This window comes from Alternaria viburni (genome assembly GCF_023758015.1).
Source record: "Alternaria viburni strain BMP 2772 chromosome Unknown scaffold_10, whole genome shotgun sequence".
In the NCBI taxonomy this organism is placed as follows: domain Eukaryota; kingdom Fungi; phylum Ascomycota; class Dothideomycetes; order Pleosporales; family Pleosporaceae; genus Alternaria; species Alternaria viburni.
In genome coordinates this window covers 236,994-355,945 of record NW_026055779.1, presented here as the reverse complement: position 1 = coordinate 355,945, position 118,952 = coordinate 236,994, and the positions used below count along the sequence as shown (strand labels likewise).

General features: G+C 53.7%; 35 protein-coding genes across 35 annotated transcripts; 13 read left to right on the top strand and 22 right to left on the bottom strand.

Annotated features, from left to right (window-relative positions):
• Positions 1 to 2,033: 2,033 nt before the first annotated feature.
• J4E79_005381 (uncharacterized protein) lies at positions 2,034 to 2,849 on the bottom strand (the record flags this gene model as incomplete). Its single annotated transcript, XM_049354259.1, has 4 exons — positions 2,034 to 2,091; positions 2,491 to 2,668; positions 2,727 to 2,759; positions 2,804 to 2,849. The coding sequence occupies 4 exons, from the start codon at positions 2,847 to 2,849 to the stop codon at positions 2,034 to 2,036; spliced, it is 315 nt and encodes a 104-aa protein (XP_049211124.1).
• A 9,627-nt stretch (positions 2,850 to 12,476) lies between these two features.
• J4E79_005380 (uncharacterized protein) lies at positions 12,477 to 17,614 on the bottom strand (the record flags this gene model as incomplete). Its single annotated transcript, XM_049354258.1, has 6 exons — positions 12,477 to 14,591; positions 14,639 to 14,692; positions 14,742 to 15,189; positions 15,266 to 16,846; positions 16,892 to 17,045; positions 17,092 to 17,614. 6 exons carry the CDS (start codon positions 17,612 to 17,614, stop codon positions 12,477 to 12,479), a joined length of 4,875 nt encoding a protein of 1,624 aa, XP_049211123.1.
• A 1,365-nt stretch (positions 17,615 to 18,979) lies between these two features.
• Positions 18,980 to 19,518, top strand: J4E79_005379 (uncharacterized protein; the record flags this gene model as incomplete). Its single annotated transcript, XM_049354257.1, has 2 exons — positions 18,980 to 19,205; positions 19,256 to 19,518. The coding sequence occupies 2 exons, from the start codon at positions 18,980 to 18,982 to the stop codon at positions 19,516 to 19,518; spliced, it is 489 nt and encodes a 162-aa protein (XP_049211122.1).
• A 1,396-nt stretch (positions 19,519 to 20,914) lies between these two features.
• On the top strand, positions 20,915 to 22,302 carry J4E79_005378 (uncharacterized protein; the record flags this gene model as incomplete). Its single annotated transcript, XM_049354256.1, has 2 exons — positions 20,915 to 21,991; positions 22,051 to 22,302. 2 exons carry the CDS (start codon positions 20,915 to 20,917, stop codon positions 22,300 to 22,302), a joined length of 1,329 nt encoding a protein of 442 aa, XP_049211121.1.
• A 1,883-nt stretch (positions 22,303 to 24,185) lies between these two features.
• MIC33 (putative mitochondrial 2-oxoglutarate/malate carrier protein) lies at positions 24,186 to 25,289 on the top strand (the record flags this gene model as incomplete). The annotated part of the gene is made up of 2 exons (XM_049354255.1): positions 24,186 to 25,186; positions 25,241 to 25,289. The coding sequence occupies 2 exons, from the start codon at positions 24,186 to 24,188 to the stop codon at positions 25,287 to 25,289; spliced, it is 1,050 nt and encodes a 349-aa protein (XP_049211120.1).
• Positions 25,290 to 26,407: 1,118 nt separating this feature from the next.
• J4E79_005376 (uncharacterized protein) lies at positions 26,408 to 27,588 on the bottom strand (the record flags this gene model as incomplete). Its single annotated transcript, XM_049354254.1, has 6 exons — positions 26,408 to 26,733; positions 26,789 to 26,923; positions 26,985 to 27,025; positions 27,065 to 27,318; positions 27,377 to 27,414; positions 27,474 to 27,588. The coding sequence occupies 6 exons, from the start codon at positions 27,586 to 27,588 to the stop codon at positions 26,408 to 26,410; spliced, it is 909 nt and encodes a 302-aa protein (XP_049211119.1).
• Positions 27,589 to 30,114: 2,526 nt separating this feature from the next.
• On the top strand, positions 30,115 to 30,855 carry J4E79_005375 (uncharacterized protein; the record flags this gene model as incomplete). The annotated part of the gene is made up of 2 exons (XM_049354253.1): positions 30,115 to 30,182; positions 30,237 to 30,855. 2 exons carry the CDS (start codon positions 30,115 to 30,117, stop codon positions 30,853 to 30,855), a joined length of 687 nt encoding a protein of 228 aa, XP_049211118.1.
• Positions 30,856 to 31,770: 915 nt separating this feature from the next.
• J4E79_005374 (uncharacterized protein) lies at positions 31,771 to 32,765 on the bottom strand (the record flags this gene model as incomplete). The annotated part of the gene is made up of 3 exons (XM_049354252.1): positions 31,771 to 32,257; positions 32,377 to 32,651; positions 32,712 to 32,765. The coding sequence occupies 3 exons, from the start codon at positions 32,763 to 32,765 to the stop codon at positions 31,771 to 31,773; spliced, it is 816 nt and encodes a 271-aa protein (XP_049211117.1).
• A 357-nt stretch (positions 32,766 to 33,122) lies between these two features.
• J4E79_005373 (uncharacterized protein) lies at positions 33,123 to 35,040 on the bottom strand (the record flags this gene model as incomplete). Its single annotated transcript, XM_049354251.1, has 2 exons — positions 33,123 to 33,908; positions 33,958 to 35,040. The coding sequence occupies 2 exons, from the start codon at positions 35,038 to 35,040 to the stop codon at positions 33,123 to 33,125; spliced, it is 1,869 nt and encodes a 622-aa protein (XP_049211116.1).
• Positions 35,041 to 35,423: 383 nt separating this feature from the next.
• Positions 35,424 to 36,182, bottom strand: J4E79_005372 (uncharacterized protein; the record flags this gene model as incomplete). The annotated part of the gene is made up of 1 exon (XM_049354250.1): positions 35,424 to 36,182. One exon carries the CDS (start codon positions 36,180 to 36,182, stop codon positions 35,424 to 35,426), a length of 759 nt encoding a protein of 252 aa, XP_049211115.1.
• Positions 36,183 to 37,538: 1,356 nt separating this feature from the next.
• On the top strand, positions 37,539 to 39,269 carry J4E79_005371 (uncharacterized protein; the record flags this gene model as incomplete). Its single annotated transcript, XM_049354249.1, has 5 exons — positions 37,539 to 37,544; positions 37,953 to 38,018; positions 38,065 to 38,153; positions 38,202 to 39,169; positions 39,217 to 39,269. 5 exons carry the CDS (start codon positions 37,539 to 37,541, stop codon positions 39,267 to 39,269), a joined length of 1,182 nt encoding a protein of 393 aa, XP_049211114.1.
• A 9,659-nt stretch (positions 39,270 to 48,928) lies between these two features.
• On the bottom strand, positions 48,929 to 49,936 carry J4E79_005370 (uncharacterized protein; the record flags this gene model as incomplete). Its single annotated transcript, XM_049354248.1, has 1 exon — positions 48,929 to 49,936. The coding sequence occupies one exon, from the start codon at positions 49,934 to 49,936 to the stop codon at positions 48,929 to 48,931; it is 1,008 nt and encodes a 335-aa protein (XP_049211113.1).
• Positions 49,937 to 50,357: 421 nt separating this feature from the next.
• Positions 50,358 to 51,284, bottom strand: J4E79_005369 (uncharacterized protein; the record flags this gene model as incomplete). Its single annotated transcript, XM_049354247.1, has 1 exon — positions 50,358 to 51,284. One exon carries the CDS (start codon positions 51,282 to 51,284, stop codon positions 50,358 to 50,360), a length of 927 nt encoding a protein of 308 aa, XP_049211112.1.
• Positions 51,285 to 51,531: 247 nt separating this feature from the next.
• MAK5 (ATP-dependent RNA helicase) lies at positions 51,532 to 54,018 on the bottom strand (the record flags this gene model as incomplete). Its single annotated transcript, XM_049354246.1, has 1 exon — positions 51,532 to 54,018. One exon carries the CDS (start codon positions 54,016 to 54,018, stop codon positions 51,532 to 51,534), a length of 2,487 nt encoding a protein of 828 aa, XP_049211111.1.
• Positions 54,019 to 54,401: 383 nt separating this feature from the next.
• On the top strand, positions 54,402 to 55,622 carry J4E79_005367 (uncharacterized protein; the record flags this gene model as incomplete). The annotated part of the gene is made up of 1 exon (XM_049354245.1): positions 54,402 to 55,622. The coding sequence occupies one exon, from the start codon at positions 54,402 to 54,404 to the stop codon at positions 55,620 to 55,622; it is 1,221 nt and encodes a 406-aa protein (XP_049211110.1).
• A 316-nt stretch (positions 55,623 to 55,938) lies between these two features.
• J4E79_005366 (uncharacterized protein) lies at positions 55,939 to 59,893 on the bottom strand (the record flags this gene model as incomplete). Its single annotated transcript, XM_049354244.1, has 3 exons — positions 55,939 to 56,137; positions 56,192 to 59,259; positions 59,306 to 59,893. The coding sequence occupies 3 exons, from the start codon at positions 59,891 to 59,893 to the stop codon at positions 55,939 to 55,941; spliced, it is 3,855 nt and encodes a 1,284-aa protein (XP_049211109.1).
• A 1,008-nt stretch (positions 59,894 to 60,901) lies between these two features.
• J4E79_005365 (uncharacterized protein) lies at positions 60,902 to 61,453 on the bottom strand (the record flags this gene model as incomplete). The annotated part of the gene is given in 2 exon segments (XM_049354243.1): positions 60,902 to 60,932; positions 60,951 to 61,453. 2 exon segments carry the CDS (start codon positions 61,451 to 61,453, stop codon positions 60,902 to 60,904), a joined length of 534 nt encoding a protein of 177 aa, XP_049211108.1.
• A 797-nt stretch (positions 61,454 to 62,250) lies between these two features.
• On the bottom strand, positions 62,251 to 64,310 carry HSE1 (ESCRT-0 subunit protein hse1; the record flags this gene model as incomplete). The annotated part of the gene is made up of 4 exons (XM_049354242.1): positions 62,251 to 63,053; positions 63,100 to 63,720; positions 63,769 to 64,099; positions 64,221 to 64,310. 4 exons carry the CDS (start codon positions 64,308 to 64,310, stop codon positions 62,251 to 62,253), a joined length of 1,845 nt encoding a protein of 614 aa, XP_049211107.1.
• Positions 64,311 to 65,277: 967 nt separating this feature from the next.
• On the bottom strand, positions 65,278 to 67,996 carry J4E79_005363 (uncharacterized protein; the record flags this gene model as incomplete). The annotated part of the gene is made up of 6 exons (XM_049354241.1): positions 65,278 to 65,382; positions 65,432 to 65,766; positions 65,819 to 65,918; positions 65,963 to 67,252; positions 67,297 to 67,823; positions 67,879 to 67,996. 6 exons carry the CDS (start codon positions 67,994 to 67,996, stop codon positions 65,278 to 65,280), a joined length of 2,475 nt encoding a protein of 824 aa, XP_049211106.1.
• Positions 67,997 to 69,949: 1,953 nt separating this feature from the next.
• J4E79_005362 (uncharacterized protein) lies at positions 69,950 to 70,517 on the bottom strand (the record flags this gene model as incomplete). Its single annotated transcript, XM_049354240.1, has 2 exons — positions 69,950 to 70,132; positions 70,188 to 70,517. The coding sequence occupies 2 exons, from the start codon at positions 70,515 to 70,517 to the stop codon at positions 69,950 to 69,952; spliced, it is 513 nt and encodes a 170-aa protein (XP_049211105.1).
• A 1,978-nt stretch (positions 70,518 to 72,495) lies between these two features.
• Positions 72,496 to 77,087, bottom strand: J4E79_005361 (uncharacterized protein; the record flags this gene model as incomplete). The annotated part of the gene is made up of 2 exons (XM_049354239.1): positions 72,496 to 73,020; positions 73,071 to 77,087. The coding sequence occupies 2 exons, from the start codon at positions 77,085 to 77,087 to the stop codon at positions 72,496 to 72,498; spliced, it is 4,542 nt and encodes a 1,513-aa protein (XP_049211104.1).
• A 1,417-nt stretch (positions 77,088 to 78,504) lies between these two features.
• J4E79_005360 (uncharacterized protein) lies at positions 78,505 to 80,250 on the top strand (the record flags this gene model as incomplete). Its single annotated transcript, XM_049354238.1, has 1 exon — positions 78,505 to 80,250. One exon carries the CDS (start codon positions 78,505 to 78,507, stop codon positions 80,248 to 80,250), a length of 1,746 nt encoding a protein of 581 aa, XP_049211103.1.
• Positions 80,251 to 80,836: 586 nt separating this feature from the next.
• Positions 80,837 to 81,630, top strand: J4E79_005359 (uncharacterized protein; the record flags this gene model as incomplete). The annotated part of the gene is made up of 3 exons (XM_049354237.1): positions 80,837 to 80,955; positions 81,094 to 81,220; positions 81,472 to 81,630. 3 exons carry the CDS (start codon positions 80,837 to 80,839, stop codon positions 81,628 to 81,630), a joined length of 405 nt encoding a protein of 134 aa, XP_049211102.1.
• Positions 81,631 to 82,185: 555 nt separating this feature from the next.
• On the bottom strand, positions 82,186 to 84,409 carry J4E79_005358 (uncharacterized protein; the record flags this gene model as incomplete). Its single annotated transcript, XM_049354236.1, has 2 exons — positions 82,186 to 84,072; positions 84,122 to 84,409. 2 exons carry the CDS (start codon positions 84,407 to 84,409, stop codon positions 82,186 to 82,188), a joined length of 2,175 nt encoding a protein of 724 aa, XP_049211101.1.
• Positions 84,410 to 84,951: 542 nt separating this feature from the next.
• On the top strand, positions 84,952 to 90,031 carry J4E79_005357 (uncharacterized protein; the record flags this gene model as incomplete). The annotated part of the gene is made up of 3 exons (XM_049354235.1): positions 84,952 to 84,993; positions 85,041 to 85,287; positions 85,335 to 90,031. 3 exons carry the CDS (start codon positions 84,952 to 84,954, stop codon positions 90,029 to 90,031), a joined length of 4,986 nt encoding a protein of 1,661 aa, XP_049211100.1.
• Positions 90,032 to 90,285: 254 nt separating this feature from the next.
• Positions 90,286 to 90,933, bottom strand: J4E79_005356 (uncharacterized protein; the record flags this gene model as incomplete). The annotated part of the gene is made up of 3 exons (XM_049354234.1): positions 90,286 to 90,440; positions 90,558 to 90,678; positions 90,823 to 90,933. The coding sequence occupies 3 exons, from the start codon at positions 90,931 to 90,933 to the stop codon at positions 90,286 to 90,288; spliced, it is 387 nt and encodes a 128-aa protein (XP_049211099.1).
• Positions 90,934 to 91,501: 568 nt separating this feature from the next.
• Positions 91,502 to 94,490, bottom strand: J4E79_005355 (uncharacterized protein; the record flags this gene model as incomplete). The annotated part of the gene is made up of 3 exons (XM_049354233.1): positions 91,502 to 94,242; positions 94,293 to 94,429; positions 94,477 to 94,490. 3 exons carry the CDS (start codon positions 94,488 to 94,490, stop codon positions 91,502 to 91,504), a joined length of 2,892 nt encoding a protein of 963 aa, XP_049211098.1.
• Positions 94,491 to 94,691: 201 nt separating this feature from the next.
• J4E79_005354 (uncharacterized protein) lies at positions 94,692 to 98,441 on the top strand (the record flags this gene model as incomplete). Its single annotated transcript, XM_049354232.1, has 1 exon — positions 94,692 to 98,441. The coding sequence occupies one exon, from the start codon at positions 94,692 to 94,694 to the stop codon at positions 98,439 to 98,441; it is 3,750 nt and encodes a 1,249-aa protein (XP_049211097.1).
• Positions 98,442 to 99,682: 1,241 nt separating this feature from the next.
• On the bottom strand, positions 99,683 to 101,038 carry J4E79_005353 (uncharacterized protein; the record flags this gene model as incomplete). The annotated part of the gene is made up of 1 exon (XM_049354231.1): positions 99,683 to 101,038. The coding sequence occupies one exon, from the start codon at positions 101,036 to 101,038 to the stop codon at positions 99,683 to 99,685; it is 1,356 nt and encodes a 451-aa protein (XP_049211096.1).
• Positions 101,039 to 101,309: 271 nt separating this feature from the next.
• J4E79_005352 (uncharacterized protein) lies at positions 101,310 to 102,815 on the top strand (the record flags this gene model as incomplete). The annotated part of the gene is made up of 1 exon (XM_049354230.1): positions 101,310 to 102,815. The coding sequence occupies one exon, from the start codon at positions 101,310 to 101,312 to the stop codon at positions 102,813 to 102,815; it is 1,506 nt and encodes a 501-aa protein (XP_049211095.1).
• Positions 102,816 to 105,408: 2,593 nt separating this feature from the next.
• Positions 105,409 to 106,431, bottom strand: J4E79_005351 (uncharacterized protein; the record flags this gene model as incomplete). The annotated part of the gene is made up of 1 exon (XM_049354229.1): positions 105,409 to 106,431. One exon carries the CDS (start codon positions 106,429 to 106,431, stop codon positions 105,409 to 105,411), a length of 1,023 nt encoding a protein of 340 aa, XP_049211094.1.
• Positions 106,432 to 107,221: 790 nt separating this feature from the next.
• J4E79_005350 (uncharacterized protein) lies at positions 107,222 to 111,131 on the top strand (the record flags this gene model as incomplete). The annotated part of the gene is made up of 3 exons (XM_049354228.1): positions 107,222 to 107,378; positions 107,629 to 110,177; positions 110,226 to 111,131. 3 exons carry the CDS (start codon positions 107,222 to 107,224, stop codon positions 111,129 to 111,131), a joined length of 3,612 nt encoding a protein of 1,203 aa, XP_049211093.1.
• Positions 111,132 to 111,778: 647 nt separating this feature from the next.
• Positions 111,779 to 112,982, bottom strand: GPI8 (glycosylphosphatidylinositol anchor biosynthesis; the record flags this gene model as incomplete). The annotated part of the gene is made up of 2 exons (XM_049354227.1): positions 111,779 to 112,382; positions 112,465 to 112,982. The coding sequence occupies 2 exons, from the start codon at positions 112,980 to 112,982 to the stop codon at positions 111,779 to 111,781; spliced, it is 1,122 nt and encodes a 373-aa protein (XP_049211092.1).
• Positions 112,983 to 113,344: 362 nt separating this feature from the next.
• Positions 113,345 to 115,617, top strand: J4E79_005348 (uncharacterized protein; the record flags this gene model as incomplete). Its single annotated transcript, XM_049354226.1, has 2 exons — positions 113,345 to 115,373; positions 115,430 to 115,617. The coding sequence occupies 2 exons, from the start codon at positions 113,345 to 113,347 to the stop codon at positions 115,615 to 115,617; spliced, it is 2,217 nt and encodes a 738-aa protein (XP_049211091.1).
• Positions 115,618 to 115,968: 351 nt separating this feature from the next.
• J4E79_005347 (uncharacterized protein) lies at positions 115,969 to 118,644 on the bottom strand (the record flags this gene model as incomplete). Its single annotated transcript, XM_049354225.1, has 2 exons — positions 115,969 to 118,323; positions 118,528 to 118,644. 2 exons carry the CDS (start codon positions 118,642 to 118,644, stop codon positions 115,969 to 115,971), a joined length of 2,472 nt encoding a protein of 823 aa, XP_049211090.1.
• Between the last annotated feature and the right edge of the window lie 308 nt (positions 118,645 to 118,952).

Genomic DNA, 118,952 nt, shown 5'->3' with positions numbered 1-118,952 from the left:
TTGGGAGGAGGATCTGGGGCGCTGGGCATCTTGACTGCCGACGCTACGTCGTTGTTCTCGGAGGTGGATGGCGCATCGCCCCCGAACAGAGATGCAGATGTTCCGGACATCGTGAGGCAAGGTATCTCAAGGTATGGCTGCCACGCTTCGCGACGGTGACACTGACCCTGGGCAGAACGTACTGCTCTTCGACTCCTCGCGATTCTGGATTCTGATTCGGGAGATGGGATGTCTCGATGGTGCGTAGGAGGTAGAAGCGGACTTGCTGCATTAGACCTCTCCTCGCCGTGATCACCGAATACTCCTGGGCCGTCCGAAGACGGGCGTCAACCCCACGGTGGGGAAGACGACTTACCATGAACGCCAACCCCCATCGCAGGAGAAGGCGGATTACCATGGGCACCGACCCATCACTAGGGAAGGCGACTTGTCGCTGTCGAATCCTCCTCCTCGAAGCCGGCCTGAGGGCCAGCATCGTCCTCCTCAAAGTCCTCTCCTTGAACGTACTCATGTACCATGGTGATGACCTTCTGGAACACATCCGTCAACAACGATGAGAACAACGCTGCCCTCACTATGGATCGTTTCTTGGTTCATATCGGTCATGTAAGGAGGCGATGTGTGAGCGTAGTATATGCATGGAGGAGCCAAGGAGGTAAGGAGGTTGAAGCGAAACCAAGGCGTGGACGCGACGTCAGGAACGCCCTTCTGCGGGACCTCGAAGGTGATGGACGGCTCGAGCAGCGCAGTAGAGGCAGTAGTGATGGAGCAACCGGAAGAAGCAGAGCTTGAGGTTGACTCAAGCGTGACGGTCATGAAGATTGTCTCAGTCAAGATGATGACTGGTCGGCGAACTCATGCACCTTGGAGCCAGTCTCGAGATCCAAGAAGGAGAAGAGAGAAGAAAGATCAGCTTGTTGGGTCTCGACGAGCTCTCAAATCTGCTCCTCCTCGATGTATGTGGGGATGTTGACGATGCTCAGCTTGTTTGGGCTGTCCCTGACAAAACAGGTCATGCCAACAAGCGATGTAAGGGTGCGCTTGTTGACGAGTAGCAGAAAAGCTTGTGTCCCAAGACCCAACAAGCTCTCGAATCTGCTCCTCCTCGATGTATGTGGGGATGTTGACGATGCTCAGCTTGTTTGGGCTGTCCTTGACAACGGACGAAACCTCATCGCCAGGCGGGTATGCGTTCTCATCGGCGGTGGGAGTGATGTAGTCTTTGAGTCGGCGGATGGACCGACCCGATCCCACAGCACACAGGTCATGCCAACAAGCGACGTGAGGATGCGCTTGTTGACGAGTAGCAGAAAAGCTTGCGTCTACATGTGTTGGGCCTTTCCGAGCCGACAGGTTGTAGATGGAGCAGATGTTATCGAGACCACCACAAGCGACGTCCGAAAACACTTCCTGTGGACGAGTTAGTATGGGTTTGAAGTAGGATGCAAGAAGCTACTCACCGGTCTTGTACTTCACTTGCCAATGGGTCGCTGCTTGTACCGGCGAGTATGTCCTGGCAGAAGCGAAAGGCGTGAACTTCGTGTACTTTCCATCTTCCAATGAAGAACGCTGCAACGCTTGCAAAAGTGGGAAAGATAGCGACGTCGCATTGCAATTGCAAATGACCTTCGGAGTTTGATAAGGCTGGCATTTGAGACAGTCTTTCAGCGGGCGTCGATTTCGCTCGCTCGAGGCGGTGGTATCAGGGCGACACCAGCAAGTGGTGATGAGGTCTTGCTGGCGACTGGAGCTCACTTGGCTACCCTCTCGTCGTGGGAGAGGACATTGCCCGGGAGGCGGGTGCGACGCGGCGCGGACCCGGAGTCAGATTTTGCCTCCCATGCCCTGGGTGGATGGCAGGGCTTGTCGGGGTGCTGGTATCTGGCAAGTGTTAGTAAATGAAGGGGAATGGATCGAAGAGGAAAGATGATGCTCACTTCGTCTGGCGCCAGCTCGCCTCTTCATTGTAGCTTGTTTTTGCTCAGTGTCCCAGTGACACATCTTGCTTGCTTCCAGTTCTACTGCTTGAACTTTCAGGGGCGGAAGGCGTTCTCGGCGAGGAATTGGCTTGACCACTCGCGGCGCGGTCGCCTAAACAAACGAAGACACCAGCAGGCAATGACCTTTCCTGCTGGGACTGCCCTGTTCAGCCATCTCCCTCAGACTAGGTGAGATGTTTCCAGGAAGCGCGGCGGGGACGCACAGAGACAGATTCACTTCCCACACTGAGACACGTTAGCAACAACCAAAGGGGGGAGAGGTACTTACATCACTTCGAGAACTGAGACACGTTAGCAAAAGGCAAAGGTTGAGGACGACGTACATGCGACAGGCTGTGGAAGCCTTGAGGTCGAATGCGACTGCTGCCCGCGATGGGCGTATGGATCGTCTGTCTCGACCACATGGCATCTCGAGACGCTGGCGTGAATGTGAGAGACAGCCTAAATACATGTCAGTAAGTGCATGTCGCCGGTAAGGGTAGGTAGATACTTAGCGTCGGATAGACGCTGATGAAAGGTATACTGCTCGCCGATGTGCTGGCCAGCGCGTAAGTCGGCATGGATGGCGAGCTCGGGGGAGGGGAGGATGGAAAGAATGGAGAATGTGGCAAGGATGCTTAGGAAAGCGAAACGATTGGAAGAAGGTTCAATGCGGTCAAGCACGAGTACTGGAGCTCAGTTAGCCGCCCTTCTCCGAAGAGAAGGGCGTTACCAGGAGGCGGCGACGGGGAGCCAGAGTCAGATTTTTGCCATCCCACCCTGGAACACTAGTTAGTCAACGACGGGGGAGGGGGAATACGTACGTGTAGAGGGTGCCTTGTCATGTTGTGCAGCGCTGACATCCGACATGGTACTTCTTCTCTTAGGCGGAGGCGAGAGAAGCGGAGGAGGGAAGTATCGGAAAGACAACAGAAGTCCATGAGGCCTTGCGTGCGCAAGCCTCGTCGAGCTTCTTGGAAAGCTGCAAGCAGGTTGTGGAAGGCGTCTCGATTCGGGGTCTTGAGCTCGACGAAAGGCGACGGCAATAGCCTGGGTATGGTCAGCCAGAGTGATCACCTCGATTGGGTATACGGGGTACTTGGTAGGGGTATGAGTAAGGTTTGGGGCGCCATATACTGGCATCGTTAGTCAATGAGCTCGATGAGGGAAGGGAATGAACTTAGAAGTGGACCAAGAGTTGTCGCAGTGGTCATGATGGGTCCGCATGTATGAGATCGACAACCAGCGCGTTGCTACTGCAACACGGAATGCGGCAAGCCGGGGAGTTGATCGTGTATTCGTAATTGGCCGCCATTGTCTGGGGTAGGGTCAGTAAAGAGGGGGATGACAAACCTGGATGAAGGAGGGTGGAGGAGATAAGGAAATGGATGGGGAAGGGCAAGCACCACTAGGCAAAGGTCAGTCATGGGATAAATGACATAAGGAAGAAGAGGTAACATACCAAGGAGTGGACATAGTCATTTTGTCGGTAAACATTGCGGGGTAATGAAGCTGGGTGGTTTGATGAAGACACTGCTGGCGACGACAGCAAGTGCCGTAATCGATCTGCTGCGACTACCAGTTGAAGATTAGCAGTACGAGCGACGCCGCGTTAATGGCGACGTCGTAATGTTAGAGGAGGAGAAGAGATACCTGAAGATGTGGTCAGAGCTGGCGACGGCAAGATGTGCCATGAAGTGACCCAGCGACTACAAGTTGCGAATTAGCGTGACAAGGACGACGCCGTATCAATGACGGTGTCGCAATGTTAGAGAAGGGGAGGGGATACTTGTAGAGGTGGTTGAAGCTGGCTCTTGGAGCGGGGTACTAGACCAGACGCGCGACAGCAGCGCCGGCGAGGTCGTCGTCAGCAAAGTTCAAGGCAAAGGGGAGAAGATACTGATGGAAGGGTTATACTCATCCCCATGCAAGGCATGGACGACCGACTCCAGGCGAGGCAAGAGGTGGCGGGGAGAGTCAAAGTCAGCGCTACTGCTATCAAAATCAGCGGGCTGTCAAAGGAGCAGTGGGGGGATACCTTAAGGCAATTGCCAAGTAGAGTAGAGGTGCTGGAAGAGGAAAGGAAGCTTCGAGGAGCAGAAAAAGGGCGATTGCGAGGCAATTTTGGGTGGTGGTTGTGGGAGTAGGAGAGAGGGAGGGAGTGGGACAAAAAGCTTTGATTTATGTAAAGGCAGCTAGCTGTGAGAGCGGCGGTGACGGCGAGTTGTTCAATAGTATCAATATCACCGCGAGCAATGAGACAGGGGTGAGCAGACGGCGGCAGCTTGATGCATCTGCCACTGAGATACTGCAACACCAAGAGAAGAGCTGGGAGGACGACGATGATGATTTTAGATAGCTATATGGTATTGCATCCTCCTCGCAAGGCCTTGAAGTCCTATCCTACTGTGTTGTGTTGGTGATCCTGACCTTGCTTTGCCTTTGACGCTAGTGATAATCTCCGCGGGCCCCTTCAGCACCATCACCACTGCCAAGCCTGCACCGACTCGAGATGGCCCAGAGACTTACAGATACTTGAACACAAGCTGCTCAAAGGCGGACGAAGCCCCTGAAGCAGCTGCATGCATCGGCAAGAGGCTCAGCAACTCTGCCAGAACAGGGGCGGCGTCGAGGCAGCGATGAGCTCAGGGATCGCAGTCGGCGGCGACGACCTTACCTCAGTCGAGGACGACGAGCATGCGAAGAGACCTCCGTTGAGGGGAGGAGCAGCCTAGTCTCTGTTTACTTGTGAGTATATGAACAAGTGTTGTGACTTACATCGCTCAGGGCGGGCACCAAAACACGTCTTCCGATATGCACCATCGCGGAGACATCCACCAGCACCACGACTCAACCAGCCCGATGAGCTCGACGAAAGACTCCCCTCGACCACTGCCTTCCTGGCATCGAAGCGGCGGCAAGAACGGCGACGGCGACGGCGGAGATATTGAAGGGCGTACGAACATGTCGGGTCGAATACAACCCAAGGGCAGCACAAGGGCGCGTAGGTACTGCATGGGATGGAGTCTCCAGTTGGCACAGATTTGCCTCTGGAATACGAAGGGCTTGACCTCTCCTCGCGTTTCGATCCCGCAAGACTTCTTCGACGGCGGCACGATCATGTCCGACGACCCTCTGCACATCGGAGCTAGACGAGCTACACGACGACCATCACCTCTTCGAGCATCAGCGCGCCAACATGAACGGCCTCTCCTCTCTCCGCATCGAACAGCGCGACTCATGGGCGAAGGCACAACAGGGGCTCTACTGGCGACGAGCATACAGCTCGACGAAGGGCGGGAAGGGCGCCGGAAGAACAACCCCAACCAACAACGGCGTCTCAGGGTTCCAGCTTACTGAGCGCCCGGGGGACCCATGGGGAGAGACCGATACTTCCAAGATCTGCATGACGCCGATGGACGTGATAGAAGTCTTCGGCGACCTACCTCTCGCAGCGCGACTCCACCGAACCTGCGCCATCACCCTGAGCATACCCCGCAGACCTTTCCCACATCGAACCTCCACAGCTCTCCCGCGATGGCAGACGCCTCCTTCACAGCACGCACCGGTGCCGAAGCCTCGACGACATCGCGGCAATACTTGAGGCGAGCGACGAAGACCAGTACACCAGAGGCGCAGCCAGAGTACGAAGGCGACACGGCCATGCGAAGGATTCATCCCATGCACACAAAGGTAAGCAAGCCCCAGAGGGAACTCCTTGGCTAGGCGAGGCATCGACCGACCGAGCTACGGTCCGATCATGCATGCGGAGGCGTCGCTCTTCCCGTGACGAACCTTCCGAGCATCACCAGCCGGATGGTCGGCACGCCCAAGACTGACATGGACTTAGGCTAATATCCTGATCATAGTGCCCAGAGCTGCAGTACAGCTTTGTCCGCCGGTACCAAGCCTTCCTACATCCGCCCACCTTCCGCACCTGCGCGCCAAGAACTCCGCGAAGGAATATAAAGGACACGCAGGAGGTTGAGCGATACAAGGAGCGGTGCAAAACACCGGGCTCATGAGGACCGCCGACGCTGGATGCTGGAGTACATGGCCATACCGGCGGGAACTCTCACAAGTCAAATTGCTTCCGCGACAGCAATTCCGCCGGCTTTTTTGCCAGCTGCATGGTCTAGGCGAAGCAGCGACAATTTGCACCTCCGCGTCCCCAGCCTCAGTCGCCTTCTTCTACCGCGGACCGCGTCGTCACAGAACGTCTGCTCACGGCCACATGTATCGGATTGAGCGATTCGCCACAAGCAGCATCAACGTGGAACATGGCTGAAAGATCTTCTTACAACAAAGAGTACGCGAGAGCCATTGCCTCAGGGCGAAGGCGAGACGCAGCATCAAGCATTCAGCATGCCTCCTGAACGGTATGGACATGATGTGACAGCTGGTGGTCATGCCCAGCCTCTTCTTGAACTCGCTCAAGTTCGGTCCGCACAAATAACAAGATGTAGGTGACAAGGACCAACCACAGTGGAGAACCATGGGTTGCAGGAAACGCAGAGAGCCGGCGAAGACATGGTAAGAGTTTACTGTAGCATGATGACAAGGACTGACTACGAAGCAGTAAAATTCCAGTATTCAACGGCTGCGGTAGAGCAACACGGCAGCCGCGGTACGCCCTCCGCCAGACCACACCGTCGAACGATCCCTCCTCTTCCCAACGCACGAACATCTCGCCGGACACAGCCGGCGCCTGCGGCATGACAATACGAAAAGGACGGACAACCTCGTAGGAAGAAGATTGGGAAAGGAAATAAACGTCGCGAGGAAAGGCAGAGAGACAACGAGACGATGTTGAACATACCTTCGTCATACGAAAGCCGGGGCGTCGAACCGCATGCCGCGATGCATAGCTGCCGGAGGCGCGGCGCATCGTACGGCATTAGCATATCAGGAGCAAAGGTCTCTAACATCGGTGCCGGCCAAACGACGAGATGTCAAGCGATTCCCCGGCTCTCGACATGGCTGGCATTGATGCTGGCGGCGGGCGTGATGCAGGATGGGAGAAGTTTGATGAGGCGAGGTGTGCTTCTGGCAAACTTCGGCTAAACCATGTTCGTCTAAGGCCCCGCTCAGTCCATCCCGATCGTCGACGCGTCGACGCGCTCCCATACTTTCCTCACGACGTTTGGACATCAACCATTTGTGCTATCTGCAATGACGCGCACAACGACAATAGAAATTCGGCGGACGAGATGGCCCGATGATGCAGCTTGCGATGCCATCTAGCTGCAGCTGAAAGGATCGCCGAGCGGAGAAGACATGGACGCGCATCGGCAACGCCAATTCTTTCTCTACACGCGTGGAAGATAGCCACGTCTGAGGACCGCCACCGAAAAGCCAGCAGGACCTTCTGTGCCCCTAGCAACTACTTTGTCAGCGACAGCCAATCATCGGATGCTCAAGACGAAGTGGATATATGTTGCTCAGGTTTAGAGATGTCTTCAGGAGTCGGGACAAGAAAATCTAATCATAGCAAAGAGTGCAGAGGGGTCATGCTCACCGTCGTTCAGTCCGCGCTGCTTCTCGGACCTCGCACGAGACTGCCCGCTCTTCAGTCATACATTCCCGGCGATGCATGCCAAAGCGACTACGACGATGTCGATACCTAGTATGCTGCGCAAGCCCAACCGCACCGCTCGATCTGGCCTCATGCCTTGTTAGCGAATTTCGACAAAGAAGAGGCTTCAACATTCGGAGATAGCATCGCGTGTTCAGCAAAGGCGGGTACTCAAAACCGAAATGTACAGAAGGGGGCACAAGACATCGCTGCTGGTAAAGGCAGTGCAGTCGATAATCGAGGTACACTGGCTCATCGCACCCGTGTTCATGCCCTCGTAAGGTCATGCCCTCATGAGAGTAAGGGTTAAAGTATATCGGGAAACAGGTTCATCATAACACAATAGGAAGAGGAGGAGATGGCAGTACATACCTTTGACTGGAACTCGCGCCAAACCGGACCTTGGAGCGTGTGAAGATGCTCCACGACTGCAGACGTCGACTTTTCGAAACGGCGCTTACCTGGACGCCACACCATGGGGCCGATGTCCTGCTCTCGTACCTCGTTAGCCAAGCTCGATCCTCCAAACAAAAGCGATGAGAGTGAGGTTCAAATGCTCAGATCCGTTTTTGACATGTCAACTACCTAGATGCATCTGCCACGGGGGCCATGCACCTGGTTGTCGACGTTGCCACTCAAGCCGTCATTTACAGTAAGTGTTAAATGGGGGTATTCGGCAGAGTAAATCATCATTGCAACAACAAAATGCGAGAGAAAGAGAAGGACTTACTTCGGGAACGTGCGAGTCAGCGGATACACGTTCGCGATCCTGAATTACTGCTGGCGGCGGCAATTTCTGCTTTTGGTCGTCATCATGTCGATGTGCTGCCTCCATACGGAGACGAGTGGAGTGCAGTACATTGGTCGATGTTTCGCATCGCGGCCAAGACCGAGCCAGCCTCCTGCATTGTCAGTCACAGCCAAGACATGTACGACAGGTAGCAAACAGAAGAATGGGAAGCCTCAGAGTATGATACATGATAATGACCTCATGGGTTGTCGGAAGAGATGCTTAGTCGGTTGCTCATCATTGGCCAAGTCTTGGATGAAATGTCGCACGCTTACCTCGGAGAAGACGGCCCTTGCAGTGGAGGCGTGTGGGTAGGAAGGCCTTGGACAAACTTACTAGCATTGTCGCCAATAGCCTTGCCATCAAGGCCGGTGCTTCAGGAGCCTGTTGCTTGTCAGTACAGAAGCAATATCAGAGTCTCAAAGATCATGGAAAGAGAAGGAAAGATCAGAACTTTCGTTGTTCTCATGGACATTCGAAACGAGCGAGACGTGTTTAGAAAGTATCATCACGAAGATGAACAAAGTGGGAAGAGGTAGAAAGACTTACTCAACTATCACGGAATTGGGTCGCGAATGTGTCGACCATCCAGTCATGCCAACTTCTGCATGCGTGGTCAGCGGAGTCTACCAACACAGTACGAGTTGCAGAGTGGAAGTGTGATCTTCAGAACAGTTGAATGTCGCCATCGGAACTGACGAACGTGCGTCGTCCGGTCTGAACCTTACTCTTTGATCATCATGAGGGGGGAGGTGGGCAAGTAACATGAACGACTGCGCACTTACCTTTGTTGGCGATGTTCTTGACTAGGGTACCATGTTAAAGTTCATGGAGTTGTACACCTGGCGACCTGGGTGACCTGGATGACCTGAATGACCTGGGTGGAATGGCATCCGTGGTGGTTGTGCGAGAGTGGAGGAAGCGTACAAATTCATGCTATTTGGGTACGATGGCAGAGCTGCCTGCGCCTCAATGTCAGCAAAACGAAGGTCAAACCTCGGTCAAGAAAAGCCAATGAGAACCCTCCGCGATAGGTTTCGACAGCGAAAGTTCGGTGATTGGAATGAGTGTTGATGTATCATCATCAGGTACTTGGTATATGCGCAAGAGTTGGAATGGTCGAAGGATGCGTACCGAGGATGACATGACGATGCGACCTACCGCCCTACTGCAAGGTCGGCAACTCCGACAAGTCGTTATCGTCCGCGGACTCGTCGGGAAAACCTACTAAAGTGTTAACGGACATGCTCATCAAAGTTCTTGAAGAGGCTGTCATCGCCTGAAAAGATGTATGAGAGCGACAAACCACACGCGGCACTCGCGGGGAGGAGCTAGCTCGCCATGGACCAGTCACGCATCGACCTGCAGATTTTGAAGATACTGCTCCTTCCTTGCCCAAGAGCAAATCGACCGAGTCGACTGGTAGTTGTAGTTTAAGAACAGATATTTGCCGAGAGCTTGTGCAGGTCTTTTGTTGATCTCGGCGCCTGGGTGTACGAGTAAGGATATGGAAGATCGATCCTCCTACACCCTGCGCCTGCAAGGGGATATGAAGAGATGAGAGAGAAGAAGATGGTATGGCGGACTTACCCAAGTCTGAAGAAGCCATGATGGCTGCGGCTGGTGCGCTCCAGGAACCCTACGATTGAGTCAGCCAACGACCTCGCTCGTACTCAAATTGGAGACAGGTTGTCGGAATGTACGAGCATGACAACCTATAGGCACATTTGCCGACGAGGGCAGCGCGAATGGAACAGTCATGCGTCGCTACACAATGCTTGAACGGGTAGCTTCTCTTTGGTTGTGGGTGTGTACTCCCTCGCCAGGGTACTGATTCGTCATGCTTAATCTTCGTATCAAAGGTTTTTCCCACGTTCAAGACTGACGTGTGCGAACTTGCTCTCGGCGCGCTGGATCTCCGAATCACCGGAGGGTCATGCGAGAGAAGGGTATGGAAGACCCCTCCTCACACACCCGGCGCCTGGGTCTGATATGGAATCGGGGAGTAGGAGAGGAGTCGAACGTTACCTGATGGAGCTAAGCTGAGAAGTTTGGTGGTCTCGTGGTGACGTCAAAGGAGTAAGACGGGTTGCGAAGGTCGATGCCGATGCCGAATCTAGAAAAGGTGTCAGCTTACTCAAGGTCGGTAGCCTTTCGACAGCAGGACAACGACAACAGTGCGAAAGCGACGAAATGTACGAGCTTGACAACCATCCAGGCCGTACCGGTAGATGGCTACCACGGCGAGGGGAACAGTCAAGGGTCGACGCGGTCATTTGCCCCCCTCCGCGATCATGGATCGCTACGACTTCCCTGCCATCAGAGATTGGCGACGGTATCTGATCGTCATTCCACTTTGTCTCTGGGCTCGAGACGCGCTGCTCCAGCAGCGCCCAACAAGGACCAACAAACTCTCTCACCGCGTCATGGCTTCAATATAGGCCCCGGGAAGAAGGATACAGTATGAAGAACCACAACCCAGGATGCGGGGCCAGATGCTCACCCAACGTGTCGGTCGGTATGGTCTGAGGAGGAAGGAAGACAGACTTACCTAGGGCTGTGACATGTTCTTACTGTCCGGGTGGGCGGCGTGTCAATGTATGATAGGCGATTCGGTTGTGGATGACCATCGAACGGCCCGGCCAGGGAGCGCAGACTCGGAGGGTAGAAGGTACCTGCGAGCACATCCGTCAGTTGATGTACTTGAGTTGTTGGAAGAGAAAGAGAAGGACCCAGTACAAGAGTAAAGACTTGGCAAAGACTTGCCTGGGGGCTCAAGTCACATGAGTCTCGTGCGCATGAGGTGGGAAAGGGGAGTTGCGACTCGGTGACAGCCGAATCGCTCAGCGTCGATGAGGTGGACGTTGCTCACGCCGCTCTGACTGGAGCATACCTGAGGGGAGACCGACTAGATCATCATGGACTCGCTTGATGCGGCCGTCATGGCGGAGGTCGCGCATGTCCGAGCAAGACCTGCCAGCATCGCCGGTGAGGTTGGCGGCATCATCGCTGCGAAGGCTTGTCAGTCTCGGTGCGCGCATCGTGGAGGCCATGGTAGTCAACAAGGTGATGCCAGAGTGTGTCATCGGGGGACATGCCCGCCGCCGCTGTCGCCGCGGAGGCAAGCAGCGGAGGTCAACAGCCAGGAGCTGAGCAGCGACATCTCACCTGGCTCTTTTGCCGCCGTGTACTGGGGATGGGAAGGGAGTTCACTTACTGGTCAAGGTCTTGTCGCCTTCTGGTGAGACTGTTGTGGCTGCCGCCGCCTGAGGCGGGGTAGAGTTTGCCGGCTACAAGGTCAACAACAGGGCGTCGATCTCGACAGCACCACTTCGTACGGTGGTATAGTAAGCTGGAGCTGGCTCTTTGTACCTTTGGCCAGCTTCTCGCCAACTCTGGTGGTGTTCGAGAGCGGCGTGGTTGTAGGCAAGACCTGGAGCGATTTGGGACTCCCGCATCGCCGCCATCGTCAAGGCGCCGCAAAGGCTCAAGGCGGGTATGGAACGAGAGAGAAAGTATGGGCAAGGTGCAAAGAGACCTTTGAGATGCGCACCAGCCTTGCAGAAGAAGGTTGTGGGTGGCCGTGATTTGGTGGTGTGGGTGGCAAAGGGGAGCTTGAAAAGGCCTGACAACATAACAAACCTTAGCGCCAAAAGTCTCCAGCAGCAGCACCGACCACCCTCCATCACTTGGTGAAGCACGTTCCAGGCGTTAATGGCTCCCCAGAGAGCGGCTGCACTTGTGCGAGCAGGCCAAGCTTGACATGATACAGGCTATATTGTACTCGTATTAGGTCTGCTACTTAGATCTACAGAATTCTCGCCATGTTGGACTTTACTCCTTGTCCCTCGTTTCCTTTATAAAGACTACTCGCGAAAAGATCCTCCGCACGACGCTGTCTCCCCTCCGCGTACCTCGAAACACACAACACATACACGAACGACTCGAGCGGGATTCGATGTCGAGGACCGCAACGATCTTCGAGAGTACACGATCTCCTCACCCAAGCGCTTCGTCCACAAACCCTACTGCGCTTCGTCTCGACAATGCAGCTAGTCTAGCTCCTGGCGGAAGCGATCGTTATAGCCATCGCCGAATGCGGTGCCGTTCCTGCCTACACCACCGCGTTAGCTCAGTTCGATACAAGTTCATAGCGAGCGTCCTTACTCTGGCTCCTAGTAAGACGGGTCGAGGATCGACGGGTCGGACCACCAATGGATATCTGCGATGAAGGCTGGCCACGCGGGGAGTACGCACCACTAGACGACGGAGCCTGGCGGGTAACACGACCACGCACACGGGACGAAGCGACAGGAGTCTTTGATCGTGACGAAGTTGAAGCACTCGCCTGCCCATACAACAGAGTCTTTTGTGCCTTCGGGCGCGAAGTCGAGGCAGACTTCCCAGAAGCATACGGAGATTTTCCAGGGAGATCAGTAGAGGAGTTCAATGGGCGCGACTGAGATCTGGTTCGCTGCTTCTTTGAAGCCGATTCCTTCTCCGCCAAGTCACTGCTACTCTTACGCTTCTCGGTGTAACCCTGGTTCGTGGGATGCGTCACGCCGTGCTGCGATCCGGGTTGGGCAGAGCGTCGAGGGTCATACTGGTTGTTGGTCTGCTGTGACGAAGGTCTGGTCTGATCTCTAGGATCTGAGGCATGTGTGCTGCTACCGCCGAGCATCTCCAAAGGTTTTCCGTACGTAGTATGTCGGCTGGAGCCTCCACGCTCTTCCGTATGGATACCAGTACCAGACTGCGAGTATCTGAAGCCATTACCAGGAGGTGGCATCATCCGCGACGCTGTGTTGGCTTGCGATCGTGGTCGTCCGGATGATCGAGATGAGTGAGAGCCAGCCACAGATATGTTGTCGACTGCCGGCGTTGCTTTTGCATTTGCCTGGGCTGAAGCATGATTGGAAGAATCACGAACGTAACCACGAAGCATAGCACCTGACGCAGGTTGGGTCTCATCCAGCGCTGCTAAATCGTCGAGGGATATGCTACTCAAATTCAACGAGCTTGAGACTTGGCGATTGGTATCCTGCTGTGACGGTCGGAACATGTTGAATATATCCTGCGAGATAGATGCACTTCCAAGATCCTGAGTTTCTGTAGCCGTCCCAGGTTCGTGATCAATGCTGTCTGCATTATTGGGGGCTTCATGAGTGTGATGTTGTGTTGCAAACAAGTCGTCGTCGTCAAGCTGAGTCTGTGAGAACTCGGCGTCCAAGGCCCATGATGGCTTCTCAAAGTGAGGACTCTGACCATGAAGACCATCGAGCACCGAGTGGTTTTGTCGTTGAACTTTCTTCCGGGGCTTCGCCGCCTGTACAGCATCGCGTGGATCCTGTAAGACACTCTTGCCACCCTGTACTTGGGAGCCGTCTTGTTGATTGCGGCGAACCTTTTCGCGTTCAGCCTTGATCACATCCTGATATTGTCGTTCGAGTTTCTGCATATTCGACTCAGCCTTTTCGCGATCAGCTGCTAGCTTGGCTTTGAACTGGTCTGCCGCGAGCCGTAAATCCGCTTCTGCCTTTTCCAATGCAGCGTCTTTCTCGGTCAGACGACGGTTCCAGTCATCAATCACGGTGCGATGTTCCTCATTCAGCTTCTCGCGCTCTTGGTCGGCATCTTTTTGGCATCGAGATTCGTCTGCTTCCTTTGCAGCGCGTAGTTCGGCTATGTCTTGTCGCAGTTTGCCCTCATTGGTCCGGGCTTGCTGAACTTTGGACGACACATCCTTCTTTTCCTCTTGAAGTTTAGAAATCTGATTGTGTAAAAGTTGGAGCGTGTTGCTTGCATCTTGTTGTGCTTTGCCAAGTGTAGTATCGGCCTCTTCGCGCATAGTTTGCATCGTCGTACGTTGTTCGACTGCTTGGGCTTGTGATTTATCGAGCAGACCTTGCAGCTCAGAGATCTTCTCGACGTTCTCCTCGCAACGGCGGCTCAACTCAGTATGGCCTCTACTCTTGGTGTGAAGCTCTTCGGTCGTCTGTCTTAGTTGCTCTTGGATGTTTGTCGTTTCCAACGCCTTCGATTCAAGTGTGCGGATCTTGTCCTCCAGCTCATCGATCTGGGTATACGCGGCGTCCAAATTGGTGCCCACTTCTTGATGTGCGTTTTCTTTCTCGTCGCGCTCAGTCGTGAGTCGATCAATTTCGCTCTTCAAGCTGCGTTCTTTCTCGATGAATCTACTCTCGCAGTCTTTGAAGATCTCCTCTCGCACTGCGACCTTGTCTTCAACCTATTAACAGAATTAGTGAGGCCATGAGACGAGATGGTGCTTCCTACCCTATGCTCCTGCTGCAGTTCCAGTAGCTGCGTCTTGACATCCTCGGATTTGCTCTGTCATTCGTCAAAAAACCGCAGTAGACATGAGATTGACGCCGCTCACCTTATAGGTATCTCTTTCCTGCTCAATCGTCTCGACCTTGTTATTGGCAGCTTTCAGGTCACCCTCGACCTTCTTCAACTGTTGGCGAAGGTCAACAGCTTCTCGCTCGAGCTTCTCCGTGTCGACGTGTGGGACGGGGGGAGAAACTCTCAGTTCATTCAGATCCCGTTCCAGCTGATCGGATTGGGCCCGAAGATTGGCCTCGGACTGTTGGAGCTCCTTGATTTGCTCGTTGAGTTGACGGGAATGTTGCTGCTGCTCCTCGAGCCTCACCTTAAGAGAAACGTTTAGCTCCTGCGTTTTGCGGTTCTCCGTAGTAGCCTTATCGTATCTCAGCATCGCTTCCTGAAGGCTGTTCAGTCGCTCTCCGATAAAAGTCCGGAGTTCCGTGTCAGGGGTTGGTTCACTCCTTATGGTTTCGGAAAGGGTATCAAGACCTGAGTCCAAACTGTGCAACTAGTCAGCACATCGAAGATGCACAATAAGAAAGGATCATGACTTGCCGTTCGTGCACAAGACGCAACGTGCTTTCCATCTTCTCGATGTCCTTAGCTGTCAAGGCTGGCGACATCTGCAGGGTTCGCAAAGCGTCCAGACATTCTTCGATCGGGTCATCTCGATTGTCATGGGCAGGCGCCTGCTCAATCGAAGTCTGGAGTGATTCCAACTTCTTGGCCAGAGTATCAGAAGCATCGACAATCTTACCGGGAATACTCTGAACGATTGACAGGAGCTGCTTTTCCATGTCGTCGCGTTTTCTCCGCTCATCTCCGATTTCGGCGTCCCGCTTGCCCAGATTTTCGATAAGATCTCTCCTCTTTGACTCTGATATGATGAACCGCCCGTAGATATCGTCGAGCGTGGACTTCATCTTCTGTTGAGTTGCAGTAAGCTTGTCAACTGCAGTCTCGCATTCGCGGTACAACGTCTTCTTTTCATCTTCAAGTTCGGTGATCTTCTCTGTCAGTGTCATCTGGCTCTGCTTTTGGAAGCTCGTAGCGGACTTCTGCAGCTTCTCGTAGTCCTGCTGAAGGCCATGCACAAACTTCTGGTTGGTCTTGGCCTTGTCGGTGAGTTGACTGAAAGCTTCTTTCAAGCTTCGAATGCTCTCATCACGCTCTGCAATAGTCTGGACATGGTCGTTGATCGTGCCCTGAAGCCCGGCAATTTCTACCTCGCGCTGCTTCGCGATAATCATGCTTTCATGCTTGGCTCGGAATTTGTCAGCCAGCATCGCCACTCTCACGCTCTCAATTGCTTGGTCAAGACTGGAAGAGATGGCCTGCTCCTGAGGGTTGTTCGAGACTGGTCCACTGGCCCGTAGCTTTCGTCGTGGTTTAGCCACACGGTGAGATGCGTCTTGGTGGGAGATGCGATGTAGAATAGCTTCAGAATCCTTCGGCAGTGGGGCAGACTGTTGACTGCTTGCAGATACTTCGGGCAGCTGGGGTTGATTGGACTGGGTGGCTATAGCAACCGACTCGTGATTTTCTGGGATATGACGACCAGAGTCCTGAGCCGGCAGTGGAGTACGTTCTTCGGCGGATGCCAGCCCGCGATCCTGATAGTGAACATCTGCGAGCGGCTGTTGCTCGCGCTTCGTATCGTCCACTTTCGGAGGCAAAGTCGAAGTCACAAACATAGAGGACGTGGGGAACTCGCGCTGAGCGGAAGACTCTGGAAATTCTTGGAAAGTTGTGTCCGGAATGGTCTGAGTGGTGTTGCAGGACTCCTCAACGTGGGCGACACACTCATGCTCTTTCACCAGCGGAGACTCCTCAACGTATGCATGCCCATTGAGGTCATTGATAGGGGCAGGTGCTTGCACTGCATGAAATTGCGATGTATGGACTGTTATGTCGTCGGTAGCAAGGGGGTTGTTGGATGTCTCGGCGACTCGTTTGCCCGTCGTCATGGCCTGTTGAGCGTGTCGTGCCAGAACGTTTGATCGAGGAGGTCGTTGGCCTTCACGCTGCTGAGAGAGCTGTCCTTTTCTCCCTTTCTTGCTCTTCTTGACAACACGGGCCTTACTAGCTCCAGGAGCCGGCCTTGCGTCGAGCTGTGCGGAAGGAGGCATTTTAGACGGCGTGTCCGGTTGGGTAGGTCTACGTAAGTCAGTGGAGTTCTGGGCGCTTGCTATGAGCTCTTACAAAGGATATGCAGACTCGTTCTGTGACTCTTTGGCGGCCGGCTGTTGGAAGAGAGGTACTTCCTGATCGGTAGCAGGATTCGTCTTGTGGCGATCGTCGTTGCCCGGGAAGATTGATGGCGAGACGTACGCAGGCTCTGTTGCTACACTGGCATCTACTCGCATATTAGTCGGATCGGTTGAAATGGCGTGATTGCTTACCCTGAGATGCATGCACAACCTGCTTTTGAACACCAGATATTGTCGACTCAGGTTTAGGAACAGACCTGGCGGTAAAGGCCTTGTCCTTGGGGGATGCCTTCTTGGGGACTTGGCTCGGTTGCGAACGTGTGAAAGCGAACGTGGGTACATCTGCTGGTCCAGAGTTATTGTTCAATCCGGGTGTTTCTTTGGTGCGAGTGCTGAGAGCAAATGGAACCCAGGTTGATGTATGAATGTCCGCCTTTTTCGTTACCGCAGTGCGCTGCAACAATTCTGCAGTACCGGGACTAGTAGGCAGGTCGCTGAGGTCCGGCTCACGCTCGGGAGTGAAGTCATTACGAACGTAGTATCCGTCCTGATTCGGCTGAGTCTCAGGAACAATTGCGTCGCTGTCAGGTTCTTGGGGGACAGGCTTCTTGCGATCTCGCTCGTCATCGGTTGACTCGGGGCGTACTTCATGTCTGAGTCGTGAAGGCTTCTGCCGCTTCGGCACCTGCTTGCCTTGTCGAGGCAACTCGGCCATGGTGAGTGACAGCACTGCCAGGCGCGTTCGAACGCAAGGAAACCGTAGTAGGAACAACGCAGGCAGAAGATGAGAAGCGACGTGCTAGACGACTGCACCAGTAGACGAAGACGAAGTGTTATAGGACAGAGTGAGGGGCGACGAGGTTTGCAGCGGCGTCCTGCCTTCGTTCTTTCCTTCATCGGCGCGAGGGAGTCACGGCTCAACAGAATGACGCCACACGTTCGGTCATGACAAGTGAGAAAGACATCGTGGAAGGCGCAATGGAAAGAAGAAGAACACCCACATCGCATACCTACATAGAACCGGTGAAGCACCTCATCAAGACGGACATATTTCACACTGCAGTATGCTGTCCGGACGCATCTTCCAGATCATGCGTCGGATACATGTCTGCATGCAGTTGACTGAGCTTGCTATGAAGCTCTGCAGCTGCCATTACCACCATCCGGCATGTTCCTGCTCTGTACCCCGCGCGGCCACAGGCACGTGACGGTAGACAAAGAACAGTCCAAGGTTGGAAGGCAAACCTTTGAGGGGTAATTACTTACTCCAAAGTCGCCTCATGCAGCGCACCATACTGATCATCGCGGTGCACCCCTCCGATAGCGCGCATTCAGCAGAATACCCAGGTAACATCGTACGATAATCGTCCCTAGATTAGAGAAGGTCATGTCGCCTGCCATGTGATTACTTTTTTTACGTCGTCTGGTCCACTTTGCGCCGAAACGTAGGTGGCTAACGTAGACTGCACCGGAGATGAGGAGCCAGAAATACTTTCATACCACGGGCTCACCGACTACAATAAGCGGCAGCTGCTACATGTACGCCGTGAGGTGGACGATGGGAGTCGTCGCCTTGCATGCTCCCCTGAAACGAAAGTGTGCGGCGACATAGCTAGCCGGGCGCTTCAGACCGGGGTGCGTCCAATCACATTTTACCCCTTGCTAGCTCGGCTGCACGGTGATCTTCGTCTACACAGCTACGCGCCCACTACCCAGTACGCCCTACCAATCCTTTCGGCTTATCCTTCCAAGCCGACAAAGCTCGACGCCAATGCCGCTATATTAAGAGAATGGCCTGATGTACTCTCCGGCAGCCAACCTGGTATGCCGTCCAAGCGCACGATGCTAACCGCCGAGAAGCCCTGAGACTGGCGGGGTATTGGACGAGTGATGGCGAAGGTATTGGCTTGGATAAAAGATGTTCGCAGGTGGCCACGCAAATATAGAGACATGCCCTCCGTTCTGGTAGCGAGTTGTTGGTATTCCTCCAGTTGATCGAACATCCTTCACGCCAGCCTCGTGTCACCTCATATCCGATCCATCCTCCCGTCCACGCCGCATTCCACGGCACATCGACATCATGAGCAGGCCTCTCCTCCTCTCGTTCCTCCTCCCTCTGCTCGCCCTTGCTCAGGACTCCTCCTCGGGTAGCGAGCTTCCTCCTCCCGGCTACAACGGCGGTAGCGACAACCCGCAAGATCCCAGCGATGCTGGCGCGGCGGGAACACAGAAGGGTGCTTTCTCGCTCTCGGGAGGTGCTATCGCAGCGATCATTGTGGTCGCCGTCCTAGTCGTGCTCGGATCCAGTACGTTCTGCACATCACGTCCCAGCATACTCGAGCTAACATCAACACAGTCGCATCGGGTGTACTCTGGTGGCTCGCGAAGAAGCGCCAGTGGGACGTCCGCGCATCCATTCGCCGTGCGTCTCGTCGCTTTACCGGCCGCGCGAACAACGACGCTGGCAAGCAGAACCGCGAAAACCGAAGGACAGGCATCAGACTCAACTCGCCGCCCCCGGGCAAGAACGCCAACAAAATGCGCGATATCGAGAAAGGCCTTCCTCTGTCCAACAAGGCACCACAAACTACAACTACCATCACGAGCGTGATGAGGTGAAGCTCCGAAGGCATAGCATAGACTATCTGGAAGCAACCAGGGCCGCCACGCGGGTCGAGGCACCCGTCGACGCGAAAGACGACGCGGAGTTTGGAACAGGACGCCTCGCAACTCTTGTCCGTCGGAACGTGCGCATACCGCATCCTTCATGCGGCTTATCATAGCACGCAGGGCATGCATCTTCGGGGCGTACATGAATATCACGGTAACGATAGCACTTGGGAAGCGGTTGATGGCTGCTTAGGACTCCGGAGTCTTTGCACTTTGGGTGTCAATATTTTCTTGTCAACATATTATGATACCACGCTTTTTCGGACGTATGGATAATGGACGCATCGGTCAGCGTCGATGGGGTCAAGATGTAGACCGTAGATTTCGATAGTACCCAAACATAACTATAACCACAATTCCAAAGACCTCAATATATCTCTCTATCTTTCTACATATTCAAGGTATGGGCTTCGAGCCCGGGAATACTGAGATGAGAGCCTCGAACCCGGCAATACCAAGGCCTATTATGAGACCACACGCCAAGTCAGCGACCGCCCATCTGACCACAGGCGCTTGGCCAAACGTCCAGGAATAGCCCGCTACTTGGCCGTTGCTTGGGAGTTTCTTGGGGAAAGCTTGGGAAAATGCCCAGGAATAGCTTGGAGAAAGCTTGGGAAAGGCTTGGGAAAGGCACGGTATATGCAGAGATGATCTGACCCTGATCCTACTATCCCGGTGCTGTGGTGTGCTCCCGGTTGGGCACCCAGTTTTATTTGCCGGCTTTGCATGACTGCCGTATGTAGGTCTGACCCAGGATTAGAATGACGGTAATGGTGCAGGGTATGTGACGAGATCGCTTCGTGCAGTTAATTTCCGAGAATAGTTCGCTGTGCCGCAGAGCTACATCGCGGAAGCACCTCATACAAGGGAGGAACTAAACGGGTGTAGAGCGGAAGCACCTGATACAAGGAAACAACTAAGAAGGTGTAGAGCTTACATTGACGTTAGGTCACCTGCTTTGCATGTTTTCATCTTGATGTAGGCTCCATGGTGTTCGGATGTTTCCTTGAATAAGGTGGAAGGAAGACCGGGAGGCAGATCATGACTTGGAAATCGTGACTTTGAATTCTTTCCCGTGTTCGACACCCGGTATTTGAGAGCTGTAGACTATTAATGACTTGATTTTCATGAGATTGACACCCCGATTTGTGACCTTACGACAAGAAGGCGGTGGTACCTGCGGCCACTTCAGTTGCAGCACGTGACCTGGCGAGTACACTAGTCCTAAAGTAATTATCCCGACGCGTTCCCCGCATCATCGTGTCTGGCGCCATTTCTGCCCAACGCGACACCTGGGCAGCACCACATCGCATTCACATAGCAAAATCGCACTGAACAGAACAACATGGCCTCTCGACACCGAACTACGAGGCCATCTGCTAGTCGCCCGTCTGGAGTTTCCACTCCAGCGCGGACTGCCGGTAGCAACCGCAGCGCAGACGTCCTTCCACCGTACAAGAAGCCATCGCATCCCCTCGATACCGAAGCGACCCGAGCCCTGAGGGAACTACAAGGTCGCAATATTAATGACATCAAGAGGCACAATAAGCAGGCTACCGAGCATGTCACCAGTACAGCGGCAAACATTAACGACATGCTGCGCGACCATGCTGGGTATATCGAGCGACGGCAGAAGAAGTGGGACGTGGGCAAGAGTTTGGACGACAAAGACGAAGAAGAAACTATCATGGCAGAGCTCCAGACCAATGTGGATGGGGCTACCACTAAGCTGGAAGAAAGCATGCGCGCTGTCATCGACTCGGGTGTCGCCGCGCAGCGCATCGAGGAAGCGCTGGAGTGGTTAAGGAACACTGCGCCCGGGCGGTCGGCAGACGAATATCGGACGCAGATGACACAGCGGGAGACACAAAGGCAAACCCAGACTCAGGCAGCAAGCCAGCGGGCACAAAACGAGGGTGACGACGAGGATATGGACGACAGACCTACGCCCGGTCCTACACCCCTCGATGGCTCTCGCGTAGCTCTCACAGGCGCAAGTGAGCTGTTTGCGGATCGTATGCAGCGCGACAAGGATGCCTACACGTCACTCTCCTACACAGCGCGCTATGCACGCAACAACGATTACCGCGAGTTCAAGCGTACGGTACACGATGCCAAATATGGCGACGAGGGTCCCACACTTGGTCATGAAGACACCTGGTTCAATGAGTCCGGGTCGCCAGCGCCTGGCATTACAGACACACGGCGAGGCGACCTCGACGACGACGATGACATCGTAGTAGACAAAGCGACCATCAGCACGAGGTGCCCCATCACATACCAGCAGTTCAAGGACCCATACACAAGTACAAAGTGTCCCCATACCTTTGAGAAGAATGCCGTTCTCGATATGATCCGATCGGGCGGTCACAGGGTGGACGGTCAGAGAGCCATTGAATGCCCAGTCAATGGTTGCTCACAGGTAAGTCTATCCCCCGCATTTCAATATTTTCAGAGACCTATACTGACACTGCTTCTTAGTTACTGACCAAAGACGACGTGCGCAAGGACACTATTATTGCTCGCAGGATCAAGCGCATGCTAGCAGCTGAACTTGAAGGTGACGACTCCGACGAAGAGGTGCAAGCCCCTCGTGAGGCTCAACAAGTCGATGGGAGCGACTATCTATCTGGATCGGCTTCGAGACTGCAGGTTCCGGGGACTCAACAGCCGCCAGAGTCAAGCATTATCGAGGACCTCGGATCTCCGAGTGATAGCGAGATGTCGGTTTAGCCTATGCACGATGGGAATGGCGTTTCGGTTTCGGACGGGCTCAATGATACCCAATGGTGTAAAGACATAGTTGAATCCAGCGGAATATGTTGAGACAACAGAGAGGCCGCGCAATCTATGCGCAGTAGTACTTGCCCCGTAGTCAGGCATCAATCCTCTCAACAGCACCTGCGCAACTCTTTCGTTTCTTCTGCAAGCGTTCAGACCGGCCGGGCGCCTCCACATTCCCGACCCTGTGCCGAAAACTAGCTGACCTACCATTCACCCACGGACATGGTGTCGGCCTAGATCTGGTGCCCTGCATGACATTTCGCTACAATATTCTTCCGCTCACAAAGTAGTTCACAGCCTGTCGTCACTCAGAATGTCTTCGGCCGCGGATACCTTCGGGTCACTGGTGGTTGCAACTTCAACCGCGCACCTGGGCGAAAGGCCTCAGCACCGCCCCGTCCAGCACTGAGGACCCTGGATCTCGCCCAAAAGAAAGCGATCTCGCCAGTTCATTCCGATCTGCGACACGGTGGTTTATCAATACCCAACGAATGAAAAGCAATGCGCTCACACGCACGACGGGTTGGAACGACGCACGGATGCACGTTGTGCGCGCGGAAACCGCAGTCTCATCCGGAAAAGCACAGTGAGGTCACTGCACCTAGTAACAGGGTACCGCAACCACAACGTGGTGTACTGCAGCACAGGTCCGCTCACAGTATTGTTCATGACATGTGACAGGATGCGCTGCGTTGAAGCTGCGATCGTTCGATTGGCCGAAGGCTGCCGTTACAACAAACGTCATCGCTCACATGCAAGCGGTTCCGCATGTGGCGCACTGGAAACGGGATACTCTGTGCCTGAAGATCGTGTATTACTCGAGCAAGACATTGCGCAATGATATGAGAGCCTCGACGGTGCAAGGAAGACCGGATGGCATGGACACGCGACATCAATGCGCCCAGCTCGTCCCGCTCCGCCGTGCACGTTAAACTTCAACATGGGAGCCTGTGAAGTAAGAATGGCATCAGAGTTCCAGAAATCAACGTAACCCGATTGGCCCAACAGCAATTGGCATCAGGTAGGACGAGCAGCAGTTCATATCAGTGGCTCGCTGGGGCAGCTCTGCGATGCGGGGAAACGCAGCCCACCCCTCAGTTCATGGCACCGGTCGACTGGCTGGGCCTGTTGACAACTAAGAACAACAGATCATCGTGCTGCTTTTGTCCTCCGAGCCTCTTCACTCACAGCCTCGTCCATAAATCTATCTCCTCTGCTGCTTTAATCCAAGTTGCATCGTCGCATACTCGTTTGATGCTAGAAAGCGGGTAGTAGAGCGCATACCACCCTACCCACTAAACCCGCGACCCACACCCCACTTCTCCGACGCGGACTGGATCCTCCGCACAGACGTCAGCGCACGAGGTACGCACCCAACGTCCCATCTTCCTCTTCACCGTCTTTGAGCATCCACAATGCGATCGCCGCGGGTGCAATCGGAAAGAGAAGGGTTATCGCACGTGCGCGCGCCTTCGGAAATGCACACATGTCCGATGACATTCTTTCCTGTGCGCCGAGCGAAGCTGTACATCTAGATCGTAGCCGGCTAGCTTGCGACGTCCACGGCCGCGGTGTAAGGCGCATGGGAACTGCGTCTCAGGCTGAGGCTCTGCCAACACCTCACGGACGCACGTCGTAGTGCCATGCTGCTGGGATATAGACCCGGCCATGGAGTCGCTTTTGTGGGCTTTCTTACCTTCTTAGTTACAGTCTTTCTTCACATTTGGTCTATTTCCAGTACAGCATAGCGACAGCGATATACCCCACAGATCTTCCTTTCCTGCATTATCTATTCACATATCAAGACTGCGCAAGCTGTCACTGACAACGCAATGTCGACAACAGCAGCCGCCACTTCGCAAACCCTTAAGATGCCCGCCGCACGCGCTCTCGAGAACGCAAAGCAATCTTCAGAAGCTGTTCTAAGCGACGCATCCTCCGCCATGTCCAAAGCCGCCGAGAACCCCAAGAAGGCCACCGCCGACTTCCTACACACACCCTTCATGCGCGCGGCACTGCCCTTCGTAAACGGCGGCATCGCAGGCATGACAGCAACAACTGTAATCCAACCCGTGGACATGGTAAAAGTGCGCCTACAACTCGCCGGAGAAGGAGTAAAGACCGGCCCTAAGCCAACCCCCGTCACAGTCTTCCGCGACATCATCGCCCAAGGCAAAGTGCTAGACCTCTACACCGGCCTCAGCGCGGGAATCCTGCGCCAAGCCGTCTACACAACCGCGCGCCTAGGCTTTTTCGACACATTCATGAAGAAACTAAGCGCGCGCGCCAAGGAAAACGGCACAGCCATCGGCTTCAAAGAGCGCGCAGGCGCGGGTCTAGCTGCAGGAGGTCTCGCCGCCATCGTGGGCAACCCGGCCGACCTCGCCCTCATCCGCATGCAATCCGACGGCCTGAAACCCGTCGCCCAACGCGCAAACTACACCTCCGTCATCGACGCCCTCGTCCGCATCAGCAAGCAAGAAGGCGTCACACGGTTATGGGCCGGCAGCTACCCGACCGTCGTCCGCGCCATGGCCCTCAACTTTGGCCAATTAGCCTTCTTCTCTGAAGCCAAACAGCAGCTCAAGAACACGTCTTTGTCGTCGCGCACACAGACTCTTACTGCGTCGGCGGTTGCGGGCTTCTTTGCGTCGTTCCTGTCGCTGCCGTTTGACTTTATGAAGACGAGGCTGCAGAAGCAGACGAAGGGGCCGGATGGCACCATGCCTTATAAGGGTATGTTCGATTGCTTCAGGAAGGTTGCGAAGGAGGAGGGGCTTTTGAGGTTTTACCGTGGCTTTGGGACGTACTATGTCCGTATTGCGCCGCATGCGTAAGTTTTTGTCCCTTGGCTTGATGTGAGAATGTGTGCTAACGAGAGTGATAGGATGGTGACGCTTATTGTTGCTGATTACTTGGGCTTCATCACGAAATGAGAGTGACAAGATGAAGTCTTGCTTTTGATGGGGTTGAGGCGTTGGGAGTGAGGGTTTCATGGCGTTTACACGTGGCTGCTATCGCCATTGATGTTGTTTCGGCATTGCCTTCTTTCATTTAGGTCCAGAGCGCTGTACGCGCTGTTCCCTCTGGTTCCCAATCGCCAGTGTGGGCAGCAAATAATGTCATGACGTTTCGCGGTGCTCGTGCACATGCAGATACTACAAGTCTAGATATGCTACCACTTACCCATTTATTGAATGTGACAGTGCTACGTCTTGCGCATTCACCACCCAGAGGCCTCATGTTCGGCAATCACAACGCGTGTGTCTTCACTACAGACCTTGTTCCACTGCATGTAGTTAGCCGCAGGCTGTGAATTTTATCGCGTCTTGGAATTCTCGTGCAGAAGCGTGAAGGCTGCAAAAAGGGATGGATACTGCATCTTTTGCATCGCATCTGCGTGCAACGCAGCAGTGATTGCACAATGAGTATGTATCGTGGGAACAGGTAATGGGGACGACCTCTGGGCTTTTGACTAAACAAAGGATCCTATATGGCTACCTGGGCTCGATGGCCGAGTTTACAAAGCCTCTTGCAGTGATTCTGTTTAAGCTATTCAGTAACAACATAGCCAGTCGCTGGCCCACTGTCCACGCTAGACCCTCAGCGTGTCTGAGCCGCGCTGAGATCTGCAGCAACGCAAGCTCTGTCGCAATAGCGATGTGAAATAGTGTATACAAGGCTCGGGTGAAACAGGGTCCAGGCGCCTGCGCTCAAGAGGTTAGCGCAGGTATGTGGTACCTCGGCCTACGCAGATTGGTCGCATGAAAATGTGGGGCTCAAGCCTCTATCGCCGAGCTCCCGACCTCAGACTTCATCTCTAATGTTCTTCCAGGACGTGTTCCCAACTCAGCAGCGCCCTTGGAAATGCAGATACAAACAATGACATCACGTGGCATCAAGGCAGTAGGATGGTAGCGACAGCATGTATGTTTGTACGCACACGACGTATGTAAGTTCCAATGTGGCCCACCGACCAACCAAAAGAAATCCTAGCAGCAATCCGAGTGGAAAGCCTTCAATCTTCCTGTCCCCATTGTGTGAGGCCGAAGCCTTAGACTCCCCACTTCTCAATCTTCTTGTAAGACTTGTGCAAAACCGTCGCGGCCCGCCTTGCAACGCTGGTGCGCTTCACCACACTGACGGCGTCCTCGTCAACATCAACGCAGCCCGAGCTACCGACGGTCTCGGGTGAACAAAGCGGAGTAAGAGTCTTTGTGCTCATGTCGCAGAACTGATGGTCGGATCCAATGAAGTCGGGGCCCCAGGATGTGGCAGAGTTGCAGAGGTCCGCGGCAGTTTGGCTGGTCCAGTTGGAGACGATGAGGTACTCGTGCATCCATGTAGGGCGTTCAGGGATGCTTCGTTTGGCGGGTTGCGCTGCAGGAGAGGGTTAGTTTGATCGTCTTGTATATACGGGCATGGACACACATACCTGCAATTGGTCCACTGTCTCCTCCATAGATGGTCGAATCGCATGTTTTCTCCTCGTCAGCGACCTCCTGGACACTGCTAGCATACGCATTGGTAGTGAACTTGAGTGCTGCGTTCACGATATCGTTTGTTTCGTCTGCAGAGGTAGACGTCCGAAGTCAGTATATGTCTCACATGCCTCCGTAGTCAGAACTCACCTTTGTCGAGCCAAGTACACGCGGGGACGTATGGCTTTGAGCTGTCTTTGAGATTGCCTGCAGACTACCTGCTGTTGTACCACCTCCCGCCACAGTGGCGGCCAATGTCGCCAGTCCAAGCCCCTCCATCCGTATCGTCAGCTTGGTTGACGCTGATCCAGGCGATGCAAGTGGCATCATCGTTGTTGGACACGCCAATGTACTCCGCTCGCCGACCCGAGCCTTGGTCTACGGTCACATCGCAGAAGCTGCCAGGATCAATCCCACAACCGCCTGCCTGCCCGCTGAAGCGATTGCCTTCGCCCCACGCGTACACTGCGGCGATCGAGCCACCCTAGAGTCTTCTTAGTCTTCACCAGTCTTTTGGAGAGACTGTTGTGGGCGCAACTTACCAGACTTTCAGACTCTTCGCCCACTCCGTGAAGGCCGGCTAGAAAGTATACCCGGTTAGCGGTGGAGTCTTCGATACTACTTTAAACTGTATCCTACCTTTAATCCTGATGCTTGGACCCTGGGGCTTATTGTCGGGTAGTTGGGATTCGGTAAAGGATACGATTGTCAAAGCACCGCTGACAAGGCCAATTGCGTTGAAGAAGCCAGACATCTTGAGCTTGATGATGTTTTGCGCGTGTGAATATGATATTGATGAGTAGTGAATGAGACTTGCAAGCAGTGATGGGGTCGGAGGCATATCAATATATAGGATTGTTTCCAGAAGCGAGCAGTATCTGACGGCGGATTTTGTCGACAACCCACGTGTGTCCGCATGCTGCCATGATGGTATCATGGTGCACGTAATCGCACGCAGCCAAGCGTATATCTGTAAGCATATTGATTGAAGTGGTACGAGGTTGACTGTGCCTCCGGCGAGCTCGGTGTATAATCACACATGGATTGGGCAATTACCTAGGTAACTGTTGAGTGAAATGTATTCCTGGCGCCTAAGTGCATAACAGAACTCCACGTGCTCGCTTCCAGCGGATGAATAGCTCGGTTACAGCTCAACAAAAACGTATCTCAATGAATCCAAGACCTTGGAAGTATTGGTTGTGGCGGGGTCAAGTCATGGGACGCGTGCTATTGTGGTGCACACGAAGGTGTATAAGGATATCGTCTTCGAAGCGGCTGGTGCAGAGCATCAATTCCGCAACATCTCAATCAATTCCAGAAGTCAATTCCACAGCCTTCACTTTCGATCAACATGAAACTTTCTATTAGCCTGGTTGGCATCTTCCTCACAAGTGCTTTCGCACTTTCGGTCAAACGACAGAACGGAGTTCCCGACTGCATCGACGGCGATAGATCCGGAGTGGGCGATTCATTTGGATCCAGTGAGTTCAAGCAGCCTGGCGTGGATCTTTACTATTCAGTGATATGATCTGACATGTACGCATAGAGCCTGACTGCGAGGACGAGTGTTTCATGCCTGAGCAGTCTGGGGATGGGGTGGAGCAGATCTGCCGAGGCTATTGCACCACGTTCCCAGTAGCCACTGGGCCACTGGTGTGGAACTGCATGGGCTCACAGTGAGGCTATTTGGATGAGTGTTCGAGCTTGGAGAAGCGTACGTAGTAGCAGATCAGTTTCGACGTGATTGCGTCTATGAAGAATTACCTTGAATCGACCCACTATCTTGACTCCGCTTTCATAACTCGTATGTGATACTCTTACGGTACCTTGTACCCGCTCATACAGTACTTCGGGCTAGCAGATATCTCGGCATCTGCTTCCAAAGTATCCATCTGGACACACTACCAAGCCAAGAAGCATCACCGGCATGCCATGCAGCATCTCCGATGCAGTGTAGTCAAGGATGTACAGCGATCCTTACTTGGTGTGTTGATAAAGTCACAAGATATCGTCATATTGCCGATGGGTCTGTCACCAAGAAACATTGTGTCACCAAGATCATCTTCCGCCAAGATCGTCCTCCGCCAGGTGTCATCTTCTCGAGCTAGAATAGATGCGATAACTTCTTCATATCATGCATGAGAAGCTTAATGCATGCAATGCGGCTACAGCTCGGGTAGTTTGACTAGAGTCGGCAGCGTTGCATATGCCACGAACGGACACAAAGTTGTCACTGGAGTACGAAGTAAGCCAAGATGGAAAGAGCGGCGTGATTCATAGTTGAAGATCCTGCCCTCATATTAACAAGGGCATCATCCTTCCCATGGCCCACAGCCGAAATAGTAGTTACACAGAGCCACTCCACAGTGAAAGGAATATGTTGAGTGCCGAGGTGTCTATCACCACTCAACTTCTATTGCATACCCAGGCAGGTACGCCTTCGCCGGGGCACTCTACAGCACGAGTACCTACCTAGGTAGGTACGTATCCGGTTGGGTACCAATTCGAAGAGTCCGCAGTCAAGAGACAGATACTTAGATACCCTTCGTGATGAACGTTACAAGATGACGTCGGCCTTCGGCTTCAGCCGAAGGCCGTACATACGATCCGAGCCAACGGCAACGCTCGTGGGCGTGCCGGCCCGGTTATGCAGCGCGCGATATCAGTGGCTATCACACCCATTGGCACTTTCTCTTGGGCTCATCTTGGCCCTTTACCAAGATGGATAAGTCGGCAGGTGCCTTCAGTTTTATGCAGTTGGGGATAGAGCCGTCGGGCGTGATTAATTGGAAGGTGTGATTGGAGCTGCCAAGCCTCGTGACACAGCGCCTAGCGAACTGTGCCACATAAGCATCTTGGCCCGCGGGGCGAGCGGGAGCTTGGCGACCTCGGGATGCATCCCGTAGCTTGGCACCACGCCACATCATAGTGGACGGCAGTAGAGCATTGCTGAAACGGGCATTCCAACTTAACCGGGCGCCGTCCTACGGATATCGGCTCATGCATGATGCCCAGGTGTGGTTGCAATCTAATGAGCGGAGTATCCGGTGGATGAGGACGATTTTACCCGTGGACGCAGTCGACTTGGCAGACTGCAACCCTATTATGCTAGGCCTCCCCAAAGAAATATGGCATCTGGATGAGGGCTTCGGAGCTTCTCTACTCTCTGTTGCACAAACGTTCAGCTTGTTTGCAGGCTATCGTTTACTGATAACAACGCCCCGAAATCATCACGCGCACAAGACTACCTGGACATACATCGCCTGGGCATCCCTTCGCGATGCAGTTCCTAAATACCTGTAGACTGGCATCAGTCGCTCTACTGTTGTATCCTTTCAAAGTACAAAGGTACGTGTCACCTACCGTCCGCATCTATTGAACTCGTCGACTTATTCTCCGCAGTGCCGCCAATTTGACCTTGCGCTTCTTCACGGAGAGCCAAGATGACACCTGCTCTTTCCGCAACAGCAGTGAAGCCCTGACGTTTACCTCATCGAGCATTCCCACCATGGATCATTGCTTCAACCTAGAAGATATCTTCGGCGGAAACACCACCCAAGGTTTCGTCAACCAAAGCGCCTACCCACCCTTCTCAGCCACGGCAGGCATCAACTGGTCCGTAGAGAACGCCGCATTATACAACCCCCAAGCGAACTACACCAATGTTCTCTACCACCTACACGTGCCAGGAGCCGAAGCAGCCGAGCAGTACGCAGATCGCCGCGTGAACATTTACCCTGCTAAAGACTGTTACAACGCGGACCCGAACAGCGACGCCACCATGCCACCACTACTTCCCTGGTATGGCTACGACTGCGTCAGTGACAGAGATGGAAACTGCGGCACGATCGAGTATGATGTCCGCAGCTTCTACCTCCTACCAGGCACAAGGGAAAGGGATCAGTCAGGCCGATGTTTATTGTCTGCGAAATGGGGTGCTGCCTCGAGTATTTACTCGTCTTCTCGTATCATTTTAGGCGCCGCTTTGAGCGCGTCTCTGGCCATCTGGTATGCCTGGTAGTCATGATAGTCCTGTGTTAGTTTTGTACTTGACAAGCAGTCGCCTACATGAACGCCTTTCGTTGAACTGTAGATCGTATCCAAAACTATTTATACCTGTACATGGACTATGGAATGTGTTCCAAACTATATCACATGTTCGCCGACGCTACCGTCACTAGCCACCTCGTTAACAATACCACTTTTGAGTGTATCATCCTACCTTCTTCTTTCTCATCCTCTCCTTCCTCATGTATTGCCACACCCAACGACACGCAGTGTAAAACCCACACCTAGACCATCATGATAGGACCCCAAGATCTCATGAAATGCAGCGCCCCCGTACTCCGCAAGCACTGCATCAGCCAGCGAGCGACACCGCAGAGCCACATAGGCAGACAAGGGAGCACAGAACAGGACAAGCAAAGCAAACAGCACGGAGAAGATCGAACTGTGCGCAACTCCCGCAACTTCAACGCTCTCGTGAGACAAAGTGATGCTTAAAAGACAAACGAATAGTGACAATAGAGGAAGCGGGACCATGACTGACACCATCTGAATGGACGGCCCAACAAGGTGCGCTCCACACTGTGACTACCCGACGTAACTGGAAAGTCACTATCGCCTCATGTGTACTGAAGATGGTGGGGCCCGCCCTTCCACGACCTCAGTGCAGAAGCGGCATGCCTTCAGCATGACAATATGATGTGGTCGGCGAAGCTGGTCTCGCCGCCCACATATACCAGAAACGTTCCAAGACACCATGTCTTACCTAGCAAGCACGCGAGCGAGGTTATCGGAGTGAGCAGCCACAAATATCATACCAAGTGCTACAGCCATCACATTCAGCGATCCCTCAATACACCAAGCTACACCCCCACACATCTCATCCACTAACCCCCTCCATCTCCAAATCTCACCGGGAGGCAACATGCCCTCACCTCCTCCCACCACCAATATCCTGGCCCAACCTATACCCACTAATCTTCTCCCACTCAATCTTCTGCCTCGTAATCGGCAACTGCCTCCTCAGCGCCTTGAACGCACCCTCACTCAGACTACCAAACGCCCTGTTAAGATCCTCCTGATACTTCTTCTCCTCGGCCGCAATCTTCCTCACAACCTCGCTTCCGTTCGCACTGGCCCCCGCACTGAGACTCACCTCCTTGGTCGTAAGCAGACGCACGTTGCCGTCTTCGTAGTAGTGCACGTCGACTTTTATGCTGCCGGTGATGGAGCCGGAGGACGTGTCGTAGATGTAGGAGCTGCGCCAGCGGCCGTTCCAGTAGTTTGTGGGTGAGTACTTGTTTGCGACCGTGATGATGGCGAGGGAGGAAGGGGAGGAGGGCACGGGGTATACGCCGTGAGAAGACTTGGGGTAGTGTTCTGAGGCGTGGGTGCTGAGGGACTTGTTCAGGCTCTTGCTGTTGGGGTGAGGTTAGGTTAAGCTTTTATGCGGCATGGGTGTGTTGGTAGCCAATGGGTGTGCACGAGGGATGCGCGCGGGATTGGCTTGGCGAGGGAGGGGCGGGGCGGAACGTACAGGAGCTCTTCTTGTGCGCTTTCTACGACGTAACTCTGCACAGCGCTGGCTTTGCCTGTGGCATGGTCGAAGTCGAAGGAGCTTTGTGTGTCGATGTCGTAGTAGCGGCCGTCGCCTAATGAGTTGTACTGGCTGACGAGGACCTCGGTGCTGCCGCCGGGGAGCTTCGTTGTGGTGAATTGCTCCTCGTTATACTTTTGGAAGGCGGGCGAGAGCTCGTTTTGGACGGCGTCGTCGCCGAGGATTGACTTGATTGCCTTGGTGACATCGGCGAGCTGTGGTGCTGTTAGCAGGTGTACTGGTGGGAGGGAGCTCTGTTTTGGCGGGGGAAGTACCTCGCCAGGCGGCGCGCTGTCGATGAAGGAGGAGAGAGCTGCTGTGCGTGACATAGCTGCGATTTGGCTATGTAGTAGAGGGCGGTTATGCTTCTGTGGTTGTCTCAATTGTTTGGCGCGTCGTGGAGTTGCGGGCGGACGTCGAGGCGCGCAGCCGCTTAGTGGGGCAAGGGCCAGCAGGGCGAGCAGGGGTCAAACATCCATGTGCCCATAGTCGATTGCGGAGGAAGCTACGTCAACATCGCAGTGCACGCGGACGTTATTCGCAGTTCTTGATTCATATTGAATTTGGAAATCGACAATGGGTATCTATATATATCGAGCAACCATCGTTGGCCTCATTAACCCTGGAACGCCGCGCTAAGCCTTGATCAATGCTAACAATATCCTACAAGATGTCATGTATGTCCATCACTCGATGCTCATCTTCATCAACCCGTCATTGGTATCTGTCATGCCCTGCAGACCTATCCGCTTTGGGCCCAGTGTCGGTGTCATGCTCATGCTGCCCCCACTGTTTGAACGCTCACCGTGTGACTGACCGCTGATCGATGTCTCCCGACTGGCTTTGGTATTTGTGCCCCAAAGACTGCTGTCCCTCTGTGCGGGCGACTGCGAGATGACCGGGCTGTTATGGACACTGAGGCCTGGTGAGACTGCACGCCGTTTGATTGAGGCTTCGTCAAAGTCGTCGTCTCGTCGGCGTTTGTTCGACTTCTTCAACGCCTCAGCCGCTGTGGGAGGCTGCATTGGACCTGGTGTAGATGCTCGTGATGCTCCACCATTCATAGAGGGCGAGTCCATGTTCATGTCCTCGCTCATTGCGGATGACTCTGCACGAGGGAAGGATGGCGGTGGAGTATGTGCGGCGCGTTGGTTCCAGAATCCGTTGCTTATCGAGTTGCGACCACTGTGAAGACTACCAAATGCACCGAAAAGTCCCTTAGACGTTGATCCGTCCAGACTCATGTTGCTCTCGCTGCCCTCTTCCGGCACACCCTCGAGCGGACCGTCCAGCCCGGGTACTGTGGGTAGTAGATTTGGCGATGATTGCGCTGTATTAGAAGGCCGCTCCAGATCCGTGTCACTCTCTCTCACTTGTCGTATGATCTCGGCTTCGCGGCGGAACTCGCTATCAACAGGTGCGGCTTCTTCGAATAGCTCCGCTCGGATGCGACCGAATTGCCTCGATTTGGGCTAGTAAAGTTAGCATCTGATGTCTGCGTGACAATGGAAGAGTACATACCAGTAGATTGCCTCTCCGTGTGACAACCCGCCTCACCACACCTGGAGTCTGGGGCAGATTACCGCCCTCATCTCCACTGTCATTGCCAGACGAGATGTGAAGGTCGTTGGCAAAGAGTGACAGGCTCTCTCGTCGCGATCCCGCTTTCCGCATAGCCGCTTCCCGCGCAAAGTAACCCGTGTCTTTGCCGTTTGGCGGCGATGCTGGCCCAGGGCTTGCCATGGAGCTGTGTCCGCTGGCCGAGCTGGAGCTCTTCCGGCTTCGACCCTTACGCAACCTTGCCCTGTGCATGCTCGCAAAGTTGGGCTGTCCACCGGGCGAAAACAAGTTCGACCAAGCGTTACCGGTATTGAGTCCTGGGAAGAGAGTGTTGGTCTTCGCCTGCGGGGTCATGATCATGGGGTCGTCGTTGTCCTCAGGGTCCAGTGGATCCACCTCGTCCGAAGAGCTGCTAGAATCCTCCGAGCCCATCATGTTGATGCTGCCGACTGAACTGGACGGGGCGGTTCTATCGCCATGGCTCCAGCCCCCTTGCATGCTCACATTGGGCGAGTCGAGCAGCATCGAGTTGGAGCGAGGCTTCCGCGGCGGTATCTTGATGCCCTTCTGCGTGATGGTCGGCGAGGAATCCGGCGAGGATTGGTCGGGGAGGGTCGAGTGGTGGAGGTTGGTGCAGGCTCTCGAGAACTCGGCACCGCGCGACCGTCGGGGCAGCACAGAGGCAGGCGACGCGTACGTGTTGCGCGAATCTAGCTGGGGCGAGAGGGGCACACGGGCAGCGAAGTGGGCGGGACTGGGCATGGGCGACTCTCGCGCAGGCATTTGCAGCGACAGGCCTCGCGAGAGGAAGTCGGGTCGACGCGGTGTGCTGGGGCTGGCGACGATGGTCTGATCATCTTTGGACATGCGAGCGGGTTCGCGGAATTTCGGAGAGGGCTCAAGACGGGGCGTGCTGTCCGAGAGCGACCGTGCTTTGGGCGAATTCGTCTTTGACGGCGTTGTCGCCAGTTGAGGTTGCGACTCCATCATGCCTCCCTCGCCCTGTTCGGCGGTACTGCGCTCGCTACCGATGTCTGGCGTCATCGTCAACATTGAGGTGGAAGGTTGATATGACAGGAAGCGACCTGAAACGCATTCTCTCAGCAACGCGCTGTGATCAGAGTCAATTTGTCGGGACTGGTGAATGGCCCGTCCGTTGAACGTCAATGTCACGAAGCGGGGCCTCTCGTCACGTGCAAGCCACCGTCAAGGGTGAACCATGCTGTGAGGCTTTACCTACAACCACGCCCTCTAAACATCTCTAAAGTTGAAACTTTTGTAGCAAAGGCTGTTTGCATCAACTGTAGTACTATACGAAACATATTAACAACTTCCATACGCCTTCGGTATGATGTTGATCATGACGCGTAGGCCACCCATAGATCACCCGTGCCTTCGTACCCCTGAACACTCTTCTCATGCTATTGCTAAGAGTCCACAATTCCTTGCACCCACTCGATGTCCTCCCAAGTTGCTTCCCAGATGTTGAGGATTGTCATTGTCCATTCCTTATCCTCGCGCTTCATGGTGCCAATGCAGCGGCAGATCCGCCCTTGCTGTAACAGTCTTCTGCTGTCGTACTCGAAGAGCTGCACCGACTTCCAGATAGCAGCATTATACACTGCCTTGATGTAAGGTGGCTTGGCGTGGAAGAGGTCGCAGAAGGTGAACTGCTGCTCCGTACTAGTCCGCTCAGAAGCAAGCACTCTGGCATACATCTCAATCATGATGTGCTTCCCTGATTTGGATGCCTGACAGCTTTGGTTAATCACTTCACCGATGCGGAAACATGTCCTGAGCAGTAGGTTTGACGAAAGACCGATGATGGGTGAGCGATCACGGACAGCCTCTGGAAATGGTGGCCTGACAAATGGTTTGCGTATCTTCGATGAACCTAGATCGCCAGTTGCGGCTTGCAGGCGCGTCGTGAGAGTGACCGGGGAAGTGAACTGCTTTGACACGGGCTGATAGGTCTTCTTGTTAGGACTTCTTTCATCAAGTATGATAGGGGCATCCGCAGAGGTGCCGGGAGGGTGATGCAGTCTGTCATCGCCCTTGTCCCTGGGCTGCACAGAGCGGTTCAAAGCAGGATTTGCAAGGTCAGGACATGCGTCGTCAATTTCGGATGTCAATGTGAGCAGGTCGTCATCGTTGATGTCAAAGTCGAAGTCGTCTTGCGTAAGCATCGAGTTCTCAATCTGATGTGGTACCAGGGACGCATCAACTTGTTCAGGTTCACTGGTATCAAAGTCGTTATCGTCGAAATCAAATTCGCAGAGTGAGGTCGGATGCTGCACAGGCAATGTAGCTACTGTATCCTGGCTAACATTTCGTATGGTTTCAGGACTCGCGAAACCATGATCTGTCACATTGCAGGCTTGACTGATACTGTCCTGGTGTGAAACCGCCGTTCCGTTGCCGGTTGTTGTCGATCGTTGGGTTTGCGCATCGTCAACAAATATGGACTGCGTTCTCGTCGACAGCCGAGCCTTAGATCTAGAGGTCGCGGAATTGCGTGTAGATTTTGTTACCCGAAAGCTCTCCGATACTCGATGTTGTTCTGGGAGCCCGTTTCCTTCCAGATTCACGCGTCTGCCATCTGGTTTGTTCCCTTGAGCGGCCAACCGAGGTCGCTTGCGTCGAGGTTTCGGAGGCGGGCTACTCGGTACTGCCGGCGAAGGAGCACGTATTTCGAGATGCGTTGGCTCGTCCGCGCCACCAAGACCAAGATAGCGCGCAACAGTAGAATTGTGTCGCCGTCGCTCGTGCACGGCGGCTCTCCGGCGCGCCTGGTTCTGCTGCACGGGTGCCGCGGTTGACGAGGGAGGCGTCGAAAACTGCGTCGAGGGCTGATTGATGGCCGTGAAACTAGAAGTTGACGAGCGAATGTGAGTGCATCTGCATACTTCAGGTTAGTTCAAGCGATATGAGATAAAAGCAACGTGTGGTGAGAGAGGGTGAGTGAGCGCGCGTCGGGTCTCTCACGCGTCATCACCAGTTCGTTCTCTCGTTGTCCCCGTGTCCCCATCGTGATGCAGCGCGTTCGATGCATCCATGCTGACTCTATGCGTGAAGCGACACGATATGGAAGCGGAGTGAGAGATGAGGTGAAGAGGGTTGGTGTGGTGGGTCGCGACTTCCATGGTCCCTTACTCAGCCCAAAGCCACCCCACTGCGGGGGGCTTGCGCCCGACCAAGCAACCATAGCTTCATCTTATCGCGTGCGCATAGGCAACCATTACTACTTAGACTTCCGCTACGAAGCTCTGCCACCAGCTCTGACTTCCTGCAAACCTTGCACCTCTCGTCAACACATGTTCCGTTGAACCCCGAGTGTTCTATTCTTATCTGTAACACTGGCTCTCTCCTTCCAGACCGACCCTCCGACCTTTCTCAGACCGTGGTGCAAACACCAGACCCTGATTCTGTCCAGATTCGTTCTGACAGCCAAGCAAACATCCTGTTCGGGGTGCTTTGTTTTTCTCGCCTCCCAAATATAGCAGGTCTTACCCTGAAGGGTCAAACGAAGCGACAAACGTACGATGCCTGTAAGTTCTTCTTCAGACTCGTTTCTCCTTAAGAGCGTTCAAATACCATGTTCTCTTCCGCAGCAGCCCCGTTTCATTCATCCTTCAAATCACCATTCCTACCGTAGTCATGATTTCCCACGCTTCTTGGTACGACGGACAACCGCTTCTCTACGGAGAGACGCTTCGTAGAACTTCTTCTTCGTATAGCAGTGCATCTTCTGAACTGCAAGCACTTCCTTTGTACCGCAAAAGTCTGTCATTGTCAAGCGAGTCGTCAGTCGAGGCTTCAATCGAACCCCCTCGCAAAACACTTCATCACCACAAGGACCCCAAAGCATACGCGGACCTTCCGATATTCGAGAACCCCTGCCCGCTATGCTTCTTTGAACACTGTCACACGGTACTAAGAACATGGATCAAACGTAGAAGCACGCTTTCTCGGCTGTCACGGTCCAGATCGATCGATTGACGAGCGAGCAATACGAGGAGAATGTAAGTTGTCCTGTTAAGATTGCATGTCTCTTGCTAATTAGTACAGGATGTCGGTGGTGTCGTTGATCTCATCGAGGTCATCCGCATCCAGGCATCTGGTCCTACGGAAGCAGCACGAGCTCTGCGAAAGAAGCTGTAAGCCAGATTCTCGCACATCCACAACATGAACTAATAAGTCCGCAGCAAGTATGGAAATGTACATCGCCAGATCCGCGCCCTTGTCATAATGGACGCTCTGATTCAGAATGCTGGAACTAGATTCCAGAAAGCGTTCGCGGATGAGCCACTTCTTGAGCGACTCCGCATCCTGGCTAGGGACGACACAGTCGATGCTGAAGTTCGGCAGAAGGCCAACGTTCTGTTCCGAAGTTGGGCTGTCGCATACAAGGGAACGCCTGGCCTTGAGCGGATAGCTGCACTACACAAAGAACTTCCTCGTACCAAGCGTCCCCAGCCACAACAATCTCGGATTGTGCGACAGCAAGATGCCGAAGCTGCGCGCGAGCGTGAGGAGCATTCGCAGTCTCCTCCTAGAAGCAGGCGGCCGGAGCCACCCCATACGTCATCTTCACGGACGACCACACCTGTTGTACTCGGTGCTGGTACCCCTCTTCCAACCACTTCGCTATTCAAGAGGGATAAGAAAGACAAGAAGAAGACCAAGGGGCAGCCGTTCAACCTGGAAAAGGAGAAGGGTCAGATGCTTGAGACGATGGCATCGGCAAACGTCGCCAGTACGAATCTGCTGAACGGCCTACAACTCATCAACCGAGAGCAACAGCGTGTCAGCGAGAACGCGGAAGTCATGCGACGTTTTGAGACGTGCAAGCAACTGCGTCGCCAGATCTTGCGATACATCCACTTGGTCGAGTCCGAGCAGTACATTGGCGGTCTTCTCAACGCCAACGACGAGCTAGTCAAGGGCCTCATGGCCTTCGAGCTTATGGACAAGAGCATCGACGACGACAGCGATAGTGATAACGAAGAGGGTAACGTGTCTGCTGCTGAAGCTGCGATGGGTAGTATGGGTCTGAATGAGTCTGCCCCTCCGAAGCCGCCTAGGCCCACGAGCATCCCCATGCCTCCGCAGCGCGTCGAACCAGACAGTGAGCCAGAGGAGGATGAGGATGACCCCTTCGGAGACAGTAATGGTAAGACTACTGAAAACACTCTCTTTGGCCTAGCTAACATGCCACAGCCGTCAAAACACCATTCACAGAGAAGGGCCAACCGACCTGGAGGGACGTCTAATCCACACAAGGCGCTATGCGAACAAGACCTGCATGTTCACGGCGAGACACGGTGTTGGGCTTTCCTCATCTCATGTTTAGCAATACCCTTTCCTACAATTTCGCCATCTGGATAGATCTCAATACAACATTTCCACACCATCTGCCATGCATTTCCATCTTCTGCATGCCCCGCGCGCGCCTCTGACCGAACGCGCGGCATTAGCCACGTTCACTGCCACGCGGGCGACGTCATGCAGCCCCTAGCGTCGGCCTGTCATTGGCCTAGCGCCACGCGCAGCATTGAAGCAGGGCTGGATGCCCTCTGCGACCGTATTAATCTCCCCTTTGCCTCCTCGATACCACTGCCTACTATCCCGCTACAACCCTCACCTTTCACGCACCTTCATCGCACAAACTGTAAGTTCCAGTCCTGATCTTGTGGCTGCGAACACCGCTAACGTCATCGCAGCGCAACTCCGTCATCTTTCTGAACCAACAGTCACGAACCCGCGACCGCCATCCTCCGAGTCATAACGCTTCCTGAACGCGCGCGATCCACGCATCTATATATCTCGCAATGCCTGCCTCTACCAACTCTGTCTCTTCGGCCGCCGGCTCGATCGTTAAGCCTCAGGGCGGAAAGTGCAGCTGCATCAGCACCGATGACTGCAGTTGCTGCTGCATTCCTTGCACTGTCATGTAAAGGCGACGACAATATGAAGAGCCGCATACGGCTTCGACCGACGATAGCATGTGCGCGTGCCGGAGCGGTGACCGACGGCACGCGTCAGGCGACGGGCACGATAAGGGAACGATGATTGGCATAAGGTGTTTTTGAGATATTTTGAGCGACCTCCTTAGGTATAGCGAAAGCGACACCATGCGCTCAAGGCAATGAGGCTTTGAGAGCTTTGATCTGGGGTTTGGAGTCTTCTGGAGTGTTGCATTGGATTGATGGCTTTATACCAATACCTACATCTTGAACTAAACAACTTATTCATAACGTACATCAAGTCCGGATTCCTCTGCTCGTACTACTCGTCTCTTATCACCCACCGGCGCTTCTTGTAACTCGAGTCGCGCGTCTATGTTCTAATAACATCCAATGTCAAGATACACCAGCGCCAAGCGGCCCCATCTGAAGCTAGTTCGGCCGGGCGTGCAGGGCTGGAACATGGCAGTTGTGGCGCGCGGCAACATGGCGTCACTTAAGTATATCCGAAGGCCTGCTGCCCTGTAAACCTCATCTCTGCTTTCGTGCACCCACTCTCATTGTCGCATATCTGTTCCTGGACATATCATTCTTGTTGTATATATCGCATTTCATCTGTACGTGCAGGACCCAAGTTTGATGGAGATGTTCGCTAATGGTCTGGTAGTGCTTGAGACGTCATCCCCCTTGCGTCCACATCGCATCCTTCATCGCCGCCTTTACCACTCTATCGGGCATCGCGTCGCGCCGCATAACATCGTATCGCATTTATCCGTCGCGGATCTCTCTCTATAATCAGCAAATATGCCCGCGTCTACAACTTCGAGCACGACGTCTATCGTCAAGCCTGGTCCCGTCAAGGCGCCATGCTGGTGCGGTGACGATTGCCAGTGCTGCGTCATCCCATGCACCGTCATGTAGTAGAAGGCAGCGACGCAGAGACGAAGAGGGATGAATATATACCAGGACATGTTAGGAGTTATTTTGGTTGGATACACTGTTTGAGCATGCGCTTGGGAAAGAGCTGGATAAGAGGAGGAATGTGACGAGTCACGAATCACGCATCGCATTGCTTGGTATCTATTGAGCATCTTAGCGTTACGTGCTGTTACGAAGTCTATGATATTCTCACATGCCCTGAGCCCTTTTCGCAGAACTTTCGCTTTGCCAGGCATAGCAGAGTCGACTCTCTTCCCCTACTAGGAAGCTAGCATCGCTATCGCGTACTCACCACTAACTACACACAATACAAGATCTCTGATATGTCGCATTTAACCACAAACTTTCTCTATTCGCTCGCATCTGTGGTGGTTACACTGCTCGATCCACCCAACGGACCTTGTCAATCACGATCGCCATGGACTTCGCATGGACCTCGCTTTCGGTATATCACTTTTATTTACTTGCACTATTTGGTGTGAATGGAAACAAGCAATTTGATGGAGATGATCAATGGATAGGTTTGAAAGAGTTGGTGACAGACAACGACATGTGATGCGAAAGGAAGCGCACAGCGCAGAGCATGCGGAATGAAGCAGTTGAGACGCGCTGGGAGAGAAGACATCATGAACGCACTGCTTCACCCCCCGTTGGGTTGCCAACCTGTATTCGCGTTACACGGTGAGTTCTGGCCCCCAAATCTTGAGGCGCAGCGAGGCAGATTTCTCATCTGTACTGCATGCGACTTGATAAGGTGGCAGCACAGCCGCACCTTTATATATACCAAACGATTAAAAATCTCCTTTGTGCGCTTAATATCCACAAAGTCCAGCACTAAGGGGCATATCAAGTCTATCACAATAGCTGCAGCTGAGAATTACGAGAAGGAGCCTCTCGTAGCGCTGCCACGGGAATCATCACTAGCACGAACGCTAAACTCAGAATTACATCCACCGTCACAGCTGCTATGCACTCTACCGCGTCCTTCGTCTCCGAGCAAAACAACCAATAAACCACAGCATCTTCGTGTTCGTCGCAACAGACCACGCACTTTCTGGAACATACGCAACACGACAGATATGCTCATGTGCGTCATTTGCATCCCATTCGCTTGGGTTACCTACCTCTTCACACTCCCTTGGGTGATTCCCTCCGTACACTGGAGCCCCATCCTCGCCTTTTTCTTTCTCCCGCTGTGGGTGTCCACGGCTGCTACTCTTTTGATAAGGCACAGGCGTTATAGAATGAGAAGGACGATTGCAGATGACGAGGCTGTCATTGGGTTGTTAGATGCTGATGAGATTCTAGAGGATGGGTTGGATCTGCATGCTGTCGGGTATAAAGATGTGGAGGAATTTGGTTCGGAAAAATGAGGGGGAAAGATTTAGATTATCAAGGACTGAATGACGTAGTGACGCATCGTGCATATTTCGCGCACCTGCCGCTTGGTTGCTGCGGCGCATAGCAATGCAAGATATCACTGAGCCGTGTCGCTGCGCCCGATCTAGCCCAAACACATGGCTCTGAGATGATAGTGAACGTGCTTTTCTCGGTGGCTGACCTGAGCCCTAAATAGTTAGTGTGGTGGTGGCTGAGTTGCCCAGGCTCAGGGGAGAGTCAGCTGCGGCTGACACCAACAGCGGATATAGTATTACTGGCATCTTCTATTTCGATCTGAATATCTGGATTGCATATCGGAATCTGGCAGAAACACAGGCTCTAAGGAAAATTCAAGATGACGCAAAACCCCAGTATGGATGCCAGATTTAGCAAGTTGGTAGGAACACGTCGCAGTGTTGATCCTCCACATTTGGCCAAATACAAAGTTACACCAAGCCCTGAAGTGCAAGACGCTCTTGACGTACGACGTCCAAAAGATCCCCAAAAGCCTACGCGTCCCGCTTCATACGCAATTACACCAGCATCAGATGCAATCGATCAGTCCACTATCCTCCCTCCAACCCAAAGAGCAGTCTCACCAACGGTTGATGGCTTAAACAAACCAACGTGCTCTTTGAATCTCATGTGCTACAGACCTGGTAGCCAGGGCTGCATACGACGTCAAATTCAGGTAGCCAGGAAGGAGTACCCGGGTATGATTCGAACCGACCAAGAGTTTTTCCATGCACTCCATCGAGAGTATGAACAGTATATTTGTGGCTTCTGGCGACGGTACCTATCACTCAAGACGTTGAGACAGATCCGACTATTATCCTTCACGCCCATGACTCGCCCAGAAGTTGTGTCGACAGACGATTTCACCCTGCAGGAGATCTTCTATGCGTACGAGCATCCAGAGGATATCAAGACAGAATGCGAATGGATTGACTGGGTATTTCGCCTTCGCCAAGCTGACCGCCGCCATGCTCTAGAATTTGTTGAGGGTTGGAGCGGCTTCCGCATTGGACTGATCGGATCGCTACCATGGGTGGTAGCAACTGTAGTGGGTGTTGTGTGGACAGTGAGAGGCGGTGATGTGCAAACGGCGTTCACAGTCGCCGCTTTCATCCTTACTGTTGGTACTTGTGAGTCATATCAGTCGCTGAGCATGTCAATCTCCTGCTGATTTACGAAAGCTTTGCTAGCACTTCTTGCAATCGTCAGCAAGATTGAGTCATGAAGCGAATTACTGACATTCTGCTGATATCTGTCAAACCATCGGAGTCTAAGGGATCAGATTCTTAGCCTCCAAAGTCTGTCTGAGTGTCGCTCAGACAATGTGATGGGTTGGAGACGGTGTTGCTTGTGGCGCCGCGGACGCTTATCTTGTTTATGTTCTGCGTGTATACCACTGCCTTCATTTATCTTGACGCCACCAGATTGGAGAATTGCTTTTGCTTCTGGTTGCATGTGCTGCCAATAATCTTTCGCTAAAGTGAGACATCAAGTGGCGCAGCAAGGCAGATTCCCTAGCGCGTAACTTGTACGCTACTGTGCCGCATCGCGCATGAACACAGCCTTCCTCTACTCATATATTCCAAACACAACTTCCCTTGCTGCGCTTCCTGTACGAGATCATCTCCTCACTTTTCGTCGGCATTGGATCACTATTACAACAATATGGTTTCGCAAAAAGAACACTTCTTGCTACAGCCCTCGGTTTACAGCGAGAAACAGCTAGATGCTCATCTACCACGACCTAACCCTCGACCAACTCTTTCAGGTTTTCGACAATGGTTGGACGAACTTGATCACTTTCGCTACGAAGATCAGCCACTGTCCTTCCGCACGTTCGGGTTTATTACCTACGACACGCTCCTCAAATACATTTGGCTGCAAATTTTCCGTTGCCTCCTAATTCACCAAGGAGTCCGTCGTCTCTATCCTCCACTTCTATTTGCAATCGGGGGGACTATTATAGACTTGCTATGGAAGAAACTGGCGAAGGACAAGTGGAGAGTGAGCAGAACGATTGGGGATGACGAGGCAGACGTTGGGTTGATGAAGAGGAGCGACTTATCGGACGGAAAGGTGGACTTTTATGCGGTACGGAGAGATAAAGATAGGGGAGTTGAGCTGGCGAAGAGTCAGGGATTCAATTGGAGATGGTGGACTGGACTTGAGACTGCGAGAAAACAGGGATGCGGTTGGAGATGGTGGGTCGCTTTTGTTCTGTGGCAAACTGTATGCAATGTTGCAATGATGTTGACTGTGGCGTGGTGGCAATATCGAACGGATGTACGTGAGATGGCCCCATCCCGAGGCACTCATGACAACGTGTCTTCTTGAAAAGATGACTGGGATGTACCTATATCTTCGATGGGGCCTTGCTCGATTCGCTTTGCAATTTGTGTTGCGCAGCGTTCAGTCTTCTTATCAACATTTATCAACTTTACTGGATCTTGCCTACATTGCAGATGGTAACGGACAATGACAACGCAAACGCACTTCCCGATTCGACCCCTCCCCACAACCTCCCCCAAAGAGGTCATGTCACCGACTGTCGAAAGCGAAATATCGCTCTCTCCTCCTAGCGCAACACCCGTCTCCACAATCGATGATGCCGAAATCGAGGGTCTCTCGATTTATTCTCTCAAGATCATCTTATACACGTCAATCTTCTTATCGATCGTCGCATGCGTCGCATACGCCATGTGGTATCTCGAAAATGCGGTGGCGAGCTTCCTCCTCTTTGGCGCCCTCACCTCATTTACGAACATAATGTGGAAGCTGTGCGGTCGAAGACTGTTCCGGGAGTGGCGACATAGGAGGGCCGTGTTGGATGAGGAAATGAGGTGGATGGATCAAGATGAAGCATTTGTTGAAGGAGGAACTGCCATCGAGGCGCTTGATGCCGGCGATACGGACGACGATGTCTGGTGATAACGTGCCTAATGGGCTAATCTGAGCTCCTGAATCCCCTCTACGAGCGCTTCTGTAGAGTTTTCGTTCTCCAAGGTGCGACGCACTACTGTTGATACTCTTTCCCGCGCGTGCTGCAATCGGCGGCGTTGTCGACACGCGAACCTGCCTCGTTGTCTTGCTGCCAAGCCTACCTTCTTTTGCGCGTCGTCTTCCATGTTTGCGATTGTTAAGAAGACCTTATAAGATCTTCTCTCGAGTTTTTGAATGGCTTGGACAACTCTCTTGATCATGGCGCGGTCGTTTCCACTCACTTCGTCTTCGAGGCTCGCTGGGGAATACAGAAGGTGATGCTTGACAGTATATATAACCGACGGATGTTCGCAAAAGATCTGTATAGTCCGCAGTTTGACATCTGGCGGACATCGTTTCTTGATCGTGCTGGAAGCCAGACCGAGAGCGTGTAATATAGCAAGTAGCTCAGCTCTTTCGCGTGTCTTGACGTTTTCGGTCGGAAAGTTTGCGCGTGTAATGCCGTATCTACGCTCTTCGGTAGGCAGTAGTCCTGGCATCAAGGCGCCCATTTTTGCGCATCTAGCCTGCTGTAAGATGCCGATACCAACACCCTGCGCTTTCACGTGGTCCACGGCAGTATGTAGCAGCAAATCCAACTTGACCTTTTCTGGACATACGGAAACCATTGTGTTGCGCTGATAGCGGTAGATTCTCGATATTTTGTTTCGTTATGTGTTGAGTGCAATGAGAAATTGAGCGAGACGACTTTTGCTCGGGCAAACAACACTGAACTAGCGAGATGACTGTACCATGGTTGAGATTTGCCTCATCCGCTCTATCAGAACGACATGGTCATCAACGTTCAACACATGCTTATTCGGCTATATGGGCTAGAAGAATCTAATCAAAAATCATATGAGATATGCCTCAGTCACCTTTCTTTCCCGACTCTTCATCATTCACCTTCTTCTCTCGTATCAGCCTTCCTAATAAAGGGAATCGGCGCCCCAATCTTGCTATCTTCGTCGTCAGTCGCTTAAGCGCAATGAATCTCCTCCATACAACAAGCACCAACAGGGTCAGACCTATCGTAACCACGAAGTACAGATACACCCAATATGTCACCTTCGTGCCGTTATTGTCGGGAGAAAAGTCCCAGAACGTAGTACTGAAAAACGTTGCGACAAATGTTCCGGGCAGGAAGATGAGAGTGATCGCCGTGATGAGTCGCATATCGGCGCCGTATCGATGATTCAATTGGTTGTCTGTGAAGGTGAAGATACGAGGTCAGTGTGTACTTTACGTGCAGGTCATTTGCCATTGTCATACCTTGCTGCTGAAGCTTCGCGTTTACCTGTAATCGTGAGCGTACTACTTTCGGACTTTTTAATGTATGATACGTACCGTCTGCACCATGGCTTGAAGTAAATCCTTACTTCTTTTAGCGAGAGAGCTTATATTTTCCAGACTTTCCTGTGTGTATACCAGCTGCTCTCGTAATTCCTTACATGTACTGAGGCAATGTTCACCAGGCAACCTTTCGATCTGGCTTTCCAAGCGGTTCTGTGCAGTCAACATCAAGTAATTGATATACTCAAGGTTTGCAACTCTAGACAAGAGACGGTTTAGGCGCTGAGGTATTTGCGAGCTCTCTGGCATTCGGTCCAAGTCAATTTCGTCATCTTCACTGTCGTAGCCCATTGTAGCTTCCATCTCTCGACAATCTCTGGATATTTGTATTCCCATGTTTCGAACAGGTTGTTCGTTGATGGACAGTAGAATTACCGAAGTTAGGAATGGGTTGGACGCAAAATTCTGAGCTTGCTGAACGCGTGTCACGATGCGGTCAAGATCGTCCTTCCCAAGGCATAATGCAAATGTCTGACGTGTGGCGCTATTGTAGGTGGTCGTAATTACACCTCCTAGGCCTTGAAAAAACCCTGCAATGATTTGTCAGTTCCCGTCAGACGTGTAGGCATTGCCGTCGAAGTCAATTTACCCTTCCAGTTGGAGTCATGCAGTAGAGGGGAGAACGCCATCGATAACTCTACGGTTAAGCCGAATGAAGGGATGTAGCTATATGGGATATGCCAGTATGAGTGCAGAGCAACAACACTGTCAATCGAATACGGAACCAAGCCGTGCTCGGAAAAACTTTCGGGACAGGCAGTTATAAGGCTTACGATAAGTTAGTAGAGTACAAGATGCCGTGACTAAGCATACTAACAGTTCAAGAGCCCATTTTGTATCCATGGTTGGTTCGGCTGTTTGCTCACACAGCGCTGGTATATCACTGTCGCGCACTAGATACTGAGTAAATCTGACCCCGTCCTATGTAAGCTTAGCCTTGTCAAAGTAGATCTCTTGTACATAGACTCACGCTGGTCTCACGTATCGACACTATCACGTACTCATCCCGCGGAACCAACTTCTCTGGGTGTCTCTTCCAGTGATCGTACCGCCATGGGAGATGATCTACTGCTGTCATCGCAGTATGTTCGACCGTTGCTACAATGTGTGCGAGGTAGGAAAGCTTCGATAAAAGAGCGAGAAGAGATCGTTAAGTACACAGTTGAGCGCACATCAGGCTGAAAATACAACCCCTCGGCTTATGCGTAATACATGCAAGAGCAAGTCATCGCAGGGCGATCGGTGAAGATTCGACGAATAGAAAAGCTACCAACCCAACTTCGTGTAGCGAGAACACGAGGCTGAACAAAGCTTTGACGGACACCAGAGGTGGCTAAAACTCTTGTCGCATACATACATCCGAGTCTTAATAAGTAATCAGTCATTAACACAATGTATATTCCTACCTTAAAAGCATTTTCGAGAACGCGACGCGAACGCTGGCGACCTCCTGCGCGGATCGAGCTCTTGCTGACACAAACCAAAGAGGCAACGAACTGTGAACGCCGCCTATCTGCAACGCAGCAACGCAAGATATTGCAACAAGCCAGGGATTTAAGTTCCGCTTGCTATGAAGGATGGCTATATCGTGGTCGTCGGGCTGTGCAAAAGTGAGTTGTTCCTCGTGGCGCGCATGGTCCCGCAAGGCTGAGCGCAGCTGAGGAGGTGGCGGTCGAGATGCAGCCCAGGTAGACTACCATCTGCGCAACGGCGGCGCCAAATATGATCATTGTCGTGGAGAAGGCAAGGCTGGTTTGCCTGATCGAATGTTGGCTTTTCAGCAGCTTCTGACGATCCACAGTGTCGCGTCGCAGGCGCGAATTTAGCAGTGTAAGAGCGAGATAACGTCATTTCTGCTTCCCTTACACTCGCATTTTCGTGTCTTCGAAGACGATCATGTCGCTACAGAAGATGGATTAGGTACCCTGGAGAGATCTGCTGAAAAGGATGGTATTGCTTTGATTCCGAGAGCTGGGCGCGCGCACCCAGGTGAGCGCCCAGGTGATTACGTCATCGATTACTAAGACGTCAAATGCACCTACCAGCGCGTCGTTTCGGGACATGGCCTGTCACGAATACAGCACACAGCATCAATCGCGAATTCCTGTCACGCAGCCGTGGGGAGAGATAAGAAGGGACATATGCCATGTTTTCTTCACTGAAATCGCATTCAGGATAGGCCGCAGGGGGACACATACTCAGGATCAGTGCACGTAGCCTCTAGTCCATCATCCCCATCCACTTCCCCTGCAGCTCGACCGATCCCACTGTAGCCACGATCTTCCGCAACATGCTCCTCCTCAGCTCTCATCTGCGACAACAGGCCGATCCCGCACACTCTGGAACCACCTATCCAAGTCCTCGAAATGCTTCTCCAGCTTGCTATCAACGCTCCCAGCGACCGGTAATGGCGATGCGATGGAGTTGGACGTACTGGAGCCCGGTGATAGAGTCTGAAAGTTCGATGCCTCCTGCGCACGCTCAACATCCTCTTCCGCCTCATCCACTAGTCGATCAATTTCCTCCGGTAACAAGCCCTCGCGATCGAGTATGTCCTTGATCTTCTCCGCTACTGCAATCTGTAGCCTCGCCGTAGACTGCCGCTGTTTGAGCGCGACAGTAAAGTTCTCCAGAGACTCCGTAAGAGCGTTGTTATCGTTCTTGGTGCGGTTGCCGCAGTTCCTCTTCGCGCCTTTGACTTTAGGCGGCGCAGCCATGGTCTTCGCCTTCTTGGTAATGAGTTCGGCGTAATTGATCAGAGTTCCGTAGTGATCCAGGTATGCTTGATAGTATTCCAGACGCATTTCATTTAGTTTTTGGTGGAAGGCGCGGAAAAAGGTCGTCCTGTACGCCGCGGTTTGGTCGGACGCTTCCTCGGCCTCTTGCAGCGCTTTCTCACAGGTATGTGCCATGTTGAGTGAAAGCCGGGCCAAGTCTCTCATTCTGTCAACGATCTTCTCGTACGATCCTACTATCCGTTCCAGATAGGCCTCGGAGGTGACTTCTATGAATACCATGAAGATGATGGGAATGAGGAATTGGCGACTTAGGAGCGAAGATGCGGGCTGGATGAACACAACGTGGATCAGTGTGTAGAGAACAAGAAGTAACAACGCACCTGGCGAGAAGTAGCGTCGTTTATGCGGCGATGTGTTAGCAAGTCTGCGCAGGACCTGATCGAGCTCGTCCATCATCGCATTCTCGATCTTTTGAAGCGTCTCATCATCTTCCGAGGTGAGCGTGTCTTTGTTGATGTTGGGGTCCATGGCAAGCGTCTTCGGGTTTGAACATGGGGCAGGTGTAGACATTGCGCTCGTTGCCATCGCTATCTTTCCTTGGGATGACTCGTGGTGTGGTAGCATTATTCGAAAGATCACTGGCTACGACAGAATACCTCTTCATATAGGCGATAGGGTGGGACGGATTATACTACGTCATTTGCTGTTTGTTGTTGACATCCTACCCATCAATCAGGCAACCACGTTACATGACCCCACGTAGTTTGCCCAGGGGGACTTGCGAGAAAGAAAACGCCATCGTATCTCGGGAAACTGCGACTGGGTGTCAACTGCCAGGCGCTTGTAGGAAAACATCCGCTACTGGATGCGCAACTTCATGAGAAACAGTTGCTATGACAAGTAGAGCGCACAAAACGCTCTCACACATATGACATCCCGACGCTCCTCTACCTACGCGTGCACCACATATGCTCTGGTCCTAATCCTCTACCTACTCTTGCTCTTCATCCTTATCCACCTTCCTCAAATGATTCCTAACCCTCCAATCCCCCTCACAATACCTCTCCAGCCTCTCCCTATGCCCATTCAACCTCACTTCCAACCCAGAATCGACCCTAGCAGGAGCAGCAGGATTCTTCACCAGATCCTCCAAATGCATCAGATAACCATCTACCACCGCCGCCTTCTCCAGATCACTCTCTGCCTCGCGGATAAAGCCATCAGCTCCCTCGTCTCTCAACGCGCGTAAAGTCTTCGAGTACAGGATCTTCTCCATACTCTCCGCTATGTTCAGTCGCGTTTGTGTTCTTGATCGCATCATGTAGACCTTATCGAACGGGATATTCAGCGCTGGAGAGTTGGGGGTCTTGGTGTGGGTTCTGGATAGATGTTCTAGGAAACTGATGGTGCTGCTTTGGTGCTTGTGGAGAGATGTGTAGTGCCTGAGACGGGCTTCGTTGATGCGTTGTCGATGCCTGCTATGTGCTTCTTCTCTTGCTTGGATGCACCCAGAGAGCTCCTCCGATAAAGCCTTCTTCTCGTCTTGTAATGCCTTCGCCGTATCCGCATTTTCTCTTAGAGTTCTCTTCTGTGCGTCAATGGTTTTTTGCAGGTACTCGATTGTGATGGCGAGGATGCAGATGAACATGTTTGGCAGGAATAGTGCAGAAGCCAGAGCGCTCAAGAGGACATCGCTGGTGAAGAAATTGGCGCGGAAGTGGAGTAAGGTGTAGATGACGGGTGCCCATATTGTGAACTGCACAAACATGCTTTGGAGATACTCAAGCGTGATGTAGCCAGCAAACTGTGACTTTAGAGGCACTTCCGTGGTGGTTGGGACGTCGGTATCCGTGGCGGAGGACTCGTCTCTTGTCGCTCTGTCATCGTCCCTTGGCTGGGTCTGATTATCTGAGTCCATAATTGCAGTTGAAGACATGAAGAAGACTACCAAATGACACCGTTCTGTATGATGAGCTACGAACAGTCGCGGAACGACGGAGACAATATACTAATGCAGTGTTTGTGCGGACATAACCCACAAAGCGCTCCCCGGTTTGCGTTTCGCAATCCCGCAGTCTATTATCTCGAAAGCCAAACAAAGCCTAGAAGGTTCGTGAAACCGGTCGCTAAGACTTGCGTACAATTGATCATCCTCTACGACATGACTATTCGACAACCTCATCAAACCCCAGCCCATCCAAATTACCCAAAAACTCCATATTCCCCTCCCCAGCCATAAGCGCATCAACATCAATACCGCCACTAGTAAGATATCTCGCACTAACCCCCGTATTAATCCTCTGACTAAGCAAATGCTTCAATTCCGCTCTAAGAGCCTGCATCTCTCCTTTCGTCATCTCACTCGCCTCCTTCTCCTTCTTCTTACGGCCACTACCCCTCCCGCGTTTCCCGGGCGCTTCCTTCTCAAACTCCTCGCTATCGTAGTCCACACCCAGATCCTCAGCTGCGCGGCGGAGTACATCGTCTTCGCTGTGTTTCTTTTCCTTCGCGATGACGGTGTCGGCGAGGCGTTTGGAGATGGTGGCGCGAGGCTTTAGGCGGGAGACGATGCGGCGGTCGATGTCTAGGGTGCGGATGAAGAAGGCGGTTTTCTTTGATTTGGGGGCGTCGCTGGCGCGGGCGTGCACTTTGGCGACGAGGCGACGGACGCCGCCGACTTCTTCGGGGGCGCAGATGAGGATGCTGGCTCCGGATGCGTCGGCTCGGGCGGTGCGGCCGGAGCGGTGGACGTAGGTGTCGGCGGCGCGGGGGAGGTGGTAGTGGATGACTAGGTCTATCTTGGGTATGTCGAGACCTCTGGCGGCGACGTCTGTGGCTACTAGGATGGATCCGGGTCGCTCTTTGAAACGTTCGATGGAGCGTAATCGGGCTTTCTGGGGCATGTTGGAGTGTAGGGGTAGAGCTGGCAGAGCCAGATTCGTCAGGAATGGCGTGATACGACGTACTGCCGAGATTGAGTTGGTGAAGACAAGAGCGCGCTTCTTGGTGTAGAACATTAGTAGCGAGTACAGATACAGATCCTTCTCAGGTCCTGCGCATTCAATGAGACCTTCCTGCAGTCTACTTGCCATCTGCGAAGTCGGGTTGGCATCGATGAACATTGGCTTCTCCTCGCGGAACTGAAGTTTCTTGAGTAGATACTCCATCGATTGTTGTTGATTCATGAGATCTCCACCACCATACTTCTGCTTTCCAGCGAGCTTGTGCTGCAGCTCCTTTCCGAAAGTGGCAGAAAACACAAGAGTTTGCCGTTGAGATTCCGGCGCTTCCTCAATATCGTCTTTCTCGTTAGGCTCGTCATCGGGCTCTAGGACTTTGAGAATCTCTCCCATTTCCTTGAAGTGTCCTTGACTCAATAGACGATCAGCCTCGTCTACAACCAGGAACTTGATTTGCTTGAACTTGGGTAGCACTCCTGAGCCGCTGCTCATGACCTCCCAAAGTCGTCCTGGTGTTCCGACAACAATGTCAGCCTTTTCCAGTTGCCTGCGCTGCTTTTGTACGGACAGACCACCTGTGATGGATGCAATGTACGGGGAGTCGAAATCGCCCTTTGCGCAAAGGGCGATCAAATGATCATTAATCTGATGCGCAAGTTCACGTGTTGGCGCAATGATCAACGCGATGGGCGCCTTGTCCTCGGGGTCTTTGGGCGTCGAGCGAGCGGCAAGGTACGTCTCGACGATTGGGATGCCGAAAGCGAGTGTCTTTCCTGAACCTGTCGAAGCCTTGCCGATAACATCCCGCCCAGACATGATCTCGGGTATAGTAGACGCTTGAATACTGGTAGGTTTCGAGAACTTGAGCTTCGCCAATGCACCCAGCATCTCTTCGGAGAGATCCAGTTTAGCCCATGCGCGCACATCTGTCTCGTCATCGTCGTCATCGGCATGGTTCGCCAATATATCCCAAGCGCCAGGTCCGAAGGTCTCGCCGTCTTCGCGGTCTTCGATATCGGAGGGTTCGTCGTCCTCGGCATCCTCCTCCTCTTCGACCTCATCTGGCGTCGGCAGCTCTGCCTTGGCCTTTTCCTCTGCCTCCCTCTTAAGCTTTGCTTCCTTCGCCCTTTTCTTCTTCTCAGTCTTTGTCAATTTCTTGGCCTCCGGCTCGCCATTGGTAGCACTTGCTTCAGCTGTATCCTTAGCGTCTGCACCCTTCGTCTGCTTCAGTATCCCCGCCGGCGCATCTTCCTCATCGCTGAAGCCTTCCCACGCGACTTCCTCATCTGCTTCCTGCAGTTTCTTCCCTACACTCTCGTCTTGTCCCACCACCTTCTCCTCGTCAAAGGTAATCTGCTCCAAGCGTTTTTGCTCGTCCTCCTCCCGTTGCCACGCTTCCTCGACATCCTGTGCCACCTCATCTTCCGTCTTTGTAGTCTCAAAGGTAAGATTGCCCGTAACAGGATCCTTCACAATCTCAACATCTTCAATCTCTTCAAGTCCGTAGAAACCCTCTGTATCCTCCAACCGATCGGGCATCTCCACGGTCTTCCATCCCAGCTCGTTGAGTTGGACTCGGCGCTTGGGTCTCGTGGACGGGGGAAGAGGTTTCGGGAAGTCGTCGAGTTTTTGACGTTTGGGCTTGTGACCCTTATGCGACGCTTGTTTCGGGGCGGGATTGGGGCGCTTCATGGTGGGCTGTGGTGCGATTGAGGTTTGTCGTGGGTTGGATGCGCGCGCCCGTGAACTTTTTGGAAAACTTGTCGGCCTTCGGGAGTCCGCTCGCCCCACTTTTGTTCTAGCCCACTTGCGCTTTCCCACACTTCACGTGCGAATGACTCGCACGTCAATTAACGTTCTCTGGATGAGCACTGCCTGTATACAGGGATAGGACATAGAAAGAGCAGGAATAAGTTCATTGGAAAAATCGATCTTGGTGTGGTCGGCACATCTTCACAAAAGCCTCTTAGCGATCACATCGCTTCATCCGGATTTCGAGAAATATACACCCCACCAACTCTACACTCAAGAACCAAAAGAACCCCGGGAGCTGAAATTCCAAGACTTGCATCAAGATGGGCAAATCCTCAAAAGACAAACGAGACGCCTACTACCGCCTCGCCAAAGAAGAAGGCTGGCGCGCCCGCTCCGCCTACAAACTGCTGCAACTAGACGAAGAATTCAACCTCTTCGAAGGCGTAACGCGCGTCGTAGACCTCTGCGCCGCACCAGGAAGTTGGAGCCAGGTTCTCTCGCGCGTGCTGATCAAGGGGGAGAAGTTTGGGAGAGCAGGATGGCAGGATAAGCAGAAGAATATGCGGGATTATGTTTTGGGCGGTGGTGGGGAGAAGAAGGAGGTGAATGAGAAAGAAGAGGGAAAGCAAGAGGAGGGTGTAGAAGGAGAAGGGGAAAACAAGGTAGAGGAGACACCAAAACTCACACCAAGAGAAGGAGTCCGCATCGTAGCCATCGACCTGCAACCCATGTCCCCCCTCGAAGGCGTAACAACCATGCGCGCAGACATAACCCACCCCTCCACCATCCCCCTCATGCTCAAAGCCCTCGACCCAGACACCTACGACCCCGTCCTTCCCACCTCCACGCGCTCCTCCCCCGTCGACCTCGTAATCTCCGACGGCGCCCCCGACGTAACCGGCCTACACGACCTCGACATCTACGTGCAATCGCAACTCCTCTGGGCCGCCCTCAACCTCGCCCTATGCGTCCTCAAACCCGGCGGCAAGTTCGTAGCCAAGATCTTCCGGGGCAAAGACGTAGATCTGCTGTTTGCGCAGCTGAAAATCGTGTTTGAGCGTGTGAGAGTGGCGAAGCCGAGGAGTAGTCGGGCGAGTAGTATTGAGGCGTTTGTGGTTTGTGAGGGGTTTTGTCCGCCCGAGGGGTTTATGCCGAGTTTGGAGAGGCCGTTGGGGGCGGGGACGGTGTTGCCCGAGCCTGTGAGGGAGGAGCCAACGTCTTCAGATGCGAAGAAACCGGAAAAGAAGGTTACGAGCCGGGTCAGGGAGGATGGTGCGATTGAGATTGATTTAGGGGATGAGACGGACGATGAGGATGATGTTGAGGAGGGTGGTCGGCGGTGGATAGCTCCGTTTCTGGCTTGTGGTGATCTCTCGGCGTATGATTCGGATGCGACGTATCATTTGCCAAAGGATAGGGTTAGTCTGGATCCTGTACAGCCGCCTACTGCGCCACCGTACAAGAGGGCGTTGGAGATGCGGAAGCTGGCTGGTGGAGCGTATGGGAAGACGAAGGGAAGGGCAGAGAAGGCAGCATCATAGTATTGGCTAGACATCCTTTCGCAATTATCAGACATCACTCAGCTGCTTCTATCAGCATCCAGTAGGACGAAGGAAGACGATACTTCGCGAACACGGGATCCAGCAGTCGTTACACGAACGAAAACATTTGAACTTGAAGCTTTATTTCTGTATACAACAGCTAAGCATATCCCCTTTTAGGTAGTCCAAGATGAGTAGTAGATGCTTCTCCCATATTGAATGAACATCGCTCCCACAAGATCACCTTAACCCCGAAATATGCCCAAAGCTTTTGATAGTAAATGTCATCGCATGCCCAACATGATCATAAAAATGCCTAAGCACGCTCCCTACGACCACCGTTGCCACCCTTGGAAACAATGTCGAGAATCATCTGGCGGGCCTCCTCGCAGCCATCCTTGGTACCGACAATCTCGATAGCCTCATCCTTGGCTTGGTCGCGGGGGACCTGAATCTTTGTGCCGGTCTTCTTGCGCAGATCGTTGATTGTGGCACCACCGGGTCCGACAACGAGCCTGTGAGGTGTTAGTATGACTGCAGCATTGAAAGTGTTGAACGCTTGAGCTTACCTGTAGCTTCTTGGGTCGGGCAGGATCAGGTACCCAGTGGCGGAAGGCTTGGAAGCAGCCTCGATAGCCTGCTCAAGCCTTTGACGGGCCTTGGGAAGGCTCTCAGTGGGTCCACGCAGGATCCAGGGGATAGTGGCGGAGGTATCAGTGCCCTCTGCCACAGCGTTGTTGTCAACGATCTCCCATGAGTGCTCGTTGGAACCGGCAGTCGCATCGTCGGTGATCAAAGGCAGAGCACCGTTAGCACCCTTCCTAGCGCGTCCAGCCTCAGCTTGGGCAGGCTTCGCGGGCACCTGTTCACCGCCGTGGTCGACGGTAACCTTATGCTGGTTGCGGAGTTGCCTGAAGAACTGACCGTTGTCTGAGATGGCGTGGTGGAGGTGACGGGGGACCTGGATGGTCTCGCCCTCTTGGCCCTTGACGAGCTCAAGGATGTGCTCCTTGGCCTTCTCAACGGCAGCAGGCTCACCGGTGATCTTTACCTGACTACGGGCGGCACCAGTGGTAGTCTGCTTAGGAATGTCGAGCTGGATGCTGAGCTGCGACTCGAGTTGGCGGCGTGTCTCACCTCCACGGCCGATAAGCAGACGGTGCTTGTCAGGCGAGACTTCGATGGTCTCGGTGGTCTGGTTCTCCAGCGAGGAGGCCTGTGCCTTCAAAGCAGCGACGATTTTCTCGACCACACTTTTGGGACCCTCAACACGGATAGTCGTCTCATCAGACTCGGGGCGGGGGAAGCGCACCATACGAGCCAAGTCGCGCGAGTTGTCAGGTCCGCCAGCTGAGGTGACAATGGAGCGGATGTTAGCACCGCTGCCACCAATGAGGCTCCTGTGGTGCTTCCTGTCAATATCCAGAGTCTCGACGATGGTATCATCAAACTCGCGGGCACGCTGCTGCAAGATCTTCTTGGCCTCCTCAACCGCCTTCTTAGTACCCTTGAGCTTGATTTCCGCGCGGCCGGATGGATCAGCGGCATCACGCGCGCCGGGGACGTCGATCTGGCAACCAGTCTCGAGGCGGAGGTTCTCCATCTCGCGACCGCCTGATCCAATCAGGCGAGGAATGTTGCTCTGAGCGACCGAAACAGTGTCGTTGAAGGAGTTGTCCTTGATGTACTGGAGCAGACTAAGCACCTCGTCGCGGGCCTCATCGGCACCCTTCCTGGGTCCACGGATGATGACTTCATCCTGGTTCTGACCAGAACGAACGTTCTTCTGTGATGACGCATCTGCTGCCTCCTCGTCGTTCTGTGCTCGGCGGGGGAAGTTGATGCGTACACCGTAGCGGTCCTGCAGACGCTCTACCTGCTTGCCACCAGCACCGATCAGGTCGCGGTGGAACTGAGGCGCAACCTTCAATGTGTGTGTAGCCTCGTCTTCGAGCTTCTTGGCCATGTCAAGAATGTCCTTCTTGCATTGCTGTGCCTTGGCGGAAGGTCCCTTCAGCTCGACCTTACCGTCGTTGATCTGAACATCAACGTCGTACTTCTGGCGCAGACGCTGAATGTTCTCTCCACCCTTGCCAACAAGATGGCTGGCGTACTTCTGGGGGTAGTCGAATGTTGTGACGTGGTTACGCTCAAGCTCGTCCTTCTCAGCTTGCTCGATGAAAGCGAGAATCTTCTTGTTGAGCTCATCAACGGCGCTCGACGGTCCACGGATGGCGAAGCTGTTGTTTGAGCGGCTGTGAGGCTCCGGTCGTCGCTGACCAAACAGCGCCTGAACGGGAACCTGGTCGGGTGTAAGACCTTCTTGCTGCTCATTGACGAACTGCTCGATCTTGCGATGGAACTTGGGATTGGACTCAAGGCCACGAGTGTCGATTTGTGGTTGATTTTTAGTCAGACCCATGATGAATCGCTGAGCGTCTTGCAGACCTTGCTGGTATGCCTTGACCTCAGCTGGGGAGGGTCGGCCACGAGGAATGGCGTACTCGCTGTAAGGAGCGTCACCCTCGTAGACAAGAATCAACTCTGGCGATTGCTCGGTCTCGTCGGGGAAGACAATATGAACACCGTGGTCCTGTCGGACCTTTGGTGCATTCTGCTGACGCAAGAACTGGTGGTAGAAAGGATCGACGTTCATGGTTGCGAAACGGCTAGGAGGGTGCGACTGGAAGACGCTCATGATGTCGCCACGAGCCTTCATGCTGTTCTTTCCGTCGCGAGCGTAGATTTCCCATCCGGTTGGGGCATCACGGTCTGTGGGTACGACGATGCTGGCCTCGTGCATGCGCTCAAGGTCAGCAAGGGCCTTGCGTTGACGCAGGTAGCGAGTCAGGTTGTGTGCATGCGCCTGTGCGTTGGGACCCTTGTGCTCACGAGCAGCATCCGCAGTAGCCATGGTCATGCTAGCAGCAAGATCCTCAAGCTTGTTGATACCCTGCTCGATCTTGTTGGGCGGGCCGACAATGTAGACTGTCTCGCTGTCGTCGGAGCTCGGGGGCATGACAATGCTGCAGCCAGTCTCCTCCAAGAAGTCATGGAGAGAGTGGCCCCGGTCACCAACGATGAACTGATGCCTGCCGCGTTCGATGGATCGCTGCTCGATGGCCAACTGCTGACGGAGTTGCTGAGCGCGGCGCTCGAGCTCAGCTTGGATCTGCTGTGCAGCGGCGCGGTCACCAGAGACTTGGATGGGGAAGTTGGCCTGGGGAGCGAACTGGATGGGCTGGCCGCGAGTAGCCTGGGGAGGTGCCTGGGACTGCCAAGTGTGGTACTGCGGGATCTGGATGTTGACGTCGCGGCCCTGGACAAGCCTGTCGGTGTGGACGTTGTTGGGACCTGCGAGGAAAGGATAGAACTCAGCAGGAATGTCCTTCAGACGCAGGTTGACGGTCGAGGTGCGTTCATTGACGATGGCATCAATCTCGCGACGAGCCATCTCAGCAGTCAAGGCATTGCCCTCAATGTGAACGTTGACCACGGTATCTTCATCCTCGCCCGGCTCGGCCTTGGGGACCTGGATGCGGGCACCGGTGCGCTTGCTGATTTCCTGGATCTTGGAACCTTGACGGCCGATGATGTGGGCGCGAACGGAGGCGGGGACGGGGACATCGACGGATTGCTGGCAGATGTTAGTTTAGTCAAAGTACAATTGATGGGTGACATACCTTGGAGCCGACCTCGTTGGCGACTTCCTTGAGAGCCTGCCTGACCGCTTCAACCGGACCCGTGGCCTCGAAGATGAGAGCTCCCTGGCCCTGCTTATAGTCGAGCTTGGCCTTGGAGCGCCTGTTGATGTCGCGGACGATCTCGTTGATGGGCTTCTTCAGCTCACCGCGAGGGGCGACCTGGTGGGCAGCGAGGGAGATGCGCTCGGTGTGTTTGCCGGGGATGTTCATGGACGGGAGGGCGGGACCACGGCTGGGAGCAGATGGGGCAGGCGCGCTGCCATTGACGCCGTTGGAGGTGACCGAGGCAGGCTTCTTGCCCCAGGTGGGCGCGACAGGAGCCTGAGTGCGCTTGGCGGGACCGAGAGCCGGGAAGGCCTCTTCAGACGACGTGTTGAGGGCAGGCTTCTTGGAGGCAGGCTGCTTGCCAGCTGCCTTCTCGCTGAGCTCGGCAGAGGGGTGGGCAAGCTCATCCTCGTCGGGGACGTCCTCGACAGTGACATGGTGATCTTCGACGCCATGATTCTGCATGAGCCTCTGCGCCGGGGTCAGACCGTCGTCAGAGGTAGCAACTGCTTCGGATGCCATGATTGAGTATAAACCGTTTCGAGTTGACCAAAGGGTGTTCGCGTGGACGGTGGGTGGGCAGCTTAGCAGCGTGGAGCCAGCTTGACGTGGACGTTGGGATTGAGATTTCGGTGGGCGGTGTACTTCTTGTTCTGGGTGGAGAGTTAGTGGGTGGTTGAGAATTAAGAGCCGAAGTGTAGAAGCCCTCGCTTTCTTGCTGCAGCGCTTTACCGGTAGTGCGGGTACCAAGTAATGCAACCGTGGGATGGGCCTGTTGTCACTCGAAGCTTACCAGGAAATAGCTTACAGGGTCTTGATGCCGTTACTCAGCAGGCCATAACGTGACTGGACGGGCGGTGCGGGTTCAATTGGTGTGGAGACGACTGCTACGGTTGCAGGTGTCGTAGGCGATAGTGCAATGGGAGAGAGAGCACAGGTGGCCAGAAAGCTACTCGAAGGTACTCGAACTTCCCTTTGGTCGGTGTTGGACCCCTGCGAAGCCGCCCCACCCGACTAATTCCAATGGATCCATCCCGTTGAGCCTAGCCCTGGAGAGCCGCTAACCTCCACACGCTTCGATAATTGCAATCCACTCCTCGCATTCGTTCATCTGTATTGCAACGGACTGGATACTATTCGCCTGCGATATGATTTTCGGTGAAACGGATCCCAGCGCGCACTAGGCGCTATGAGGGTAATACAAATTCATGAAGGTCGCGAATATCCTTCCAAGGTTGTCTCGCCCACGTGCGAATGAAATATTGACTTCGGAGCATATGTCGATGTTTCTGTGAGTGTATTTGGGGATTACCAAACAAAGATCGAAATGACTGACCGATAGACTATTGACACCGCAATTTACCAGGCGAGTCTGGCAAGCTCGAATAAGAGCATAGGAAAAGAGCATAATCAAGAAGAGAACTTTCACACCGCCGCCCATATGACCACAAATGTCGAAGTAGTAACAAGAACCCCGTTTTCAACCCTTCTTCAAATCTGCTATCCTCACATCCTCCCTCTCTTGTCCCCTCAAATCCCCTTCTGCCCCTTCCTCGCCCGACTCTCCCAAGTAATATACCCATCCGGTTGATTCTCCTTGGGCAAATGCTGCGTCCACTTGCCGCCCAAAAACCCCACACTATCATCCTGACTCGTCCTCGCCTTCCAATAACACCAACTCCTGCCCACGCCACCCCCCTCCCCCTTCGTCAGCGCCGTAAACCCGTCTAGGCACTCCTGCGTGAGCGGTATCCAGCTCCACAAGTGGTGTGCGAATTCGTTGTCGATGTTCACTTTGAAGATCCAGTCAATGGGTTTGTTGTCGTGGCCGGTGATGGTGTAGGTGAAGACGGTGGCGCTGTCGGAGAAGATGGGGTTACTGCCGTGGATGGAACAGAATTGGCGCATGGCTTTTTCCCATTCGGGGACGTCGGGGTAGTGTTGCTGGGCGGTGTTGCATTGGTCGCCGCGGCGGACGAGGGTGGTTGTGTTGGTGTCTTGTGGAGGGGTGGGAGGGGTGGATGGTTCAGATAGGACTGTTGCTGCGAAGGCGGCGGGGAGGAATGCCATGGGTAGATGCATGGTGTGGATTAATCTGACTCTACCTTGCGAGTGGGCGCGGGTGTGGACGTGGACGTGGGCAAGCAAAGGTGCATAACGTGAAAGACGTGTAGTTTCTCTTATTATATCCTTTGACACCCTGCTTGTGTATTACAGCCAACCAATAGACACAAAGTTCTAAGGAGGCGTCGCAAGGACAAAGAGACGACTCGGATGTCCTTCCGGTTATCATAAAGGAATGATGCCGATACCATGTCACATGGAAAGCCCCACGCCTGTATCCGGCATGATCGAGAGACAGTCTCACGATGCGGCGTCGCAAAAATAAAGAAACGACCCACTCGTCCCTTCAACCGAACAAAGAGATGATCGCAGTGGTGCAACACGTGTCGACGAAGTCAACACTGCCATGGAATCAAAATATTCAAGGCAGGCTATATCAATGGGATCCCTGCATGACTGTGTATTCAATACAGCCATACAATCTCAATACTCGATAGTGACAAGACCGGAAATCTGCCTTCCGTACCCAACAAACACATCTCGCACCTCGCATCCCCTTCCCACGACCAAAAACAGCCTTACACCAACAAAGACGTCAACGTGGCGCAGCCAACGACCGCCGCTATATCATCGTATTCTGAAACCCGGGGAGGACTGGGGAAACATGTGTGTATAAAAGACCCGTTGTCATCTGCAAAACCGTGTGAAGAACCAGTGTGCAACTTGGTAGTATCTTGTATTTGTAAACCTGTTGTTATACTACACAACTACAGCTACACACCCCCTCACCCGCCAATCGATCCCCACAACCGATTCTAACGGTAAAAGCCCGCCGCATCATCTCCACCGACCGGCGGCGCGCTGGGTGCCTGTTGTCCTCCAGGTCGATATGGAAGGTACCCCTGAGCAGGCGGTGCGGGGCTAGAGGTGGCGCCAGGTGGCGCAGGTGGTGCATATCCAGGCTGTGTTGGTGGGTATCCATAGCCTTGCTGAGGCGGCTGTTGCGAGTATGGGTCTGACGGAGGCTGTTGTTCTTGTGGGGCTTGCTGTGGCGGAGGTGATGAGAGTTGCTCGTACGGGTTTTGCTGTCCTTGTGGTGGGCCTTGGGGAGCGCCTTGCTGTGGTGGGTAGCCGCCTGCCTCGTAGCCTTGCGGTGGCTGGCTCGGAGCGTGGAAAGAGTGGCGGTTGTCTACTGGTGAGTCGTATTGGCTGGTCGCTAGCTCCTGGGGTGCGTAGCTTTGCGGTCGACCTCCTACTGGTACTCTACCTGGAGGTAGTGTGTAGGGGTCTGATGGCGGTCCTGGCTTCGGGGTTTGCTGTGTCCGTTCATTCGGGGGAACCATGAAGAAAGCAGGGCTTGAGCCTACGGGTGGTACTTGGGAAGGAGGCCCATGTTGCTGGGGTCCTCCACCATAAGCGTAGCGGCCCGGATCTTGGTGTGGGGTAGATGATACAGGTGGGTATCCTTGGTAGTTTGAGGGGGGCGGTGCATTGTAGGCGCCATATCCAGGACGGCCGCCGTATGCAGGTTGTTGGGGCTGTGACATGGATGCCTCCAGCATGGACTCGTAGTCTCGACGAGCCTTAATGAACTTCTCGTTCAGCTGTGTAAAGTCATCTAGGGGAGTTAGCGCTGATTGTAAGGCTTCCTACGATTGACCTACCCTTCTTCTGCGAGTACTTTCCGATAAGCTCGATCAACTTCGGCCGAATAGCCAGTGTTGAGTGGTAGAGCTCAGTAATCTCCTCGTTATCTCGCGCATCGCCTGCGCCCGGCTGTGAGCTTGTGCTCAGCAGCGCAAGCAGCTTCTCCACATTCCTTATTTGTGCAAAGACCTCAGCCTCGTTCTGTGCCTCCCTCTCGAGCTCCTCACGCGTCGGATCTTGCAGCTTCTCCACGTAGTTAAGCGGGAAGATACCTGTCTGCCCGCGCAGCGATCCCTTCCACCAGTCCTTGTAAACAGATTCGAGTACGGCAATAATGTCGCCCTTACGGAACTGCAGTTCACCGGGTTCAGATGGTTGGAAGTCGAAGAGGGCTCGTACACGTGAGACGGTCGCCGCGGTTGTGCCTGATGGTAGGGGTTGCGAAGGCTGTTCGGGCTGGGCACTAGGAGTCGATCCGCCCTGCTGAGGCGTGTTGGACTTGGCAGCCGTCGGCGCTGCGCCCTTGGACTCTCGTATCGACATGGCAAGCGCCATCTGTAGCTCTTCTTCCTCCTTCTGGCGTTCGACGTCGGAGATCTGCGTCTTCTGTGGCTTGGAAGGCGCTCGGAGGTTGGGGTCTAAGAGCTGTCAGTGTTGTACATGGCATCGTTACCTCCCCAACTCACTTTGTGATTTCAGCTTCATATAGGCGTTAGACATGATTCCCAGGTCGGGGTCGCGGGCGAACATGTCGCTCCACTCTTGCATGCGCTCAAGTATCTTGGCCTTGACCTGCTGATGTGTGTTGCGGTCGTTGGCAAGCCTCAGCAGTGCTTCTGTGAAGCTTCGTGAAGCAAGCTCCTTGTGCATTTGGATCCCACAGTTCTGGCTCAGGGCGTTGGCCAGCTCGAGGGTGTATAGTTGTACGTTCGCATTTCGGTGTGCTAACCGCCTGATCATGGCGGCGACCGCATCTTTGGCGCCCGTGTCGGACGATCCAACCTTGTCGCATACATCCTGCGTGGTAAGTTAGTATCTGTTGTGTATGCTGGAACGTGAAGGCGCATGGTTGTGGCTGGACGGATGTTGCGACATCTGCCCAACCCGCCGCCCAAGGCATCGCGAGTGCTGACCGTACCAAAATGTATTCCCAGTTCTCGCTCGTAAGATTTTCGTCCGTAGCTTTTACGACAACATCGTCGAAGATGTTTGATTGCGCGCGAAACATGACGTCTGCCTGCTTCCAAGTGTCTTGAGACTCGGTATGGGGGAGCTCTCCGGGGGCGCGGGTGCCTGGAGTCGATACGCGAGTTGAGGTAAAGGTGTAAAGTTGAGAAGGGCGGAGGGTGAACGGATAGATCGCGAATGCGCGCGAGGTAGTCAGGGTAGTTTCGGGGAAAGGCCGTGTTATGTGTTATAGGGAGAGTGAGAGTCGTTCGTGTCGCAGTCAGTCGTATGCAACCGGGCTTAGAGCTCCCCGCCCAATGACGACGATGTGGCGGCCCTTACTCAGCCACAATGCTCGGGTCGCAAATTCACCAAGCAAGACATGTCAACGCTCATCACAATCTACGCCCCTGAATACTGATCGATTGTAGTTACACAGAAAGAATGTTCATATTCCACTTTTCTATATGCCGAGATTGCCACCTCCGGCCAAGTTTGTAACCCCAAATCGTATAGACACTAAAATTGCACACATTGTATGAGATAGTCGTAAGAGATGCGCTTCCTTCTGTAACCCAAGAAATCTGCCAGATCGTGAGATGGGATGTATGCCTACATCGGCACTGGAGTATTTGAAACAACATAAATAATGCGCTCGCGAATATGAGCAGTTGAACAGGATATGACGCGCTTGCTAATTCGCTCGACAATGCTCGTTGTGTAGAACAGCAGTATGAGGCTTCGACCTTTGCATACTGACTGCCGAGCAGGGGGTGGTACCGCGACACGACCATGAGGGGCGGGTGGCTTCGAGCTGCCACTAGGGCTGGATATGCGAACTTGTGAGCCTCCACCACGTGCGTCTGTTCATCGTTGTGCGCCATTTCGTCACCTATAATTCCATCGTCTTGCCATACCAATCGGCGAACGAATTCGTGCTCGTGTTTGACGAATCGCGGCCGTTGGTCTGCGCATTGCCCGTACCTAAGTTCCGGTGTTAAGAGACATTCATAATGAAATAAGAAACTTCACAGACCACCCTTCTTCCGCCTCTCTTCTGCCCTTGCTTTCCTCGCCGATTGTACCAGTGGCGCTAATGTGCCTAGCGGTTCAGCGGTCTGGATGAAGGGGTGCTGCAACTTGTTAGCGACTATCGACGACAAGCAATTACAATGTACTTACCACCAGAAGATCGTGAGCACTAGCTCGCTTGTCGGGGTCGACCTTGAGCGAGAAGCCCAAGAAGTCACGGAACACTGGCGACAAGGCATGTTCCTCCTTGATCGTCGGTGTGCCGTTGGTCGCAATGAGCCACAGTGCACGTAGTGGACTTTCATTCAGGTACGGCGGCTCTCCCTCGATCATCTCGATGGACATGATACCCAACGACCAGATGTCAACCTTTCGGCCGTACTCCTTGCGAGTGACAACCTCGGGAGCCATCCAGTAGGGGGTACCTACCATGGTCGTGCGCTTGTTGTGGCTTTCGTTGATTTGCGCGCAGAAACCGAAGTCGGCTGTGAAACGTGTTAGACGTAATGGGAGGTGGCGGTTTCGAATTCAACATACTGAGCTTGATGTTGCCTTCTTGGGAAAGCAGGATATTGTCCGACTTAATGTCTCGATGGATAACGCCCTTGGAGTGAAGATGTTGCAAGCCGTGGAGGGTCTGGAAAATTAGCGGCGTTCTCCGAGCGGGACATGAAGACTCACCTCTCTGCACACAGCAGCTATTTGGCCTTCGGACATGATATTGAAAGTAACGACATCCGTCAAACTTCCACCCTCCATGTACTCCATGACTACCCACAGATCACCTCGTAGCAAAAAGCTGTCCATGAAGTTTACAATGTTCTTGTGCTTGCTGTCCTTCATGACCAAGATCTCGTTGATAATCAGGTCTTTCTTTGGCTGCTGCTCGAGGTTCATCTGCTTGATGGCTACGCACTTGTTGGTGCTGTTTTCGTAGGCCATGAAGACACCACCAGAAGCACCCTGACCGATCTTGCTGAGGTTGCGGTATCTCTCCCGGGGATCGGCATTGGTACAGATAGCATTGAGCTTGGCCACGATATCCGGTCCCTGACTCTGCCTCGGCCTTTGACGTGGCCGGGGCGCTGGACCAACACGAGCCTGTTGCGATGGTAATGGAATGTTTTGGGGATCCGATTGCTGGGCAAAGACCTGCTGGGGCGTCGGCTGGGACATCTGCATCTGCGGCTGCGGCTGCGGCGCAGGGACTACAGGTGGTGCGTAGTTTGGTTGCGGGGCTCTTTGGCTCATGCTCCTCCCTAGAGGTGCCTTTGGCTGCTGCGTGGTTGCCATGGCCATGGCTTGCTGCTGCTGCTGCTGGTATTGCTGGGCGGGAGAGATCGGGGTCGAACTGGCTGGGGAATCAAATCGCGGCGGCGTTCCTCCCGTGGTGTTGGATCGGGTGCGGGACATTGCAGAAGAGCCATTGGGGCTCTCTGAGGGAGTGGGATGGGCATAGGCAGCCTGGGGGTAGTCGTTCTCGTAGCGAGGGGTCTGGTGCTGGGTGATGATCGGACTTGGGGCCGCGGGGGCAGGTCTGTTTGGCATGGGCGCGGCGGAACCAGCAGGAGGGCCTGGAGGCTTGGGCGCTGGCCGGCTGGGCACGAGGGCTGCAACATTGACTGGAGGAGAGTTAACGACGGGGGAGGTCAGGCTGCGCGGAACGGGAGGAGGCGCACGCGGGTTTTCGAAGCTAGACTGGTCGTTCCGTGGGAATCGCGGGCTCTGCGGGGGACTGAGCGGGGGCTGGTTAGAGCCGTAGTTTGCAGTCTGGGGCACAATGTTGGCCTGGTACGCGTATCCCTGAGGCTGCGTGGGGCCCATCTTGTCCCAGATGGCATCTTCCTCGTTCTTCTCGGCATTGTCCTTGTAGAAGTTGACCACGTCCATGACAGCCTGGGGGTGCTGCTTCTGCTCCTCCTGCGAGATGCCATTCTGCTGGAGCATGCGCTGCCACTCCTTGGGGAGGCCCTGGTCTGTTAGCACACATATATCAGCAATGAGGGGCTACCCACCGTGTACTCGCCCGTGTGGTTGTCGATGCTGACGTGGGTGACGTGCATGGGGTTCGTGGGCGTCGAGATGGTCGGGCGGCGCGGCGAGCCCAGCATGCTGCTCATGAAGTTGGAAAAGGTGCCCTTCTTCTTTGCGCCGCCCGAGAGGCGCTTCTTGGCTGCATCGCCGCTGCCGTCGCTGTAGCGGTTCGTCTTGCTCGAGGTGGTCGAGGGCGGGGTCGTCGTCGTGTCCATCTTGGAGGTGAAGGAGCGCGACTGGCGCAGGTAGCGGTTCTGGGCAGGCTGGTCGGTGTACGAGTGCTGGAGGGCGGGCCGCGGCTGGCTCGAGGCGTTCAGAGCTTCCTCGACGATGCGGTCGAAGGGCTGGCCGACGTGGACGGGTTGCAGGTCATAGGCATGCGGGTTGGGGGGCTCGTAGACTGGGCGCAGGGTGTGCGAGGGCGAGCGGGAGAGGCCTCGCGCTGGCGACTGCGACGAGGATGCTGCAGGTGCTACGCCAAGATTCGGCTGGAAGTAAGAGGCGGCGCCTATGGAGTAAGGTCAGTATCGCAGGCACGGTAGGAACACAGGAACACCACGCACTCGGCGCACGCTTCAGCGTCGTCGGGCCCTTGTTCAAATAGGCTATTGGCGGGCCTCGCTCTTTCGACGGCCCTCTCTTGGTCAGCCTCGTGGGCCGCGTTGATGACTTGTCGTCCATTGCGGGCCTGCAGAGTGTCCTAGTCAACGTCACACCTCGAGCCTGCGCAGCCGAGGGGGGCCAGGCCGGAAGGGGAGAAGAGAGAGGATGGGCGGCGCCGTGGGAAGCTCGCTGTCGCTGGATACGTGGAGAGGGGATGCACGGCAGAAACAGGTACAGACAGAAGTGATCGCAGCAGAAGCACAGATGGATCTGGCCGACTCTCCAGGGCTGGTTTTGCCGTGCTCAAGTCCTAGCTAGCGACTCTACCACCTAATCTCCACCAGCCCAGCTATACCTCCACTAGACTCCGAATACGTCTGTTTCAGGACGTGTTTCCTCTAATTTCTCAACGGCCTGCCGCCGCTGACTGAAGCCCGTCCTCTGCCCGTTGCGACGCAGCCCGCCGACTCATGCGCGCCCGCATTTGACGCCCAAAGAAGGTGTGGCGATATGCAGTAGCTCATGTCACGTCGACGTCTACATAGTACATTACAAGTCGATGTCTTGTCTATTCTCTTCGCATTCATCTCCGTGCAATGAATTCTCCATATGGCGTCGAGGACTGAATTTGCCCCATTGACAGCGACCCCGACCCAACACCAGCCACGCCGTAAAGTCTATTCTTATACCTGCCATCCCATCGCGCCTTCCCTGGTAGACGCTCCTGCTCTTGGTCGACGTGCGGCTCTTCCCGGCGTCGCATCTTCACATGCTCGGTACCTGCTACCAACACCGATGCCCAAAAACACCACGCACCCTATCGCGTCTCCCGGGCAATACGCGCGATCATTACCTCACCATGGAAGCATCACTGCAGGGCAGACGCGTTTTGTAAATCGACTGGTAATGCCATGCAAGGCAGCGCCCGAGCTCCGAGACAGCCTCTTTCCCCCCACATCGCGCTATCTGTCGCTACGACTCCGGCCGCAGAGCACAGCGTCACGATAGCCTCAACCTTCACCCTCATGAAACACGCCACGCACGTCTCCTCTCCCACATGCAGGTCGCCGTGATACAGCATCCAACCTGCCAGCCCAAAGCACGCGAGACAGCAGGAAGTCATGCGCCAACAAATACTAATCCACCTGGGCAAGAACATGAAATGTCAAGGCAAGGAGCACGGCATCGCTCAACAACTCCGACCAGGCTCGCCTAGACGCTCCAAAACCAACGTTGCACGAACAACTCACTCCCGCTTTACGAGTCGACGAGTAATGGTCATGCAACAAGAGCCAGCATACCCCGAGCGCCGCGGCAACGGCCCATCTCCCGTTCTTCTAACGCACCCGGCCACGGCACTTGCCCCCGTGCACAACAACGCTCCTCTGAGCATCTAGGGGTTTGATCAGCCCGCCACAAAACTGCGCAAGGCTAACACACGCCACGTGAAATGATACGAGTCTGTCGATCTATGTCAGCTCTCCGGCGCTCTTCGAGTCTGGATTCATCTGTGAAGAAGCCCGAAACAGCCACATCGTGAGCTATGACGATCACCGTCAAACATGCTGTTGGTCGTGCTATTTTTGCTTCTTCGATGTCATGGCTTCAACGTTCGGTTGTCGGCACGCTTTTACATCAACACCACACGCATCTGTAGTCGACGCGATGTAACGGCGCGTCTGTTCAAGATGCCTCACAGCAACACGGTAAACACAAGCCTTCTACACATTCAACCCGCATCGCGCTCAGGCTTGGCATTCTGCGAAGACTTTGCTTCTTGAATAAGCATCATGATCATGCATGTCGACAGAAATGAGGCTTGCTCGACTCCTTGCTGTCTTTTCCAAATAGATGGATTCGTGGGGGTTACGGACTTCGCAAGCATGAGGTATAGTAATCAGGTTAGAATCTACACTGTATACAAACCTGTCAAGAACATCATCAATAATCAACCTTAGGCATTATTAGACTAGTCATGCATTTGTATGCCTGGGATGCATGTACAACGCGCATTCCTTATCTCATCAGTCTTCATGTTTGCATGCGCTCCTTGTCCGTGCCGCCCTCATCACCCCAGTCAATGCAACTGTGGCACAGCAATCTTGCACTGCTCTCACTCAACGACCCGGTGTAGGGATCGACACTTGGAGCACCACCAAAGCTTGCGCTCACCCCTTCCGCAAACTGCGAACGGGTTGCTTCGTGATACAGAGCCTGTGGGTGTTTTGACTACTTTGCTCGGCGCAGGCGACGTCGCAGTGGAACGTACTTCGAATCCTAAGAACCATGAGGGGAATGTGGGGGGTCTACCTGCTGCTGTAGAAGTTCTAGGGTCGCGGATTGGAGAACGATGTGTGGTCGGCGGCTGAGTGTTGCGGGGATCTTCTTCTATGTCCTCGGTGCGGTCGCCCTGCTCGAAGCCCTCAATCTTCACGTCGATTTCTTCACTGTCGTCCTCCATGTCCTCGTCTTCATCACCATCCTCATCCTTGATCTCGTAGTCGAAGTCGTCCTCTTCCTCTCCTCCACCAAACACCGACTTCATAAGATCTTGACGTCTCTGCTCAGCCCACTGGTCAAGCTCGTCACGTATATCCATGAGCCAACGGGGCGCATATTTGCCCTTGAGCTGAAATTCACGTCGTAAGATAACGTTGTAAACAATTCGGCTTCGCGTCTCCAGAAATCCGCGTCCTCCCAGTTATCCTCGATGGTGATGAAAAGTATGCAAGACCTGAGGTGGAAGTATGATGGAATCGTTGGGTCGCTGAGGTGATTAGTATTGCGATTCTCAGATCTATGACTAATAACACTTACCACGAGATTTTTCCAATTGCTTCCACACAACCGTCTCTGTCACCGTTGTGGAAGAGCGCTTCTGCATCCTCAAAGGCCCTCAAGGTCCTGGTGTAAGGCTGGAACCTCGGCCAGTGCGCCTGCCAGTCCGGCACTTTTGGGTGTGTCATGCTTGTACTTGTTGGTGGGGTTAACGAGATTTGAAAGTAGAAGGAGTAAGTGTAAGGCAGGAGCCCTGGAATGCAGTAAACACCGTAGCGTCCTTTACTCAAATGCCAAGCATTACAAACCCGACAAAGCTCGAAGAGCGAGACGAAAATGGAAAGAGCAAGAAGTTACTCGTCTCACTCTCACTCTCTATCGTCATCGAAGCCTCAAGGCTACTAACTGGAAGTTCTGGGTTGGAGACAAAGCTAAAAAACAGACTTCTTAATTACACATCTTTATCACCTATCTTAATTCTACCTGTCAATACTACTTCTTCAGAACGCTTTCTAATATTACTTCTCGATCCTACTTATCGATCCTACTTATCGATCCTACTTATTGATCCTACTCATCGATCCTACTTCTCAATTCCACTTCTCAATTCTACTTCTCGATCCTACTTCTTCAATACTGCTTTGAGATTACATGACTACTTATTGCAAGCAGTCTCGTGTTTACGATCACGACGGGCGCTTCGAGGATATGTATGCACACGAGCTCCGTATGAAGAAATGATCGCGAGAAGATCCAATATCTACTAACAGCGAGACTGATTTGAGAAAGATGTATTCTTAGGTGTAATTCTATGGTTTCAAGACAAGATTTGTTTGTAGAGAATTGCATAGTCATTATATTTTCACGTAAATGTGCACAGATTATTATATTCTCTGATTGTGTAAGAAAGTCGTGAAAGCTAAAAGAAAGTATCGTGATGGTACCTCATCCTGTGTGTTCTATTGAAGATGATAGCCGACTGTTGCTCCCACACCTAGCATAGCTCTGCTCTTCGCTGCGGCAAACAATGTCAACAAAGCTTCAATTCGTAGAAACTGTTTCAACATTCATGAGAGATTGCAGTAAGACGGCTTTACTCGCAAGGATGACCTAGGCATGAGAACAGCAAGAATTGAGAGATGAGGCTTTCCAATGCCCCCATCGCGTCATCTGCTTCTCATCGAACAAGACATATCGCACGCAAGACACAAACACACGTATACAGACACAGCAACATCTCATGTTTTTGTGTCCATCAATTGAACTTCGCACCTATCCTACTCTAGCCCCTTTCCCTCCTTCCCTTTTCTTTCCCCTTTCCCCATTCCTCAGACACGACAAAATCCCGTATCATTCCAGCTGTCGTACAGCAGCAGCACAAAAAACAACGACTCCTCTTCTCATCATCATACGCGCGTGACATCCAAGAAACTCGACGCAGACATTCTAACGTCTAATATTGGGACCAACGACCTGGGATAAGAAGAACATAAAACCCAAAAACCCCTTTCCAATGCTTGCGAGGGCCCTGTTGCCAACAACCAACTATGCCGCCGGAATCGAGTGGTGAAACTTGGAGAAAAATTTATATGTATACGGTTAAAGGGTATGCGCATGACCAGTGAACTAGGGTTGAGGTCGTGAGGCGCTGAAAGAAAGTAAGGCTGTGGTGGTGTTCGGCGTGGGCGCAGATAGCTGACTAGACGCGACAGGTGGTATCTACTAGCTATACCGAGAGCAAGGTGAGTCGACTAGGGTAATGACAGACCCCATGATCAATAATACACATCTCGATTGCTTCATGCTGGATCTTTGGAGGCGTCATCCGGTGGTGGCTCCGTCTTTCCCTCCTCCTGATTTTGCAAGAGCCGTGCTTGTTCGTCGGGAATATCGCCTTGTTCGTTCTCCTCTCCAGCCATTGGTTCTTCTGACCGCATGACCGCTTCGTCGACCTCTTCCGAAGGGTTGGGCATTGGCGCTTCGCCTGATGGCTTGGTGTTGGCCTCGTCGGCACTGTGTTTGCCCCCGTGGAACCAGCCACCCTTCTCCCATTCTCCGGGTTGGTAGAGGCAGTCATGGCGAATGTCTGTGTCGACGATAGCAGCCATGAGTTTGTTGAGCCGATCGAAAGAGATGGGCTTCAGGATCCATGCATCGAATCCAGCGTCGATGTAGCGTTGGCGGTCGCGCTCGATCAGAGAGGCTGAGACTGCAATGATGGGGACGCGGCCGCAGAGGGCAGCTCGGGCTGAGTAGATGTCGGTGTGTAGCTTTTCGAACGATCTTATCATCTTGGTTGAGGTAAGTCCGTCGACGATTGGCATCTTCAATAATGTCAGTAAACAGGGCAGATCTTCAAGAATACTCTACTGACCTGCATATCCATCAAGACAACATCAATGTCTCGTGAGTTGTCGCAGTATGCCGACGAACATTCTTCACCATTGACGGTGAGGTGGACCTCATGTCCGAGCTTTTCTAATCGCTTTTTGACAATCCGACTGTTCACGGGGTCGTCCTCAGCAACGAGTACGCGCATGTGATCCGAAGTCAGCTTCTCTGGTTCCGCAGACGGTTGTATTGGTGTGTCGCCCTGTACCTCTCCGAGGACACTCCCAGGCTTGGGCCGAGGATCTACCGGACTATCGCCGCCTTCATCAGGCATCTTCAAGGCCGTGATTGGGGCACCCGAGCCAGGTACGGTAACTTCGCCTGCGTGATTGGACTGCATGCTTCTCTGCTGTGGAGGTACAATAGGCTGGCTGCTGATGTATTCGAGGCTCCTAGACCTCATGCGTGCGGCGCCGGGATCAAGACTATTGCGTTTCGTTAGGGTCGGTCTCAGAGAGTGTGCGCTTGGGCTTGCATCGCCTCTGCCGATCATGTGCGGCTCTTGTATCGCGTCGATAAGTCTGTCCACATCACTCCTCTGACTCGACCCGCTCTTGAAGCTGCGTAGACTAGTCTTGCTCGTCAGGCTCTCCGCACTAGATCTTCGAATGACCACACCACTCGCCCCACCACTACCACTCGAGCTACTCTTCCTCTCGCTGTCGGAGGTGTGGCGCGATAGGCTTGGGGCAATGAGAGTCCGCTCGCCTTCATCAGTGCCAGGCAGGATGCTCGATAAGGTACTGTCCGGTTGGGGTGTGATGCTACCAGCTGGCGAAGCCTCTGCCGTTGTCACGGCTTCTATCTCGGCGTCTGGAAGGTCGAACGGAAATTGTACGACGAACTTCGTGCCTTTGCCCTCTTCGGATCGAAGCCTCAATTGTCCGTTCATGTTCCTGATGATGCGGCCAACGACGGCCAGACCGAGACCCAACGTTGACTTCTTACCTTGCTCGGCAATTTGGTTTTTGTCAGGTACCAGCGCATCCTCCAGCATAGATGCAGGCTCAGACTGAACTTGCTCCAAGTCATAGAAGAGCTGATCAAGCTTCTTCTGGCTCATACCAACACCCGTGTCGGCCACTGCCACTTCAACCTCGACATGATCTCTGCTGGGCCTTGCTGCGACATAAACCTCCACAGTGACGCTACCTTGGGTAGTGTTCTGTATGGCGTTCGCAGTGATATTGGAGATGGCCTGACGGACTCGGCGTTGATCTCCGATACACAAAGTAGGCAAACCCGGGTGTTCGATAACTTCGTAAGATATGTTCTTCCGTTTGGCGTCGTTCTTGAACATGTCGGTGGCATCCTTGATTGTTTCCCGGAAGTCGAACGACTCGCCCTTAATGAGTGGTCCGCCTTCCTCCGTCTTGGTCAGGTCCAGTAGGTCGTTGATTACGTAGATGAGTGATTTCGACGCCGAGTGCGATCTCGAAAGGTTTTCCCGGGTTTCAGTGTCCAGGGCTCCTTCCAGTGCTATTTCGAGGTAGTTGATAATTGCATTCAGTGGGGTGCGAACTTCATGCGCCGAGTTTGCCAGCAATAACCGGGTCAGCTGACTACTCTGCAGCGCAGCTTCTTTTTGCCTCCAAACTTCGATGAACTTTCCGTATACCAAACATAGCACTGAGGCGGTCTCAATCTCTTCTTCCGTCCATTCACGGCACTTTCCAACGACGGTCTCGGACCACGTTTTGAAACTCTTTCTTGGCTCTAAGTAACCCTCGGTGCCCTCTTTGATGAACTTTTCGTATGGGTTGCCGGCCCATTTCACCTCCTTCAGTTGTCCTTTCCTGAAGAAAACGATAAAGTCCTCGCCATCCACCGACAAAGGAACGATTAGCATGCCTGCTATGACATGGAAACCGGGCGGGTATCGCAGATCGGGGAAGTCCGAGATGATATCTATGGAAGTCATGACCGATTGTATTTTCCTCATCCTGAGATACTCTAACATGGCAAGTGCTTCTTGCGAGTTTTCTAGAACGCCAAGTATCTTTGTCTCGTCACGGATCGAGAGTAAACCAAAGTCGGCATCGAACAGTTTCAAGAGATCATCAGAGGAGGCGATGATGTATCCGGAGGGGTTATGTTGTGTTGGTACAGTATTGATGAGTTTCCTGGCCTGTAGTCTTGACGCATACGATAATCTTTCGATGTTTCTCGATGCTGCGTCGCCGACCATGCGACACATCTTTCGAATAGGAAAAGATACGCGCATGCCGCGAGGCCCGTACGAATGGCAGGCAATGAGACCCCACAGCTCATTGAATGCGTTGATGGAGATGGACATTGACGATCTTACGGCCATGTTCGCGAGATATTTGAGATGAATTGGGGACATGGCGCGAAGATACGAGTGCGTGAGATCGAGAGGGCTTTCCAAATCCTCAGCGGTACGGCAAACGAGCCTTGCGGTTGTTAGGTCTCGATCGTAGAGCATGCGTACCTTGTTTAGCTTGTATAGTTCTCGAGCTTGCTTTGGAATATCGGAAGCAGGGAAGTTCAGCCCCTTGTACAGATCCTTTGTCGCTCGCGGGTCAACAAGTTCGGTAACGACACGGCCGTTGAAAGTTTGGTCGAATTGATATATCATGACGCGATGGAAACCAGTTAGTTCCTTGACAACGCCCACAAGAACCTTGAGAAACTTTTCCAATGATGGTGCCGCAGCCAGCTGTTCTTGCACCTGGGACATGATGTTGAAGACCTCCATCGCGGCAGCTTCACCCTTCCTTTTCCGCGCGCTACGCAGGACTCGCAAGGGCTTGCTCTTGATTTCTGTACTTTCGAGTAGTTCCTGCGCCGTGGGCTGACTGGACAAAGTATCTTCCGGCAGCTCTGGAGTAAGGTCGTTGGGGGGCACCAGCGGGTATAGAGGGTCTTCTTCAAGCTCGAACTCGCAAATAACAAGTCCAGGATTTGAATCGTTGATGTGGATGGCGCACCACAGCTTGCGCGTTCGATTGTAGCCTGCCACTTTGATGGACATGGTGAAGACTTCGGGCCCATTGGACGTGACGTCGGAGTCCTCGTCTTTGATGAAGTCGATGTGGTCCAAGAGGTTATCGGCTTGCTCTTCAGATAGAATGTCCGTAAAGCTCTCTAGTGCGAATAGCTCCTTCGGGGTGCGTCCTAATATGCGTTTAGAGTTTTCACTTACGACACGCACCAGCAGACTTCCTTCCGGGTCGTCTTGCAGTGCCAGTAGCAGACCGAAGCCTTGCACGGCGCCCGGCAGATGGATGGGTTCATCCTCGCAGCGCTGTAGGGTATCGCCCTCACGGCCTGTTATGACCATGTGTCCTCCCTCAGTCGTGACGTGCTTGAACCGATGTGTCACCAGTCCGCCCATGTCCAAGCTGCTTATACCACTTTTAGCGGAAGCACCCCCAATTGACGGTGCCCGTTCGGCTCTGGACCCCGGTGACCGACTGCCTTCCTGTGCGCTTCCGCCTGACTTTGTTGACGACAAATCATTGAACAGCTGTTGGGGTATTTGAGGGGCGGCCCTTCTCGAGCCGTCGGCTCTTTGAGTCGATGGGAAGGACGAGCGCTGTGTATCAGAGCCTGACTCTGCCTTGGTACCCCCGGGACGCAACCCCCAAGCGCGCTGCGAGCCATGTGAAGCCTGTGACGTAGTCGATCCCTGCGAAGCTCGGCGGGAGTCGCTTGTGAAGCGCGGGTCGTTTGTTCGCGAATATGGGTGGAAGTAATCGCCCTGGGAGTGACCGCCCTTTGGAGTGGGAGTAGGGTCGACGCTGATGGCGCTCCGTATGGGAAAGACACGGTCGGTAGCGGAGGGGCTCATGGTGCCTTCGTTACTAGTACCCCCAGACGCAGCGCTGTTCGGTGGTAGAGCGAAGTCGGAGGCCTTTGGTGCAGCGTCGGGCGTAGCTGGCTCTTCGGGCACGGGCGACACGGTGGAGAAGTTGAAGCGGCCATCGTCCTGTGTGAGAGGACCAAAGTTGGGGGTTTGCTGGGGTGATTGAGACATGGAGCTGTGTGCCGTCGATCAGGCGAGCACGCCGGCGGCAGGGTTAAGAGAACGCCGACGGCCTGGCTGTTGGTAGGAATAGAGGCACCCGCACACGGTGGGATTGTGCCTTCAGGCGTCCATGGGCGTCTGGTGGTCGCTAACGTGTGGTGTGGATAGTTGCGAGGATGCTCTCAACCGCAGGCAAGGTCACTTGGCGTTATGCAGGGACCGCGTGAGGGTGGCGAAAGACGGACAATCCCTAATAGGAGTCTCGTTTGTTTTGCCAGAGGGGGATGGTGGGCGGGCCTAGCAGCCTCATGAAGTTGGCAGAGTTGCTGCTGCTGGGAGATGTGGCGGCGTGCGGAGGGGCGAACGAAATCTGGACCGTCCAGGGCAGTCAAGTGCGAGGCATGCAACCGTTGGAGTGGATGGAAAGCGACAGAGGGATGGACACAGGCAGAGATGCGCAACGACCAGGCTGGCTCCTAGCTGCACTTGTGCAGACACAACGACGGGCAGCGCGTCACCGTCTAGTTGATGAGATAGATGACTGCCATGCGTCGTCTTGAATGGCTTGATGCGCCTCCAGATGTCGATCGCGAACGTCTTGGGTTAAGTCGCTCTATCTCTGCGATCGACGATCTAAGCTCAGAGCAGGTAGGTTAGGGGCAAGATGCAGGTTAGGCCATGAAAGTTCTTAGCGACCGGAGCATGGATATTCGACAGTTTTCCATCATCAGCGGCCTCGGACCCACTCGCGCGCGGGAATTAGGGCAGACAAGCGCTACGTCATCGGTGAGATGCGCCACGGCTGGCTCGACGCCGAACGAGGAGTGTGTTTGGTGAGACGCGGCGGCATCATTGCGACAGTCACCTGCTTGTTTATTGTCCTCAACACCATAAGAGGCGTCGGCTAATGACACCCGGGTCTCACAAACATATCCATGACAGCTGTCAGCGGGCTCCGAGGGCTGCAGACACTCTCGTAGTAAGAGTGGTACGCTGTCTCCCGCGGAATCATCCTGTCCCCAGAATATTGGGATTGCCCACGGCAGACGGCCCCGGGGGCAGGATGCGCCGATCTCACGTGATGCCGGCCCGTGGCGTGCAAAAGTGTTTCGACGATCAACGCGCCAAGCTCTGACGAATTCATGGACCAACGATGCACCATGGAATCACTTCATGTTTGACGCGTACATGTAACGAGGTCGGGCCTTTGAATGCGGCCGTCACCACCGTTCGCGACAGGATGGCATCAATGGCTTATGTATCCCCCCAAACGTCCATGCACCCTTCGTGCCTGACACTGCCTGGGCTTGGCGGCAGCTACTGACAGCAACGTGGGGCAGCGGCCAATCGCGGTCTAACGCAACGGTGAATCGATGTCTGTGTAGGCACTCACCGCAACCTACAGACTCCCGCACGCCACCCCTCAATGTCCTCGCAAACACCCGCGCGAACGCTAAACGTCCTCGTCGCCCTCACTGACCCCTCGGCCTTCCGCTTTGGCTGCTCCATCGTTGCGCGCCTGCATCGCCTCCAGCATGTTTCTCTGAAGATCATCGCATGCAAGGACTTCCCGACCACGACGCACACGACTGTCCCGCCCCAGCTCGAGCCCGTCTGGTACACGTATGACCCCGAGAGCGACACGACGCCCGAGTGGCAACATGCCGACTATCAGGAGACCAACGTGGCAGACTACTGCTCATGGGCCGACTTGCTCGTCCTCGCACCGCTTGACGCCGAGAATCTCGCCCGCATGCTCCATGGATTCACAACAAACCTGCACCTGAAGATCTTGCGCAGCTGGAATGTGTCAAAGAAGATAATGCTTATACCGGGCATGTCCACGCTGATGTGGGAGAACCCCATGTCGAGGAAGCAGATCAGCAAGATACGGCGGAAGTGGAACTGGATCCGCGTACTCCCTCCGTTCTTGTGGTCTTTCGACCATTCCGGGCGCAAGTACCACCCATGGGTAGAAGGGCACAAGGCTTTCAATGAATCTATACAAACCCAGATCGATTTGATGGCAGTCGGTGATCGCACTATCGCACTACCTATTGCCCATCTCCCAACACTGACACCTACGCGAAGCAAAGGGTCTCGGCTTCCGCCAGAGCTCTGGTCCATTATCCTGGAATTCACCAAGGACTGGGAGCTAGCGACTACGTTGAACGTTCACACGAATCTGCCCATACCGAAAGAGTGGCGACAATCGGCTAGCGATGAAGGCCCCAAGACGCAGATGCAGAAGATAGAATGGGCGCTTCTTACCTATCCCTATTCGGAGATCAAGGCTGTGTTTGACTCCGAAAACCCCACTCGCATCTCCCGCGTATGCATCGAACTCATCATGCGCTTTGCCATGGTACCCGTTCTTGCACACCTGGAAAAGTTTCACAAGGAGCTCTTCTGGGGCACGTTCGGGCACACCTTCCTACCCCACAAGGCTTCTGTGTTTGGCAAAACGGAGATTCTCGAGTACTGGCGGACGTCGCCTACCTTCCTTACCAAGGAGTACTCTGCGGAAGCCATTGACAACGCGAGCCGCACCAACTCGGTCCAGGCCCTTGACTGGTGGTACAACTCTGGCCTCTCACTGAAGTACACAGAAGCTGCGCTCGAGCAAGCTAGCTCGCAGGGCCACATTCACGTACTCAAGTGGTGGAAGGAGCACAGCCGTTACAGGACGGCCCCCTCGGTACCTTCATCACCAATCGATGAGCAAGCTCCTAGCAGACCCCGCCAAGACGACTTACCTCTCAAGGTGGGCAAGTCCATCACCTACGCAACACAGTCAGGCTGCCTACCCGCGATTCACTTTTGGGTTGAATCCGGCATTCCCTTTTCGCATGAAGATACAATAGCCAAAATCGCCTCGACCCATGGCCACACACATATTCTAGACTACTGGCGTACCCTTCGCGGCGAGAAAATTCTCTTTGACAACCAGGTCCTCGTAGGACCGACCAAAATGGGCCATGCCGGCGTGCTAGAATGGTGGAAGCGCAGCGGCCTGAGGGTGGAGTACAAAACGTGCGATATCGAAGAAGCATTAGAGGATGGTGTTGAGGGAGCGCGGGGAGATGCCGTGCGAAGGTGGTGGGCGTTGAATGGATTAAATCTTGGGATAGGAACGAGCGAGTGGATGAAAATCAAGGTCTTGGGGTCGTGATGGTGAATCAGGGATGCGGAGCAGGTGTAGACAGTATCATAGCATTATAGCATAGCAAGCGATTTTTTGACAACCATCCTGACGATCATCTCATGCAATCAAAAAAATCAACACATACCTCCTAGAAGTATACAATGCCTTGGAGAATATGGACGTTTCAACTTCTATAATAACGTAGATGGCAGAGCACCTGTCCAGTTCTTTCTATGTATGAGGTGCTATTCCCATTGACAGCGGAATTGACTACTCAAAAAGACCGCAAGCCCCGCCGACAGGGTCTTCTTACCCGTTGTGGCCGGAGCTCGGAAGCCTTGGGTCGGTGAGCGCCTGAGCCAATGGACGAACAGCAATTTGACTTTGAGCGCTCGCGCCTCTGCAACGCCTAAACCGACCTCGGGAGAAGCTAGCTAATCAACCCGCTACAACTGTGCACAACTTCTTATCCGCCGTGCTGTTCATTCCCACCTCCACGTCAACGCAACCGTCTCCCGTCCAATTCCCTCCCCGCCTCGACGCACGCAAGCACACGACCTCGGTTTTCCCGCCTTAAGACCACGTACCCCGAATTTCCCCTTCCACCACCACAATGTCTGCCGACAAGGAATTCACCTACTCCGACGTCTCGGAGCACAACACCAAGAAGGACCTATACATCGTTGTCCACGACAAAGTCTACAACGCATCGAGCTTCGTAGACGAGCACCCGTACGTTCGCTGCCCTGCCCTGCCCGCCGCGCAATGCACACCTCGGCATTCGCATACTCATACTTGTTATGGCGAAAAGCCCCGCCTTCACATGTGTCGGGTCAATGGTCACAGCAATGGTTGCTAACACATGTACAGAGGTGGTGAGGAGGTTCTTCTCGATGTCGGAGGCCAGGACTCAACAGAAGCCTTTGAGGATGTCGGTCACTCAGATGAAGCCCGTGAGATTCTCGATGGGCTGCTTGTTGGAAACTTGAAGCGTCAGGTACGACGTCTCTCTCACTCCTCAATCCCGCACATATAACCCGATTCCCCTCCCTCTCTTCCTTCACACAAAACAAATCCCCCCAACATATCACACATATGTTTCCAGCGACCCCAGATGCCGCGCCCAGATGCCGGTCCTCGGGTCCAGGAACTTCTTCGGAATGATTCCGCCCGCAATGCACGGAAACGAAACAACCCGTTCTCCGTATCCACAAAACCAGAACAACAATACTAACGACTGAAAAACAGGAGGGCGACCCAAAGCCCAAGAGCTACGCGCAACCCGGTACAACCGCTACCACCACCGACGGCGCATCCACCGGTGTCGGTCTCTACGCCATCATCCTGCTTGGTGGTGCGCTTGCATTCGCTGCCTACACTATGATGAACAAGCAGTCTTCTGAGTAAGACTGTTCATCTGCACAGAAGAAGACACATATCTGCATCGAGCATACGATGGGCCCAAGAACGCGGATTCTGAGTGGATGGGCTGAAGGAAGGAGTCCCGCTTGGACAAGACAATGGGACTGGGGTATATTTATACACAGGCGGTGCCATGTGGTATTGATCACATGGAGGAGTATATTTTATATATTGGAGAAGGCTGCGTTTCGAGCTTTCATCATGCTGCGGACGAGCTATTGGAATAGATCGGTTTAACTTTCTTCAATCGAAACTTCGTACGTGTCCTGACAGATGTGCAAAAGAACACATGTAGCACCATTCCTTCGCTCTGTGTCCCTCGTTCCTTGCTCCGCCTAAGTCGTGAGCTTGAATTGGAAATTGCTGGATAAAGGAAAGAATTCATGCGTCTTCCTGGTAAACAAAGAAGCACGTAAACAACATCGCATCACATCGCCACTCCAACATAGATTTTACACTTTGATAAGGGTATCATTCAACTCCCAAGTATGCATCTCCATCTTCCATGCCTCCCACCCAATCCATTTACTTTTCCAAACCCTACATATTCCTAAAAACGTTGTTACTAGCATTCCTCCTCCCACCCTCCTTCCTCCGATCATGCCTCTGCCCCTCCTGCTCCGGCCTCTTCCTCTGCTTCTTCTCCGGCGCAAACGTAATCTCGCGCTCGCCCACGACCGTCGTGTTACTCGCCGACTTGGCCGGTTTCCTGTCCTTGAGCTTACTAACACGCGAACCAAACGTCTTGTCCTTCGCCATCGCAGACGACCCCGATTTCCGTTGGTTCGACGACGAAACAACCATCTCGGGGCCAGCGCGCTGCGAGCGATGACCTGCTTTGCGGTAGGCACTGGATGAAATACGGGAGTTGTCTTGTTTTTGTTGAGGCTTCTTCGCAGGACGCACGGCGTCCTTTTCAGAGTCTGAAGAGTCGGAGTCGGAGGAGCCTTTTCTTGATTCGAGGTCTTCTTGCTCGGCGGCGGTAAGGCCCTTGGGGATCTTGGTGCTGGGGTTGAGCTGCTGGAACTCGCGGGTTTGCTCGTCGATTTCGAATTCGGGGTCTTCGAACATTTTGGCGAAACGAGGGTCGTTGAGGACGCCGTCGGCGGGTTTGGCGGGTTCGGAGACGGCGGGCGCGGTGCTGGTGGTGTCGAGCATGTCGTCGTCGTCGCCGCCTTGCTTGAGGACGCGCTTGGCTTGTCGGCGCGCTTGCTCTTCTTGCTTTTCCAGCATCTTTTCTGCGAGCTTGCGGTTGACTTTGACGGCCACCTTTTTGTTGCCGCGGATTCGGGACTCGCGCTCTTTGGTGATCTTCTCGGCAATGCTCTTGGCGCGCTGTTCTTGCCAGAGGTCTGGGTTCGAGATGAGGCGCGCTTCTTCGTACAGCTTCTGGGCGACGAAGAATCCGTGCATGTAGGGTCGGAGTAAGCTTGTGGTTCCGACAAGGTGGTCCAATGATAGCTGCTTCAGCTGCTCGTGTGTCAGGAACTTGAAGTTGTCGTATACATCTCCAGATGCGCCCTTGCCGAAAGCGTTGGGGTCGTTGGGGTCTTCGGCCATTTCTTCTACAATGTTGTCGAGGAAGGAGCACCATCTTGGCGCTGGACCGAGCTGTGGAATGAAGAAGGAATGTTGTTGCCTGCCCTCGTTTGCCGTCAGGAGCATACCAGTCTTTGGCACCCATTCGACGTGGTTGAGGTCTACTGATGGTTCCACGGAGGTCCATGGCGTGCCGTCCTTTGGATCCCAGATCTTGATGACCCTCTTGTCTGCGGTCAGAATCTTGGGCTCGGCAGTTTGCGCGCCATCGAGATAGATTATGTTCTTGATCGGGTAGCCGTATCCTTGGTCCTTTCGCAGAAGTGGTTTTGGTGATCGGAGATCGTAGAGTTGCACGATGCCGTTCGAGTCCCCCACGGCAACTTCCAGACCTGACGACGGGAAGGTCAACGCTGTGATTTCCGACTTCCCCTCGAACGCATCTGGAGGCGCCGACAGAATGCCCACTCTGTTTCTTGATCGCGAGTCCCAGTACTCAACTGTGCCGATAGAGGTGCCGAAGGCGAGGAGGCCATGCGAATGCTCGGCGATAGCACCAGTGTTCACTGCGCCCGCACCAATGCCACCCTGAAGAGCCCCGCCGCCGACTGTCGTCACATCGTCACCACCGACATCAATCTCGTAACTCCGCATGAAGCGCCCGACTTCCAGGTTCAGTCTGAAAGCCTCGCCCATGCCGTCCGCGTTGACACCGACAGCAGGTACCAGGCACTCTGCTGATCTCCGGTCGTAGATCAGATCGCGACCGTAACGTGGTATGCGACTCGCATAGTGGAGGCCTCCACCGGTGTGAAATTCTATGCATCGATCTTGCTGGAGATGTACGCTCTTTTTGGCGTCGGAGGAGAGGAGGTGGAAGGTTTGGTTCTGCGAAAGTTAGTATACTGCGGGTGTAACAAGAATGGAAAGAACGAACAAGAGTGTTGGTGTGTCTTGCAAACGACAGCGACAAATGGGGCAGGTAGTGCACGTGTATTTGAGGCTTGTATGTGCCTGTGCTCATGACCCAGTCGCCATCCTCGCTCACACGAACACACTGGCTGGCTTCCTCAAACTCGAAATCTTGCAGCAGGTCGACGCGGTTGGCGAATTCGGGGTCGTTCTTCAGACTGCGCTTTCTTTTCCGGATAAGCCACTCGGGCAGCGGGCGCGCCTCACTGCCACTGATTGTGTATACCGGAACAGCGCCTGAGGAAATCTTCATGGTGGCGTGGTGAGGTAATGCGACAGAGCGGCGGCAGAGAACGTTTGGAAGTTCGCGATGAAAAAAGAGTGGAGCCGTTAGTACTAAGCGCAACTGCGGGCGTGCACCCGGGCGACATGGATGTGGGCTAGCGACCGCGAGCCAGCCGCCGTCGACTGGGCTGCCTCTTCCGCGTAGCTGACATCGCATGCACATGCTTTTTCGCTGCCGGGTCCAGTCGCTCTGTCCCTCAAGTGCTTGTACTGCCTGCCCTGTACCACGTCGTTGCAATCGGGAGGCGCCGAAAGCTGCATCCGGCTCTCTCCCCGTGTTCGGAGCCATGATCACTTCTCCTACGCGTCTAGATCATGCCGATACACTGACCCTCGACCCTCGACGCCCCGCCCACACCACTCCTCCATCGCTTTGATAGACACTGTCGCGCGTGACGCGCTGGGCGGACCGCAGCGGAGTTGATGGAAAAAGTGTACAGCGCAGTCTTGGGAGTGAAAATACGCCGCGCATACCACCTGAATGTCCCTTAACAAGGAGCCATCTCTCTAATGGAATTTCTCAAAACCTGTACTACGAATGCGCAAGCTATAGTACGTCGGAACCTCTTTGCACGCGATGGCACGCTGACAACATACAGGGAGACTTTGAGGCTGTCGCATATCACGCCTTCTCAATCACCCGCACCACCACCCCCACCTCCTCGAGAACGCGAGACTGGAATGCTTCCGACGACATACGCGCTGTCGAAGCCGAGCTGCGACAGGACCTGCATCTCGTTGCGCAGGATGCCTCGCGACCTTGGCTGTGGCTATTCAAGCCCACGACGGTCGATAAGATAGAGCCGAACGTCGACCTCCCCGAGCTCGACGGGTATCGCCTGCACAGTATGTCGCACTCGCACCTTTCCAAAATTACGACTGACACGTGCTAGGCGAGCAGACAGGATGCACCAAGGCCATCGATCTAGCGCGCCCTCCCATGCGCCCGGGCAACCCCAACACGACTGCGACTTCGAACAATTCCCCATCGGCAACAGCACCACAAAGGGGCCTGCCTGCTGGCAGTGCGAGATCGTCACAGGGCAACAGCCAGGCCTCGGCATCTGATGCCCCTGCGCCGCCCGATTGCTTCACAGTCTATGAGCTCTTCACATCATCCGTCATTGCTCTCATCTCGTTCAACATCGTCAAAGATTGCAATGTGACTGCCTTGAACTTCCGCACGTTTGTCTCCAAGGCTTACAAGCAGATAGACGATGATGAAGATGAGATTGAACCACCAGACTGCGTACATCGCATTACAAGCATCAATGTACATTGGGCCAGCTCTGGCACGCTCCTCGTATCGACTTTCACTGACCAAAAGACTGATATTCGTTGCGTCGGCGACGTGTCCACGCAAGCTGGAGAGCAGTCTCTTGTTGGTAGATGTATCCGGGTGGCTCCGAATGGCCTGCTTGCAACAATAACGAGCCTTGAAGATCCACTTGACTCCCTCGTAGAGGAAATAGGCCTCCGTCATAGGAAACGCACTAGACTCACCACCTTAGAGCAGAGCATTGAGAACTGGAAGTCGAGTGTCAAGCGTTGGCTGGGCTGGAAGGGGTTCACTTTGCCTGACCTTGAGAAGAAAAGTTCATGGGTTAGAATACGCATGACCTCACTCAATAACCCTCTAGTTTCGAGCCCGGCTTTAGCAGGTCAGGATCGAGACGTCCTCTGGCCCAGAGCACTGTGCTTCTTTCACGGATCAGAAGAACACGAGATCAAGTCTGCGGAGCTGGCTAGTGTGGAGGCAGCTGGAGGCCACAGTATGCTGAGATGGTACGACACGCCAGAATCAGTGGGCTTCAAGGATCCACTTGATGCCGCACAGGAGTGGTTCCTAGGAAAGCCGGATCGTGACAAGATTCTTGAAGCGAGACGAAAAGCGAAGAAGGCTGAAGAGGACGCTGCCCGTCTCAAGGACGAACAACAAAACATGATCGCGTCATCACCTGTAAATGCTCGTGGTGCCTACGGGGACCTGCATCCTGCAGGTGGTGTCTACCCCACACCTCCAGATGGGATTGTTCCCGGAACTGCGGTCTCCCATAGCGACACACCGAGCGTGTCCGGCACGGTCTCCAACGTCATCCTAGCACCCGGAGGCAACAACCCTGCTATCAATCTCTCTGCTCCACATGACGACACCAAGATGGAAGATCAACAAATGCCTTTGACGTCACCCGTCGCACCTGCGCCAGACGATTTGAACACCTCCGGTGGAAACGATGATCTTTTCGGCGACGATATGGACGAAGATGGATACGGAGGGGATCGCATCAACGACACGGATTTCGACTTCTTTGACGGACCAGACGATAACGATATTGACATGATGGACGCACCTCAGCTGCCAGATACGAGCGTAGCACCTGCCAACACATCACGAAAGTCTGAGACTCAGGTCGCTGTCGAGCCCAAGACCGAAGAAGACGCATCTGACCCATTCGCTGCACTCGAAAGTGCGTTGGATACAGCTTCTGAGCCTCCCGTGGACATGAAGAAAGAAGACAAAGGCAAACAGCCTATGGCCGTGGAAGAACCGCCGAGCGAAAGCGTCGACCTGTTTGAGGAGAAGACTACTGTCCCAACACCAAGAGCAAAAGTGTCATTCTCCAAGGAGCCAACTCCACCACTAAGCCCGAGCGCTGTTTCCAAGGCACTGCAACCATCTCCGCCGAATAAGAAGACATCGCATGCTCGATCGACTCAACCCACGGATACCCCACATGATACCCACTTCAGCCCGGTGGCTTTCAGTCGCAAGATGAGCATGTCTGATGCAAAGTATCAGGATGGACGATTCAGCACGCATCACTCCGTGGAACATGGCCGTAACAGTATCTCCAGCCCTAGTCCTGGTGCTGGGGCCACCGTCACCCAGACGAAAAGTTTGAGAGACATACCTCTACTTTCGAAGCTTCGTATCACTGTAGGGGCCGCGTCTACGCATCAGATACCAGAAATAGCATCTCTGGCTCGAGCAGCTAGCGAAGACTCGGATCCTAGTGAGACGTCAGACGAATCCGATGAAGACTCTGGAGAAGATGAGGAAGTGGAAGCGACGCCCACAGCTACCATAGGCGGACTAGTCATGCCTGCGAAGAGGAAGTTACAGAGTGAGGGCAACGCCACGCCGCTCTCGGTGACGTCGTTCGCGGACTCGATGGGAGGCGATTGGCAAGATTTACACGGTCTTCAACTTGATGAGTCAAACCTGAGCAATTTCGAGCCAAGCTTATGGGATTGGTCTTTGGTCCATTTCCCGTCTCCAGTGGAACGACACTTAGCTGGCGCGCGCTACAGTCTACCTACCCTACAGACAAACCTAGCGCAAATGCCCGACACTCCCACCTCTCAGCCCGAGATGAGTTACGAAGTATCAGAAGAAAAGCCCTTGAGTGCCAAAGACAGCATCTCAATTACGCAAATTGTAACAGACCAGATTGTGTCTGCAACTCTGGATCTGTTGGGAGAGGATGTGCCTTTCGAAAAAGAACCCGGAAGTGATGAGATGGCAGAGACGCGCTGGCAGGCTGTCATCAAGGAGCTCTTCCCAGCGGCCGAGGATTGTGACCTACCTACACTTGCAGGCGTGCACGAGGTCTTCCAGGACTATGCTGCCCTGGCAAAAGCACAGCAGAGGCCACCTGCACGGAAGAGTGACGGCCCCGCAGTTACCGGGAGCCACATGTACCAGATCAACGCACCCTTCTTGAGGGTACGCCGTGCGGAGACGCATTGGGATTTGCTTCCACCAGCAGTAGCGTTCTGGGAGCCCTTGGGATTATCACCCATCAGTCCTCCCAAGAATGTCGTTACATTCTGCGTATACCCTCATAGCGATGCTCTACGACCATGCCTTGAGAACTTCCTGCTCAATCTTCAGCTTGCTTACGACAGCTGCAAGCTCGGTTCACACTCTCGCGTCGAGACGGTTGTCGAGTTTGAAGGAGGTCTTGTGCCTGTGAGGGCCAGCTCGTCCATCACACCGTCGGAGACATTCAAGCTCCTCAGAGAGACCTGCGTCCAGCTCGGAAAGCTTCTCGCCATACAGCATGCGAAGATACGGGAGCAACAAGATTCAAAGATCGATGCATTTGTCATTTACATGATCGATCCTTTCGGTGGTCCGTCTGCGCTCTGGGAGTTGTGCTCGGCCTTCTGGGCACTGTTCCAAGCTTATGGTCAAGGAACACCAGGGCGTCCAGATCAGCCCCAGAAGCCGGACCTGGTACTTCAGGTTATACCGATCAAGTACATCGCTTCGTTCGACGCCCCTGTCATCCTAGACCCAGCTACTTACTTCAGCCTTGCACGAGAGGTTTATGATCGATGCCCGCCGAGTGCACCTAATAGCGACAAGACATCTCTCAGCATATACGCGGCACCTGCTTTCCATCTCGAGGAGACGCTTCCACGAAACATACCCTTCAAGCTTATCCCCGAGCCTGCGCAGGACCTGCTTCGAGAAAATACCTATATGCATCTTGCTTACGCGATCAGTCTCGATGGCACTTGGGTGACAGCAGCTTGGACAGACAGCTGTGGCAAGTCACAAGCTGTCGTTTCGTACCATCTAGGTACGCGTGTGTTCAGAGAGGTCGCAAAAGAGATTTGGCAGACGACTATCGAGATCTTACAATCACGACGAGTCAACTGGCGCGTTTGCATTGCCAAAGCCGGAGTTCTAGAAAGAGAGGAATTGGAGACATGGGTCTACTTGATCTCGTGTCCGACACAGATCAATGTGTTCGTTACATTACTCACAGCAGTGGATGCAGATCCACCGTACAAGTTCATACCCACCATGGCTGCCCCAAGCACGACAACCGGCGGTGGCGCAAGCCCTACGGACTCCACCTCCCAAGCCGGCGTCTCCCCCTCCGATCCAGGACCAGGTCTAACACCCGCCGCAACACCCTCCGCCGACCCCTCCGCCACAGACCCAACAGCAGATCCAGAAGCCAGGTTAATCGACGTCACAGACGAAACCTGGGGCGTAATCCTCGCCCACCGCCTCCACAACACGCATTCCACAACGCAATTCAGCCCCGCCCTCATCTCAGGCCTCCTCGTCAAACGCGGCGAAACCCACCAAACAACCAACAGCATCTCGCACCCCATCCCCGACCCAGAACCCGGTCCCATCGTCATAGCCGTAAACTTCCTCTGGATCGGCGCCGTAGGCTCTACCCGCGCCGCCTCCTCCCCCTTCCCACCCTCTTCCAGTAGCACCAGCACCAGTGGTAGTGGTAGTAGTTCCGCCTCTTCCGACCTCCCCAGTCCAGGTGGTGCTAGCCTGCCTAATCCTTACGCTAGTAATCCGGGTACGCCTCAGAGTCCGGGTCCCGGGCAGGATTCGGCGCAGAGGAGTACGACGAGTCTTATGTGGACGCCTACGCCGCAGACGAGGACGACGGCTGAGGGGCTTTTGAAGGAGGTGCTAGGGCAGTTTAGGGCGTTGGGAGTTTTGGCGAAGTTGAGGGGGATGCGCGGGACGAGGAATGGGACGGTGCCTTGGCATGTTGTTGCTGCTAAGAGGGGGGTTGAGGGGTTGAGTCGGATTGGTGGGGCGGTTTAATGGTTATTGGAAAGTGTTTTTTTTTTCAAGGTGTTTAGGATGGAGTTTGAAATGTTGGGTTGAATACGGCGTTTTTGTCTTTTGGAATTTTTATGAAGGCATGGATGGATCTATCATCATATTTAGTTTCGCAACGTTGTCACGTCTAGCATCATCCCGATTTGGTTTTGATTTAATGTAGTCATAGTCATGGTCAATTCATATTCAGTATCATCGTATCCAGCCCATCAAAGTATTACAACATCAACACCTCTCTATCCCTCAATCCCCAAATGATCAACCTTTTCCACTTTCTTCCCCTGCTTCTGTTCCTGCGCCATCCCGCTCTCCTTCGCTTTCAAACTACTCTGCTGTGCGTTGCCCGCTGCGTATGCACTTCCTCTGCCGCCGACTGCTGCGCTTGCGCTACCTATAGAAACCGATTAGTGAGACTGTAGTCGAATAACGGGGGAATCAAAGAAGGGGTAGGTGAGGGATACGCTGGGGAGATTGGGGGATTGGATGAAGGGATGGCAGGGATGCTTACCTTTATCATGTTTATCCTCCTCCGTAGTACTCGACCCATCAGCATTCTGATGCGTAGTTTTCTTTTGCTTGGAGGAGAAGGCGCCGGAGAGGGCGCCGAAGAGGTTGAGGTTTAGACCGGCCTGTTTAGATGGCACTCGTTAGCACTCGGAGTACGAATCATTCTCTTTTCGATAGGTACGGGGGATAGATAGCTGGCGTGCGTGCAATGATAAAGTAGGGAAAGGGAATGAGAATGGAAAGGGATGTGAATATGGAGGACATACAGAAGCATTCGCACTAGCATGATGTTCCTGCACCTCTCTACTTCCCGCGCCTTGACGCTGTTGTTGGACTTGTTGGGACGAGGTGTCTTGCTTGGATACCGCTTGTGTCATTTTGGAAAATGAATCTTTCCGTCTTCTTCAAGGTGTTGTTAGGTAATGTAGTGGTCGTAGGTCTAACGGGTATCGCGATGCAAATATTGGGGTATATACTTTATTGCTGTTGTGGTATCTTGGAAAGAAAAAGGGAGGTTGGTAGCGGAAGGGTCTCCGCGGGTGAAAGTGGTACGCATGCTTTGTATGCATGGCCGCGTGCCTTGGTGGTGGAGGTTTGGGTGTATGACGTCATGGGCTGGATTGGGAGTGAGGCTGGGGTGGGGAGCAGGTTTTAGGTGCAGGTATGAACGCGCGCAGGGTCTAGGATTTGTTGCAGGGGTTCGATGTCTTGAGGATACGGGGGGTATGTGCGTGACTTTCGTATCGCATTTGATCTTACGGTAGGGGTGTTTTGTGTGGTATGAAGGGTGTAGCAGCAGCATGATTACGAAAAGAAAGGATAGTCATTCAACGTAGTACATTCAATAAACTCCCCGCTTCGTATCCATCATATCCCGAATCATGAAACCTGCATTGAAAAGGACCGAGAGGCAGTTCTCTCATGCTAAAGCACAACCAGCCAGGTTCATGTCAGATCCAACATCTCAACAGCACTCTCGCGCCATTTCCTTCTCTCCTTGCCCTTGAGCACAATTCCTGCGTGACCATCTGCTGTCTTCTCCGGACTATCGACATCTACGTAGGTCCATGCGCCGACTACGCTCTTCCGCAGAACGATTGCGCGTTTCTTCTTTTCCCGCGCTTTCCATGCTGCAGGCGGGGAGGTGCGAGATGAGGGTTGTGGTGATGTAGATTTGTGGTCGCGTGGGGATCGGCGGAGAGAGCAAGGTGAGATCGAGGTTGGTGGAGGGGATACTGGTGCATGTGCTGTCGGGACCGGGGCGCGCTGGACTACGGGGGACGAGAGTTCTGTGAGGTCCAGCGTTTCGACATTTGGTGATGCTGATCGTGGTCTTGTCGACAAGGGTCCTGGCAATGTGAGGTCGAGAGTATCAGCCACTGGGGATTCTGATCTTGGTTTTGCTGCAACAAGCTGTGGTGATGTGAGATCGAGGCAGTCGGCTTCAGGAGGCGCGGACATGGTTTTGCTGAGACGAGGTGAAGTGCGGCGAGGTCGAGATGGGCCAAATACGTCTCTTATGCTCTTCTTCTTGTTAGATGTGGAGGCTGTTGATGATGCCGAGTTTGTGGATGCATGCGATGCGTTCGATGAAATCGATGTTAATGGCGGGCGTGTCGTCGCTGTCTTCGAAGTTGGTAGTGCGCTAGTACTGGCACTCTGTTGATGTCGCGTTTCCCGTACCGGCGAGGAAAGCGTCAAGTCCAGCGAGTCAACTTCTTCTGACAAGGAGCGAAGTTGGGGTGGTGGCCCTGCATTGAGAGCTGGTGTCACACCTCGCCGCTTGGTGGGCGTCACAGATGCTCGCCATGCATCTAATGTTGACTGTTTTGACTTGCTAGGAGACAAAGCTAGAGAGGTATCTCGAGACGCTGTCGTAGCTGGCCCGTCCTTAGTCCTTCGTGTTCTCGCCTTCTTCGCGGGTAATTGTGAGGGTGATGGATGGGCCGGCGAATCAACCAAGTCCAATGTTTCTATCGTGTTCAGAAGAGGAGGCGTCGATGGTCGTTCAGGAACCGCATTGATATCAGCGGGAAGTGTTTTGGAGCGTTGAATCGGGGCTCGTCTTCTCCGCTTGCTCACACTTGGAGGCAGATCTGCAATGGGGGGAGACACCGACTTCTCGCGTTCAGGTGGTGGCGGCTGTACAATATCCCGAATCCTTACTGGCGAGGAAGAGAGAAGGTCAATTACATCGTCCTGTTGTGGTGCAGACTGTGGGATAGATCCAGGGACCTCAGCAACCTTGTCCTGTGTCTTTGCGAGAGCTCGAGAGAGCTTTGAGCCCGGTTTCGTTACCTTGGCGAAGGTTTCGATGCGAGCCTGCGGTTGATCGCCGGCTGTTTTCGTCCGCCTGGGAGCAGCCTTGGCCTTTGGTGCAGCTTTGCCAGGCTCTTGTATAGTTGCTGCTCGCTTAGGCTTCAATTTTGTCTGTCGCCCGGCTTCCCAATCTTCAACCGTGAGCGGCACACCAACCTTGACGAAAGTCTCCATCACCCAGATTCGCGCAGCCTTCTCTGGGTCGAACTTTGTAGGTCCACGCTTCTTAGGGCCTTCATCTTCTAGATCTTCATCATCGAGTTCTGCATCACCCCCAGCTTGCTGAGAACTAGGTGGTACTTCCACATCGTCGTCCGGATCTTCCTGACTAAGGTCGATCTTGACAAGCTCAATGGGCGTAAAGCTTACTCGCAATTCTGTGCAGTTGTCCGTAACTGAATGTTGTCGCTTGCCATGCAGGCCTTTGATGAGGAGAGCTTCGTCCTCTTGTACGGCCTGGATGTTGTTCGTGGGTGGTCGATCGAGGTTTCCAGCGCGTATACGTAGCTGGCGCACAACCATCGAAGGCGCCAAACTGCGGATGAAGTGCTTTGCGCCTTCAAGCTTCACCCAGTCGAACGCATCGTGTGTAAACTCGCGCAAGCCCGAGAAATCCAGCTCTTGGTCCCATTTGATCGATCGGCGCAGTTTATCCAATCCAGCTTGATTCGAAATGGCCGGATGTGTGTAGTATCCAAGAATGTCCAAACGCGGGAAGTCGTCTGGGATCTTCAGTGCACCGTGCTTGCGCTTGAAGTGCTTGCTCTCGTTCGTCTTCAGCTCATGCTGCAGTCGCTCTCGCCACTGGGACATGGCTCTAGCGTCGTTCTTCGGGATCTTGCACAAATCGGCGCCAAAACCTGCCTTTGCAGCTTCACATGCTGTCTTTGGACCGCATCCAGGTATACCCTCGGGGACATAATCTCCTCCGCTCATCAGCGCGACCAGTATCATGCCTTCGCGATCCAATCCTGACGGCCCGTTCTTTGTTTCAACCGCATCGTATACGTTGACGTGTGTTGGTGTCTTTCCCGTCTTCTCTGGTGACCAGTTACGGATTGTAACGCCACTTCCAAACATGAGTGTGTCGACATCTTCACTCAAAACCGCATCTACTATTCCCTCGCGCTGTAGCAGCGCGCATTCTGCCTCAGCTTCACCCGGCGCAAGATGTATCGGATATCCAAATTGCTTCAACAGCTGCTTTGCGAGGAATTCGGGGATAGATGCGACGTTAGGTCCGGTGCGTTTGTTGCGCTTGAAGGGCGGCTTGTTTGGTCCATCGAAGACGAAGACAGGATGGATCGCGAGCGAGATGAGACGGAGGAGGCGATAATAGAAGGTGCGCAATGCCGGGTTGGTGCCACCTATTCACAGTCAGCATAGCGCACGCATGTACGTGATGCCAAAGCTCTACCTTTGCTAGCTTGTATCTGGAAAAGCCATATTGATGTGTCGATAGCAATGCGCAGCGGGCGTCCGGTCTCTTCAAACTTTTCGATGGCGAGCTTTGACAGGGCTACGCGCTTTCCAGGGCCGATCTCCTTGTAGATACTGCGCGAATCAGTATGGACAGCGTGCAAAAAGACTGCGCAACTCACCCATGAATACCCATCGCGCCTCCATAGTCTGCACTCGGTGGTCTCGCCGGCGGCCTTGTTGGTGGTGTCGCGCGTAGCAGCGCGTGATAAGATAGTTGCTAGGGCGACAGCGCGTGGCCCGTCCCGCATTCTGACGGATGCCGCACGTTTGTTCCCCACCCACATGCATTCCTCTCGCACTAACAACCAAGACACCCCTCCGACCCTTCTAAGACATGGCGCCCCGCGGCCGAAGCGCAACGGCAGGCGACGATGCCTATAGCGATCGCAGCTACGACTCGAGCCCGGATCCGCTGGCCCTCTCCTTCGACAACACCATCACATCCGCTCGCAAGCCCAGGCCGCGTGACTCCATGGCGGGCAACTCGCCGACCAAGCAGAACCGCAGACTCGAAGCCTCGGAGATGATGTTCTCGTCCCCCACCAAGTCCATGATCATGAGCACACCACGCGGCGGTGGTGCGAGCCCCTGGCGCATCAAGGTCACCGTTCAGGCTGAACCCGGAAGCGACGACGTCAACGCATCCCCATCCGTGAAACGAGTAACCACGAGAACGAAAACGACGACGGTGCCATTGAAGGATCACGATACCTCCTCGCCTGTCAAACGCCCCCGCGGGCGCCCCCGAAAGTCTGACGTGGGCGCCACTCCTAAACCAAAGCGAAAGGGAACACCAGTCAAGAGACGCGCACGGTCCGGATCACGCGAGTTGAATATGAAGGGTGGAGAGTCAAGCGCAGCCGATGTGGACACCGATGTGCCGCCCAAGAAGCGGAGAGGCCGGCCCAGGAAGGTCGTCGCTGTGGCCGAGGATTCTGAGACCCGGGAAGGGTCGGTGCAAGATACTACGCCTGTACTTCCTTCGAGTTCAAAGTCCGGACTCTCAAAAAAGAGCGCCCATTTTGCAGATCTCCCCGGCCCCACTACCGAGACCATGAGCGATGCGCTGATGGAGGCTGAGGAATTACCCAACTTGAGCTCGCCGATACAGAGGAGCATGAGGCAGGATTTGCGAACGCGCAAGGGCACCCCACACGCGAACAAAGTGGTACTCATGGAGTCTGACGAGCACGAAGAGGAGGGGAGCGATGTTCTTACGCCGACCAGTGGAGACGACGCAGAGCCCATACAGCCCGAGGATCTCGATTTCTCGGAAGATGGCCATGCCAGCCTCCCAACACCCAGCGAAAGCTCTGCCCATGCGAGCGATGCCGAAGACGACCAAGCCCAAGCCTTCGAAGACGACGAACCCGCAGAAGCCGCTTTTGACGAGGGGACGATGAGGATGCGAGACGACACAGTCGGCAACGAGAGCTTCACTATGATTTCACTTGACACCTTGCTTAGTAACGGACCGCGGAGTACGCGGAAGCCTGCAGATACGCAGAACACCACAGCGCCAGCCGTCGGATCATCACTAAGAAACGAGTATTCCGAGCCAGATATAGCTACAACGCACAACGCTGGACCATCGACTAGCGAAGAGCCATCACCTCCATCTCAGACCTTCACAGCGCCCTCGGGTCCTGCACGGCCAAAGCTATCGCGTTTCGTGACACCTGTCATAGATGCCGACGTTCCATCAGCGCCGCCCGCTATAGAACCTAGTCCACCCAAAGCTCAGACACCGACGCTTGGCCGTGTAGTTACCGCTGGCGTAGCTTTACAAGGCTTGCTGGATCCCACTCGTCTTTCGTCTACGCCCGAACCCCCTCAACAAGCACTCGACAAGAAGCGCGACGAGCTTGATGATCTGTTCCGGGGATTCAGCGAGGGCACGCGGAAAGAGCTTCAAGCGGGCTTACGTCTTGGTGAACAGCTTGCGGGCCAGCCATATGAAGAGAGTGCGCCCGCTCCTTCGAGTCCCATCAAAAGCAATCCCACGATAGCTCCCAAACAAGGTGTGTTCCGAACGCATCGAAAACGTCAGTCACGTCTTCTTACTCCCGAAGACCAGGATCATGCCGTTTCACCAGTGGAGCCAACCGTCGCAGCAGAGGAGGTGCAATACCCGGTCCTGGATGTTGAAGAGGAGAGTGCACCGGTGAGCCCTGCAAGGAGCGAGGGTCAGATGAGTTGGCGGGCTGACACTCCCCCTGCGAAACGAACTGGCTTGGCACAACGAGATTATGAGATGGAAGAACCCCGGCAGGATCATGCTGCAGAACAGGCAGATAAACCTGCGCAATGGGATGACTTCGCTGACATCTGGCAAGAAGAGGCTAGTCGTTCGGTGGTCTCAGTCGAGGAGGAGGAAGCGCCTATACAAAGGGAAGCCTCTGTGGAGCAAGAGGAGTCGCTCCGCGATGTGTTTACAGAGGACATTCCCACCAAATCGGCTGCAAGGACCTGGCGTCGTAGAAAGGCGAATGAAGCTCTTTACAACAAGAAGGTTGAGTTACAACGAGAACCGAGCCCTGCCCAGGCGGAACCTGCAGCCACCGAAAACCCCGAAGATGACGAAGACGAAGAAGAACAGGAGGAAGAGCAGGATGAGGATGTCGTAACTCCATTGGAGGAAGATAAGCCGATCCAAATTGACGATGAGTCGAGTCCGGCAAGTGAGGCCAGTGATGACACCGGCATGTTCTTCCAGTCGAATATGCCCAACGTCTTCAACCAAAAGCGACCATCCCGTTTCGAACAACGGCGGCAACGAAGACAAGAGAAGGAGAAAGTGAGCCTGTCTGAACTCCTAGACCAAGGTGAAAGCTTCGTTCCCGAGTCTTCGCCGCCGCCCATGGCAACAAAGAAGCCATCCCCGACAACAAAGACAAACCCATTCATTGACACACCACCTCGCTTCCCAGCGCTTATGAGTTCACCAAAGAAGAGCAGTCCTTTGAGGCGAGAACTTCAAAGCGCCGACATCTCAACAAGTTCGGTGCAGTTTGAAGAGTCTACACTGCCACTTGCTCAAAGCTCACCATTCCATACTATTGTGGATGGCGATAGCAAAATTTCTGCAGCATCCGATCAACGACAGTTCCGTGTAGAGATGGAGGGTAACACAGCTTCCACAATAGTTCGCGTGCGCGAGGAAGCGAATGAGTATCTGGATGCCTACGAGCCGCAAGAGCGGACTTTGAACGACCTTACTGAGGTCACTGAGGAGCCCAGCAGAGTTCTGCATCAAGAGCGCAGTCGACTTCCATCAAGTCCGCCAAAGATGCAGCGACGGTTCCAGCAGAACCTGTTGTCTGCCCGCAAGCCTTCGCCACTCTCCCAGGCCTCGCAGCAATCCGAAGAGGACCCCGCATCATCACCACAACAATCACCGGCCCGTTACAAAGGTCCCCAGGTCGTCGACGAGTCAATCGAAAGTTCCATCAGCGAGGAGTCACAAGCCAGCCCAGAAGCAAGCAGCCAGCCCGCCACATCGCCACCCCAGCAATCACATCTCCTCGACCGCGTCAAATCCACCCTCACACGCCCCCCACCCCCATCCCCGCACCCAATCCTCTCCCACCTCCACCCCCTCCCCAAAATCGAACCCTGGACCCGCACCCACTACAAAGCCCTCGACAAACTCTACACAGTCCACCTCAAACACCCCGCCCTCTTCTGCCCCTCCACCATCCCCCCAACCCGCCTCTCAGCCACAAACCACTCCCTCCTCCGCCAATTCCTCGCCCAAAACGGAAACCTGCCTTACGTCGGCGCCATATTCCACGCCTGGGGCTACCAAATGGAGATGACGGAGGAGTTGGTTGTTATGTGCAGTGTGTTTATGCAGTTGCTTACCCTGGAGAATGAAGAGCAGTATTTCGAGGTTACGCAACGGAGGTTGCAGGTGGGGGATTGTGCGCCGGGCAGGATTGGGGAGAGGATTACGGGACAGGAGGTGCTTAGGCGGTGCGCGACTGTTGTTATGGGGGAGAGTGTTAGGAGGGATGAGAGGGAGGGGAGGGCTATTGATCGGAGTTTGGGGTTGGAGGTTGAGTGGCCGGTGGGGAGGCGGTGATGTTTTCTTATTTGGTTGATGGGGTTGGCGTTTTGGGGTTGGATTGGATGCGCTTATGAATGTTATGATACCTGTTTCTTACTCTTTGGATGGGTGGGGTTGGAGTTTGGGGGATATTGAGATACCTTGGTGTTGGCGTTTGAATGCTATTACATTTCACTTGACTTCTTGCAGCTAAGAGGTGAACGATTTTGCCCAAGGATGTTCATGATCAAGATCCTCTTCCAGCACATCACATGTAATGTTTCAAGTAAGAGTACAGATTGTTGCCTAATAACGCAGAGAAGTGTAGCAAGACATGAGGGGGCATCTTTTGTCTATTCAGATCTCTGCAGTTGTGTTTCTTTACTACCCCGATTCTGCTGTGGTAAAGTTTACTATAGTAGGGATAGCATGCGACACAGAAATTCTCCGCCGCCTGCATAGCACACGCAGCCAAAAAGATATGAATAAATGCTATGAATACCAGACAGACGCTTCCTATGCCTTCTCTTACCCGTAATCTGCGCAAAAAAAGGCAAAAAAGAAAGATCCATAAAGGGCTCAACCGGGATTTGACTAACACATGTTAGTGGTTGATACTTTGGTAATTCGAACACAGTGGCAAACATACACCCGGGACCTCCTGCAGTTTGTGAAAGCTTTTCCCAAAGCAGGAATCATGCGACTAGCTAGTAGAGATATTAGTCGGGGTGTTGGGCTTGATAGGGTGAAGTTGGGGACTTACACCATTGAGCCGTTGGATGAGTTTGATGACTAATCGGGGATTTGGAAATATTATAATGACAGATACAGATACTGGAGCGCTAGAGATGTTATGGGATTCTATTTTACATCCTGGATTACTGTGTGGGCGTTGGTTTAAAATTAGTTGTGGGTGGAGACGGTGGAGAGGGGCGGTCAGGACGAGACTCGTTTACATGCAGTGGTGGCTCAACAAAGTGGACAGCCGCAAACGAATTGTTATCGTGCACTCGATAGCATCTGGTAAACCTCTTTGGGGGCCAGAGTTCGCCTGGGTATGTACAGAGATCATGTCATGCTGTTGATTTGAAGTTTATTGAAAGTCTATCTTCGCTTTTCCGCTTATACAGAGAGCCTGACCCGTGAGCTGCGACGGCGGCTATACGCGATTGCATTCGAGACACGTAGAAGCTAACTCGCTTGCTGTTCGCTTTTGGTGATAGTACAAAGGGAAATATGCCTGAAGGAGCGAGCATCAACATCTCATAACGTCCCATTCACGTCATTTTTGCCTTCTGCCTCTTCTCTTGCAAATACCGCACTGTCTTGGAGAAGCCCGCAGTGAAAGGACCCTTCAGAGTCTGCACTGTCGAAGGCCACTTGACTGTCTGATTGATTGCCTTGGTGACCATCTGCGGAACGTCCTTCTCGCCCGCTATCCGCTTGTCAAAGTCGCCAGCAACCTGCTTCTTCAGGATACCACCGGAAGACTCGTCTTTGTTTGCATCCAGCATATCCTGGTATTCGCGACCTGAAATGCCGAATTTGCCGCGGTATTGGAAGTAGACCTTCTCACGGAACTTCTTGGGCAAGCGCCTGATCATAGTAGCGCGCCTCTCGGGATCCATATCTTGCGACATTTTCTGATTGAGCGTCTGGTCCTCGATCCAACCCCTTGTGTGCACCACGGAATCGTCGGCGTAGAGTATGTTTGGTAATGACAGTATGAGGTCGTGGTAGAGGTATCTGAAGTTCCGGATTTGGTGCGTGACGATGTTGTCAATCTTCTTGGGGTTCTCGCTACCATATTGCATACGCGGATCGCCCTGATAGCTCAAGCCTGCAATTGTAGAGTATAGCTCCTTCTCGGTGAACGTCTGCGGTAGTAGGAGAAGCGCGCATCGTACGGCTGAGAGGAGGTTGCGTTGGTTCGCGACGCGGAGGTTGGGCTCTTCGTGGAGGATCTTGACGGGCTTGTGTAAGCGGCCGGCGAAGTAGAGGGTGTCCCAATCGGTGAGGTCGCGGAGGAGCGTTTCGTAGTTGACAACAGCGTACTTGATCATCGTTCCGTTCACTACAACATATGGATTAAAGTAGGCGCCTGCACCATACTTCTCCTGCACATGGCTGACGACGCCTGAGCCGAGCGACCCCAGGAAAGAATAGTGGTCTCGGTGCTCGCGCAGATTGAGCGAGTGGAAGTGCTGCGAGAACCGAGGTGTCAGGATAAAGTCTATCATCTTTCCACCGCCCTTCTGCCATTTGAGAATTGCCTCGGGCGCGTTCGGATGCGGTGATTCCGACGGGCGTGAAGCTGTCGCAGCTGACTGAGGGAAGACGCCGGAGCCATAGGCAAACGCATAGGTAACCGGTGGAAATTGCCGGAGTATGCCCCTTAACGATCGCTTGAACTCCTCATTCGTTTGTATCAGCTGGTTCTTCCCGAAGTCGCGTGGCAGCTGCGTGAAGTCGTCCAGCGAGGGAGGCTCATCTTCCCAGTCTGGGGGCAGCGATTGGAATGCGTGTGGCTTGTCGGCGGGTACGGTCTTTTCGGAGGAGATGAAGCGGCGATTGACATTAACCAGAGGCCTCCTGCACCACGCTATCCGGAATGCTGGTTGGCGTCGATACATCTTGTACAGAAGTCGATGCCTGAGGTTTCGCAAAGTGAGAGGGTGGATGACGTAAGCGGTTGCTTCCGTAACCAGCTTGGTGGATTTGATGTTGTCTGGTCCCGCCTGCCGCGTAAAGACGCGACTTCCTCTCATCCCACCCATCCCACCACAATCCACACCAGCAACTCTCAATACTGCGTGTAAATCAGGCGCTACTCTTGTCAATTGAACAGAAATCACACAAGAACGCCCAAAAAGAAATTCGGCTACCCCCACAACAGCCAACACCATGGACGCCGCGCTGGCTTCATTCCAGGCGCGTCTCGCGACCTTTGGCGGAGCAGCGACGACCGTAAAGACGCGACGCACGAGCAGCAGATCGAAAAAGGCAGGCACAAAGTCTAAAGCCGGCTGGCCATTGTCATCACCAGCGGCACAAGATCTCGCGTATGCGGGTTTCGTATGGAGGCCCACTACCGCCAGCCCTGACAACGTACAATGCTTCTCCTGCGAGTGCCAGCTCGATGGCTGGGAGGAATCAGACGTCCCAGCATATGAACACGCGACACATTCGCCGAGCTGCGGCTTCGCAGTTATCGCGTGCATTCGCCTGCGTTCCGGTGATCCAGGCAGAACTGAAGAAGACCCGACCTCCGACGCGATGGTCGCGGCGCGTCGCGACACGTTCGGCGACATGTGGCCTCTCGACCCCAACGCTGGCTACCCCTCAGTCGACCAGATGGTCGCCGCGGGATGGTTCTACGACCCCACAGACGAAACTCCCGATGGTGTCACCTGTGCATACTGTGCTCGCGCACTCGACGCCTGGGACATTGGCGACGACCCAATGCAAGAGCACCGTAAACGCTCTCCCGACTGTCTCTTCTTCACATTGTCCGATATCTACAACCCGCCCATCCCCGCGCCAAAGAAGGGCAAGCGCGCTTCAAAAGCCAAGGGTCGTTCAGCACGCTCGTCTACTGCATCCACCGCGAGCAAGAAGGCCACACGCGGCAAGAAGCATATCGATGACACTACCATGGAGGACAGCGAGCTGTCGGAGATGCCACAACCAGCACCTAAACGTGGCAAGAAACGCACGAGCGACACAATGGACATTACCCAAGTCTCAGAGGTCGTACAACCCGCTCCAAAGCGCGGCAAGAAGCGCATGAGCGACACTATGGACATTACCCAAGTCTCAGAGGCTGCACCCGCACCCAAGCGTGGCAAGAAGCGCATGAGCGATGCCATGGACATCACAGAGATGTCAGAGGTGGCACAACCAGCACCGAAGCGCGTTCGATCATCAAGCATTGAGAGCTTCCCTAGCGACTTGCCGGGCGGAACACCTAAGAAGACTCCGACTCATACCCAAGACCACGTCGCATCAGACTTCGACATGTCCAGCCTGCCAGGCGACCTGATGGTGGGAACACCTAAGAGGACCCCACCTCCTATGAGCGAGGCAGATGACAACAACGGTTGGGAGCCCGCCAATGTGGACATGCTCTTCGCGTCCCAGGGAGAGGCTCAGGGCTTGATGCAAGACATTCTCATCGACGCCGGTCTTGACAACATCGAGGCTGCCGGTTCAACTCCCGAACAAATCTTCGACGCTGTCATGGCAAACCTCACAGACCACGAAAAGTCCATGACCATCGAGCAATGGGTCCTTTACAACGCTAAGCGGGGCGAGGAGAAGTTGCGCATGGCCTGCGAAAGGCAAATCATGGCATTCGAGGCTGAGGGCCAACGCGCCATGACGGTCTTGGAAGCCATTCCCACTATTTGATTTTCCCACGCGTTCGGTGAGGGTTGGAGTACTTCGGAGTTCGGTCGCTTATGATACCCCGGCATATGGACTGGCGTTTGGTTTTGTTGGTTTTCGAGTTTGTTTCTGTTGTTGTGTTTTGGTTTTGTGGTTTTGTTGTGGCCGCATCCGCCCTCTTCCCTTTCCCTTGGGCTTAAGGTGAACCTCACAGTTGTAGCCGCCCGCAAGGGCTGGCTCCTGTGGGGGGATCTGGTTAGCCTAGGGATGGGGCTGGGATAGGCGAGGCATTTTTTTTTGTTGTGGTGGACGTTTGTATGAGTTCATGATAGTTGTTTGCTTCTGTAACAATGCGAGATAGTTTAGCTATCATTCTCGCTGTGCTTCGTGGCTGTGTCATGGTGGTGCATTAAGAGGTGTATTTATACTAGCAAGGTGATCCGTCTTACATTTCTTGTGCGCAACAAATCGGACTTGAATCTGCATTTCCATTGATGCGATGATCACCTGCCGAAGCGCTTTGCCATGATCAATAAGCGTAACACTCACTGCTTGGTTAGCACATTATGTTGTCTGCACGTCCATAACACGCAGATCAGTCATGTAGAGGTCCATTGTCTTCATCATCATCTAGTACAGTACAAAATAGGAAAATACAAAACTAAACAATTCAATCCAATATCTGAGAGGAAGTACGCTTCTTCCCGCGCTTTAGGTGCTAATTGTGGCATATCCGATAGCTCGCTGCCCTCCATCGTGTCGTCGATGTACAACCTTCGAGACTTGAGTAGTATCCATGGCGTCGCTTGTGCGCTTCTTAAGTCCACGACTTCGTTGAAACGAGCAGTGGTATCCTAGATGAGAAAAGTGTCGCAAGCAATACGAGTGCCCAAAAAATACAGTGGAAGGATGGCGGAAGAATGATTGAAGAATGTTAGAAAATTGCCTCAAGGAGGTGGCTGTGTGTTGGAATTAGCTATCTGGCATGGCAAAAAGCTGAAGTCTTTGAGAGAGCTCGTACATCATCCCAGATAATTCGTGCAAACAGTGGATAGGCGATCGGGTTCAGCATGGTGTCGGTGTTGGACATGCGAGTCTGTTAGTCTTAGTGGCGACATTCGAAGGACCGAGATGACTTAGGCGCTCCATAGCATGACACTCGGATCTTCGCTGCGAAGAGTTGAACTGATTCCCTTGTTATCGCTGCTAAGACGACGAATGGGAAGGAGAGCTTATAGTGGCGGTAGTCGCGCAAGAGCAGGGTAGTAGTCAAGCTGGTAGTCGCGCGGTCGGAGAACATAGGCTTGTGTTCCGCTTGACCAACACTCGAAATCCCATCTTGGGTATCTTCGGCCTCGTCAGGTGCAGGTGTGGAAGTAGATGACGGCGGTGGTGGTGGCGGTGGTGGCGGTAGCGGGAAATAGATGGAGCATGGCGCTGTTCAAGAGGATAGCGGGGAGGAGGACCGGAAGGACAAGTCAAAGCTGGTTGGAAGGATAGGCGAAAAGATAGTCGAAAGAATGCGGAAAGATGCTAGGAACCTTTTGCATCGTATATCAGCCAGCTGCATAAAGGGTCTCGATGACATTAAGTTGGCAACTCACTGTGTTGCGCTGATCCGCTTGTGATGGATACTTGGGTACAGACAAGGTGAGATGAAGAGGGCCGTGGAGAGATGTGACGACGACGAAGGTGATGACAATGTGAGAAGTAAGATCTTGGTGTATGGAGGGACTTAATGATCAAGTGACAATGTCTGAAGACTAGCGGGAGAAGCTTGACGGATTTGGTTATTGTGTGGATGTGAACGGACAAAAGGTTCCAAGGTTATGGCTGACACAGTATGTAAACAAACTTTGCTCTAGCGTTACGTCCTTACCAGTGTAGTAGGGGTCTTCGTTGAGAGTAAGTAGGAGGCATGCAGGATCTAGTAGTCGCGACGGGTGGTTTGAGTAGGGAGAAGAGCTGTAGTGACGAACTGATGAGGGGAAAAGGCGCAGCGTACAGATGAGTAGAGGAAAGATGCTATGATGTGAAGAGATGAGCATGGGTATCTTGCGAGCTCGTCTGACTGCTATGACCAGGACTGGCTCTCATCTCTTTGACAAGCAAGCGCGCGGTACAGGCACAACGCTATCTCACAACATTGTAACATCTAGCAACCGCATATATACATCACCTTTCCCCTCAGTGAAATCGACTAGCGCCATGGGTCTCATTCGTCCCGGTGGGTCGGATAGCCCAGACATTGTCGATCGGATAATCGAAAGGTTGATAGAGAGGCTATTCGAGAAAGTGATTGAAAAGACAGTTGAGTGGGTAGTCAAACGTGTCATTGAAAGAATGGTCGAGAGGATCGCCGAAACGGTGACTGACAAGATTGCTGAAAGGGTGATTCAAAGGACGGAGGAGAGAATGCAGCAGGAGTGCTAAGTAGAGATGTTGGCGGTGTTTTGGGGATGGTACTGCGGATATGTCTTTGCAGCATGAACACGTGCGCGCAGCCAATGGCAAGTTACACTTGAGCTGAGAGAAAATGCTTTCCATCGCGACTTGACGCGTTTTCACGTGACGATGAGATTCAGGAAATGATATGCAGTGGACGGGTGCATGTTTTTCATTCCACAAATCTCCTCTGTAGGTTCTCTAAAAACCCGCCTCTTTGCTGTTGCGGCTGCTGCTGCGGCTTCGGCACACTGCCACTGCGAGCGTGCTTCTGCTGACCACGCTCCTTGTTCCTCTCCTTCTCCCTATCGAGCTCTCTTTGCTTATCTTCTGCCAACTTGACCAGACCCTCCACGAACTTGGTCCTCGCCTTCTCTTCTGCTGTGCCTTTCCAGACCTGCGCTAAGTCTCTCAGAGCTTGTATGCGCACCTCTGCCTTCTCCATGCCACCGTCCGGGTCGCCGGTGATAAGGTCCGCGATCTCAGTGCGCAGGGAGGCAGCGAATTCTTTGCCTTTCTGTTCACGCGAAGCGCTGTCTGTGCCGGGTTCGGGGGCGGAGACGCTGATAAGGGAGGCTCCTAGAGATACCTCAGATGGCGGTATCGACCAGTGCATGGCCTCACCGAAGACTTTGATGACGGTCTCCAGGCGCGAGCGGACCGTGGTGAGGGTACGGAGGTCGGAGATGTATTCTGGGGTGGTTTCATCGGGCACCTCCAGCGCTGGCTGTGACGGTTGCTCATCTGGCGCATCTGCCTGTGTCGCAGCAGGGCTCTTAGCATCGTCATCGACCGACTCCGTCTTTATCGCTATGCCGTCTGGTAGGAACTTCTGAACATCGCTCTTTAGCCCATCTGTCAAGGTCTCGGTGAGCCCAATGGCCTCTCCCCGCAGCACCTCCACCTCGTACGCCAAGCGCCCGCCACTTCGTAGTATGTCATCAGTCAACTGTGTCAGTATCGCCGATAACCGCGTCGTATGCGCATTGAGCTGTGAGAGGAGGTCTTGGGTCTGGGAGGAGAGGTCGGCTAACGAGGCGGCATTGCTCGATTTCGGCCTGGCAGCTAGCGAGAGCGAGGGGAGCGTGGCGTTGAGGTATTCGGCGGCATCGAAGCGCGACCCCAGAAACGGGGCAAGCGCAGGGTCGGAGACGTGGGCAGACTTTGGCGTCGTCTTTTGTTCCGACACAGCCATTTGGAGGGCGAGAGCAGGGCTGAGGAAGACTGGAGCGGCGGCGGCCGTTCCTGAATCAGTTAAGCCGAACGCTCGGGACCTTTAGGTGCGGGAGAGGGAAACTAGGTAATTGTGGGGGAGGGGCCGGCATCTTCCACGTCCTGGGTGCGCCGCGTACGTCGTTGTGTTTGCTATTCACTTTCTCTTTGTTCGAGATGGGATCTATGATATCAGTGGTAATTGCTGAAATGGATGGCATAGCTATCATCCCTGCAGTTGCCCGCCTGCAAGATGCGGGCTGGAGCTTGGACTGAGCCACACTACTCCGTCCCTACCCACTCTTCCCAGGCAACAGGGCCCGTCCTCTACCACCACCACCATGGACTGACTGCGTTTCACGGATTCTAGTCTGCCAAGAGCCTGTAAGGTAGGGTCGCCAGTCGCTGTTTTTCCTCTCGCTCTTCTGTTTCGTCTCTTTCTCCTCCTCGTCCGTCCACCGTTAGCTGTTCGTGGGCGCGATTACCTAGTTCCCAAGGTTAAGCCGTCCAGCGTTTGCTACCTCACGCCGAATACGGCAGCTCAACGTCATCCGTGGACCCTTATCTAGGCAGTTTCCGCCTAATTCACGATCTTCAGCCCTGGAGCGCTCAAAAGATTAAAGTCGGCCTCTCCACCGGATTTGCACTACGCCGCAGCCCACTCGCTCAACCACCGATCGCAATCCGCGCCAGCTTTACACGTGCAAACGGCAACATTACAACACGCAAACACTTCGCGACACCAGCAACCCTTCTCCAACACGCGCGCCAAAATGCCGCGGCGGCAATTCCAAGCCGACCTGCAAAAGGCAGCAGAAGGACTTTCGATTGCGGGCATCTCAAATGTGCGACCTGGCGGTGATGATGGCGAGTTCACCTTCATGTGCCTCGCAGACGGCCAGCAGCTTGAGATCTCAGCGCTTGTTCCAGGTAAGCTACTTCCGGTATATGCATAGCTCGCGACACTAGGGGTGGCTACAATTCGTGTCGCATTTTGCAAAATTGCCTTGAGGTAGAAGCATACGTTGGCTTAGGAGGTATCCACATCTCAAGATTTAGCATCGTGTACGCTGCAACATGCGCCACGAATTCTAGTCGTCCTGGTGGCGAGGCGTCTACCGCCCGGAGCTCCCAGCCTGTCTGCATTACCTTGACGAAACATAGCTAACAGACAGCGCAGAAGTATCCGATTACCCTACTGGCCATACCTGTATGATCTTCGGCGCCGATAACCTTTCTGCTGGCGTCGCTACTGCGCTTGACAGCATCGCTGACGCTACATACGCAAAGACCGTTTCCCAGATTCTAGAGCTCGTCTCTACCCGACTAGAGTCCACCGACCGGGACGGAGACCAGCAGATGCTCGACTCTCAAGAGTTTGAAGACTTTGACGATGAAGAGGACGAAGAAGACGAGTACTTTCCCGGTGACGACGACATGATGCCGAAGCCGCGACTTGCCACCGACGGTGGTGCTATGTCGGGTGGAGGTTACACAGAAGCTACATCTGCTTTCCGACAGCGTGTCCGAAATGACCTCTTGATTGCCAAGAGCGAGGGGTTCAAAGTTGGACATCTCGGAGGCTTGATGGATGGTCTAGGATGCTATGTCTCCCTGTCCATCCGCATTTCGAAACTCGGTATCTCAGAAGAGGCTATGCAAGCATGGCAGGTCGAGCCATCGGAATATCTTGTCGCGATCTTTCATTACCCGTCAGGCTACAAGAACATGGACGATCTGAGGTCCTACGATGCCCACCAAGCTCGACGGAACTTCGGTATCCGCATCGGTGTCTGTACGACATACAAGCCAACCATGCAAGAAGCTATATCTGCCTTCACGATCTTGAGCAAAGAGGACGAGAAGCGACGGGAAGCGTCACAACAAGGCGATTCTCAAAACGTCTCTTCAGATTTACCTAAGGGGTTCCGGAATTCGTTCATCTCAAGGCCTTTGAACGAGCTGTTGGAACAGCGCTTTCACATGCTTCTAAAGTACCGCTACGGGGGTATGCCATGGCACGGCGCTGAATCATTCTACAACGATCAAGTGCTTCATGCGTCACACTCGGATCACGATGCCTCGCACGACAAGTACTACGACGACGAGCGTGCCGGCAATACATGGCCGAAGATTGTGACCGATGATCACATTACATCTTCAGATGGTCAAGAACACTCTCTTCCTCTTGTGGGAATGCAGTTCGTGCTACGGCACTTTGTTCGATGTACCGAATTCTGTCTGATCTGTTTCAGTAGAATGCCCGACGACCTGCAAGCTATCAAGCCCTATGTCTGTGACAATCCGCTGTGTTTGTACCAGTACATGTCACTAGGCTTCGGTCCGAGTATCGAGCATGAGATCGTCTCACAACCTAAAGTCGTTGACCTCCTAATCAGCTTCTGCTACGCTAGTGCGCGCGCCAGTAGACTGAGGGACTTTCCAACCGGTCTCAGTTTGGCAGTTCCACCTCCGATAACGAATGAGAAGGATTACATACCTATCAGTACCCGCTATCATTATGCCACACAAGACCCCGCACAACAGCCTCCGCAAGCCGACAGTACACCTCCAGTAGCTGCATTGAGTGTGCGATACAACGCGGCCAATCTCGAAATGCTGTTTGAGAACGCGAGGGAAGCTTGTCCTATATCAAAAGGCCAATGGCTCGTTATGCGGACAGATGATGAGCCGACCAAAGCTCTGCATTGCCGCGTGGTAGATGCATCTCTGTATCCATCAGTCAAGGTTTCAAATCCAGTCATCCCGTCCATCGAGGGACCGACGGATGCATACGGCATGGCACAGCCAACTCCATCAAAACCGAAGGTGTCAGCCCCACGGCCAATCCCAGAGAACGAGTTCAAGTCCGCAAGCTTCTACATCTACAACACCAACTTCGACGACTTGGCCGACGTGGAGAAGCCGCGAGTCATTGCATCACTTCTCGATCTCCTACCGCCTGTCCAAGAAATGAGGAAGTACCTTTTGCGGAAATCACAGTCTTCTCTAAGCGCTTGGGTTGACCGTCTTTCCCCTGCCGTCCTTGGAATACTGCGTTGGGTCATCGCTTCGAATCGAGCTTGCATCCTGCAGGTCGATAACGAAGAGGATGCTTCTAACGGCCGCAAATCGGAGGAGCGTCTGTATGGCATGGCGGGCTGGGCGCAGTTTCGGTTCGCAATGGGTGCTCCTGATAAAGAGCGAATGTTCATCCAGGCAGTACGAGACACTACTAACCGCCTCAGCCTCAAATTCCCAACTTTGTTCGCGTGGCATGGCAGCCCTATCCACAACTGGCACACCATCATCCGAGAGGGTCTTCACTTCAAGGAGACCGCTCACGGACGCGCTTTCGGAAATGGCGTTTACCACGCTCCTGATGTCAATACTAGCTTGGGCTATTCTTCGATGTCCTACGGCGCGGCTTGGTCAATGAGCGAGCTGAAGGTTCAACAGACCCTGGCTCTAAACGAGATTGTCAACGCTCCGCAGGAATTTGTGAGCCAGACTCCGCATCTGGTCGTTGCTCAGCTTGATTGGATCCAGACCCGCTACCTCTTTATAAAGACACGCGCGGATAACGTAACAGCCATAGATCCGGGTAGCAAGCCACTTCTTTGCGTTGATCAGGATCCGATCCGCACGCCTCGTGGCGTGACAGGCGACCTCGTTATTCCGATCCACGCTATTGCTGCTTCTCGGCGTCCCAAGGCGAAGTCCACTGGAGTGAGTTGTGCCCCACATGCTACTGCGCACTTGCTGACAGACATACAGGGTCACAAGCGGCAGAAGGCTTCTGGGAAGACACAGTACGATCCCATCGAGATTGACGATGATGACGACGCCGCCAGTGTCGCAACCCTTGAAGAAGATCGCGTCATCTTCGACGGTGAAGATGAGCACAAGTCTTTCCAAGAGACTGACCCTCTTCCCACGCCAAACTCAATCAGCGACAAGGGTAAGTCAAAGGTGGCGGCCTCGATCGCGTCGTTTTCGTCCAAGATCTTTGGCAAGTCATCATCCAGTGAACCTCTGACCGATTACGAGCCTGGAAAGCTTGACTACGATAAGCTTCCTAAACTTCAAGAACCTGCATGGGCGACAACTGCTGCTACCAGGCGCCTTATGAGGGACTTCAAGGACCTCGTCAAGATCCAGAACAAGGAACCGATGCATGAGCTAGGTTGGCACATTGACGAGGAGAAGACTGAGAACATCTACCAGTGGATCGTAGAATTGCACTCATTCGACCCCACTCTGCCACTTGCAAAAGACATGAAGTCAAAGAAAGTCAAGAGCGTCGTACTGGAGCTACGATTTGGCAAAGACTATCCCATGAGCCCACCATTCGTCCGTGTCATCCGACCTCGCTTCCTACCCTTCACCATGGGTGGAGGAGGTCACGTCACCGGTGGTGGTGCTATGTGCATGGAGCTTCTCACCAACGATGGCTGGAGCGCTGTTTCTTCCATCGAATCTATTCTTCTCCAAGTACGCATGGCCATCTCCAGTCTGGATCCCAAGCCTGCTCGTCTACAAGCAGGCCCTCCTGGAGACTACGGTGTCATGGAGGCGGTCGACGCGTATATACGTGCGTGCCAGGTACATGGATGGACTGTTCCCGCTGGCTTCAAGGAGACGGCTTATGGTGGTGCGGAGAACGCGTCTGCCATGTACTAGGAGATGGGGCTGAGCGCATCTCTCCGTTGACCACTCCATACTGGGCAAGATTGAACACCGACTTACAGCGGATAACGGATGAGAATAACCCAGGAGTGTGCATTGCGTCAAGGACCCGCCAACGTTCGTTTATGTTGCCAATGCAGACTGCAAGGGTTTGGGCCTATTCCTTTCAGCGGGGTTCGATCGTCGGGCAACACATGTGGAGTTCACGCGACACGGCGCGATACACGATGCTATGTGATCGCAATGAATTGAGATTGGTTTCATGTTCTTTAGAGGAGTTTCGGTGCATAGCATGGATCACGGAGAACGGCATACGATACCTTGTGGAGTTTCCTTTTCGCGGGTTCTACGCATAGTGGAAAAGTAGCAATCGAACACTTCATCACGGTTTCTTACAGGATGTGATGTGATGTGGTATCGTGAAATGATCGGAATGACATATCTTCCAGGCTCGTCTTTGCCACGTATTGTGGAATTATTCACTGAAGTTCATGTCAACATAGACATGAGCCCAAACCGCACGATCCCATCCAGAATAAACCCTAGCGCCCAGTAGTATAGTTCAGAACAGAAAGCTTTTGTGATGTTGGGTATCGTTGACGTCAAAAAGAAAATACGGAAGACCACAAGTCTCTGCGACACTACATAGACTCGATCCAACTCCCCACAAGCCAAACACTCGCACAACCCACCAAAGCTGCAGCCCCATACGCTTGCTTCGTCCACCCTTGCTCTTCATCCACCTTCCAAGCCCCCTCTGTACGCGCTCGGTGCGGTACCTCTTCCGCACTCACATTCCCCACACTCTGATCATGACTCTTCGCCAGCTTAACCTCCCCTCCTGCCTCCCTCACCCAGCCCGTCTCATTCCGCCCCTCAACCTCCACATTCTGCACATTCCCAAAAAAATCCATAACCCTCCTCTCCCTCGCCTTTCCTTCCCCCCCTGCAAAAAGATCATACCGTATCCCCGGATGACTATGTATCTTCTCCTCGTCATAAGAATCAAACAAATCGCCCATTGTAAGTTTTGAGGTGGGGTCTTTAACCTGGTTTTCCAGAAACTCCAAGTTGTAGTATGTGTAGCGGTCGATGACGGCGACGCCGACGTCGTTGTCGGCGTGGTGGGAGTAGGAGGATTGGTCGATTTCCGAGGAGCCGGTCGCGAGGATGTTGGGGGTGTAGAATTTGGAGTACATGGTGTTGGCTTGGCAGGTGTCTATCATGAAGAGGATTTCGTGGTAGCTGGGCGTGGGAGTTAGTAGGGTGTTGTAGAGGGAGAGGGAGAGGGGCGTGGTGGTGGTGATGGTGAAGGGGGTGGACGTACCGTTTCTTCTCCCACATCTGTCCGAATGCATCGGCGAGGTCGAAAGCGCTAATCTCCTCTGCGTCTTGGAACTTGAGGAATTCGTTTCCGCCATGCCCGGTCATGTACACGAGGATGTTGCTCCGTTCGTCCGTCATCAACCTCTTGCTTCGCGGCATGTCCTCGCCCACTCTGTCCGTCATCAACCTGATGAAGTTCTCGACCGTGACTTCATAGCCCCTGTAGTCCACCTCGATGTTGTCGCCGTAGAGATCTAGGGCTCGGTCGGCGTTGTTATAGACGGTTCCGGGGAAGGCGTTGCGCGGGTTGCACGCCATGTCGTCGGGCAGCATGAGGATGATTTGCGAATCGGGGATCCCGAGACGCTTGACGGTACGGTAGAGCGAGAGGACATTGGCGAGGTGGCGGTAGTTGAACCAGAAGCGTGATGTTGAGACGAGGACCGCCCAGTTGGATGTGTGTTCGCTGGCGACGAAGGGAGCTGCCAGTAAAGGCAGGAGGGCGGCGGAGAACTTCATCGCGAAGACTGTATCAATTGTAGATCGGCGGGCAGGCTCGAATAGCTATTGACGTCGTATTGCGGACCCGCGACGCGCCCCTGTCTAGCAGTTCGCGATGCACGTTGGAGTGTTGGCGCAATCTGACAAATCGGAGATAAGCACTTCACTCCGCCAATAACAGCCGGCTGTCACGTGTGGATCCGCGCACGCTAGCAGATCGCCTTGCATCATCGCGTGCACATGCCCAAGCACGCCATACCCTGTCAAGACTCCGTTATCTTTCCCATCAGCGTCCTTCTGACCTCTTTCTTTTCCTTCCCGAATGCGCCTTCCTCGTCTTCACGCTGGCTGAGTCGATTCAGCTCCAGGATATCTCGAGGATGGCTCCAGACCGGGGATCCGCATCGCTGGAAAACGAAAGAGATGGGCTTGGTGAAGAGGTGGATGGTCATGCTCTCGGTCGCAGTACGACGGGTGCCCGCAGGTACCTGGCTGAGCAGGCAGATCAGCCGCAAAACTTCACGCTGAGGGGTGTTTTGGTGGGCTTGGCGATTGGTGTTGTGATATGTTTTTCCAACATGTACTTTGGGCTGCAGACGGGTTGGGTTTCTGGCATGGCGATGCCTTCTGCTCTGATTGGATTCGCGTACTTCAAGGTCGTTGCTAGGACGCTCAAGTTGCCGTTCACGCCCGTGGAGAATGTTTTGGTTCAATCAGTCGCTGGATCGGTCGGCACCATGCCTCTCGGATGTGGATTTGTTGGCGTGATTCCTGCGCTGAACTATCTGTTGACGCCTGAAGAGAATGGACCACTGGACATCAGTTTGTGGAAACTGATCGTGTGGTCTGTTGGCATCTGCTTCTTTGGAGTAGTGTTTGCAGTGCCTCTGCGGAAAGAGATGATCATCAGAGAGAAGCTGAAGTTCCCTAGCGGTACTGCGACTGCGCTACTAATTAGAGTGCTGCACGGAGATGAGAAATCAAAGACGATGATGGCACGCGAAGGAAACCAGGACAGAGACGATCCATCCAACGATGGAGAGACACAAGGACTGTTGCAAGGTTCAAGCGCGCAGCGAGAAGAGCATGACCTCAGGCCATCCATGGACGACAGCATGAAGGACCCAGATCAAGAGCTCGGAGAAGACGGAGACTGGAGATCGAAGATTAGGCTATTGCTGATCTCGTTCGGAGGATCCGCGCTATATACTGTCGTATCGTACTTCCTCCCGCAGCTTCACGATATACCCGTCTTCGGCCTTTCTTTGGCGCAGAACTGGCTCTGGACCTTGAATCCATCCCCTGCATACGTCGGTCAAGGTATCATCATGGGCCCTGCTACGACACTACACATGCTTCTTGGTGCTATCATAGGATGGGGCATTCTGTCGCCTCTCGCAAAGCACAAAGCGTGGGCACCAGGGCCAGTGTCGGACTGGACCAACGGCTCAAAAGGCTGGATTGTCTGGATCTCTCTCGCCATCATGTTAGCAGACTCTCTAGTCAGTTTGGGATGGCTTCTTCTACGCCCCGTCGTCACGATTGCCAGAGCTTACTACCCAACCGCGAAAGAGAACTTCCAGTCGCATACCTGGAAGGAGATCTTTACACTCAACATCACGTCCAAGCCACAGTATACCCAGCTCAGCGACGGCACATCCGTCAATCCCTTGGAAACAATCAAACAGCACTTAGCTGAAGGCAATGAGCCTGACGCGCCGCCGGAGCACCTCGTCTCAAACCGCACCACCATCATCGGCCTCATCGCATCCCTAGTCCTTTGCGTCATCGCAGTCCACGTCTCATTCCCCAACCTCATCCCCCTCCGTCTTACCCTACTATCACTCGTCCTCGCCCTCGTCCTATCCATCATGGGCGTCCGCGCCCTCGGCGAAACCGATCTCAACCCCGTCTCCGGCATCTCAAAGCTCACACAACTCGTCTTCGCGCTCGTCACTCCGACTACGGGTCCTGGCGCCAAAAACGCAGTCATCATCAACCTTGTCGCGGGCGCAATCTCCGAGTCCGCGGCCCTACAAGCAGGTGATCTGTTGCAGGACCTTAAATGCGGCCATCTCCTTGGCGCGGCGCCGAACGCGCAGTTCTGGGGTCAGATGATTGGGTCTGCGGTTGGTGCTGTGTTGTCTGCTGTTGTGTATAAGCTTTACACGAATGTTTACACGATTCCTGGTGGCCTGTTCGAGGTGCCGACGGGATATGTATGGGTCTTTACTGCGCGGTTAGTGACTGGGAAGGGTCTACCGCCCATGGTCAAGGAATGGGCTAGTGGGGCGGCTATCATCTTCGCCGTGGGTACGATGGTCAGAGTGTGGGGTAACAGCAGAAAGCAGAGGGGTCTCAGTGGGTGGTGGATTGACTTTGTGCCTGGTGGTATTGCTGTTGCTGTTGGTATGTTCATATCGCTCATTTACTGGTCACGTTGTGTGAACTAACTCTTCGCGTAGGCATGTATAACACGCCTTCTTTCACGTTGGCGCGTACAATTGGCGGCTTGCTCAGTCTGTGGTGGCGCCGCTGGAAGGGTCGGAGTGAGACGCCTATCATTGTGCTTGCGAGTGGGTTGATTCTCGGGGAAGGTCTGTTCAGTATTGTGAACTTGTTATTGGCGAGTCTCAAGGTACCTCATTTGTAGGGCGTGTCTTGATCAAATCGAAACGGCTGGCGTATGTTGTAGCCTAGTGTCCTTCAACATGTTCGGAATGACGAAGCGAGTGTGTTCCATGATCTTGATCTTTTTAGCTTTCCAGGATAATATGGACCCTGCACCGAGATTCTGCTGTACAGGCGCAGCAGTTGTTGCGAAGCAACTTGCAGTAAGCTCACGCCAGAAATACACAGAAACATTGCAATTACATCAGACGGAGAGATCGATTCAGCAAATGATTGAGATAGCAAGAGATAACATGTGCTTGTCCTAGCATTGCCCCAAGATCGCCTCACGTGCCATCACACCGCGACTTCTTTGGACATTGTATACGCGCACCTAGTTGACCCACTCGCCTGGCTTATCGCAGAACTTTGTATTCGTTCTCTTGGACTTGCAGTAACCGTCATAAAGCAAATTGTTCGGGATCTTAAACGTACTTGGAGCGTAAGCTTTCGTTTGCTTAACGGATTCTGATATGTCGCAGTAGTCATTAAGCCCAGGACAATCGCCCTGCTGGTCGCGCTTAGTAGCAGTGCATGATGGCAGACAGGCTTTGACATCTCTCAGTCCGCCGGGGCAAGCCAGCCTCATGTAATCACAATGGCAGCCTTTACTACAGGGCGCGTAAGGCTCACCAGCTTTCCTTTTGTTCTCGTCACGGCCGTCGAGAATCGCAAACGTTATGTTATCAGCGGTGGGCGGCGGCGAGAAGTCGTAGACTGCCAGTGCGGCTGGTCTGGCTGGTGGGGGCGATTTGGCCGATGTCTTATTGCGGGCCGTTGGGTACCCTGTGGAATCCTGAACACAAAGAGTCTGGTCAGCCCATGTTGCACGGGCGGTGTAGTCCCAAAGTTGAGTCATGTTGTAGATCGTCTCCAGCGTGTAGTATATACGACAATCGGCAGCTTGGTATTGGAATTGCAGGGGTGTGAATTCGGTGCCACGAACTTGATTCCTGATTGTGAAACCGGCGTAGTTGATCCACATTCCTGTATCCGTTCGGTCGGGCAGTTGCGAAACGACTTCGGGCTTTGAGACAGGCGAATCCTCTAGTCCTTCGTCAAAATCGAAGTCGAGGGCGTCAGTAGAGTATGCGGCAGCGCCACGAGTGCCGCCGACTGCTTGCATCGGGCCGGGCTTAGGCTGACCGCCAACGACGATGGTTTTGACTCCGGCTTCGTGGGTCATGAACTCGACAAACACAGCGCATGCAGAGGCACAGAGACCGTCAGTCAGGATGACAATTTGCTCAGGAGCCCAAGGTGGTGATGTATTGGTTATCGGGTCGCTTGGATCGTATCCGTATGGTAAGTCACCAAAGGCGGAATAGTCGAAATTTTCATCAGACAAATTGTATTGTTGACTCCTCGAGAACGTGTCGCCGTTGCCGATCTCTGGACCGTAAAACTCGTCCCAAGACGAGAAAGTTTTCCCAGTAGCGGCGTTGATGCGATTAGTGACGATCCACTCGCTGGACGCCCAATTGTAGGAATCCGTCTGGTCGCGGCCTGACCGGTCCCACCACTCGGTGTAGGCTTCACCGAGAGAATCGCTCAAATCATGGCTGCGTTGGCGGCTTGCACCATTGGGCTCGAGATTCGGAAAGAACTGCTTGAATGTATCGTAGGCGAGAAACACAAGACCTCCAGAGTTTTGTTGCAGATCGATAACGACACGGGAAGCCTGGCTTTGTGATGCGTTACCGATAAAGTCGCGAATCGCTTGGCGAAAGTTGGATGTATCAATACCATTTTGATAGAACGAAGGTATGCTCAGGATGGCGGTGGACGCTCCATCTAACATATAGCTAGATACGATACCTCCTCCTATGACAGAAAGATCGGCTTGGACGGTCATGGGATTATTCGGGTATGCGGCAAAGCTGTCCATGCACCAATTTTGGCTCGATGGAGCTCCTGCCATACAATACTTTTCCAGTTCCGCTGTGAAGTTGAAAGTACTGACGCTGTCGTCCGTTGAAGAGAGAAACTTGTCTTCGAGGGTTGGCCACCACTCTTCGCCTTCACGATAGCTTTCTGGCAGGAATCCGAGAACAAAGTAGTTGTAAAAATCGCCACCAGTGGTAAGAGGTCCTGTTTCCTTACAGTCGACGCAAACGGCCCACCAAATGGTCTCGACCACAGTGGTATTTTGGAGGGTGAAGTTGAGCGCATCGGAAAAGAGTCCATTCCCGGGGTAAAGCGTTGCCGATTGGAATGTACTCGGAAGACCCTGGATATTGAGCGCAGGGCTGTTCATTATCGCGTTCCAGTCGGCATGTGGTTCCAAGAAGCCTTGAGAGTTCTGTTCGGCAAAGAGTTCCAGATATTCGATCACGTCGACCCCGTTGATATGGGTCACAGGCGACGCTTTGTATTCGTTGATTGCCCAAGCCTCGTACAGGTCCTGATCCAGGTAGATCTCCGGGGCTTGCTTGCCGTCAATCGACGCACTTACAAGACCAAATGAGGCGACGAAAGAGAATGCTGACAAAGCTCCGGCATTGAGAATGACGTGCGTGTCACGAAGCTGGTTTATCAAGAGCTGAATCTGTGCTTCAAACTCATATTGGTTGTGGTAAACAGCCGCAGTCACGTTCTGCTTTATCTCGTCTAAAGCTTTGTCGACGTCGAATGGTGCTCGTTGGTAGCCCGCGGGTGGCTCTTTGAGATATCCCAGTGTAGACTGGAACTGTAAAGTCATGTTGTAGTAATCGAGAAAGCGCATTGCGACGGCTGAGTTGAAAGGGATACTCTGCAAGCACTCGTACACCCATGACGCCTGGAAGAGTGTATAATCTTTGCCATTGATTAGTCGAGGTGTTCTTCCCAATCGTATAACGTAGTACTGACCGTTGTTTACAGCGACAATGATGTCTCCACATGCAGTAGATACAGCTTCCGAAGAAGCTGTAGGAGGCTCAACTTGCCGAGGGGCGAAAGAGCCCTTCAGAGGGTTTGCCCATCCGTATGCCAATAGGCACGATATCGCCAGGAGCTTAACGAGAGACATGACGCGTGACTAAGAATCAGTAACAAAAGCGGGTTGTCGCGTCAGTAGCTAGAGTGGGTCTCCTCGACTTTTTAACTTGGGTGATCACATCTTGTGTAACGCTGTGAGGCCCATTGGCAGGGATCTGAACTTGCGGCGATGGTTTGCGCAGCCTCAACGGGGACTCCATAAAATTGGAATAGTACAGGAACGGTAAGCAGCCAGCAACTGCTATCGAATGAATGAGCACTTGCTCCTGCCAAGGCACGAAGCCACCAATTGCCACGGGCATAGTGAACGGAAAACTGCAGGGGTTAGCCAGATCATGA